This window comes from Phalangium opilio, unplaced genomic scaffold (assembly GCF_054372755.1).
Source record: "Phalangium opilio isolate 3A_F unplaced genomic scaffold, DU_Popi_V2 ptg000070l_1, whole genome shotgun sequence".
In the NCBI taxonomy this organism is placed as follows: Eukaryota; Metazoa; Arthropoda; class Arachnida; order Opiliones; family Phalangiidae; genus Phalangium; species Phalangium opilio.
The window spans coordinates 3055389-3197321 of record NW_028324182.1 but is presented as its reverse complement, the minus strand read 5'-3'; the positions used below and the strand labels follow the sequence as shown (position 1 = coordinate 3197321).

At 38.5% G+C, this 141933-nt stretch overlaps 13 protein-coding genes, 3 long non-coding RNA genes and 1 other non-coding gene across 19 annotated transcripts; 2 read left to right on the top strand and 15 right to left on the bottom strand.

The window, feature by feature from the left end:
• The first annotated feature begins 12880 nt into the window (after window positions 1-12880).
• LOC149661101 (uncharacterized) lies at window positions 12881-15833 on the top strand. Its single transcript, XM_089843618.1, has 3 exons — window positions 12881-12980; window positions 13918-14089; window positions 15243-15833. The coding sequence occupies exons 1-3, from the start codon at window positions 12881-12883 to the stop codon at window positions 15427-15429; spliced, it is 459 nt and encodes a 152-aa protein (XP_089699744.1). The 3' UTR covers window positions 15430-15833.
• Window positions 15834-26754: 10921 nt separating this feature from the next.
• Window positions 26755-32606, bottom strand: LOC149661100 (uncharacterized). 2 transcript variants are annotated; one of them, XR_016368784.1, is made up of 4 exons: window positions 32161-32606; window positions 31806-32099; window positions 30328-31648; window positions 26755-29892 (listed from the first exon to the last, which is right to left on the bottom strand). It is a non-coding gene; the product is annotated as an uncharacterized LOC149661100 (long non-coding RNA). The 2 variants fall into 2 exon arrangements; XR_016368783.1 differs by having other exon boundaries at window positions 26755-31648.
• A 4109-nt stretch (window positions 32607-36715) lies between these two features.
• LOC149661099 (uncharacterized) lies at window positions 36716-38849 on the bottom strand. Its single transcript, XM_089842496.1, has 2 exons — window positions 37845-38849; window positions 36716-36997 (listed from the first exon to the last, which is right to left on the bottom strand). Exons 1-2 carry the CDS (start codon window positions 38060-38062, stop codon window positions 36763-36765), a joined length of 453 nt encoding a protein of 150 aa, XP_089698622.1. The 5' UTR covers window positions 38063-38849; the 3' UTR covers window positions 36716-36762.
• Window positions 38850-39370: 521 nt separating this feature from the next.
• On the bottom strand, window positions 39371-54008 carry LOC149661098 (uncharacterized). Its single transcript, XM_089843770.1, has 7 exons — window positions 53882-54008; window positions 52268-52349; window positions 50426-50518; window positions 47947-48132; window positions 43448-43534; window positions 43190-43331; window positions 39371-40175 (listed from the first exon to the last, which is right to left on the bottom strand). The coding sequence occupies exons 2-7, from the start codon at window positions 52316-52318 to the stop codon at window positions 39910-39912; spliced, it is 825 nt and encodes a 274-aa protein (XP_089699896.1). The 5' UTR covers window positions 52319-52349; window positions 53882-54008; the 3' UTR covers window positions 39371-39909.
• Window positions 54009-68520: 14512 nt separating this feature from the next.
• ND-42 (NADH dehydrogenase (ubiquinone) subunit ND-42) lies at window positions 68521-78605 on the bottom strand. The gene is made up of 6 exons (XM_089842489.1): window positions 77938-78605; window positions 75305-75391; window positions 73681-73891; window positions 72074-72238; window positions 70736-70850; window positions 68521-68713 (listed from the first exon to the last, which is right to left on the bottom strand). Exons 1-6 carry the CDS (start codon window positions 78494-78496, stop codon window positions 68591-68593), a joined length of 1260 nt encoding a protein of 419 aa, XP_089698615.1. The 5' UTR covers window positions 78497-78605; the 3' UTR covers window positions 68521-68590.
• A 974-nt stretch (window positions 78606-79579) lies between these two features.
• Window positions 79580-82009, bottom strand: LOC149661096 (uncharacterized). 2 transcript variants are annotated; one of them, XM_089843854.1, is made up of 3 exons: window positions 81725-82009; window positions 81504-81571; window positions 79580-80853 (listed from the first exon to the last, which is right to left on the bottom strand). In XM_089843854.1, the coding sequence occupies exons 1-3, from the start codon at window positions 81909-81911 to the stop codon at window positions 80434-80436; spliced, it is 675 nt and encodes a 224-aa protein (XP_089699980.1). In that variant the 5' UTR covers window positions 81912-82009; the 3' UTR covers window positions 79580-80433. The 2 variants fall into 2 exon arrangements, with proteins under 2 accessions (XP_089699980.1, XP_089699979.1); XM_089843853.1 differs by having other exon boundaries at window positions 81504-82009.
• Window positions 82010-87483: 5474 nt separating this feature from the next.
• On the bottom strand, window positions 87484-101022 carry LOC149661092 (uncharacterized). Its single transcript, XR_016369068.1, has 3 exons — window positions 100827-101022; window positions 100316-100491; window positions 87484-87611 (listed from the first exon to the last, which is right to left on the bottom strand). It is a non-coding gene; the product is annotated as an uncharacterized LOC149661092 (long non-coding RNA).
• Window positions 90491-92724, top strand: LOC149661095 (uncharacterized). Its single transcript, XM_089842487.1, has 2 exons — window positions 90491-91165; window positions 91311-92724. The coding sequence occupies exons 1-2, from the start codon at window positions 90691-90693 to the stop codon at window positions 92495-92497; spliced, it is 1662 nt and encodes a 553-aa protein (XP_089698613.1). The 5' UTR covers window positions 90491-90690; the 3' UTR covers window positions 92498-92724.
• Window positions 92481-94512, bottom strand: LOC149661094 (uncharacterized). The gene is made up of 2 exons (XM_089842488.1): window positions 94254-94512; window positions 92481-94161 (listed from the first exon to the last, which is right to left on the bottom strand). The coding sequence occupies exons 1-2, from the start codon at window positions 94274-94276 to the stop codon at window positions 92625-92627; spliced, it is 1560 nt and encodes a 519-aa protein (XP_089698614.1). The 5' UTR covers window positions 94277-94512; the 3' UTR covers window positions 92481-92624.
• On the bottom strand, window positions 97225-97297 carry TRNAV-UAC (transfer RNA valine (anticodon UAC)). Its single transcript has one exon. It is a non-coding gene; the product is annotated as a tRNA-Val (tRNA).
• A 21-nt stretch (window positions 101023-101043) lies between the features above and the next one.
• Window positions 101044-103144, bottom strand: LOC149661091 (ATP-binding cassette sub-family C member 8-like). Its single transcript, XM_089843768.1, has 4 exons — window positions 103123-103144; window positions 102468-102665; window positions 101825-102075; window positions 101044-101713 (listed from the first exon to the last, which is right to left on the bottom strand). Exons 1-4 carry the CDS (start codon window positions 103142-103144, stop codon window positions 101591-101593), a joined length of 594 nt encoding a protein of 197 aa, XP_089699894.1. The 3' UTR covers window positions 101044-101590.
• A 186-nt stretch (window positions 103145-103330) lies between these two features.
• Window positions 103331-104936, bottom strand: LOC149661090 (ATP-binding cassette sub-family C member 3-like). The gene is made up of 3 exons (XM_089842485.1): window positions 104664-104936; window positions 103945-104148; window positions 103331-103836 (listed from the first exon to the last, which is right to left on the bottom strand). Exons 1-3 carry the CDS (start codon window positions 104877-104879, stop codon window positions 103657-103659), a joined length of 600 nt encoding a protein of 199 aa, XP_089698611.1. The 5' UTR covers window positions 104880-104936; the 3' UTR covers window positions 103331-103656.
• A 236-nt stretch (window positions 104937-105172) lies between these two features.
• On the bottom strand, window positions 105173-132343 carry LOC149661085 (putative ATP-binding cassette sub-family C member 13). Its single transcript, XM_089843767.1, has 6 exons — window positions 132332-132343; window positions 132151-132288; window positions 131948-132085; window positions 131728-131786; window positions 105520-105822; window positions 105173-105377 (listed from the first exon to the last, which is right to left on the bottom strand). Exons 1-6 carry the CDS (start codon window positions 132341-132343, stop codon window positions 105236-105238), a joined length of 792 nt encoding a protein of 263 aa, XP_089699893.1. The 3' UTR covers window positions 105173-105235.
• LOC149661089 (uncharacterized) lies at window positions 110598-111795 on the bottom strand. The gene is made up of 3 exons (XR_016369067.1): window positions 111673-111795; window positions 111199-111585; window positions 110598-111112 (listed from the first exon to the last, which is right to left on the bottom strand). It is a non-coding gene; the product is annotated as an uncharacterized LOC149661089 (long non-coding RNA).
• Window positions 112429-129447, bottom strand: LOC149661087 (multidrug resistance-associated protein 1-like). Its single transcript, XM_089843617.1, has 11 exons — window positions 129322-129447; window positions 126315-126405; window positions 125129-125499; window positions 123956-124123; window positions 116163-116347; window positions 115812-115917; window positions 115184-115708; window positions 114401-114765; window positions 114100-114226; window positions 112851-113620; window positions 112429-112781 (listed from the first exon to the last, which is right to left on the bottom strand). Exons 1-11 carry the CDS (start codon window positions 129445-129447, stop codon window positions 112670-112672), a joined length of 2946 nt encoding a protein of 981 aa, XP_089699743.1. The 3' UTR covers window positions 112429-112669.
• On the bottom strand, window positions 116714-117759 carry LOC149661088 (uncharacterized). The gene is made up of 2 exons (XM_089842484.1): window positions 117600-117759; window positions 116714-117534 (listed from the first exon to the last, which is right to left on the bottom strand). The coding sequence occupies exons 1-2, from the start codon at window positions 117672-117674 to the stop codon at window positions 116743-116745; spliced, it is 867 nt and encodes a 288-aa protein (XP_089698610.1). The 5' UTR covers window positions 117675-117759; the 3' UTR covers window positions 116714-116742.
• On the bottom strand, window positions 129165-130920 carry LOC149661086 (ATP-binding cassette sub-family C member 3-like). The gene is made up of 2 exons (XM_089842486.1): window positions 130462-130920; window positions 129165-129999 (listed from the first exon to the last, which is right to left on the bottom strand). The coding sequence occupies exons 1-2, from the start codon at window positions 130675-130677 to the stop codon at window positions 129784-129786; spliced, it is 432 nt and encodes a 143-aa protein (XP_089698612.1). The 5' UTR covers window positions 130678-130920; the 3' UTR covers window positions 129165-129783.
• Window positions 132344-141933: the final 9590 nt, after the last annotated feature.

Here is a 141933-nt window from a genome sequence, read left to right as displayed (position 1 = left end):
CGGGTGCTTGTGGGTACTTGCCCCGGGTGTTTGTGGGTTCTTGCCCCGGGTGCTCTTGGGTTCTTGCTCCGGGTGCTCTTGGGTTCTTGCCCCGGGTGCTTGTGGGTACTTGCCCCGGGTGTTTGTGGGTTCTTGCCCCGGGTGTTTGTGGGTTCTTGCCCCGGGTGTTTGTGGGTTCTTGCCCCGGGTGCTTGTGGGTTCTTGCCCCGGGTGCTTGTGGGTACTTGCCCCGGGTGCTTGTGGGTACTTACCCAAACTTTTAATGATTTACGTTTTTTTTGAAGTATCATTATAAATAAATGTCTGATTGAGCTAAAGTTATGGTCCCCTTTATATTTATATATGTTTCTGCTTAGTGCAGATTTTGAAAATGTAAAACAGTTTCTTAACATCCTTAATTAAAATGAAGACTGAAGGAACAGATATTAATCAAAAATGTCTTGATTAGAATCAAGTCCTAAAAAGTATCGATAAGACTGAGCTTATCACTTGACTGAAGGATCAGATATAAATTTTTCTTTTTAATTGAAACTTAAAGGCATGCTTAAGAAAAAACAACGTTTCATTACCGTTTTCCGTTGAAATAACTTATTTTACAGGTAATCAATTTCAAAAATTTTCTTATCTCGGGTTTTCGGGCACAATTCCATTCCCCCAAAACATTTTATCATTACATTAATTACGTTTTAGAGATAACGTGTCAAAATAAGCTTTAAAACAATAAAAAACTGAATGAGCGGTCTGTTTAGCCATGACCAAAACCTTCAAATCAGTGTTGCTAATGTTAGAAAGTGGATTTTCCCAGTTCCATTTTAAAAATTTGCCGCATTTCCCACACCCCCTTTTTTACAGTCATATTTATCTGGACTATTTTATCATACTAAGTTTAATATGGAATATCACTCCGCATGGTTTTGACAATATGTACAAATGCTATAGAGCTTTAAAATTCTCAAAATATGCTTTCTTTTTTTTCAGTGCCAAACTTAAAATCACCGAATTTATTTCAAAATGTCGCTTGAAATTATTAAACCGGATAAAATTTTCGAAAATGCACTAATTTTAACTGTGCAGTTAAAATTAGTGCATTTTCGAAAATTTTGCACTATTAACCCTTGAACAGGAAAATACAACAAGCACCCTTTCGAGACATGTTCTGATCAAATTAGTGCTTAACACCCTAATAGTACGACCACGGAGAATTTATGTAAACTGTAGTTGAAATATATTCATGTGCGACCTGCGGCACTGAATGGTCTCTAACCATTGTTTGAAACTAGAGAGAAAAATAGTGAGCAGCATTAATCATGTCCTGAGCTATGAGAATGAACAGTATGACTGTTGACTGAAGTACACTAGACATTACATCATTTTGCATAACCACGAGTAAAAATCTAACTGTCCCTACTTAATTTTCCGCCATTGTTTTAAAACTTATCCACTGCGAAGCATGCCGGGCACAAATGGGGGAACCTTTTAAAACTCAATGTCATACACGTACTCTCTCAAAAGTAATTAATGTAATGATAAAATGTTTTGGGGGAATGGAATTGTGCCCGAAAACCCGAGATAAGAAAATTTTTGAAATTGATTACCTGTAAAATAAGTTATTTCAACGGAAAACGGTAATGAAACGTTGTTTTTTCTTAAGCATGCCTTTAAGTTTCAATTAAAAAGAAAAATTTATATCTGATCCTTCAGTCAAGTGATAAGCTCACTGCTTTAAAAACTTACAACAAGCACCCTTTCGAGACATGTTCTGATCAAATTAGTGCTTAACACCCTAATAGTACGACCACGGAGAATTTATGTAAACTGTAGTTGAAATATATTCATGTGCGACCTGCGGCACTGAATGGTCTCTAACCATTGTTTGAAACTAGAGAGAAAAATAGTGAGCAGCATTAATCATGTCCTGAGCTATGAGAATGAACAGTATGACTGTTGACTGAAGTACACTAGACATTACATCATTTTGCATAACCACGAGTAAAAATCTAACTGTCCCTACTTAATTTTCCGCCATTGTTTTAAAACTTATCCACTGCGAAGCATGCCGGGCACAAATGGGGGAACCTTTTAAAACTCAATGTCATACACGTACTCTCTCAAAAGTAATTAATGTAATGATAAAATGTTTTGGGGGAATGGAATTGTGCCCGAAAACCCGAGATAAGAAAATTTTTGAAATTGATTACCTGTAAAATAAGTTATTTCAACGGAAAACGGTAATGAAACGTTGTTTTTTCTTAAGCATGCCTTTAAGTTTCAATTAAAAAGAAAAATTTATATCTGATCCTTCAGTCAAGTGATAAGCTCACTGCTTTAAAAACTTACAACAAGCACCCTTTCGAGACATGTTCTGATCAAATTAGTGCTTAACACCCTAATAGTACGACCACGGAGAATTTATGTAAACTGTAGTTGAAATATATTCATGTGCGACCTGCGGCACTGAATGGTCTCTAACCATTGTTTGAAACTAGAGAGAAAAATAGTGAGCAGCATTAATCATGTCCTGAGCTATGAGAATGAACAGTATGACTGTTGACTGAAGTACACTAGACATTACATCATTTTGCATAACCACGAGTAAAAATCTAACTGTCCCTACTTAATTTTCCGCCATTGTTTTAAAACTTATCCACTGCGAAGCATGCCGGGCACAAATGGGGGAACCTTTTAAAACTCAATGTCATACACGTACTCTCTCAAAAGTAATTAATGTAATGATAAAATGTTTTGGGGGAATGGAATTGTGCCCGAAAACCCGAGATAAGAAAATTTTTGAAATTGATTACCTGTAAAATAAGTTATTTCAACGGAAAACGGTAATGAAACGTTGTTTTTTCTTAAGCATGCCTTTAAGTTTCAATTAAAAAGAAAAATTTATATCTGATCCTTCAGTCAAGTGATAAGCTCACTGCTTTAAAAACTTACAACAAGCACCCTTTCGAGACATGTTCTGATCAAATTAGTGCTTAACACCCTAATAGTACGACCACGGAGAATTTATGTAAACTGTAGTTGAAATATATTCATGTGCGACCTGCGGCACTGAATGGTCTCTAACCATTGTTTGAAACTAGAGAGAAAAATAGTGAGCAGCATTAATCATGTCCTGAGCTATGAGAATGAACAGTATGACTGTTGACTGAAGTACACTAGACATTACATCATTTTGCATAACCACGAGTAAAAATCTAACTGTCCCTACTTAATTTTCCGCCATTGTTTTAAAACTTATCCACTGCGAAGCATGCCGGGCACAAATGGGGGAACCTTTTAAAACTCAATGTCATACACGTACTCTCTCAAAAGTAATTAATGTAATGATAAAATGTTTTGGGGGAATGGAATTGTGCCCGAAAACCCGAGATAAGAAAATTTTTGAAATTGATTACCTGTAAAATAAGTTATTTCAACGGAAAACGGTAATGAAACGTTGTTTTTTCTTAAGCATGCCTTTAAGTTTCAATTAAAAAGAAAAATTTATATCTGATCCTTCAGTCAAGTGATAAGCTCACTGCTTTAAAAACTTACAACAAGCACCCTTTCGAGACATGTTCTGATCAAATTAGTGCTTAACACCCTAATAGTACGACCACGGAGAATTTATGTAAACTGTAGTTGAAATATATTCATGTGCGACCTGCGGCACTGAATGGTCTCTAACCATTGTTTGAAACTAGAGAGAAAAATAGTGAGCAGCATTAATCATGTCCTGAGCTATGAGAATGAACAGTATGACTGTTGACTGAAGTACACTAGACATTACATCATTTTGCATAACCACGAGTAAAAATCTAACTGTCCCTACTTAATTTTCCGCCATTGTTTTAAAACTTATCCACTGCGAAGCATGCCGGGCACAAATGGGGGAACCTTTTAAAACTCAATGTCATACACGTACTCTCTCAAAAGTAATTAATGTAATGATAAAATGTTTTGGGGGAATGGAATTGTGCCCGAAAACCCGAGATAAGAAAATTTTTGAAATTGATTACCTGTAAAATAAGTTATTTCAACGGAAAACGGTAATGAAACGTTGTTTTTTCTTAAGCATGCCTTTAAGTTTCAATTAAAAAGAAAAATTTATATCTGATCCTTCAGTCAAGTGATAAGCTCAGTCTTATCGATACTTTTTAGGACTTGATTCTAATCAAGACATTTTTGATTAATATTTAACGACTTGACCCATGACATGCCCATAACACTGGCTTCTATGAATCCTATTTATTCTTGGATGCTAGGAAACTTGGTAGACGTAACAGTCTGTACCAAGTACCCAAGCATCCTTCAATAAACGCCTGGCAACATTGTGGTACGCATGGTACAACTAAAAAATAGGATGTGTATCTATCTTTCGACTCACTCCAAGCCTTTAAGCCCTCAATACAGAGGATTTGAAACACTATCGTAATTCCTAGTGTCTCGAATCTCTACGTTCCTGTCCATTATGAACAGTGCTGAGAGAATGATACATCAGAAAGAGCCATTCAAATCGAATTGCCGAAAATATTATCCATATTTTCATTTCATATAACTAAGAAAATAAATTATTATGGATACAGAAGGCAATGTAGGAAATATAACGCAATTCACGGGCCTAAATAGATATAGGAGGATATGTAGGAAATATAATGGAATGGACAAAAGACCTGAAGATGGTGGTGCATTGAAGCTGGTGTCAATGTGGAATTGACGGAGAACAGAAGATGGTGGTGCATAGAAGCTGGTGTCAATGTGGAATTGACGAAGAACAGAAGATGGTGGTGCATAGAAGCTGGTGTCAAGGTGAAATTGACGAAGAACAGAAGATGGTTGTGCTTGGAAGCTAGAAGTACAGACTAGTGTCCATGTGGAGTGGACGAAAACCAAAGCTGGTGGTGTTGGAACTCAAGTAGAATAGCCAGAGGAGACAAACCCAAATTTCCGTGAACTGTCAATGCAGTCCGGAAATTGGGAACACGTTTGCTCCGATACGCAAACTGCGAACGCGGTCACGTGGGGCGTGACAGACACACACACAGACACACACGCACGTCCGGTGTAATACCTCTCCGTGACATACGTCACTCGGAGAGGTAATAGAAACTTTCGTTCAATTACTTGATATTTTGAAAGTAGAGGCTTGAAAGTGTAATATAATACCACTTTCGTGCTAAAATATGATATGAAATTGTAAATTAGCATTCCCATTAAATATGAAAAAATATATTCACGTAACAAGATGCTCGCGTCACACTGTTTACTTAAAATCGTTTACTTAAATGTGTCGGAATTTCATAAACCCTCGAAAACACACAATGCCGAGGGGTCGGTCATTCACGAAAACGCGTACGCTTGCAGCGAAATCCAACTTAAGAAATCCGAAATCTATAACAAAATCAGAAATCCGGAATTAGATAAAACGTATTTTTGCTGATTTCGAAATGCCACAAAAAATCCGAAATCAGTAACGAGATCACAAAATCAGTAAATAAATAAAAAAAATCTGAAGCGAAATCACAAAATCAGTCAAGAAATCGCGAGAAAAATCGCAAAATCCGACGAAATCAAGGGAAATATCAAAAAATCCGACGAAATCAAAGGAAATATCGCAAAATTCGACGAAATGGCGGGGAAAATTTCAAAATTCGACGAAATACGTTGGATTTTATCGAATTTTGAAATCAAACAAAATCCGACGAAATCCGTTGGATTTTATCGAATTTTGAAATCAAACAAAATCCGACGAAATCAAATGAAATATCGCAAAATCCAACGAACTCACGGGGAAAATTTCAAAATCTGACGAAATACGTTGGATTTTATCAAATTTTGAAATCAAACAAAATCCGACGAAAACAAAGGAAATATCGCAAAATCTGACGAAATCAAGGGAAAAATCTCAAAATGCGACGAAATCACGGGAAAAAAATTTCACAATCCGACGAAATCCGTCTGATTTTATCAAACTTTGAAATCAAACAAAATCCGACGAAATCCGTTGGATTTTATCGAATTTTGAAATCAAACAAAATCCGACGAAATCCGTTGGATTTTCTCGAATTTTGAAATCAAATTGGATTTCGAAATCTCGTACACTATTTCCGAAAGTGCGACACCCTAGTTTATCGAATTTGGAAATCAAACAAAATCCGACGAAATCCGTTGGATTTTCTCGAATTTTGAAATCAAATTGGATTTCGAAATCCCGTACACTCTTTCCAAAAGTGCGACCCCCGATTTTATCGAATTTTGAAATCAAACAAAATCCGACGAAATCAATAGAAATATCGCTAAATCCGTCGAAATCACGGGAAATATCGCAAAATCCGACGAAATCAAGGGAAAAAATCTCAAAATCCGACGAAACCCGTTGGATTTTATCGAATTTTGAAATCAAACAAAATCCGACGAAATCAAACGAAATATTGCAAAATACGTCGAAATTACGGGAAATATCGCAAAATCCGTCGAAATCACGAGAAAAAAATCGCAAAATTCGACGAAATCACGAGAAATATCGCAAAATCTGACGAAATCACGGGAAATATCGAAAAATCTGACGAAATCACGGGAAAAAAATCTCAAAATCCGACGAAATCCGTTGGATTTTATCGAATTTTGAAATAAAATTGAATTTCGAAATCCCGTACACTTTTTCCAAAACGTCCGACCCCTCGCACAATGCTCCTTCCACCACAAACAAAAATATTTAAACTAGAATATTCCTTTAACAAAGGTTTTATATCGTTATTAAAGTCGATCGTTCCGCTCTGGTGAAGCAATTCAAGCTAGCGGCGGTCAAGCTTAGAGTGTCTGAAATGTTAATGATGGTCAACGCCCTTCCCTATTCAGAGTCGTGTAGAAGGGGTCAAAGGGAGCGTGACGATGCTACTCTTGACCTTTATCTTACTTCTTACTATTAAGTCAAGACATCATCTTAACGGTTTATGTGGACAACAACATTTTGAAGTGCATTTTAGTTCGGACTTCCATGCTTACAAGTTCGTCTTTAAGGAGAGTCTAAAGTACTTTAAATATTCAAGAATTTCAGGTAAGCGGTATGCAATTTTGTCTATTACATATGTATCAAAGATAATAAGAAATAATTTAAAGAGTAATTTCATGAATTATACTACTAAGTACAATCAATGTTTAGAGGTATTTCCAAAATAATATCACGGCTTGTCTTTTGAAACTAGTATATGCTGAGAGGCCCCTTGTATCCTTATACTTCTACTAACTGTTAGTTGTTTTATCATTGAAGTATTGAAAGCAAATAATTTATTCAAAACTTAAAAAATATATTGCCAAACGAACTTCTAGTTTTTTTTGTCGTTTCAAAAATGGCAATATAAAATATTTCTTTTCCTTTAACAGTTTTATAGTTATTTCTGCTTATTACTTACTAGCTGTTACTCGCGGCGTCGCTCGCGTGTAATAAGAACTTCCATCAAAATGATATAAAGAATGGGTAGATTTTACTGATGACTAATATTTTTGTAGCACCCTGGGGGCGAAAGCACTCGGCGTTGCCCGTCAGCCCGTCCTTACATTTTTATTACTTTTCACGCGGACGTTATCTTCCATAAAAACGGGTTTTTAAATTTCTGGCCGCCATTTAAAAAGATGGCAACAAATCGAACCCGAAAGACCATTCAGCCCGTCTATAGGTTAAACGAAACCAATGTACTAAATATTTGCGAAATCGATTGAAACGCGCGGACTTTGTTGCATAGAGAAGAGTTTTTTACATTTCTGGGCGCCATTTTTTAAGATGGCGGCGGATTGGAAAATCTTTCTTAGTACGCGCTAACGTTCCTGCAAATTTTCAGGCTTCTAGGGCAAGCGGCTTGGGCTGGGCGCTGATTATCAGTCAGTCAGTCAGTCAGGACTTTGATTTATATAGATATTGATATTTACTTTTCAAATTTTTCTTGGCAACCCCGCAAGGGTTTGTTTATGTCCTTTTTTAAGTTTGAAATTAGCGGCCCATTTTGAAACTGATGTATATACCAAATTCTATTTAAAATATTTCAGATCTGAAAAATCCATCTCATAATGTCGATTACTAAAACCGTCATACTTGTAACTCTCATGGCTCTACGAGAAATAGTTGACATCGATTGTAAAAACAATTTGGAAAACCATTCCTTCGTTAACCGCGTTACTACTACATCTCCTAAAACCACAAGCACGACTTCTAATTGGTCTTTGTTGTTAAACAACAAGAACAATATTAACAACAACACTAACGCGTATTCCCACGGACCAACATATTACTACAGCCCTTCTTCGTACGGACAGACATCAAAACCAAGTAACAATAACTACCAGTATGGTGTAACTTCAAGTACAACTACACCGAATTACAGTCAACAAGTTAGCAGTCCCATGGCTTACTATGGAATAGGTATGGAAATTCAATTTTAACTGTAATTATTACGGTATTAAAGCATGGTTTTCACTTGACCGAAAAAACCGGCGGAAATCAAGCAGCCGATGTCCAGTAGAAATTTTAAGCATGGTTTTCGCGACCTTTCGCCCGACGTCAAGCGACAAACCGAAAAATAAACATAGTTACGCAGGACAGAAATTACGTTGAGTGTGGTGATATTAGCTTTCTATTTTTTCGGCCGCGTTCAACGTTAACGCTCTGCGCGAGCCAATCAGCAATAAGCTAGAGTCGTGACGTCATTTTCGCCCATTCGTGTTCGGAAGAGGCCGTCCGCGGTCCACCATGTTTTTATTAATTTAGTTTCTAATCGAGTCAGTAACTACTGCAAATCCCTGAGAATGCCGAAGTTCAATGCTGAAAGGCTTATTGAAGAAGTTAGGAACAATACAAATCTGTATGATATTATAAACAAAGATTGCAAAAAAGAATGACAATAGATGGGCCGCAATTAGTGCAGTGTTCAGTTTATCAGTTAAGCCTTGGTTCCATTATTTGCGGGAACTACGCTAAGTGAAAACGCTATAACGCTGGGCGACTACATAAAAAATGTGACTTTTGACGTCCAGCTGCAAAGTACTTTTTTCGATCAAGTGAAAACCATGCTTAAAAGGATTTCATTTGTTCATCTTCAGTTCGCTAGAACCACATTGCACGGTTTTCAGTTAGCTAGAACCCTTCCAACTTTTGACCCAGCGGGCAGGGTCGCTTCATTGTTAGTCTCGATGCTCACTTTTCAGTTCGCTAGAACCCTTTTCGATGGAAGTCGGCCTTTAATTAACTAGAAAATTTAATCTCTATTAATCACTACAGGATCAATCAAAACTAAGGTGACATTCCCGAAAGATGGCACCTCTACTTCCACTTCCTCCAGCTCAAATTCTAAACGATCAGGGACTTCCGGAAGCGGAACAGTGTATTATAAATCGAATAAAGATGGCTCCCATGATAAAGATCCATCCCAGGACAGAAACCATTATGATAATGACGAATACGACGAACACGAGGACAATTACCAACAATATAGACCATATTCATATCCTTATTATGCCACGAGGAAAAGAATTCAACATAAAATATCTCAAGCACATTCCACTAAATACAATGAGGAACAAGATGAAGATGGTAAGTGATAGGTTTTATACAATGACTAGCTGTTACCCGCGGCGTCGCTCGCGTGTAATAAAAACTTCCATCAAAAGGATATAAAGAATTTGTAGATTTAGCACCCTAGGAGCGAAGGCACTCGGTGTTGCCCGTCAGCCCGTCGGGTCATTTTTTATTACTTTTCTTGCGGGCATTATTCCATAAGGAAGGGTTTTTAAGTTTTTGGCCGCCATTTAAAAAGATAGCAACAAATCGAACCCGAAAGACCATTCAACCCGCCTATAGGTCAAAGGAAACCAGTGTACTAAATATTTGCGAAATCGTTTGAAACGCGCGGACTCTGTTGCACAGAGAAGATTTTTTACATTTCTGGTCTCCATTTTTTAAGATGGCGGCGGATTGGAAAAATCTTTCTTAGTACGCGCTTACTCATCCTTATGAGTAACGTTCCTGAAAATTTTCAGCCTTCTAGGGCAAGCGGTTTGGGCTGGGCGTTGATTATCAGTCAGTCAGTCAGGACTTTGATTTATATAGATATAGAGTCCTAGCTGCACGAAGAAATATGCTATAAGAAGGCATAAGTCGGAAGGTTTTACGCTTCAACTTTTACGCCGGTGTCAGTGGACAAGTCCCACCCCTTTTACGTCCGTCATTGCTCTGCGCTTTCCCATTGAATCCCGGGAGGGGGGGGGGGAATAGGTCATACAGACGCGAATGACGTTTTCCGACTAGAGGAAAAAAAACCTCGAGCAAAGCAAACAGAAAATGGAGGCTGCCCACGGTGCTGAAACGAAACGGCAGTAGTTTTAAATTGTCATTAACAAGTTAGTTAATGGTTTTGAACCTAACTTCATGGATTTTGAATGTGTGTCTCTACGTAAAAATCGTTCTATAATTATTTCTAAATCGAATCAAGTGTACTATAATTATGATTTCATGAGTTCCTAAAACCAAACCATGGCTTAACTAAATATTAGGTCCCACCTCCGTTTCCACCCCCACCTATGAAGGGGGGATTGTCTACTATCACTGACCGGACGCGATTTTATGCCTCCTTATGGTATATCCCTTCTTGACTAAATATAAGAGAGAGATTATTTCAAGAGACGATTTTTAGCCACATTGTATGATGAACATCTACGACGAGGCTGTTAGTTTAACATGTCATGTAGTAGTAGTAGTAGTAGTAGTAGTGCCACAGTCCTGCCTTTGGCAGTATCAAATTTTTCGTTCATCATTTTTGAACGTCGAGAGAAAATGTTTTTCGGGTTAGTTAAACGTAATTCAGAGAAGAAATTTAATTTCTAATTTTTTGTTCCTTGACGGAAAATAGAACCCCGAACCTTCCGATCCATTAGCCCAGAGCTATGGCGCCTCGGCTTGAAACACTTGTTAAAGGGAGGGTGAAGCAGAAAATCAAGTGATTTTTTGTCGATTCTTCTACTACTTATAAGACCAGTCTGCATAGTGAAGCATTCAGAAAATACTTCCGAATGATTTTAAAATTCAAATTAGGTTCAGATTTTAAGGGTAATTTTCAATAAGGACCTCCGACCAATCGTGTAACGCCTTGCCTTTTTATTAACAAAATTCTCGTGGCACGCTCCATGTCTCGCGCCACGATTGTCACGTCGCGCGCCTAATTTTATCAAATCTCGTGATAAATTTCATTCGACACGGAACGTGCCACGAGAATTTTGTTAATCAAAAGGCAGGGCGTTACGCGATTGGTCGGAGGTCCTTATTGAAAATTACCTTTAAAATCTGAAACTAATTGAATTTTAAAATCATTCGGAGGTATTTCCTGAATGTTTCACAGTGCAAACTGGTCTTGTAATTGGTAGAAGAATAGATAAAAAAATCACTTGATTTTCTACTTCACCCTCCCTTTAAGAAACATTCGCAAATAGAGCACGAGTCTCGGCGAGAGAAATTTGCCGCGGCACGGTCCCCTTCTTTCCCTACGCTACCCCTCTCTTATAGGGGCTTCAAACTTCAATACATTTTCATTCAAAGTTTCAACTAGGAGTCATGATCTTCTCCGAATCCAGGAGATATAGCTTCGCGGCAGGATAGACAACATATTTATTTTTAACCGACCGGCCAGATATTTATCCTATAATGGGGGTAGTAAAACTGTACCAGTCCATAAAGAACATATAATTTTGTTTAAAAAAGGACTAGCACTGTTTCACTATTTTGTGTTCCTTAAACTTTGTAGTCTGGAAGCTCTGTTGCCAAGAGTTTTTGGTTACTTTGCTTTGGTCATGGTGGCGACTAAGGCAGGCCTAGGCTGCCAGTGTTTTTTCCTAACCTCAGGCTCATGCGCGAAAATGGCGAAGTGTGTACCTTATTCTAATGTTAGGAAAGGATTTAAAATATCCATGGTGGCATAACTAGTTAAATATCAACAACAGTTTAAAAACCAAGGCCTAGCTTTTACACCGATAAGGTAAAATTCGTTCAGTTATATAAATCGGTTACATAGATAAGACACACTGTCCGCGTTCAATGTCTGGCAGACCTGCTATAGGAAGAGTACAAGTTTCCAATTTTTGGCGGAAAACGTGGGGGATGGAAATATGGCGGATAGATGGAAAGGCCTACTTTCTTGTTCTAATTTACGTACGTTACGATCATACGATGTGGCTACTATTACGAGCCCAGCCCTTGGGTCATCTTGTTTTTTTTCTTCACAAATTGCCTCAAAATTAGTTTATACGTATTTTTTCTCAGCTTATATTCGTTCTAGGGGGGAACACCCCTGTTATTCAAAATTAATCTAGATTTTGTTTAATTTTAGAAAAAACTGATGATTACGAACCGAGTAGAACCAGTAGTTCCAGAGACAAACCAAGCTACATATCCTCAGAGAACCCATGGAGATACGGCGGTTCTAAATACAGCGGTTCCAATTACTACCAAGACAGGCACAGCGGTCACAGTTGGCAGTATCCCTATGAAGACCAGTATGAAAAGATGCAAGCATACCATTCCTCGAAAGACGGTGGAAACTACGGTGGCCCTCTGGCTTTCTTATTGGGTCTCCTTCCCTTGGGACTCTTAATGGCCGCTATGGTGCCTAATGTGGTACCCGTTGCAGCCGCAGCCGCCGCAGCAGGAGCTGTTGGGAAGAGAAGACGTAGGGGCACCCAGTCTGGTATGATTTCTTGGAATCAACTTGTTTTTCTTCCGCGCTCCTTGGCACATTTTTATTACCTCTCCGAGTGACGATGACATCACGTTCGCAGTTGGCATATCGGAGCAAAGATATTCGCGAATAGTTAATACATAGCCCACTCGATCACGCGCATCACGACGCAAGCTATGACGCAAGCTATAACGCAAGCAGCACAGCGTCCGCGAGCGCGGATCGAGTGGGCTATGGTTAATGCCAAGCAAGGAGAAAAAGTTGAAAAACATTTAGGTGCTATATTTCAAAATACCTCTCCTCAATACTCTGTAGAGACTCTGCAGTGCCAAGGCAGCAAGGCCCTAAATTTATCGTAGTCGAACTTTAACCGAATAGTCAGTTCGGTTTTCGATATTCGTATCGAATAGTGAAAGTGGGCTTGTCGAATACCGGATCGAATTATTTATTCGGATCGGTGTTCGATCAAATTATTCGATTCAAACGGTTAAAGGCCGACTTCCAACGAAAAGGGTTCTAGCGAACTGAAAACCGAGCATCGAGACTAAAGCGAGTAGTCCACTTAGCCTTGCGTAACCGTATCGTTACCGTTTTAAATTCGTAAATCATCCGAAAGAGGGCGCCCATTACCTAAGTCCGAAAGCATCGTTTAAGAAACGTTATCAGATGGCGTACTATTCGTATTTGGATACGTGACGTTACGTTAACGATACGGTTTCACAAGGCTTTTAGTGGACTACTTGCTTATCAATGAAGTGACCGTGTCGATTTTCGAAGCCCCGCTGGGTCAAAAGTTGGAAGGGTTCTCTCTAACTGAAAACCGTGCAATGGCATGGTTCTAGCGAACTGAAGATAAACAATAGAAATCCTTTTTCCTGCCAGGTTTTTGCTTTTCCCTGAAGGAAATTATCTATTGCGTATCTTCAGTTCGCTAGAACCACACCACATTGCACGGTTTTCAGTTAGCTAGAAGCCTTCCATCTTTTACCCCAGCGGGGATCCGAAAATCGGCACGGTCGCTCCATTGTTAGTCTCGATGCTTGGTTTTCAGTTCGCTAGAACCCTTTTCGTTGGAAGTCGGCCTTTAATCGCACATTTCTAGATAGTACGGTAGGATTTTAGGGTATTTTACTGCGATTACATGGAAATTGTTGCGATAATTTTACAGAAATGATTTTTTTTATAAATAATCTATATGAATTATTTCCCATAGATTTTGTAAAACCGGCTTTGATATATCCCGTTTTGGAAGCGATTTCCAAGTTCGGTGTGACGAATTTAGACGACCCCAAGTGTCTGCAACGGATCTTCTGCACCGTGACAAGAGACGGTCGAACATCAAAATCTAATATAGTTCAAAAGGCGTTTTACAGAATCATGGCATTGTAAGTTTTTTATCTTTACTTTGACCAGTGAGCACAAATAGAGAAGGGGAAGGTAATTATAATGGCAGGCCAACATGGTTCTCACCTAAGAGCATCTAACCCATAGACAGGCAAAGTCATGTTAAACCCGCGTTAACAAATGGCAATGCAAAGCACGCGCCCTCACGCCTCTACCGACCGCCGCAATTTATCGCCAAATGTCCCCTAAAGAACAAGATGGTCTAGCCCATAATTAAGCCACATCGTTTACGTACTCTCGCTATCCCTACTACAATAAATATACTTCTAGTGAAATATCCGCTAATATACCGGCCAGGGGAATTAATTCTTCATTGGCTGCTTGGCAACGTGAATCACGTGTCGCCAACGCCCGTTACTAATTTAATTACTAATACTACTACTACCACTACTACTCATATAAAACTATTTGTCCCATCGATACCTTGTAGCTAAGAAGAAACCAAATGATCTATGGGCAAACTTGTCAAAGCGCGCTTCTATAGAATCCACGCCCGCTCGTACCGCTTCTAAATCCTATTCCTCTCTCTCTCTGCTTGGAGCTCACTCAGCACAGCTCCTAGATACTTTGTTCTCTCTCGTACTATGTCTGCAACCCTCTTTCAACAAGCAATTATAGAGGAGGCAGTATAGTATTAGGCTGGCATGCGATCCCGGGTTCGATTCCCGGTTGTGGTGGAGAAGAAAATAAATATTATAAATTTAAAAATCGTTGACAAGAAAATTATGGAGCCAGCACCACCTAGAAGTGCTTTTACGAAGTACTATTTAAAAATAGCGAACGAAACATCATCATCATCTTCTTCATCATCATCATCATCATCATCATCATCTTCTTCTACACACCAGATCAAACTAATAGCCCATCGTATATAAGATGTGGCTAAAAATTCGTCTGTAATGGTTCGGGATACTTTTTAGGCAAAGAAAACTCTGATTTTTTCCCTCTCCGTTGCACCGATTACGCATGTGCGGCGCGCTCTTAGAGAGCCCCAGCACTGGTAACGTTTTTGAAAGGGAGGGGGCTGACGGAGAATTTGGTCTCTCCGATTCTCCTTTCTATTTGTGCTCACTGTTGCGATAAATGCCATAAAATATTGAAACCAATATGATCTTTTATATCGTTTCTTTCCAGCATGGATGAAAGTTGGATGGACCAACTGGGTTTAAAGGATCTTTTCAGAGCAGTCCGTCGAAATGAATGCGAAAAAATCAAGTGCAAACAATTGGAGAAAAAAAATTCAACGATGTCAAAGGTCAATCCTAACACGAGAATCCCAAAAATGAGGAAACGACGAAACACAAAGTTTAACTTGTCTTAAAAACTATTTAAAGTTAAATGTAGTTCATTTCACCTTTAATTTATAGAATATTTAGAATATTTCTTTCATTTATCATAGTGCCAGGGAATAAAAAAAAATGAACCAAACTGAACTAAAACAGTATTATAAAGATTGTTTTAATGTTCGCTTTAAAGGTACCACCCATTTTTAAATTTTAATTATATTTGTTTCTGGCTATCTGGTGAGCGACTTCTCAACTCGTATTTGTCAATATTTTGTAAACAAGTTGACCCAAGGGCTGGGTCATAATAGTAGCCACATCGTTATCTATTTAATTAGCACATAAATAAAAGAAAATAAATAGAAAAATTTAAAAGTATCCGACCCCACAGATAAAAATTGTAAAAAAATATCCGACCCTACAGATAAAAATTGTAAACAAATATCCGACCCCACAGATAAAAATTGTACAAAAATATCCGACCCCACAGAAAAAAATTGTAAAAAAATATCCGACCCCACAGATAAAAATTGTAAAAAAATATCCGACCCCACAGATAAAAATTGTAAAAAAATATCCGACCCCACAGATAAAAATTGTAAAAAAAATATCCGACCCCACAGATAAAAATGGTAAAAAAATATCCGACCCCACAGAAAAAAATTGTAAAAAAATATCCGACCCCACGGATAAAAATTCAAAATTATCCGACCCCACAGATAGCCATGTGACTAAAAAAGTGGTTTTCTAACGGCCAATGTTAAGCCTTTGTAAGTTGACAAAAATGAAGGTGACAAATTTTCAATCCAAAAAAAGAACGCAATTTGGCATTATTTATTTAAATTATTAACTTAATGCTTTTGAAAACTTAAAAATAAACTATAAGAATTGGGGTAAGATTTCAGACAATGCTCCAGCATTTGCTTCTTTTGAAAGATAGATGCCTTAAATAATTGGCTTAAAGCGTTGCCAATGTTAATTAACGTAGGCAGCGCCTAAAGAGACCAAAAAAATGACTTTCTACGCTTTACTTTCATGTTAGATGGCGATAACAGAAACTACTAATAAGTAATGACAGGGATAGATTTAATTTTAGAAGTAGGAATGGAGAACAGAGTAATATGGGCTCGCGTCAAAGTCCCGGACCACCTTCCCAGGGACGGGGATATGAAAGAAGAGGCGGGTCATAGCGACAGAGGTAAAAAGGAATTACGTATTTTTCGCCGTTCCCGTCAGCAAGGTCATCAAAACGTAGTTTTAGTCAGCCAATAAGATAATTTAAACTTCTCGTTACGTGTTGGAGGGAGGGGCTCTATACTGGGCTATCGAGTCGGACTGAAGTAAATACTAACCGTTCTCCATGCCTACTTCTAAAATTAAATCAATCCCTGGTAATGATAGCGCCCATTAATTTTCCCTCTAAAATGAGTATTGTAACACCTCAAATCTAACCTCGATATATTAGGGTTTTGAAACAAAAAATAAATAAAAAATTATAACATAAATAACCTGCTCATATGGGTCTACGACAATTGGGGGAGCGTGACAATTTGGACTCTTTTTGGAGCTTTGAAAATTGGGTGTTCTACAACTGGGAGGGTTGAAAATTGGGAGTATTTAAAATTGGGCGAGCAACAATTTGGCGTCAACTCAGACCAAATAACCCATGGACAGGTAAACCCATGTTAAACCCGCGTTTAAACTGGAGGGTGAAGTGGAAAATCAAGTGATTTTTATCGATTCTTCTACTAATTATAAAACCATTCTGTATAGTGAAACATACAGGACTAGCTGTTACCCACGGCGTCGCTCGTGTGTAATAAGAAATTTCATCAAAGGGATATAAAGAATGGGTATAGATTTTAACAGAAGTGAGATGAGACTAGAAGTGAAGGGCTCTAGCATTGGTAATAAATCCTGGCATTAGTGAACAAATTTGAGGATTTTATGCCGCTTTAATCGCGCCTACACTACTGAGGAAAAAATTGGTCGAGTTCCAAAAATATTTCCTACCCCCTTCCCCTCAACCTAAAGCCGAGGAACACGGACGCGGGTGCTTGAATCTAGTTCGGCTGTCTACCACCGCGAGTGTCTCACGTTTTGGAGGGGAAATTCTGAAACCGCCACTAGAGGGCCAACCGTTCGTGTGTTATCAAGAATATTCACTTTCGCCGAGTGAAGAATTTGGTTAGCTCAGTACTTCTGGTCCCATCTCACTTCTGATTTTAATGACTGATATTTTTGTAGCACACTCGGAGCGAAGGCACTTGGCTTTGCCCGTCAGCCCGTCGGGACATTTTTTATTACTTTTCATGCGGACGATATTCCATAAAGAAGGCTTTTTAAGTTTTTGGCCGCCATTTAAAAAGATGGCAACAAATCGAACCCGAAAGACCATTCAGCCCGTCTATAGGTTAAAGGAAACCAGAGTCCTAAATATTTGTGAAATCGGTTGAAACGCGCGGACTTTGTTTATTAGAGATTACTACGTTCCTGCAAATTTTCAGTCTCCTAGGGCAAGCGGTTTGGGCTGGGCGTTGATTATCAGTCAGTCAGTCAGTCAGGACTTTGATTTATATAGATATAGATATTAACTCCGAGTGATTTTAAAATTCAAATTAGGTTTGAAATAAGGACGTCCGACCCATTGGGTAACGCCCTGGCTTCTTGTTAACAAAATTCTCGTGGTCCGCTCCAAGCCGAATGAAATGGAGCGCGAGACTTGATAAAAGTTGCTCGCGATGTTATAATCGTGGCGCGAGTTGTAGAGCCTGCAACTGGAATTTTGTTCGTGATTAAGAAGTACGTGGCAATCGGCTAGTGTTACGAGAAACGTGACTCAAACGTCTAGCCTTCCAATGGCAGGGCTTCCACCAAAGGTTCACGCAATTGCGAGTTTTCTTATCAATTATCATGAATCAATCGCCTTATATACCCTAAATTTCCAAAAATTTTTAAAGAGGCATACACTTAGAATTCAAACGTCAACAATAGCTATGTTTAAAACGACTTTAGGAATAAAGTTTCTTAAAGTTATTAAATTATAACTAACATCAATTATATTTATTTAATTATTTAAGAAAAACCTCTTAATTACGTGTCGACTCGAAGAGGTTTATTTTGGTTTCTTCTAGACTTAGCATTCATAGTCTAATAGATTCGGAAATTTCGTCTTTTACCTTGATTTTCTAAAGGCGACCGAATCGAAGCTCCTGATTGGTTACCGAGAGACAATTGCATTTTGAACATTTTTTCTTTTGAGTCCAATTTAATATATTCCCCATACATTTTACATACATTATGCTTATTGCAACATATTCCTCTAAAATGCGTTTTATCAGAAGTCCATTAAATTAGCCTAGGAAGTAACCAAAAGCGGGGTTTGGGACTCCCCTCTATTGTGTAGCAAACTGAAGAAGATCGACAAATTCGCCACCTCGCGATAACTTTTCTCAGATCTCAGATTTAGGTACGATCCGTACGCCAAAATTTGTCCTATTGGGAGAGAAACAGCTATTGGCTGAAAACAAAGAGGTGCTGAAAATGAACGGTGGCATATCTAAAAGGACCGGAAAACGCCCCCCTTCCACTGTAAAACCGAGCCCTGTCTAGCATAGCATCAAGGCAAGGGATGGGTGTGTGACTTTGGGAACAGTCAAGGTGATTCAGTTTTGTATGATTCTTCATAAATCTATTAAAAAAAACCAAAAAAAACATTTTAACGACCGTGGCCATTCCTTTTTTATTTTTAGCCACATCGTATGATGTACATCTACGATGTGGGTATTAGTTTGGCCTGCCCTGTTGGCGTTATTGTAGGCGGCGTTGTGTCCCACATTAATGCCTTTGGCAGCATAAAATTTTTCGTTCGTCATTTGAAGGGAGAGTGAATGGGAGAGGAATGTGGTGAGGTGATATTTTTTGTTAGTGTATTTTATAAGTATGGAGATTATAATAGTAAGTTTAAGCATTGCATTTAATTGTACTAGTAAGGTTAAGAATTGTAACTTTTGTTACCTCTCCGTGTGACGTAGTCCAGGAGAGGTTCTGTAACGGCCGTGTCTGTCTGTGTGTCTGTCTGTCTGTCCGTTGTTACACCCTCGTGACCGCGTTCGCAGTTTCCGTATCTACTTGAGTTCTCACTCCACCATCTTCTGGACTTTGTCCATCCCACACCGACACCAGTCTATTCTTACTGGCTTCTAATCACCACCATCTTTTGGTCTTCGTCCATCCCACACGGACACCAGAATGTTCTTACTGGCTTCTAATCACCACCATCTTCTGTTCTTTGTCAATCCCACATTGACGCCAGTCTGCACTTACACTGGCTTCTAACACCACCATCCACTGGTCTTCCATCTATTCCACATAGACACCAATCTGTATCATTGGCTTCTACTCCATTATCATCGTTTGGTTTTAGGATATACGCGGCGATCAGCTAGTGTTACGAGAAACGTCTAGCCTTCCTAAGGTGGGATCGCCACCAAAGGTTTTCGCAATTGCGCTTCTTCCTTACTATTATAATGGAAACGAATCGTATATATACCCCAAAATTTGAAGAAAGCGGGCAAGAGGGGTACCCTTCACTTTAAACGTCAATATTAGCAAAGTTTGAGATGATAATAGGTATAACTTTATTTTAAACGATTTAACTATTATTAATGTTAATTATTGAAGATTAAAATAATTAAAAATAATTATATTTATTTAAATATTAAAGATAAACCTCTCGTGCAAAGAGAGAGATTATCATCGCCTCCTATATTTACCAAGGCCCGTGCATGCGATATATTTCCTTCATTGCCTCCTATATCTATCAAGGCCCGTGCATTGTGATATATTTCATTCATTGCTTCTATATTTATCAAGGACCGTGCATTTCGATATACTTTTCAAAACAACAACCAAAATGGGAAGCTCCTCTCAGAAACATAATAATTTCTTTTCTCTGTATATGAAATGAAAATATGGATAATATTGCGCTCATTCTTTAATGGTATGAATCCTTGCCTGTCTATTAATATTTTACGTAGGAGTAATACGTTTTTAGCGAAGTCTAGAGAGGATAAACATAAGCGAGATTGTTTCGGAAAAAAAAATACTGCTTCCACTAATGGGTTTATACTCCTTGTTACTGTTGTATAGAGTAATCATGATAAAAGCTTAAAACATTACGAGAGGACAGACCTTTTTTATCTTCGTGTTTTATTCTTAATAAGAATATAAAACATTTATTTTGTATCAAAAAATATTTTTTGGTGCTGAGATTGCTTTAGAAAAATCGAAACGGTTAGGCATTGGTAAAAAAGACATGTGTAAGCTATTTGCAGAGATGATAATTGTTTTACATGTTTTAAATAAGACTGAAGCTTCCACTATTGTGTTTATGCTCCTTGTTTGTTTCACTGAAAACCATGTAGGTGTAGATAACAGCCAGACCAAAAATTTCAAAAATATATTTTTTAAATCTAATCAGATACGCCAACCTAGTTGAAAATAGACCTATTAAATTTGCGAGAGACATTCTTGAGAATTTTTCTTTGCTTGTAGGTTGTTAATTTATCTACCAGAAAATATTTGTGTTTGGAAGTTGGATATTAAGTCAAATTAAGTGGTTGTAAAGAGCCAGCAGGTTTTTGCCGCTTCTTTTTGTGAGTATTTGATTTTTGTATGTAAAATGGAGGAAGATAATGTTGAGAGTAAGGATGAAATGCGGAAGCGCAAAGCGCGGGAAAGGATGAGGGCAAAAAGGTCGACATATTCATTGGATACTTAAGTTTATATAATCTTCTCGACACGGAGAGGTAATATTTTGGTTTTCCCAACTTGTTTTACGTTTACTCGGTATATTTAAAGCGAGAGAGTGGATTATAGTATTGCCTTAGTTAAAATGGAAGGTTTAATGCTCCCTTTAAGATTCCAGTCGACAATAAATAATCCCGCTCCCATATTTCAAAATTCAAAGAAATCGAGGGGAATTTTTAAGAAGCAAAAGCAAGTATATACCGACGTTATATTTAGAATGGGCTGAAGGCGGTGTTTATCATTGAAAGTTACGTGTATTTCTCCACAAATCGAGAAGAATTTTAAAAGCAAAAGGAAGTACTAGCTTGTGGCCCCGTGGATATTACAATTATAACGTAAGTAAATTTATTGAAGTAACGATTAAGAGTTATATTTTTCTTATTTTTGTTAGGGCAGCGAGGGGCTATTCACTCTGATTTTCTGTACTTCTTTTAAGGGTATTTCGTTTTACCACTGTTAAAAAATACGCATCATCTAGGGGCTATTCACTCAAATATTCTGTACTCCTGTTTAGTACGATACGATGTGGCTAGTATTAAGAGCTCTTGGGTCGTCTTGTTTTATAAAGCAAACGATCTACCCCGTTTTCCGGTCCCTTTAGAGATCCAGCGTTCATGGGCTGAAGAAGTCACGCCCCCACACACATCAAGAAAGACTTCCAAGAAAGGAGCTCGAGATTTCTAACAGGGTTAGGAAAGGGGAAAAAACTAACCTCCCACCCATGCATGGAGTTAAAATTAGTTCTTACCAGCTATTGTAATTGTTTACTTCCTAGGCTAATTTAATGGACTTCTGGTTTTAGTTATATTGAAGTTTTTCTTCACAAGGTACACATACATACATTTGTTATACATTTAGATACATTGAAATGGTTTCCCATTGTGTGCAATAGGTACTAATTGTAATTAAAACCGTAAAATACATCTTAGTTACATTGTAAATATATTTTTTTTAGATCCAGTACGTAATCATTGAAACTTTCTTCAGGGATAGATGTAATTTTAGAAGCAGGAATGGCGAACGGTTAGTATTTACTTCAGTCCGACTCATAGCCCAGTATAGAGCCCCTCCCTCCTACACGTAACGAAAAGATTAAATTATCTTATTGGCTCACTTAAACTACGTTTTGATGACGTTTGCTGATGGGGACGGCGAAAAATACGGAATTCCTTTTTACCTCTGTCGCTATGACCCACCTCTTCTTTCATACCCCTCCGTTCCGTGGAAGGGGGTCCGGGACTTTGACGCGCGCCCAGATTACTCTGTTCTCCATTCCTTCCTTCTTCTAAAATTACACATATCCCTGCTTTCTTCCACATTAATTTAGTTTCATTTTAATTATTTGCCGATTATACGTTGTTTTTAACATTATTAGGTACTCTATGAAACATATTTCTAAATAATATAACCTTGCTACATTAAAAAGATTAATCTTTGGTTCCAATAGCTGCTCAATGATTCGCCAAAATACATCTTTGTTACATGGATATGATTTTCTATTGGGTTCAATCAGAAGGGATTTATATAAGAAGGCATAAGTTGCCCTTCTACTCCTACGCCGGTGACAGTGGTCACGTAAGCCCCCCCTTATGTCTATCATTGCTCTGCGCTTTCCCATTGGATCCCGTGGGGATATGATAGGTCATACAGACGCGAATGACGTATTCCGACTAGAGAAAAAAAAACCTCGACCAAATATGGTGGCTGCCCGCGGTGCTGAAACGGTACGACAGATGTGTTAGTTAAAGGTTTTGAACCTAACTCGATGGATTTTGAATATGTGTCTCTATGTGAAAATCGTTCTACAATTATTTCTAAATCGAATCAAGTGCACTATACTAACCAAACCAAGGCTTAACGAAAAGGTAGTACACTGTTAAAAAATGTTGTCCAAAATTGTATGTAAATAGATCCAAACGGCTGACTCTGAGACAGCACAGTTTTTCGTCTATTTTTGGATAACGAAACTTATGTCCAAAAAGGGACGGTCAAATGATAAGCCAAATTTGGAGTCTCATCCAAAATTGTATCCTGAATCATCTATTAAGGGATCAATTATTACCCAGAAATGGTCAGGATGTTATCCAATTTTTAGGCAAGTGGGCAATTTTGGACTAATATCAAGCCAATATTGGACTAATATCAAGCCAATATTGGACTAATATCAAGCCAATATTGGACTAATATCAAGCCAATATTGGATTAATATCAAGCCAATATTGGATTAATATCAAACCAATATTGGACTAAATTCAAGACAATATTGGACAAATTTATAAACGATATTGGACAAATTTATAAACGATATTGGACCAATATCGAGCCCATATTGGTGTAATACCTAACCTACATTGGACAAATTTCGAACAATATTGGGCTCATATGAAGCCAATATGGATGCTAGATTCTATACTTCACCGAGTGATGTATGCTATGGAGAAGTTCTGTTCTCGACATATTCATCTGTCTGAGTGTGTGTGTTTGTGCCCGTGTGTTGTTACACCCCAAAGGATTGCTTTCGCAGTTTCCTAATCTGAACAAAAGTGTTCTCAATTTCCGGACCGTATTCGTAGTTAACGGAATTGTGGAATATTGGAAAATTATTTAACCGCAGGTGCACTGACCACTATTCTCTTTTCTGTATTCCCCAATCTAACTACACCAATTTCTGGTCATTTAGACACTCGCGAAAGAGGCATATTCTAGGAGTCAAACGTCAATAATAGCTAAGTTCAAATGATAATAGAGAAAACCTCTCTTAAAACGATTCAACTAAAAGTATGATAAGTAACTCTCGATAAAAATAAATAATATCAAATAATTTTAATAAAATATTTGAGAAAAACCTATCTTAACCAAAAAATCTGTAGTCAAAGTTTATATAGGACGAGTAAGGAAGATTGGGTCACTGGATACATTTCATAGTTTATATAAAACGAGTAATTAAGACATGAAGCTCTTTCCAAAGTTAATGTATGACGAGTATTGATATAGTTAGTTAATTTAAACGGAATAAAGAAGTCGTTTTGAGGTAAAAGACCGAAAGATGTTTCAAGCGTCACTCTCTGAAATATTGTAGGGAGAGTGGATTTTTATCTCTCTGTTTTAACTTCTGCAATTGCTTATCAATAAAGAGAAATGATTGATGAGAAATAGGTAAATATTTATGTAAGTGATCCTCAAATATAATTTCGTTCCCCCCTTTTTACCTTAACCCTTTTACATAACTTAACCCCTCTTTGTTCGAGTCTAAGGTGTTTATGTTGCGATATGGATGGGTTTCGCACCAAGAATCGGAGACATGCATTTTTGGATTAAAACTACCATTTTTGGACCCTTACATCACTTCCCATCCAAATTTGGACTATTTGTGCAAATTTGGATAGTTTTAGCACCAAGAATCGAAAGCATCCATTTTTGGATTAAAGCTACCATTTTTGGACCCTTACATCACTTGCCATCCAAATTTAGATTACTTTGTGCAAATTTGGACAGTCATTGGACTCATTTTTCTAACAGTGTGCGCACAGACGTTGTAAGCAGGAAAAGAAATCTCCCAGTTTCTGGTTCCCCTAGATTGATGGTTCATGGTGGGAAACATATAGTAAGATAAAATATTAAGTCCCGCCTCCGTTTTCAATGATGAAGGGGGACTGTCGATTATTACGCGAGTACCGTACGCTTTTTTATACCTTCTTATATAAATCCCTTCTTGGTTCTAAACGTGCTTATTGCCGTGTATATTCCTAAAAACACCTTGGTTACGATACAAACATTTTTCATTGAGTCTAATACGTGCTCATTGAATTTGCGTTTTCGAAAGTAAATTTTTAAACTACTTTTTTACCTCTCCGAGTGACGTTGACGTCACGACGAGGTATTAAACTGGACGTTCTGCGTGTGTGTCTGTCACCGCGTAAGCAGTTGCCAGTTGGCAAATCGGAGCAAACGTGTTCACAGAAAGCAATATTAGCTTCTACTCCATTAACATTGTTAGGGTTAAAGGCCTGTCCAGACTGACACATTTTGTGAGTTCGCATCTTCGCTTTGCTTGTTTGCAAGATCGCGCTACTGTCCACATTGGGTTTTCGCTACTTTGCGTCCTCATCTCGCAAAGATACAAGTTTCTCGCGACTAGGCCAAGAATTTCGCGCCTTCGCGAGAAAAGCACCAATCACAGACGAGAGGAAGGCAGGGGCGATTAGTTTCGATTCTGTCTTTGGACAACGTCGATGGAGAAGGGCAGATGGCGCAATGATTGCTCGAACTTTATTGGCTCTCAGAATGGGAAAAGTAAAATTTTTGCGTGTATCAGAACAGAAGTGCAAATGTTTTTCGTGATCTGCATGTTGCGAAGATGCGAATAGACGAAGGCGCGAAGACGCGAGCGCGAGTTCAATGTGGACAAAACTAAGATTTACGCGGCGATCGGCTAGGGCAAAGCTTTGAGTTTGACCACATTGAGCTCGCACTCGCGTGTTCGCGCCTTCGTTTATTCGCATCTTCGTAACAGCAGAAGTTTATGACTTCTTATCCTGGGAAGTATTGGACTCTATCCATATCCGGAACCATCTCTGTTAGCCAACTTCTTATTAGGTCCGATCACCGCGCCACCTACGGCATTTCCCTCATTTTGAATTGGCAGGCTGATTTAAGCGCCAGCAGCGGGCAAGTAACGAAACTTTTAAGGTGTGTCATGTGGTTTAATTGAGGTAACGAATCAGAAACGTGACAAGAACAGCTGTTAATAGAGTTTGCTAGAAATTCCGGTTAAACTAGTGTGGGGTCCTAGGCCCACGAATTGTAATGGATTTTCATAGAGTTCTAGCCAGACGGCTTTTCAACGATTGGCGCTGAAGAAGTTTTGAACACGCCTCACAGTTTGAGTGCCACAGCCTCTCGGCGTGGGATTTTTTCAGTACATTATATAGTTTTCCTAGTGGGGAAGAAACTTTCGACCCTCTTTTACGATTGCCATAGGCAATTTTAACTAGCAGGGATGGTTACTATATAAAGCCTTAGTGTCCAATACTTCCCAGGATAAGAAGTCATTAACTTCTGGTAACAGTACATGAAAAATATTTGCCCTACAGATACACGCAAATATTTTGCTTTTCCTATTCTGAGAGCCAATGAAATTTGAAAAATCATTGCGCCATCTACGTTGACCACATTTATTAATGCTGCTGGCTCATTGGGCCGAATCCCATTAGACCGCATGTCCCAATGAGCCGAATCCCGTTGGACCGAATATAGCCAAAATGTGCGGGTTTAATATCTTAAAATTTTCATAGCTATTAAACGAGATATTTTTAACGCCGTATTTTAAAACCAAATTAAAAAATACCTCTTTTGGTTGAAAGAAAATACCCTTGTCCTTAAGCTTGCATCTATCAATACACTTTCCTATATAAACAAGATGGCCCCGGCCATATTACGCTTTGGTGCTTGGCATGTAATTAAAATAAATTTCTATCCAACGGGCTGGGACATTTACTGTAAATGGCTTTCTTAATGCAAAATTGGTAAATGTAGCATAATATGTGACTGGAACTAAAATTATTCAATGATTGCACTCATATACAAATATACAACCACCGCCTAGAATTAGCCCCACAGCAATATTTTTACTTCAGAGTTGATACAATAGATATAAAATATACTGCTAAAAGGGAGAACTATACGTCTGTAAATTTCACTTTGAAACGAATGAAGTTTGAACGACTTTCTTTAAAGTCCATGGGTGGACTGGGGGCCTTGCGTCCTTTTATGAAAATTCCAATTGCAGTGTCGGTGCTTTACTATAAGTAAAGTAACTTAGTGTTGATCTTGTAGTTTCACCTGGAACACTTTTTATGGAGGGTTCCAAGTCGAATATGGGTCTCTTTATCTAGGATCTTAAGCTTAATGTGGGTCTCTTTTTCTAGGATCCCAAGCCTAATGTGGGTCTCTTTTTCTAGGATCCCAAGCCTAATGTGGGTTTCTTTTTCTAGGATTCCAAGCCTAATGTGGGCCTCTTTTTCTAGGATCCCAAGCCTAATGTGGGTCTCTTTTTCTAGGATCCCAAGCCTAATGTGGGTCTCTTTTTCTAGGATCCCAAGCCTAATGTGGGTCTCTTTTTCTAGGATCCCAAGCCTAATGTGGGTCTCTTTTTCTAGGATTCCAAGCCTAATGTGGGTCTCTTTTTCTAGGATTCCAAGCCTAATGTGGGTCTCTTTTTCTAGGATTCCAAGCCTAATGTGGGTCTCTTTTTCTAGGATTCCAAGCCTAATGTGGGTCTCTTTTTCTAGGATTCCAAGCCTAATGTGGGTCTCTTTTTCTAGGATTCCAAGCCTAATGTGGGTCTCTTTTTCTAGGATTCCAAGCCTAATGTGGGTCTCTTTTTCTAGGATCCCAAGCCTAATGTGGGTCTCATTTTCTAGGATCCCAAGCCTAATGTTGGGTCTCTTTTTCTAGGATCCCAAGCCTAATGTGGGTCTCTTTTTCTAGGATCCCAAGCCTAATGTGGGTCTCTTTTTCTAGGATCCCAAGCCTAATGTGGGTCTCTTTTTCTAGGATCCCAAGCCTAATGTGGGTCTCTTTTTCTAGGATCCCAAGCCCAGGGCCCCCAGCCGAATTTCGAAAATATTTATAGGAATTATAGGACTTTTTTCAAGAAAATATAGGATTTTATAGGACGGTTTTCCAGAATTATAGGATTATATAGGACACTAAAATATCAATTTTTCCTTTTTTAAAGAACCAGTATTGCAAACAGGGGCCGAGTAATTAAGCTAAATGTTGGAAAACATACCACCTTCCACAAGAAAACCATTACAACCAACTTTGGAGGCTCATAACTCTGGTTCTACTAGAGATACGGGGATACCCTTTGAGTATCTTATAGTCCTATCTGCCCCCCATTCAACCAAACTAAAAAATTGGGGTCTACTACAAACAGGGATTTCCAGAATTATAGGATTATATAGGACAGTAAAATATTAACTTTTCTTTTTATAAAGAACACCAGTACTGCGAAAAAAATTAAGTCCCGCCTTTTTTGATCTAGCAAATGACAACTAATAGACTCCCTATTAGCTGCCCTCACGAAAAACTCACCATGGTGGTACACACTGAATGTTTAGTTATCAGAACCATAATATACCGAGCTATTTTTAACTAGATAAGCTACAGTATTAGGGAAACCATCCCCATTTTATGATATTTTTTAGACCTGAGTATTGATGGGTTGCTTAAAATTCGCCCAAATTTTTAAAATTATAGGATTTTATAGGATTTTTTGGCGATTTTTGCCAAAATTATAGGATTTTATAGGACAGTTTTAAAAATATAGGATTTTATAGGAATTATAGGACCTCTGGGGGCCCTGCAAGCCTAATGTGGGTCTCTTTTTCTAGGATCCCAAGCCTAATGTGGGTCTCTTTTTCTAGGATCCCAAGCCTAATGTGGGTATCTTTTTCTAGGATCCCAAGCCTAATGTGGGTATCTTTTTCTAGGATCCCAAGCCTAATGTGTGTATCTTTTTCTAGGATCCCAAGCCTAATGTGGGTATCTTTTTCTAGGATCCCAAGCCTAATGTGGGTATCTTTTTCTAGGATCCCAAGCCTAATGTGGGTCTCTTTTTCTAGGATCCCAAGCCTAATGTGGGTCTCTTTTTATAGGATCCCAAGCCTAATGTGGGTCTCTTTTACAGCTTATTATGGTGCTGGGCGCTATAGCGGGGTAAACGCATAAACACCAAAAAAGGCGGGGCTTTTGCACGACAAAAAAAAAGGAAAAAAGAGGGGCGAAAAGGGAGAAAAGAGGGAAAAAAATATTGTTAGTTTATAAGCTTATACCTTTTGTCTGCCAAAAGAAGGCAAGCACAAAAACAAAAATGTAAATAATCACGATTATGAAATCAATGAATGTATGTTAAACTTGTTTTGCTTTGCCCATATCAATGCTAAGTTAAGACCATAATAAAACTAGTTTAACATGCATTCAGTCTGTTTCATTATCGTGGTTATTTACATTTTTGGTAATTAAATTGACTCCAAGAGCCGCACTTAACAAAGACTACTCTCCTCATCCTGTAATTAACTACCAAAATTCAGAGAAAAATTATGCCTAAAACAAAGTAGCTACTAGAAAACTGTTAGTCTTTATTTTATGAAGATTTGAACTAACATTATAACAACACCAATGTTCTAAAACAAAGCTTTCTAAATTTCGCGCCAAAGAGTAGATTTTCGCGACATCTACGTGTCACTGTTGGAAGTAAAATATCCAGTGGTTACCGCGCATGTCAATGGGCGGGGCTTTACATTCCCCCACTAAAACTTGGTATATCATTCACCACTCTATGAGAAATCTTTCTCTTCATCGGTTAGAGAATTTAAACTAATCGCAATGTTTGCATCTAAATTGAGCTGCATGAAATCCACTCTGTCCAGCATAATATTGAAGAACAACATCAGGCTGTCCCTCTTACCACTTTGAAATCTATTTTTATCATTCTTGATGGGGCTTTCAGTTAACAGTTTTTCCTCGCTTCCTTCTCCCCGTTGTCTTTTTCTGACGTGATTTAATAAATTTTCACTGGGTTCTATTTGCTTTTGTAAGGATGTTTCGTAATTTGTACTTCCTATTAGTGATTTGAGAATTTGGTCTTGTTTTCTTTTCAAAATGCACTAGTTTGCACGTGGGAGCTGTAATGCAAAACAGTTTATCAATTTATATATTTATTTTATTTATATATTTTTGAAGCTGTGCATTTCTTGAACTGATTTTTTTAGTTTTCCCCAAGTTTGTTACGTCAGTGCAGGTTAGCGTCGGAAGATTATCTTCCCTGTTTATGAGTAGTAGCCTAGTAGTACAACTATGCAATGCTTGGAAACCCTCCTCCTCCTTTTACTGGGCAAGAACAAACTACCACGAATTAATTGCTGTCACTCAGGTCCAATTTAACCTTGTGAGGCTCTTCCAATAATCCTGAATAACTTAGTTAAAAATTCTTTTGATTTTCCAGAAACGCCACAGCTATTAATATGATTTTTTCTTAGTTTTTGTTCCCCTTGTATTAAGCAATTCTTCCCATTTCCAATATAGTCCATAATTTTGACAAGAGAGGTTTCAACACTTACCACTTTTGACCATATTCTCTCCTGAAAATTGTGGTTCATCCATTCGAAGAAATTTCGAGTACTAATTTTCATTTGGCACTAAATTATCAGTTTAAACGTCACATACTCTGCCGTTGTTGCTATGCTATAGACCTGCCATTATTTGTTTCCTTTAGATCAAGCTTCGCGTTTTCTCCGCTCAGTGGCACTAGTGAAACTTTTCGTTACAATCAGTCTGGGCATTAAGGATATTTTATAAATTAGTCCTTGGGACCAGTGACCCCCCCTAGTGTCCGAAATAATAAAATGGTCCCCGCCATTGTTCTCCTAGTTATTTTAAGGAACTTCAATTATAATACTAGGAAACTGAATTTGGAATTGTCCCTGCCATTGTTCTCCTAGGTTTACTGATACCGTATATAAAATACACCCTTTTGAAACAGGGCGGCTCCTGAAAGAGTTATTTTAAGCATAGCCCACTCGATTCGCGCTCACGGACGCGCGTGATCGAGTGGGCTATGTTCTAAGGAACTTCAATTATAATACTAGGAAACTGAATTTGTATTTTGGACTAAAAACTTTTAGCCGCGTTCAGTTTAATCATGGTAGGAAGCGTTCCCAATTAATTAAAAAAATCTATGACAAATTTTAATCGAATTTACAATGGCAATCTGTAATTTGACTTGAAAATTCTATTAAGTTAACGTCCTTATTTTAACCAAACGTATTTTCAAAGTTAAATTAATAGTAATTTGCCACACGTTGTTAAATTTATGGTTAATTAAAAAATATTTGACAAATTTTGATCGAGTTTACAATTCAACTCAGCAATTAGATTAGAAAATTGAAAGCGCTACCTACCTAATAATTTTTAGCAATGTAATTTAAGTCAATGAAACATATTCATATGAAGTTAAATAATTATAAGTCGCTAGGGGAGTTGCCTATCCTCTAAGCGTGAAAACAAATTTCCCCAGGTGTATCCTTTATCCATGTAATTGTTTTGTGCAATATCTATTTTAAAAGTTGGCGCTTTGAAAACCTATGGCGACATCTACTCAGAAGTGACGACACTGGAGTGGAGACAACTTTTTATATTTAAATGAAATATAATATCTTACTCATGTCATAACGATTGAAATTATTTATTTAAAGACTAATGATTTCCAACATAAACATTTTCTAGCTCACATTATTAATTTGAGTTCACAGTGATTTGAAAATTTAAAAAAATTCAACCAAGTCCAAAAGGAATTATTAAATTCATATTTTCAGATATTAGGTTCATATATTTTAAGATGAAATTTTATGTTGTCCAGCATTAGTTGAAAATTAAGCCAACCTACGAATTTAATTAATACGTTCATAATCAGATTCATTCACCATTACCGTTAGTAGAAAAACATGTTAATGTTAGTCAATTTAGCCATGCATAGATTCATCGTGAATGTCTGTAAAAAACCAGTGGTTTTGTAAACGTTGTATTTAACAATGCTTACCATTACACAATGGTGTTTTTACGTTCATCTTTTAATTACTGAATGTCCTAGTTGTCATAATCAGATTGATTCACCGTTAATCTTAGTAGGAATACTCCTTACGTATTCATAATAGTGTTACATATTACAGGCTTCATATTTTCTTTACTGAATGTCCTAGACAGCTAGACTCCAGATTGAATCACCTTTAATGTTAAACCTGTTGTTGTGGTTTCGAGAACGGTGTTTGAATAGTAAATAAGCAATACTGTTGTAATCAGAATGGTTTTTGAGGATATAAATAGGTCTGTAATTCTAATGATTCTAAGTGTTAAAGAGACTCGGACTCAACGAAGCTAAGCCTTTGCTTGCTTACTTCTAGAATCCTCCCTTTGGCCACAATACACGATAAATTTATACATAATTGTCGTTAAAGGATTGGCGCACCGAGATGAAGTTTATTTAATTATATGTTCATTTTAAAATTAATTAAACTAGATCAATTATTGAATAGATTACCCCTCAGGCGAGCCGCTCGACATAATAATAACAACACGGTAAAAAAATGTAAACAAGAGAGACACTGGGGATTGGGTAAAGGGAAAAGGTGGGAGTCATAGCAACAGTAATCCTGTCGAATAGCGGCGGTCCGGCTTCTAAACACCATAAAAGGAGGGGCTTCTAAACACCAAAAAAGGAGGGGCTTTTGCACACGAAAAAAAGGGGAAAAAAGAGGGGTGAAAGGGGAGAAAAGAGGGGAAAAAAAGATTGTCCGTTTAAAGTTGCTGATACCTTTGGTCTGCCATAGATGGCAGCACCAAAGCAAAAATGATACTGTGATGGTCAAATCCCAAGTTTAAAAGGATGCCTCTATTGTAACCGAGCCGAATCAAAGCCAACCTGAAATGACCCGTAAAACAATCAACATTTTGGATAAGGCATATATTTATTGTTAAAGGAAGTTAATAAATGCAGCGTTAATTGTTCCAGAATCTTTATAAAAATAATTTGTTGGAAAAGGCCCGCTTTTATTATGCAAGGACCTCAATGAAAATAAAAATATTTTGGAAAATCGGTTATCCTACCACTTCCAAACCTAACCTAACCAAACCTAACCTTACCTAACCCTAACCTAACCTTACCTAACCCTACATAACCCAACCTAACCCAACCCAACCCAACCTAACCTAACCTAACCTAACCTAACCTAACCTAACCTAACCTAACCTACCCTAACCTTACCTAACCAAACCTAACCTAACCTAAACCAAACCTTACCTAACCTAACCTAACCTTACCTAACCTAACCTAACCTAACAAAACCTAACCTAACCCAACCCAACCAAACCTAACCTAACCTAACCTAACCTAACCTAACCTAACAAAACCTAACCTAACAAAACCTAACCTAACCAAACCTAACCTTACCTAACCAAACCTAACCAAACCTAACCTAACCTAACCTAACCTAACTTAACCTAACCTAACCTAACCTGACCTGACCTGACCTGACCTGACCTGACCTGACCTAACCTAACCAAACCTAACCTAACCTAACCTAACCAAACCTATCCTAACCTAAACAAACCTAACCTAATTTGACCTAACCCTCTAAAATATTACCGCAACTTTCATAAAATTTACGCAAAATATTTCAAATACTCAAAGGCCATTATTGCAATAGTATTTTTTATTACTTTATAGTTTCCCACACTGTCTAACGTAACTGCAATTAAGTTCAAATGAAATTAATAATCAATTGCATAAAACTACTATTACGTAGTTTACATTTTCTTTCGGGGAATCGATCACGGTAGTCTGATACTTTTCCACTGCGCCACGGTGAGACGAAAGTTCCTATCGCTAAATTAACTTATATAGCCTTATAAGTAATAATAATATTCTTAACAAAAAAATCCCAATAGGCAGAAACCGCAAAAACGGCGGGATTTAAAATCATATTTCAGATAAAATCGGTCGATTGGGAATTCGGTCGAATGGGATTCGATCCAATGGGAGGACACCTTATTGCTAGGAACTTGACTGAGCTGCACGCTGCTTCCGCCATTGTGAAAAGTGATAAAAACGAAACTAATCGACACCCTCCACACCCCACCCTTCCTCTTGTCTATATGAGGACGCAAAGTAGCGAAAACCCAATTTGGACAGTAGAGCGATGTTGCAAACAAGCGAAGCTAAGATGCGAACGCCAAAAAAGTGTGTCTGGACAGGCCTTTACGAGAAATGCCTATCTCTCAATAGCAGCTAGGGCTTCCACCAAAGGCTCACGCAATTGCGGGTTTTCTTATCAATCACCTTCTACAGCCTAAATTTCCAAATATTGTTAAAGAGGCATACGCTTGAATTCAAACGTCAACAATAGCTATGTTTAAAATGATTTTAGGAATAAAGTTTCTTTAAACGATTTAACTATAATTAAGCTAAATTAATGCCGATTAAAATAATTAATATAAATTATATTTACTTAATTATTTAAGAAAAACCTCTTAATTGCGTCTCGACTCGGAGAGGTTTATTTTGTTTCCCAACTTGTTTTTTGTTCAAATAGCGGTCATTCAAATACAGTATGTAGTTTTCTACTTAGTTACATTGTAACATGAGTTAATAATATGTTAGCTTCCTAGGGAGCTAACATATTATTAACTCATGATTGTAATTATGTTTTCATGGGTCAAATAAGTAAGTGCTCACTTAAACTTCTCTATTAAAAGAAAATCTTAGCTAGATTTTATTTTAACTTCATTGGCGATTACTCCCCAAGATTAAAACCTAGTATATAAAAAATTAATATATAAGAAGCTAAATTTTTTTTTCTTAGGATCTTAGTTTTATCAGAAGTAAGATGAGACTAGAAGTACTGAGCTAACCAAACTCTTCACTTGGCGAAAGTGAATATTCTTGATAACACACCATCGGTTGGCCCTCTGGTAGCGGTTTCTGAATTTTCCCTCCAAAACGTGAGACGCTCGTGGTGGTAGACGGCCGAACTAGATTCAAGCACCCGCGTCCGTGTTCCGCGACTTTAGGTTCAGGGGAAGGGGGTAGGAGATTTTTTGGAACTCGACCAATTTCTCTCTAGTGTAGGCGCGATGGAAGCGGCATAAAATCCTAAAATTTGTTCACTAGTGCCTGCAGGATCTATTACCAATGCTAGAGGTCTTTACTTCTAGTCTCATTTACTTCTGGTTTTATTGAAAACCTGTTTCATAACTCTCATTGGGTGAAAGAGGTGCTCTATTAAAGGGACGGTGAAGAGTAAGATCAAGTGATTTTTTATCGATTCTTCTACTAATTATAAGACCATTCTGCATAGTGAAACATCCAGGAAATAACTCCGAATGATTTTAATATTCAAATTAGGTTCAGATTTTATGGATAATTTGAAATAAGGACCTCTGACCAATCGCATAACGCCCTGCCTTCCTGTTAATAAAATTTCCTTTGCGCGCTCTACATCTTAATTGCGCCACGATTATCACATAGCGAGCAACTTTTACTAAATCTCGCGATAAATTTCATTCGGCATGGAGTGTGCCACGAGAATTATGTTAACAAGAAGGCAGGGCGTTACGCGATTGACCAGAGGTCCTAATTTCAAATTATCCACAAAATCTCAACCTAATTTGAATATTAAAATCATTCGGAGATATTTCATGGAAGTTTCACTACGCATAATGGTCCTATAATTAGTAGAAGAATCGATAAAAATCACTTTATTTTCCACTTCACCCTCCCTTTAAGCTTAATCCTCTAATAAGGGAGAAAGCTTAAACCGGAGCCTCCGAGATGATCTAGGCCCGTGCGTGTCGATTTTTATGTGGGGAAATATCCAGTTATATAGAGGAAATATTTGTACCCTATATGTTTACTAGATGGCGCATTTATTACCGTTGCGAAGGGGGTCTTCCATAAATTGTCGTTGATATTTTAGGGGCCAATTATGAAAGAGAAAGGTTTCACCCTTTTATTTATTTTTTTTATTGAATCTTTTGGTTAGATTGTGTGGACAAAAGAACTATGAGATTTTAACATTGTTGTTTTTTTTTTAGTAAAACAGAACTTCTTGAAGTTGCTAATTCACAGTTTTATTTTACCATAAGAGGAATTTTTTTTACTCCATTTTTTTAAACTTAGCTTTTTAATCCTTTACTTCTTTGGCATGATTGTTTAATAAAAGTCTTCGGAAATTTTCTAAAACATTTTTTTACTATCCGCGGCCTCGGCTTCACCGCTCTACGTCTATTCCTTGCCCTAATATTGTAGCAGTCGACGGGGTCACGAGGCTGAACTTATTTTTATTTTACGATACTAAAAGCGCCCCCAAGTGAGAAAACACGGCGAACTAAATAAGTTAAAAAAAAATATTCTCGCTTCGCGATAGGCACGGGCCTGTAGATCATCTCGGAGGCTCCGCTTAAAGGGTATGGGAATTTACAATTTCATATCATATTTTAGCACGAAAGTGGTATTATGTTACACTTTCAAGTCTCTACTTTCAAAATATCAAGTTTTTAATATAATTGAACCAAATTTTATATTTTTAAAATCCATTGAAAAATCACGAAAACTCAGTTTCGATATATCAACAATGTTGTCTTGTCGAGCTTGTTCACCTGCTTGATGACGTCACTATGACGTGGGGAAAAAAGCGCGGGAATCCTATATGGTTCTCCCCTGTCTAAACTCTGGGTCTGATAGCGGAGAGAGTGGCACCATCTCACGTGTGTGACGTAAGCCAACAGGGAAACGTTTTATCCTTTCTTAAATAGTGGATTTCAAATAATTTCATACGAAGCATTTTCAAAAGCATATTGCGGCCAAATAAGCAGAGATCGGAGAATTAAAAGCTTGATATTTTTGAATTCACAGTAATTAATTCTATCTTTTGTTATATAAATCAGAGGTTTTTTAAACGAAGCTTCTCATACCCTTTAATTAAGCTCCTCATAAATTTTAATTACATTGGAAATATTCTTCCTCGGGCTCGCTGCGATTGAAACGGTATCAGCTCGATTGCGGCCACGATAGAAGCGACTGTTAGCATTACTGCCCAGATTGCAAAGGCCATTCGAATTTCCATCCAGGCAATTGCGTGAACTTCATTTTCAGATATTTGTTGCTTCCAACCGAATTGTTTTTCAAATGCGCGACGCATAGGAGTTTCTTGACTTGTTTCCACGAAAGAGCGCAGTCTAATGAAGGTAATATCATGAATAAATTCATGGTAATATAGTTTGGTATTATTTATATAAACAGGGTCATGATTTAAGGTAGAGTCGAGGGGTCCGACATTCCCAAAAAAGCGTAAGGGATTCCGCCAAAAATTTCGTGATTTCATGATTTCGCAAAGATTTCGACATTTCGACATTACTTTCGCGATTTTGCAAAAAATTTCGGGATTTCTTCTTTGATTTCACGATTTCGCCAAAGATTCCCTTTTGATTTTGGGATTTTGCCAAAAATTTCTTCTTTGATTTCGCCAGAGATTTTGTGATTTCTTCTTTGATTTCGCCAAAGATTTCGTGATTTCTTCTTTGATTTCGCGATTTCGCCAAAGATTTCCCTCTTTGATTTCGCGATTCCGCCAAAGATTTCGTGATTTCTTCTTTGATTTCGCGATTTCGCCAAAAATTTCGTGATTTCTTCTTTGATTTCGCGATTTCGCCAAAGATTTCGTGATTTCTTCTTTGATTTCGCGATTTCGCCAAAGATTTCCCTCTTTGATTTTGGGGTTTTGCCAAAGATATCTTTTTTTTACTTCGCCAGAGATTTCGTGATTTATTCATGGATTTCGCGATTTCACCAATGATTTCGTAATTTCTTCGTTGATTTCACGATTTCACCAAAGATTTGGGAATTTCGTCTTTGATTTCGTAATTTCGTGATTTTGCCAAAGATTTGGGAATTTACTCTTTGATTTCGTGATTTTGTTTGAAAGATTTCGCGGTTTTGCGAGAAGCGTACGGGATTTCGTTTAAATGTCGGACCCCTCGTTTAGAACCCTAGTCATGATTTAACCATGGATGAAAAATAACTAACCTTCTGTTGATCAATTTGAGAGCTTCTGGTGGTAGAGTGGGAAATGTCATAAAGACTCTCGGTTCGCATAAGTACTCAGCCGAACCAAGGTGAAGCAGGTTTTTGTACTTTGGGCCTTCGCTCTGAATACCAAGCATTATGCTATCAACATCCCGAAACAGCACAAATGGCTCTGTTAAAACATCGTGATGGAATCCTGGTTGTACATTTTTATCCATAAACTCGCAGAGAGTAATTATGTCAATGTCATTCTGAAATAAAATTACGGATAGTTCTGGGGTAAGAAGTCGTATTCATGAAATCTCAGACCACCTAACCCATGGACAGGTAACTAAATAGGTACCTAGGTTTGCTTAGAGCAACGCCTGACAATTTGTTTGCTCTCTTGCTCATCAAACTTCAGATGCGCATCGCACCGTGGTCTGAATTCTATAACTGTTGGAAACCAAACCCTTAGCAATCAACCCACAAACCTTGATTGTCTTGACGTGGGACAAAAATCCACAAAATGATGAAGGAACTAATTCTAAGTTTCAAAGTTTATTTCACTTAGTTGCAGGGCTGATGCTCAATTTTAGTTGAATAATAATCAATTTAAAAATAGTAAGCAATATGTGACTAAATAGGGACAAATTAAGTTATAAAAAGGGCTACTTGAAATGAAATGTTTTCAAAGAGGACCGATTTTCATAATTATTTTCTGTAATTAAAGATATTTTAAAGGTCGCTGTCGTAATTAAGCCTAATCTTAGGGCTTAGATGTTTCCAGTCGAAGGAAAGGGCACCTCATATGGTCTACGGCGAAATTATATCAGGGATAGATTTAATTTTAGAAGCAGGAATGGGTCGCGCGTCATATCATAGTCCCGGACCCCTTCCACGGAACGGAGGGGCATGAAAGAAGAGGCGGGTCATTGCGACAAAGGTAAAAAGGAATTACGTATTTTTCGCCGTCCCCATCAGCAACGTCATCAAAACGTAGTTTAAGTGAGCCAATAAGATAATAAAAACTTTTCGTTACGTGTTGGAGGGAGGGGCTCTATACTGAGCTATGAGTCGGACTGAAGTAAATACTAACCGTTCTCCATTTCCACTTTTAAAATTAAATCTATACCTGATTATATTAAACCATTTTTGTAGCACAGCTCAGAATGCAAAGTAATTGGTGTCGTTTTAAATCAAAACCAATACATTAATTTGAATTGGATTGATTTTAAATATTAAGTTAAACATTAGGTCCACGATTTTGGGGTTTGATCAACTGCGATCTCGCTATTTTTGCGTGTAAAGCATGGTTTTCACTTGGCGTAAATCACGACTCAAAAATAAAATAAAAAAGTGACAAATAATAAGTAATTTTTGGAAAAGTGATTTTTAGTAACCGAATTTCAAAAAAGTGACTTAGTATCAGCCCTGTAGTTGTAATTACAAATCTTATTGAGGAGGGACCAAGTCTTCTAGCGATTTATTCAACCTAAATTTATTGAAAACAACCCCAAAATCCCTCTCTCTCTCGTGAGATAGAGTCTGTTTCAGTCCTGAAACATTCTAAAAGGCTAGGCTAGGCAGTACAGTTTTGTATTGATGTTGAGGTGATAAATGATACGGAGAGAGTATAGGGTTTCATTAAAGGGAGCCAGACAAACACTATTGCCATAGGAGTAGCAGCCATATGTCTACTTAGAGGCATGATAAACTTATGATACTACTGATTATAGTTACCGAAGTTGTAAAAAAGTGACTTTTCAATATCATAATGGTGGTTAAAGTAGGGATAGATGTAATTTTAGAGGCAGGAATGGAGAACAGAGTAATCAGACTGGGTGCGCGTCAAAGTCCCGGACCCACTTCCCCAACACGGGGGGGGGGGTATGAAAGAAGAGGCGGGTCATAACGACAGAGGTAAAAACGAATAACGTATTTTTCGCCGTCCCCGGTAGCAACGTCATCAAAACGTACTTTAAGTGAGCCAAAAAGATAATCTTCGCTACGTGTTGGAGGGAGGGGCTATATACTGGGCTTTGAGTCGGACCGAAGTAAATACTAACCGTTCTCCATTCCTACTTCAAAAACTAAATCTATCCCTGGTTAAAGTAAATGAAATAGACGATACCGATTTACAAATAGAGCTGCGGGCTGATCCAAAACGTTCAGGACCCCCCAATACGTTTGGAACTCTCATGAAGTCCGCTATTGTGTTGACATTTTCAATTTTCTGAGTGAAGTAATTGGCTTTCATGAAACTGCTGAACAAGTTGATGAGAATCACAGTTATCAAGAGAAAGAGCCCTACAATGATGCGAATTGCTACGAATGCCGGAATATCAAATCCTAGGGAAAAAATTAAAGTCCTTTCACAACAGACCCAACAACCCTTACACCTTGCTCAGACTATCTAACCCATGGACAGGCAAAGCCACGTTAAACCCGCGTTAACAAATGGCAAAGCGTAGCACGCGCCCTCACGCGTCTACCGACCGCAATTTATCGCCAAATGTCCCGTAAATAGAAATAAAGCCAAGGCTTAGTGTTAAACTGACTTTATAAACAATACCAGAGTGATATTTACAAAAACTAACTTGAGAGATCATTTATGAATCTTAATGCGAGAGGCTAAAATAAATAATGAAATTTAACTCATTTTTAGCCACATCGTTTGATGTACATCTAACGATGGGGGTATTAGTTTGTTTTGGTCTGAAGATGCTGAAGAAGAAGAAGAAGTATCGTTCGTCTTTTTAAAGGGAGAGTGAAAGGAGGGATTGGTGATTTTCAAAGAGAGAGAATTATGATTTGTCTATAACAGTGCATTGGGAATGTACTCTGCACATATTAATGAACACACTTAGAGTGAAAAGGGATAAATTGTTCTAAGGTGATATTTTTCATTCATTGGTGATTTTAAAGCAAAAAGGATTATTTATCTATAACTGTACAATGCGGATGCACTGTGAGAGTATTAATGAACAAACACTAGTATCTGTATGTTTTTATGACCACACAAATTTGTCATATTGCCTTACCTAAAATGAGAAATTTCATTCTCTCTTCAAAATTTCTCACACTCTAACAACTTTCTATACAATGAAAAGTTCGGGATTTACTTAGAGATAGAACTCAAGTTGGGTGTTTTACCGAATTCTTTCTCTTTCAAACGCTTCTGGGCATAAGTTCATGTTATAAACTTATAAGATGCGATACGTATAAGTCTATTTTGTAAACTCATCGAGGGGATAATCACTAAAACTATCAAATTTATAAGGTGCGATAAGCATGCCTCGGCATAAGTTTATGTTGTAAAGTTAATTCAGAGTTATGTGTGTGATCATTTTAGCATTGCTAAAGGTTAACCACTAAAATTAAACTTTCTCTTTCTAAAGGTTCTGGTTAGAAATTTATAAGATGTGATAAGTGTGCATCAGCTTAAGTCTTATGTTGTAAACTCATCGAGGGGATGCTCACTGCAACTATCTGTTCTTCTATTCCCCAGGTTTTAACAATTATAGCGTAAGTAAATTTATACGGGTAATAATTTTTTCCCTGTTTAGGGTAGGGCATCAAGGGGCTATTCACTCTGATTTTATGTACGGTAAATCATTCAAGCATTGTAAAAGATTCTCTTTACGCCTGTTAAGTACGGTACGATGTGGCTACTATTACCAGAAGTGAGATGAGACTAGAAGTACTGAGCAAAACCAAATTCTTCACTCGGCGAAAGTGAATATTCTTGATAACACACCAACAGTTGGCCCTCTAGTGGCGGTTTCAGAATTTCCCCTCCAAAACGTGAGACGCTCGCGGTGCTAGACGGACGAACTAGATCCAAGCACCCGCGTCCGTGTTTCGCAGCTTTAGGTTGAGGGGAAGGGGGTAAGAAATTTTTTTGGAACTCGACCAATTTTTTTCTCTCTAGCGTAGGCGCGATTGAAGCGGCGTAAAATCCTCAAATTTGTTCACTAATGCCAGGATCTATTACCAATGCTAGAGCCCTTCACTTCTAGTCTCATCTCACTTCTGCTATTACGAACCCAGTCCTTGAGTCGTTTTGTTATAATTTTGTCAGATTTTTCTCCCCATATCGGTGACTGGGGACCTCTACTCCTCAAAATACAAAATGGCTCGAATTTTACTAGGGTTTGGTGAAAAACTTCCAACATCCGCCGCCAAAGCGCTAGTGTCAGGTGTTGCTATAAGCAAACCAAGCTCCCCATTCAGTTGCCTGTCCATGGTGGTCTGATATAGCAGCTTGACGATTAAGAGCTATGAAGATGGAGAACAGCGTGTGAAAGACTATAGAAACCTCAAAGAATGACTTATTCCTAAAGTTATCTGTGATCGACCATATTATCGTTTGCAATTGTAACCGTGCATTTATGAACACTTTAATGCACGGTTACAATTGTAACCGTGCATTAAAGTGTTCATAAACAAGTTGGGAAACCAAAATAAACCTCTCCGAGTCGAGACGCAATTAAGAGGTTTTTCTTAAATAATTATAATTGATATTAATTATTTTATTCGTCATTAATTCACCTTAATTCTAGTTAAATCGTTAAAAGAAAATTTATTCCTAAAATCGTTTCAAACATAGTTATTGCGGACGTTTGAATCCAAGCGTATTCCTCTTTAACAATTTTTGGAAATTTAGGGTATTTATGAGGCGATTGATTCACAATAAATGATAAGAAAACTCGCAATTGCGTGAACCTTAGGTGGACGTTTTTCGTAACCATAGCCGATCACCGCGAACTTCTTAATCCTAAAGATTAGAGTAGAAGCCAAGAATTGCTTTCTGCGAACACGTTTGCTACGATTTGCCAACTGCGAACGCGGTGACAGACACAGACACACCCACCCAGACCTCTCCGTGACGTCATTGTCCCTCGGAGAGGTAAAAATTATTACACGTAGCAGTTAACGATTAAAGGCCGACTACCAGCGAAAAGGGTTCTAGCGAACTAAAAACCGAGCGTGAAGACTAACAATGAAGCGACCGTGCCGATTTTCGAAGCCCCACCCCCGCTGGGTCAAAAGTTGGAAGGGTTCTCGCTAACTGAAAGCCGTGCAATGTGGTTCTACCGAACTGAAGATACACAATAGAGAATTTCCTTCAGGGGAAAGCAAAAATTCGAGAGGAAATAAATTTAAAAGGATTTCTATTGTTCATCTTCAGTTCGCTAGAACCACATTGCACGGCTTTCAGTTAGCGAGAACCCTTCCAACTTTTACCCCAACGGTGCTTCGAAAATCGGCACGGTTGCTCCATTGTTAGTCTTCATGCTCGGTTTTTAGTTCGCTAGAACACTTTTCGATGGAAGCGATCGACTGTATAGAAGGCGTTTTACCTTTTCCCAATAGAGCTCCAAAGTATAGAATCACTTTGTTGCAAGCAAAAGATACGGCTGAGTTTCGAATTCCATTTATCCGCCGTTGAATTATCTCAACAAAGATTAAGAGAGCGATCGAGCAAGCCAACCCGATCCAAATCTTAATAAATTTCAACCGTTACCGTCCGAAAAATTTCCAAGATGCTAATACGTATCACCAAGAAGTGATTTATATAAGAAGGCATAAGTAGCGAGATTTTACTCTTCTACTCTTACGTAGGTGTCAGTATATAAGAAGTAAGCCCCAGCCCTTTCTTGCCCGTCATTGCTCTGCGCTTTCCAATTGGATCCCGCATGAACCTTCTATATAATGGGTCATAATCTTAATGGTGGATCCCATGTTAATGATTTCTTGCTAAAGTGTCCCAAAATAATAAAGAAAAAAAAAGCTAGCAGACGACAAGGTCTTGGAGAAAGACGGTATAATGTAAACAAGTAAAATGGCCGCTTAAAGTCTCAATTCGCTAAGCCTTGGGACTAATGCTAATTTCTTTGCATCTATTTAAAAGTAGAGTTTAATAAATTAGTTAAAAATAGGAAAAATAAAGATTCACGCGTTTGGCAATTGTGAAAGTGATTCAAGGAAATTCAAATGGGAAAAAATACGTTTTCTACCCTTCCCAAAAGCGTCACATTTGTTTACGTTGCACCGCTCTGCGCGTACCTTGCGAAATTGGCGAGCAACTGCGCACAGACGTTGTAAGCAGAAAAAAAAACCTCCCGGTTTCTGGTTCTTCTAGATTGATGGTTCATGGATCCCTTGGGGATAGGTCATACAGACGCAAATGACATATACGGGATTTACGAGAGGTATTTCTGTGGGCGCTGCCATAACCTGTCGGCGGCCTTTAGTTAGAGGCTGAGCCTGACATTCCCTGTCGTCGAACGCGCTCCGTAGCCTTGGCAGAACAACTCTCCAAAAAGGGGGCGGCAACCTCGTAAGTCCCGTATTCCGACTAGAGAAAAAAAAACTCGAGCAAAGAAAACAGAAAATGGAGGCTGCCCGCGGTGCTGAAACGGTACGACAGTTGTTTTCAATTGCCATTATTAAGTTAGTTATAGGTTTTGAACCTAGATTTTGAATATGTATGCAAATCGTTCGTTCTATAATTATTCCTAAACCGAATCAAGTGTACTATACTTATGATTTCGTGAGCTCCATAAACCAAACCAAGGCTTAACGAGAAGGTAAAAGAGATAGATGGTGGAAAACATACAGCATGACAAGGGTACCGCCCATATTTTATTATATTATAGAAGGTTCGTTTATAGAGTAAGATAAAATATTAAGTCCCGCCTCCGTTTCCAACTCCCCCCCTGTCGGACGCCTCTTATGCCTTCTTACATAAATCACTTCTTGGTATCACTAGCTAGCCCTGTAGGCGGCAGGAAATCGATTCCCCATCCCACAAAGGAAACATAACATTAAAGGGAGGGTGAAGAGGAAAATCAAGTGATTGTTTTTATCGATTCTTCTACTAATTATTAGATCATTCTGTATAGTGAAACATCCAGGAAATACCAACTCCGAATGATTTTAAAATTCAAATTAAATTAAAATTTTATGGATAATTTGAAATAAGCCCCTCCGACCAATCGCGTAACGCCCTGACTTTTTGTTAAAAAGATTATATTGGCACGCTCTATGTCTCGAGCCACAATTGTCACATTGCGCGCAATTTTTATCAAATCTCGCAATAAATTTCATTCTACATGGAGCGTGCCTCGAGAATTTTGTTTACAAGAAGACAGGGCGTTATGCGATTGGTCGGAGGGGCTTATTTCAAATTATCCTAAAATCTGAACCTAATTTGAATTTTAAAACCACTCGGGGCTGGTATTTATGGAATGTTTCACTATGCAGACTAGTCTTATAATTAGTAGAAGAATCGATAAAAAACACTTGATTTTCCACTTCACCCTCCCTTTAAGAGGAAATTCAGTTCTCTTTCCATTCAAAATCTCGTCCAGCGTGGGAAATAAGGCGTTGGCACAGGTCAAATGACCAGTTTAAAAATTGCCTGGTCCAGTTTTAAAAATCTTATCGGAGGGGGGTCTTTGGACCACGGAACCACTAAGAAAATTCAAGGGTAACCAGAGTCCAGACACTAACTCAAATATTTTAATTATCCACTTCAATAGTTTAGCAGCAGACAACGTGCCCTGGTCCATGTTCATGGGCCAGTTTATTTATTGCATGCCTGGTCGCTGGCCTAATGTCCAGTTCAAAAAAATCCTTATTTCCCACCCTGATCTCGTCCCCTAAAATTAGATTAACCCGTGTGATTGCAAACAGTCTGGGAAATGAGAATATTTTTAATGTAGTCCTTGAGACCAGTGACCCCCTTACTCCCTTATTGTCCGAAATAATAAACTGGTGTCTGGACTGGCCCCAGTCTTTGTTCTCCTATAGATTTCAATTACTTAACTGGTCCCGAGGACCGGTAACCCCCACTTCTTGAATTAAAAAAATAAAAACTAGTCCAACCAATTAATAAACTGGTTTTGGACCAGAGGAAGCGTGCTATTTCCCAGACTGGTCCTCGGGACCAGTGACCCCCCCTTCCCCTAAAGCCTGAAATAATAAACTAGTCTCCGGACTGGTCCCCGCCTTTGTTCTCCAATACATAGTTTATAGGCATGCAGGATTCCTACCATTAACACAAGGAGATCAAGCGACTTAGAGTGTAAAATCGTCTGCTATTTTACGCTCTAAGTTGGTCTCCTTGTGCAAATGGTATGAATCCTCCTTGCGTGTAAACTATGTACAGATTTGCAATTAATAAACTGTTCCCGAGTACCAGTAACCCCCACTTCTTGAATTTAAAAACTAGTCCAAGCAATTAATAAACTGGTTTTGGACCAGAGGAAGCGTGCTATTTCCCAGACCATAAGTTTATCATGCCTCTAAGTACACAAATATGGGTTACAACTGGGCATCTTCCGCAGGCTACTGTGACGTCAGAACTCGTATAGCGCTGAGATCCGTAGAGAGAAAATTTTGAAATTCCTGTCGCGGTGTAGCCACCAAGCGGTCGAGACGATTACTAAATGGGTCACGTGAAAAAAAATCATCCAATGGAATAAAGGAGATTTTTACGTTTCGTATAGGCAGGCATTGGAAGGGGGAATGAATTTTTACTTAAGCAACCCCAAAATCCCTCTCTCTCTCTCGTGAGATAGAGGCGGTTTCAGTCCTGAAACATTCTAAAAGCGATAAAAGAAACGCTAGGCTAGTCAGTACAAATTAGAGAGCTGCACGGAACGGAATTTTTTCCGTTTTCCGCGGAGTCCGTTCCGTTCCGCCGGCTTAAAACGGAATCGGAAGAAAGAAAGATCTATATAACGGAAACGGATCGGAAACGGAAGAGCTAATGAAGGAGTTGTGGAAACGGAACGGAAACGGAAAAGCTAATGAACGTTTTTATGGAAACGGAACGGAAGCGGAAAAGCTAATGAACGATTTTGTGGAAACGGATCGGAAACGGAAGAGCTAATGAAGGATTTGTGGAAACGGAACGGAAACGGATGAGCTAATGAACGATTTTATGGAAACGGAACGGAAACAGGAAAAAAATGTGTTATGGTTAAGGCAGGGATAAAGAATACCCGTGAGGAGTTTTCACTCTACAGGATACGCAACTCCCTATATCGAACGACAGCTTATTCTGTATATACTCTATTACAGCATCGGTTTTCAGCAAGCGCAAAGCTAGGTCTCTATGTAACCTAACTCTGTATGTGATGTCACGAGACGAAAAACTTCAGGATTTAATGTATCCGCGAGTTTTTTTAGCGCGAGTATAAGGACCTCAAGGCCTTAGTTTTCGATGCGTGTGAAATTGCCTACAGCCAACTGCACGTATTTGAATCTAAGGCCTGAGGTTTTTCGTCTCTTGTCAGCGCGCACAAAGCTAGGTTACATAGAGACCTAGCAATGCGCGTGATGATAACCGATCTTGTAACAGCGTATGTACAGAATAAGCTGTCCTTCGAGATAGGGAGTTGCCTATCCTATAGCGTGAAAAGAAATTTCCTCACGCACATTTTTTATACACGGTTAAGGAATTGAATAGGATCGGACACAGATCTTTTGTTCTCTGCAGCTCTCTTGTGAGCTGCACCGAAAGGAATTTTTTCCGTTTTCCGCGGAGTCCGTTCCGTTCCGCCGGATTAAAACGGAAACAGAACGGAAACGGAAAAGCTAATGAACGATTTTATGGAAACGGAACGGAAACGGAAAAGCTAATGAACGATTTTATGGAAACGGAACGGAAACGGAAAAGCTAATGAACGATTTTATGGAAACGGAACGGAAACGGAAAAGCTAATGAACGATTTTATGGAAACGGAACGGAAACGGAAAAGCTAATGAACGATTTTATGGAAACGGAACGGAAACGGAAAAGCTTATGAACGATTTTGTGGAAACGGAACGGAAACGGAATACCTAATGAGTTTCGGAAACGGAACGGAAAAAGGAAAAAAAATATCTTATGGCTACGGAATTGAAACGGATCGGACACAGATATTTTGTTCTCTGCAGCTCTCTAGTACAAATTTGTTTTGAAGTTGAGGTGATAAATGATACGGAGAGAGTCTATGGTTTCATTAAAGGGAGCCAGGCAAACACTATTGCCATAGGAGTAGCAGCCATATCTCTACTTAGAGACATGATAAACTTATGCCCAGACTGATTCCCAAACGTTTCTTACTCCTATAGAGAAAATGCTAATGTCGTTGAAAGTTCCAGTTGAACCCTGGTTATACGTGGTGTTTTTCGCCGAGAGAAATCTGTAGCAGGAATGCATAAATTCTACTGTTGGTATTCTTATTTTAAATAGCATCTTGTTGTGTGGTGGTTTGTCATAAGTTACTGGTTGTAAAATCGTCATTAAATCCTGAAAATATATTTAATTTAATGCCCTATAAGCTCGTGATATGAATTTTCGAAGCTAAACGGAGGGTGAAGTGGAAAATCACGTGATATCTCCGAATTATTTTAAAATTCGAATTAGGTAGAGATTTTATGGATAATTTTAAATAAGGACCTCCGACCAATCGCGTAACGCCCTGCATTCTTGTTAACAAAATTCTCGTGGAACCATGAACCTTCAATCTAGAAGGATCATAAACTAGGTTTTATTTCTGCTTACAACGTCTGTGCGCAGTTGCCCGCCAATTTCGCAGGGTTAGCGCACCGCGGTACAACGTAAACAAACGTGACGGTTTTGGGAAGGGTACAAAACAAACTAATTTTTAAACTAGTCCTTGGGACCAGCGACCCCCCCTAGCGTTCTAAATAATAAACTGGTCTCGGGACTGGTCCCTGCCTTTGTTCTATAGATTTGCAATTAATAAGCTGGTCCCGAGGACCAGTAACCCTCAGTTTTTGAATTAAAAAACTAATCCAAGCAATTAATGAACTAGTTTTGGACCAGAGGAAGTGTGCTATTTCACAGGCTGGTACAAAACCTATGTTTCTACATTTGGATTTCTTTGAATCACTTTCACAATTGCCAAAAGCGCAAATCTTTATTTTTCCTAATTTTAATTACTATATTAAACTCTTGCATATAAAATAGATGCAAAAAAACAAACAATAGTCCCATGGCTTAGCGAACCGAGACCAAGCGGCGGCCATTTTAATTGTTTACAATTTTACATCTTGGATTAATAATAGTTACACTTGGATATATCACTCGTAGTATAACGTGTGCTTCTGGCCGCGGTCGCGGATGCGCATTAGAGGGGTTCTAAATTTGGTAACGCGGCAAGCTGTTTTCACCGGAAATGATTATTTTTTGGTTTCCGTTTGTTACGTCTTCTGCTCTGATTCCGTTTGAATTTGAAAAATAAACGGCGGTTAGGGTTAAGATCGTTTTCAGTGGCTTTTATTTATGCGGTGATTTATGATTTATAAAACAATAAAGCAGATTAATTTCAGAAAATTATTTATACTTCAAATATAATTACCTTCTATAATAAAAGAAACCAGTTAAGTTGATGTTTAAATAGTCCTAGGCCTAGGCTAAAAAGGAAGGCACAGGAACACGAATCCGTTTTTTAGCCACATCGTATGATGTACATCTACGATGAGGCTCTTAGTTTGACCTGCTATGTTGTAGTAGTAGTAGTAGTAGTAGTAGGGGTGTCACAGTCCTGCCATTGGCAGTATCAAATTTTTCGTTCGTCATTTTTGAACGTCGAGAGAAAATATTTTTCTTTTTAGTTAACGTTACAGTTCACAGGTGGAGTTTTAAACTTAATACAGGGAAGAAATTATTTTTTTCCGAGGCCAGGAGATATAACTTCGCGGTTGGAGAGGCAAAAGCATATTAAATAAATTTTTACCGACCGGGCAGAAGTTTTTATCACTGTTTAGGGTAGGGCATCGAGGGGCTATTCACTCTGATTTTATGCACATTAAATCATTTAAGCATTGTAAAAGATAGCATTATTCACTCATTAGGGTAAGGTATAGAGGGGTTATCCACTCATTAGGGTAGGTATAGAGGGGCTATTCACTCGTACGATGTGGCTACTATTACGAGCCCTTGGTCGTCTTGTTTTTAAATGGAAAGTCACCGTCACGTGTTTCTTGTTTGTTATGGGAGTTTCAAGATTTTCACACTACGCGGCGCGAAGGTCGCGTAAGCCATTTGTGGTCATAAAATTTGTCGACTGATATATCCAAGTGTAACTATTATTAATCCAATTTTACATTGTACCGTCTTTCTCCGAGACCTTGTCGTTTGCTAGCTTTTTTCCTCTTTATTATTTTGGGACACTTAAATGGCGCAAATGGGCCATAAGAATTTTGCGGAATTGGGACCCTCGTTGTTAACAGGATCAAGACATGGCGTTATGCGATTGTTCAGAGGTCCTTATTTCAAATTACCCTTGAAATCTGAACCTAATTTTAATTTTAAACTCATTCGGAGCTGGTATTTCCTGGATGTTTCACTATGCAGAATGGTCTTATAATTAGAAGAATCGATAAAAAATTACTTGATGTTCCTCTTCACCCTCTCTTTAATCATAGCCCACTCGATCCGCGCTCACGAGCAGCTTGCGTCGTGATTCGCGTGATCGAGTGGGCTATGTTTTAATCATGCAAGAGATTCTAGATATTTTGCTTTCAAAATAATTTAAAGCAATGAACTATACGAAGCCTGTGTGTCATTAGCATACCTCATATTTATGGATATACTTAAGACGTCTGTTGTTTTCGAAAATGTAATAAGTCATTCTGCCTAATGAATCGTAAGGTAGCAACCATAACGGCTAGAAAATTCAATGAAATATTATAGAACTAGTAAAAGAGTTAAAGCAGCTAATACAACGGTCGATAATAAAATATTTCGGTTGTTTTCACGCTTGGTTAATCAAGAAGCGATATCTAGCTTACTATAGGGAGAAGGTATAAGATGCCTAAGTATTCGCGCGCCATAGTCCCAGTCCCCCTTTCCAAATACAAGGGGGGACGTAAAAGGAGGCCGGGCTATTTCGCCTCTCCTTAGTCGGAAAATACGTAATTTTCGTCATTCGCGTCGCGCTGACATGAGTTTTCAAGAGCCAATGAGATGCTGGTTGTAATTTAGAGGCGGGGATTAACTCCGGACCTACGTTTGGACTTGAGATAAAGCTATAAATGTGGCGAATTTATACCTGCTCCCTAATAAACTAGATATCGCTTCTTGGTTAATATTTTATAGATGTTCTCTGCTCCCACTGGTGTCAAGATGATGGTTGACTCCCCAGTTGAACCTGAGCCCAACCTAAACGCTTGCCTTAACACAAAATGCAACAAATTTCTTATGTTTAAGTAGGAATGGTGTTTAGGTTTGCAACACCGAATGTTTAGGTTCACAATGTGTCGATCGCTTGTCATATCTAGTATTCAAACATGTTTAAGGTAGTAAATGTCATGTTATAATGGAAACCAATGTACTAAATATTTGTGAAATCGGTTGAAACGCGAGGACTTTGTTGCACAGAGAAGATTTTTTACATTTCTGGGCGCCATTTATTAAGATGACGGCGGATTAGAAAAATCTTTCTTAGTACGCGCCTACTACTTAAGAGTAACGTTCCTGCAAATTTTCAGCATTCTAAGGCCAGCGGTTTGGGCTGGGCGTTGATAAATCGGTCAGTTACGACGTTGATTTATGATTACCAAAATTGTATAGATATAAAAGCAAACAGTACACTACATTAACAATTCCCTACCTTTGGCTGTAGACGACATGTAAACTGAGAAGCAAACTACCCTCCGCTCAACCGCCCACAAGAACTAACCAATGAGGGAAGAGTTTCTTGACGTCATATGTTTATACAGAAGTGAGATGAGACTAGAAGTGAAGGGCTTTAGCATTGGTAATAGATCCTGGCACTAGTGAACAAATTTGAGGATTTTGCCGCTTCAATCGCGCCTACACTAGTGAGAGAAAAATTGGTCGAGTTCCAAAATAATTTCCTACCCCCTTCCCTCATCCTAAAGCCGCGGAACACGGACGCGGGTGCTTGAATCTAGTTCGACCGTCTACCACCGCGAGCGTCTCACGTTTTGGAGGGGAAATTCTGAAACCGCCACCAGAGGGCCAACCGTTCGTGTGTTATCAAGAATATTCACTTTCGCCGAGTGAAGAATTTGGTTAGCTCAGTACTTCTAGTCTCATCTCACTTCTGGTTTATAGAAAGTAGTACGTGATGCTGGCGATCCAAATGTTAATTTTTGGTACTAGATCTAGCATCTGCTACTTTATGAGTCTATTCACGGCTTGGGAAGGTAATCATACGTAGAGGGGGGTCGACACTATTCTGGGATAAAGGAGGCGGGGCTTCTCATATTATACGGCGCCACCAAGTTTCAACGAAGTGTACTTTTTGTTTTTATATCTATATACTTTGATATTACGGATCATGCTTTTGGGAAAAACATATTTTACTTATAGTAACAATTGCATTCCGAAATCTTCTCAGCGTTTAGCAAAATTCATATTTATGTTTTAAATGTTTGTAATCTGAACTTACCGTATCTCCATACATGCTTGTTGCTGTTATGTTATAAACCGGACCCTCCATATTTCTCCGAGAAAGAAGTCGAAACGAAAAACTGCACGGCGTAAAAATCAAGTCGTTTTATCTCTTAATTTATTCCCTTCTGATAATATCATCAAAATCCACGCGCATAAATTTACACTTAAAGGCCGACTTCCAACAGCGAAAAGAGTTCTAGCGAACTGAAAACAATGAAGCGACAGTGCCGATTTTCGAAGCCCCGCTGGGGCAAAAGATGGAGGGGTTCTAGCTAACTAAAAGCCTTGCAATGTGGTTCTAGCGAACTGAAGATACACAATAGAGAATTTTCTTCAGGGGAAAGCAAAAATTCGAGAGGAAATAAATTTAAAAGGTTTTCTATTGTACATCTTCAGTTCGCTAGAACCACATTGCACGGCTTTCAGTTAGCTAGAACCCTTTCATCTTTTACCCCAGCGGGGATTCGAAAATCGGCGCGGTCGCTCCATTGTTAGTCTCGATGCTCGCTTTTCAGTTCGCTAGAACCCTTTTCGCTGGAAGTCGGCCTTTAATCTTATATATATTTCAGAAAGTTGTTTACTTACTGGATTTAAAATACGTCAACAAGAAGTGATATCCAGTTAGGGGGAAGGTCTAAGATGCCTAAGTATTCGCGCGCCATATATAGTCCCAGTCCCCTTTCAAAATACTAGGGGAGGGGGCGTAAAAGGATACCGGGCTATTTCGCCTCTCCTCATTCGGAAAATACAAGTAATTTTCGTCATTCGCGTCGCGCTGACGGGAGTTTCCAAGAACCAATGAGATGCTGGTTGTAATTTAGAGGCGGGGATAAACTCCGGACCTACGTTTGGACTAGGGATAAAACTGAAAATGTGGCGCGAATTTATACCTTTTCTCTAATAAACTAGATATCACTTCTTGAAGTCAACTTTATTTACGCAATTAAAGTTTATAAAAAATTTATTGCGTAAATAAAGTTGACTTGTTTTAAAATCCAGTATTTTATACGCAAGTAGTCTTTGAATTAATTTTAATTAGTGTTGTGCGAATAGTACTTTTTGGGTATCGAACCAAGATCGAACCGGTTATCGAATACTAAAAAATTTTCCTTATCAAATACCGAATAGTTAGGCCTTGGTAATTTTTTTACTAACCGATTAATCGCGAATAGTTAACCCCAATACTCGCGAATACTAGGCTAAGTATTCGCGATTAATCGGGTAGTAACCCTAATATCCGCGAATAGTTAATACAAAGCAAGGAGAAAAACATTTAGAAGCGCCTAAATTTCAAGTATCTCTCCTCATTGGTGGCCAAGTATTTCTAAACATTTTCCTAGGTACTATGCTGGTAGTTTTTATAGGAGACAAATAAAATTGGGTGATCTTGTTTAAAATAAGGTGGGTCTCTCTAGTGCCAAGGACCTAAATATATGGTAGTCGAACTTTAACCGAATTACCGAATAGTCAGTTCGGTATTCGATATTCGTATCGAATAGTGAAAATGGGATTATCGAATACCGGATCGAATTATTCCGTTCGGTATTCGATTGAAACGGTTAATTACACACCTCTAATTTTAATTAATAATTATAATAAAGTTGTGTACTTGTTTGTTTTTTAAGCAAAGTCACGCTTAGTTATGGAATAGCGTATTTTATATCTGCAACAACATGGGGAGGTTTTCAAATTGGTTCCTTTGAGTTCAACTTCAACAAGGTTTTGTCCTCGGAGTCTAGACGTTTAAACTGTAATGAACATCCTTTAGACCCTTATTTTAGCCTGTGATTTACCACCAGGGCCGGAAATAAGCACGGAACACTGGATATTGTCCAATAAAATTTTAAAATGTCCCGTAAATTTGTTAAAAACTAAGGGGGTCACTGGACGATTGAGCAGTAAATTGTTCCGACGTTTTGACAGCTAGACTATGAAAACGCGACGCAAGTGGACAATGTCCTATAAATTTTCCAGTCAAAGGTGGTACCACTGGACACGACATATGTCCTATAAACACATTTTCTTATTTCCGGCCTTGTTTACCACTTATAAACCATCGTTTTCTCTAAATTTAAGGGGTTAGTTTCTTAAATTTAAAAAAGGACTTGGTTTGCCCAAGCCTAAAAAACAAAACGATAAGAGATTTTTCCAGTTGACTGAAGCTCGGATATTTTATTTTTCTTTATAATTTTAAAGACAATCCGTATTTTACTACTCTTTAGAATTTAATTCAATCTCCTGATTTTACTGGTAATGGATTTATTTCCTATAAATTAATTGAAATAAAAAATTACTTATCTCAGATTTTTCAACAATTCCATTTTCGTAAAATTTTATCATGAAAAATCTGAGATAAGTAATTCTTTATTTCAATTAATTTATAGGAAATAAATCCATTACCAGTAAAATCAGGAGATTGAATTAAATTCTAAAGAGTAGTAAAATACGGATTGTCTTTAAAATTATAAAGAAAAATAAAATATCCGAGCTTCAGTCAACTGGAAAAATCTCTTATCGTTTTGTTTTTTAGGCTTGGGCAAACCAAGTCCTTTTTTAAATAATATCTGTTCCTTCAGTCTGCATTTGTATTAATCTATTATAAAACAATTTTTTGCCTGAAATGCGAAATTTTTCACTTCTAGGACGAGGTTAAAAATGGCTCTACACTTCTACTAATTCTTATAAGATACGGCTCACAATTCGTTTGAGAACCCGAGCTTAATACTCAACTTCAAAACCAACATCCTGCCACGATTTTTAAACTATCAAATCCGTATCTTTTACAGTCACCTTTACGATTTCAATTATCCATGACATTGCGTTCACTGCCCTTGTACGTTTACAGTGAGTGGCACCGTGGCCAGTTATTTTAATTAAAATACCTAGGCCACAGGTCCAGTTTTAAAAAAATCCTTATTTCCAACACTGATCCATCTATCCTTATGCCTTACTGAAGGCTACAGTGAAATATCCATGAAGCGTGAGCTTCTATTATAAATCCATGGCCTAAGTAAGGCAACTTAAGCCTTGGTCGAAACTAACATCTAAAATATAAATTAAAAAGGTATCTTAAGTATAGAATTTCAACCGAGACACATAATTAAACGAAAAATAGACCCGCCAGAGAAATTTTTAATAAATATGGTGTTATATTTATTGAAAAATATCAAGTTAAAGTTTCAAGGCGGTGAAATGGCAAATTAGCGTCGTCTACTGTAGAGTAATGAACAATTAGCGTCGTCTGCTGTAGAATAATCTTTTGAGGTACTTACATTTTTAATTAAATTAACATACTTAGACTTAATTAATTTTTATGAAACTTGAAAAAGGCACACCTTGAATAGTTACTTGTTAATTTGAAAGTATTCCGAAACGTAACTTCGCTTTAGTTTTTAAATGATTCGATGTACAGGAGCACCAAAAACCCCATGTTATTCCTATGGGGAAATCGGCGAAAATCTGTGAATTTTCATTTAACATTACGGGAGGGTGTGGGATCTTATCTAGAAGGGCCTACCGGCCCTCTAGAATAAACATCATACCTCAAGACTATTTCGCGTCCGTCGAAAACTAACGCGGGCGAAGGTTTCTCAATCCTTATAGTATAGAAACGGTTTACTTGTAATATAAACGGTCGATAAAATATTATTTCACGATGTAATTAAACGGCGAAAAGAATATATTCCAATGACTAAATCTGGGTTTATTTTTCAAACTCGAAAACGAGGAATTCATGTGAATGCTTATCTATATGAATGAATATTGTGTTTAGGAACTTGGGGAAATATCGTTCTACCTCAGAGCACCTAACCGGGCATGGACATGCAAAGCCGCGTTAACAAATAGCACGCGCCCTCACGCGTTTACCGACCACCGCAATTTATTGCCAAATGTCCCGTAAAGAAAAATTCCTCTGTAATGGTTCGGGATATTTTTTAGTCAAGGCTTAATGTTAAACAGACTTTATAAACAATACCAGAGTAATATTTACAAAAACTAACTTGATAGATCGTTTATGAATCTTTAATGAGAGAGTGGCTAAAATAAATAATGAAATTCAACTCACTTCTATAATTTAGTCAGATTTTCTCTTCATATCGGTGACTGGAGACCTCTACTACTCAAAAAAATGGCGCCCATTCGCCGGAAGTTAGGCTTATCTCAGGATTCGTGGAGGGGAGTAACGGGAAGAAAATCGTCTGTCGTTTGCTACAAAGGCCAAAAATATGTACTGTAGCAGACGACAGACGAATTTCTTCCCGTTACTCCCCTCCACGAATTCCGAGATAAGCCTAACTTCCGGCGAATGTGAATAAGGTGGATTTTACCATGGATTAACTAACGCTAGGGAAAGTTCGTTCGCCCCAAAAGATAAAGCATGTATATTCCAAACGCCCCCTAGCAGCAGCTAATATCTCTAACAGGAAGTTATAAGAAAATTGGACCAAATATCACGTGTTTTATGACGTCAAAATTGAAATCCTGCCTAAATTGGGCAAAAACGATTTATTTTGCCTAGAGATGGCGCTATATTTTACATCCGTTTTGGTCCAATAAATTGGGGGAATGAAGAGGGGAATCAAGGAATAATTCGGAACATTTAGTTGACGATAGCATTTCATGGGAAACCCGATTAGTGAACAATCCCTAGCGTTAGTTAATCCATGATTTTACTATTGTTTGGGGAAAAACTTCCAACATCCGCCGCCACAGCGCTAGTGTCAGGCGTTGCTCTAAGCAAACCTAGCTCCCTATTCAGTTGCCTGTCCCAGTGCTCACTGGATTAAGGCACAAAAGTTCAGGTTTACTGGTTCGGTGGGTTAAAATCGATGAAATACAAAAAAATTAGGACTTTATAGAACTTTTTGCAAAAATATAGGATGTTATAGTAGGGTAGGTCACTGTAAAAATTATAGGACTTTATAGGTATTAAAGGACCTCTGGGGGCCCTGATTTCGGTGTTTAAAGTGGCTTTTAAAATTTATATTCGTGCGGTGCATGTAGTTGGCTTTATTCATGGCGTAGTTTATAAATCCTATTTTAACAATGTTCCTAATGATAGAAGTTGAAAAGTTCTTGAAAGCAATTAACTTGGATATGAGGTTTCATTTTTGACATAAAAGACATCATTTTTCTTGCACGCTCGCTCTATAATTACCAGCATAAGTTCATAAGATATGTTCCATAAGTTTGTCACTGGTGTGGTTACTGAGGGCTTGTCATGAAGTGACGTAGGTCATAGATTCTAGCAGAAGGGAGATGAGACCAGAAGTACTGAGCTAACCAAATTCTTCATTCGGCGAAAGTGAATATTCTTGATAGCACACCAACGGTTGGCCCTCTAGTAGCGGTTTCGGAATTTTCCCTCCAAAACGTGAGACGCTCGTGGCGTAGACGGCCGAACTAGATTCCAGCACCCGCGTCCGTGTTCCGTGGCTTTAGGTTGAGGGGAAGGGGGGTAGGAAATGTTTTTGGAACTCGACCAATTTTTTTCTCTCTAGTTTTAGCGCGTGGGAAGCGGCATAAAATCCTCAAATTTCTTCATTAGTGCCAGGATCTACTATCAATGCTAGAGCCCTTCACTTCTAGTCTCATCTCACTTCTGAATCTAGTAAAGCGACGCCTGGTGAGACGCTGTCAAAGGCTTAGTACAGACTAAATAGGAAGATGGACGTACTGCAAAATTAACCGAGTGTAGTCAATTCTCGCTTGTCGTTCTCAAACTAGCTCGAGATGTAAGTCTCTTAGTAGCACTACGAAGCGTAGGAAGTGTCATACTTATGGAATACAATTTATAAACTTATATTACCAGCAACGTGACTGATGGTCACGTTGACGCACCGAACGACTTTTTCGAGGATTTCCATGTCAGAGGATCGACACCAGGTTAACAGTTCATTTAAAGGCCGACTTCCAGCGAAAAGGGTTCTAGCGAACTGCAAACCTAGCATCGAGTCTAACAATGGAGCGACCGTGCCGATTTTCGAATCCCCGCTGGGGTAAAAGATGGAAGGGTTCTCGCTAACTGAAAGCCGTGCAATCAGTGGTTCTAGCGAACTGAAGAACAATAGAAATTCTTTTAAATTTATTTCCTCTCGAATTTTTGGTTTCCCCTGAAGGAAATTCTCTATTGCGTATCTTCAGTTCGCTAGAACCACATTGGACGGCTTTCAGTTAGCTAGAACCCTTCCATCTTTTACCCCAGCGGGGATTCGAAAATCGGCACGGTAGCTCCATTGTTAGTCTCGATGCTCGGTTTTCAGTTCGCAAGAACACTTTTCGATGGAAGTCGGCCTTTAAAGATTTGGGGGAAAGAACAACCCCACCTCGCCTTATTTGTTCGAGAGGATAGCCATTCGCCAAAATTTTGTTCACCAGCTTTCTGAATTTTATGTTTATTCCGTTGGTTACTGAATGAATTCCTTGATTTCCGTGATTACGATTATTTTAGGTGATTTCCATAATCTTTACATTGATATCTAGTTATTGCCGCGGATTACTTGTAATTTCTGTTTGAATTTCAATGAATTCCGTTGATTTTTTTTTGGTGAATGCCGTGATTACCACTGGATTCTTCGTGAATTACGACGAATTTATTTTGGATTTTACAATTCCTCTATTGATTACGCGTGATTATTTCACGAAAGGTGTGATTACCGAGGTACAAAGAAAATTTATCTTTTACTATAAGACGTATTTCACGAATCTGAAAACTTACCATTACGACGAAGTGCTACTGTCATTACAACTAGAAAGACTACAGTTGGTTTTATTAAAACTTGACATAATATTTTTGTCTAAAATCATAAATTGTAAAGTTACCTGTACGGATATTTTGGATCAGATAAGCTTTAATGTATCGAACTGTAACACTAGAAGTCGTTTACTATTTTACAAGAACTTGAAAGTCAACCCACTAAATAGGATGATGACTAATTATAACGACTTTGGTAACTCTTTAGACTTGTTTAATGGTGTTCTCAACTTAAAGAAAACTAAAATCGATGGTACTAGAACGTAATATCTTAAGATAATTTTAGTTATTTAGAGTTATCTTAACGTATACTTAATTTTAACATATATAATTTATTGTATCCCCTACGGACGAATTCCATATTGGAAAGTTTTGTTTCTTTTTCTGGTTTTAACTTAATTTAATTTTATACTGTGCACAACCTTGTAGGTACTTTTGTATTGTTGCTGTGTACATTAAAGAATTATTATTATTATTATTATTAAGATTTTTTTTTGTTTTTTTTTTTAAGTTTTGGACCCTTCTTTGTTTTTCCAAATCTATTGGAATTTTTAAGATCCGAGCACTTCACGTCTCTTAATTTCTTTTATAATTATACCATTATTATTATTATACAAAGACTAGTATTGTTATGGCCCCTTATATCTATGACTGCCCTAAATGCAAGAACGAAATTTACGGCAGCCAACAATGTGTGAAATGTACGCACTCTTCATTTCACGTCGCGGCAAACAACGACGAGTTTACCACACTTATTAAACCAGAAATTTGGCCCGAAGGTTTTCTAATTTCCGAATTTAGAGGTTGGTTGAGGCACAATAGGAAATTCATTGAAGGTCAAGATGAATTCCTGGACACAACTAGAGAAGAAACCATTGATACTGTGCAAGACTGACAGTCACTGCTACTTCTAGCTTAGTAATGTCGACCTTATCGATGACTGGTAACAATAGATTATCATCTAAAGCAATATCAATAAAATATCAGAACGTCCGGGGTCTAAGGACGAAGCTTGACCACATATTAATAAGTCTCAGCACTTGCGATCAGGACATAATCTGTTTAACAGAAACATATTTAAACGACACTCACTTTGACGCTGACTTTCTGCCGGGGAATATGGTCGCGTACCGTGCAGATAGGAATCCCGACGAGACCAAAGCTATTCGTGGTGGCGGTACAATGACAATTGTGAACAAAAACTTATCGGTTCAAAGGCGAGCCGATCTCGAACTACGGGATGAGTGCGTCTGGATCGAGATAATTGTCAACAAGGGAAGGGTACCTAAGAAAATTCTAATTGGGAACCACTATTTCGCCCCGCAAGTCACCCGCATTGAATACGAGACTTACTTCAACAAACTTAGTGAAAAGCTAGAAAACTACCATAACGACATAATTTTGGTAGGGGATTTCAACCTACCGAAAGTAAACTGGCAACACTCAACCGCTGATAACTGTAACAGTGCGGTTAAACCGAAAGCAACATCGGTTCTCGATTTTGTCTGCGCACTCGGATTAACTGAAGAAAACGAGCAGGTGAATAGCTGCGGGAATGTTCTCGATTTAGTCATCACGAACCGTAATGACCTGAATATTAACTTGGATTCAATCCCCCTGGTTGCAGTTGATGTTTTCCACCCTCCTCTTGTTATATCTTTACTTATACTTCAAGAACATTGCACATTACAAGAAGACGCACAAGAAAGCCACAAATACAATTTCAAAAAGGGTAACTACAATGAACTCTACAAAATACTTCGAGAAAGTGACTGGTCTAATCTGTTGAACACGACAAATCCCAACACGGCCGTCGAGATGCTTCAGAGGGAAGTGATAAAAGCCTTAGACGCAACCATACCCAAGCATGGAAAACGCTCTTGCAAATATCCGATCTGGTTCTCAAAAGACCTAAGAGACGGGCTAAAGAGAAAACACTATTTTCACAAGAAGTACAAGCGTTCAGCATCACCGGCGGACCTAGAAAAATATAGAGAACTAAGAACCTCAACTCATTAGCTGTTAAAAGTGGATAGGCAGCAATTTGGCGCTGATATCGTGAACGTGCTAAGTAACAAACCGGAAAAGCTCTGGAATTACGTCAATGAGCGAAGAAAACCAACTGACAAGAGTAAACTTATAATCACTTCAGATAACAAAGAAACTATCACGGACAACAATGAAATTGCAAGAGAGTTTCGGAACTTACTGGTATCACTAGGTGAACAAGGCGAGCAAAGTCCAGTTAATACGGACGCCACTGAACTGGACACGGATGACTGGAAGTGCAAGGGGAATGGTCTACCTTTCACAAACCTAAGTCTAACAGAAAGCGACGTCCTGGAGGCGATAAAGAAACTCCCCCCAAAGAAGTCTGCAGGGTTTGATACAATCCCAGGATATATAATTAAGGGCTGCTCGGAAGTCTTCGCGCCTATCCTTCAACATATTTACAACATATCACTTCGCAGCGGGATATTCCCAGAAAAGTGGAAAACATCTATTCTAATACCTATCTTTAAAAAAGGAGATAAAACACAAATCAACAATTACAGGCCGATATCCCTAATATCAGTTTTCTCCAAAGTCTTCGAAATAATCGTGCATAAATACGTCTGCAACTGGTTTAAGCCTATGCTCGCCGCCGATCAACATGGTTTCACAACTAAAAGGCCAACGATCACTAATCTAGTATCGTTCTTGAATTACGTCGCGCCAAGAATTGAGAACAGAAAACAGGTCGACACAATCTTTATGGACTTAAGCAAAGCGTTCGACCGCATGGAACATGACATACTCAAAATTAAACTAATAAAGTACGGCATGGACGTAAACCTACTAAACTGGCTTTCAAGCTACTTAGAAAGAAGGAAGAACATAATCAAGATCAATAACGAAGTCACCAACGTCACATTTTACTCTACCAGAGGTGTTCCGCAGGGATCTGCACTCGGTCCACTGTTATTCGCTATTTACATTAATGACCTACTTAGCCCAATAAAGGGCACCCTACAGGAGAGACACATAAAGGCCTATGCGGACGATAACAAATTATACCGTGAAGTAAGATATACAGGGTGTTTCTGATAAGTCTGCCATAAATCAAGGGGCGTGTTCTTTGGGTCAAACTGAGTGGAAAGTGTCAAAGAACATGGGGTGTACAAGAATTTGCAACGAAGATATGGCCCCCCAAACATTGGCCCCTAAAACAAGAAAATATTCGAAAATGTAGACTAAAACAAATTCAGCCTTATCAACTTGTTTAGAAATAATGAGACAATTTCAATAGTTTCCCTCTAACATCGTTATTGAACTTTCACCTGGCAGAAGTGTATTAAATGAGTAGAAGTATGCCTACTCTAGTAAAGTAAATTCAAAGTATCATGGTACCTTTCGGTTGGTATTACTTTTATTCTTAACAAGTTAACATGGACGTTACAGGTATTGTTCAAAATGTCCACCAACGGCGTTAAGACAAACATGAACCCGTCTTTCGAAAGATTCTTGGACATGTTGGAAGATTCCTGGCATGTTCCTGATTGTTTGACAACCTTCAATAATTCGTCTTCGCAAGTCTTCCTCATCACGGACTTCATTCTTGTACACGATGTCTTTGAGATGACCCCAAAGATAGAAATCGCACGGATTTAAATCCGGAGATCTGGCTGGCCACGCAACTGGTCCTCCACGCCCAATCCACCTCAAATTAAACGTAGCATTAAGATGTTCTCTAACTGCACGGCTGAAATGTGGGGGTGCCCCGTCGTGCATAAACCACATGTCACGAAGTAATGCTAACGGTATGTCCTCGAGTAGTTCAGGTAAAGTGTCTCTTAAGAACGTGAGATATGCTTCACCATTTAGTCTGGGTGGAAGAAAATGCGGACCTAGTAAATGATTACCGACAATGCCGCACCATACGTTTAAAGAAAATTGCTGTTGGTGACTTCTAACACTAGTTGCGTGTGGGTTTAATTGGCGCCATTCGTGGTGGTTGTGATAGTTCAGAATTCCATCCCGGGAAAAATGTGCCTCGTCGGTTACTAAAAGGACCCGTGGAAATTGATTGTCCTCTACTCTGGCCAAAAACCACTCGCAAAAGTCGATGCGTCTTGGATAATCTGCCGGGTTAAGAGCTTGCACCTTTTGAATATGATACGGGTGAAACTGATGTCCGCGGAGAATTCGCCAGACCAAAACGTGATTAACATGTAATTGTCGTCCAACTTGTCTGGTACTTGTCGAGGGGTCCTCATCGAACATGGCAAGGACGTCTTCCTCGATTTCCTCCTTGTCTTCTGGAATGTCTCGCTCTCGAACGTTGTTGGGTTGTACTTGTCCGATGTCCCTCAAGCGCCTGTCAACAGCCTCGAACGTACGACGATTTGGTATGCGTCGTTGCGGAAATTGTTCCTGGTATCGCCGCTGTGCTTCCACTGAATTGCCCTGCGCCAGTCCATACATGAGATGCATGTCTGCATATTCTGCATTGGTATACGCCATACTGTACTACCACACGTTCGTTCGAAGTGATACTGTGACGTTATCAACAACATCGCGTTACTTTATAGCAAACCACCGTTTAGTTTTTACGTTTGCGTCATGACTGTCAGCATTGTTTTTTATTCACGTACTTCATTCTTGTACACGATGTCAAAAAAATCTTTGAGATGACCCCAAAGACTTTTTAGCAAACCACCGTTTATTGTTTACGTTTGTGAATAAAAAACAATGCTGACAGTCATGACGCAAACGTAAAAACTAAACGGTGGTTTGCTATAAAGTAACGCGATGTTGTTGATAACGTCACAGTATCACTTTGAACGAACGTGTGGTAGTACAGTATGGCGTATACCAATGCAGAATATGCAGACATGCATCTCATGTATGGACTGGCGCAGGGCAATTCAGTGGAAGCACAGCGGCGATACCAGGAACAATTTCCGCAACGACGCATACCAAATCGTCGTACGTTCGAGGCTGTTGACAGGCGCTTGAGGGACATCGGACAAGTACAACCCAACAACGTTCGAGAGCGAGACATTCCAGAAGACATGGAGGAAATCGAGGAAGACGTCCTTGCCATGTTCGATGAGGACCCCTCGACAAGTACCAGACAAGTTGGACGACAATTACATGTTAATCACGTTTTGGTCTGGCGAATTCTCCGCGGACATCAGTTTCACCCGTATCATATTCAAAAGGTGCAAGCTCTTAACCCGGCAGATTATCCAAGACGCATCGACTTTTGCGAGTGGTTTTTGGCCAGAGTAGAGGACAATCAATTTCCACGGGTCCTTTTAGTAACCGACGAGGCACATTTTTCCCGGGATGGAATTCTGAACTATCACAACCACCACGAATGGCGCCAATTAAACCCACACGCAACTAGTGTTAGAAGTCACCAACAGCAATTTTCTTTAAACGTATGGTGCGGCATTGTCGGTAATCATTTACTAGGTCCGCATTTTCTTCCACCCAGACTAAATGGTGAAGCATATCTCACGTTCTTAAGAGACACTTTACCTGAACTACTCGAGGACATACCGTTAGCATTACTTCGTGACATGTGGTTTATGCACGACGGGGCACCCCCACATTTCAGCCGTGCAGTTAGAGAACATCTTAATGCTACGTTTAATTTGAGGTGGATTGGGCGTGGAGGACCAGTTGCGTGGCCAGCCAGATCTCCGGATTTAAATCCGTGCGATTTCTATCTTTGGGGTCATCTCAAAGACATCGTGTACAAGAATGAAGTCCGTGATGAGGAAGACTTGCGAAGACGAATTATTGAAGGTTGTCAAACAATCAGGAACATGCCAGGAATCTTCCAACATGTCCAAGAATCTTTCGAAAGACGGGTTCATGTTTGTCTTAACGCCGTTGGTGGACATTTTGAACAATACCTGTAACGTCCATGTTAACTTGTTAAGAATAAAAGTAATACCAACCGAAAGGTACCATGATACTTTGAATTTACTTTACTAGAGTAGGCATACTTCTACTCATTTAATACACTTCTGCCAGGTGAAAGTTCAATAACGATGTTAGAGGGAAACTATTGAAATTGTCTCATATTTCTAAACAAGTTGATAAGGCTGAATTTGTTTTAGTCTACATTTTCGAATATTTTCTTGTTTTAGGGGCCAATGTTTGGGGGGCCATATCTTCGTTGCAAATTCTTGTACACCCCATGTTCTTTGACACTTTCCACTCAGTTTGACCCAAAGAACACGCCCCTTGATTTATGGCAGACTTATCAGAAACACCCTGTATAAAAGACTGCGTCTCCTTGAATGACGAATTACAGAATATAAGTGATTGGGGAAAACGCAACGGATTGCCCCTTAACGCCAAGAAAACTTTTATTGTTTCGTTTCACCGAAAAACCAATCCCGTCAAATATGACTACATGGTTGATGGCGAACAGGTACAGAGAGTTGACCAAATTACGGATCTCGGTATGACCTGGGACGCCAAAATGCACCTGATTAAACATATAGATTTGACCGTCTCAAACTGTCTCCGTAGACTCTATGGGATACTCCGTATAGCCCGTAACCTCAAGAGTCCAAAAGTCTTTATCCATCTATATCAATCCGTTGTCCGGGCGAAGCTGGAATATGGGATGGTAATATGGGGCGGCGCAGCAACCTATGGTCAACAAAAGATAGAAAGAATTCAAAGAAAATTTGTCCAATTATACCACACACACTTCGCTCGATATGTCCCCTATAATTACGAGTTCATACTGAAACACAGGTTAAAAATAAATACAATGAATGAACGGCTAAAATTAAATGAAATTATTTTTTTACACGGAATCATTCATAACAATATAGACAGTAATGAACTCTTGGAGAACCTCAACTTTCAAATTAATACAAGGAGATCTAAGGAAACTTTTAAAGCTAAGGTAAAGTCTACGTTAAATACAATTGATAGAGTGCAAAAAACTTATAACATATTCTGTAACGTCATAGACATATTTGATAAAAGGAAAACAAAATTGAAACATAGGCTAAAACACTATTTCCTGAATCGAGAATGAACAAGTGTTATATTTAAATATTGACATTTTAACTCTACCCTACCAGGTTATCGATTTTATTCGATCTTATACATAAAGATTACAATTATTTTTAATTAGTTATTCGCTTATTTTTAATTTTTTTTTGTCACGTTGTATCACATATTTGTGTGTTTAAATCTCTCATGTTTGTATAAAAACATAGTGTATTTTTAATATAACCATACTCTGTATTATTGTAAAAAGTGCTCCAAGCATGTTGTAATGCAGAGTCAATAAAAAGTCTTTGAATTGAATTGAATTATTATTATTATTATTATTAATTACAGAAGAGTACTAGCAAATTATGTGATTATTTGCGATTTTCTCAAGATTTCACTTGATGTCCAGTGATTTATCGGAGATTTCTGATTACCGTTGATTACCCAGAAAAATTTGAACTTTTTTCAATAGAAAAAGTCATTTGGATAGTAAATATACTGTATATTGTAATTTTGCATTTATAGTCATAATTAATAATAATTAGAGGCTTTTTTTATTCGGGAGCTAACACTTTCAGATAAATCTGATTTGCAAAGTGGTCCCTATTATTAATTAATAATTTAAACAAGTAAAATTATGTATTATGTTGATAAGTTTTTGGTAACTTAAAATTTAAATCTAAGAACTTAGTTAAAATAATGATGATTAAAAGGCTTGTTATAATCTCCTGACTTTCAAAGAGTGTTTTTTCTAGATTCCAAGCGTTTGATATCTATATTTAGCGAGTTCCGTAGTGTAATGCCACAATGCTTAACACTGTTTTTACGAAGTGAATTATCGCGTAAAAATTGGTGCAAAATTATATGTTTCAACATCTACACTGCTTGGAAGAAATATTCTCCGAAAATGAGACCAAGCTCGAGCTTGAGGTTACTAAACTGAATGAGCCCGAGCTCAAGGTGAGCCTCAAATTCTATTGATTTTGAGCCCGCGAAAGATATTAGCAAGAGCTTGAGCTCGAGCTTAGCCCATCAAAATTATGTGAATGAACCCGAGTCCGAGGTGAGCTCATTTATTAAAACTAACTGAGCTTGAGCTCACATTGAGCTCTAAGGAAACATTGCTTCAATTTTGAGCTTGCACTGTTCGAAAAAAAGGTGTTTCATGGGTGTTTGGAAATACCTTGGGATGTTTTTATACTCTTTTTAGAGTGTTTTAAACTGAGATGGTGTTTTCTCCGTAAAAAGGTGTTTAACGCGTTGGTAGAAAGTGACTAGAAACACCATAACGGCGAGACCAAATTGTCGCGGACCGCAGTCAGTCAGTCAGGACTGGGTATTTGTGATAAGTCTGGCATAAATTAAGGGGGATGTTGTTTGGAGGATTTTGAGTCGAAAATGTTCTATGACATTTTGCCCTGAGGGACACTGTTTTTAAGTTATGATTTGAGTGTTTTTGGGATGACCTCTTAACTAAATTAGTAATAATTGTCTTTCGTTTTTTTTTATTAAATTTAAACGCTCAAATCATAACTCGAAAACCGTGGCCCTTAGGGCAAAATGTTATAGAACATTTTCAACTCAATATCGCCCAAAGAACACCCCCCTTAATTTATACTTATCCGAAACACCCTGATTGATTGTCTCTGCCGAACGGTATTCACTTAATAATAAACTATGAAAAACCTAAATGATAATATATTAATTATTATATTGTAATAACGTTTTATTTGATAATATAATTTAATAACATTTAAATAGATAATATAATTTAATAACATTTAAATAGATAATATAATTTAATAACATTTAAATAGATAATATAATTTAATAACATTTAAATAGATAATATAATTTAATAATATTTATTTCTTACTGCTCGCCAGAATGCAGAATTTAAACTTTGGGCACTGCTTTGGGTGACGTAGAGATTAAATAGCAGAAAATGCCTTCTTTCTTTCCCCTTTCCGGCTCGCAGCTCTAGACGATCCAATGAAAGCTGGTGGGAACCGGATATACTAGACCCTAAAGGCCCGTTCAGACGACACTCTTTTTCTCGCTACGCTCGCCGTGCTAAGCTCATCAGGTTTTCTGGCTTCACCAGCCTCTAGAAAATACGTGTAGTAGGCTGTAGGCAATTTCACAGGAATTTGAAACTAAAGCCTAGAGGTCCGTGCACTCGAGAGCTAAAAAACTGGCGGATATTTTAAATCCTGAAGTTTTTCGTCTCTTGTCAGCACGAACAAAGCTAGGTTAAATAGAGACCTAGCTTTGCGCGTGCTGACAACCGATGTTGTAACAGAGTATACACAGAGTAAGCTGTCGTTCGAGATAGGGAGTTGCCTATCCTATAGCGTGAAAACAAATTTCCTCACGCGCATTCTTTATCCACGCAGTCATTTAATTTGCGTTACTGTAGCTAAATTGCCATCGGACCCATTCTTGCCACAGTGTTTTCGTAAAGTAAATGATTTCAAATCACAAATTTCTAATATAATTTATTAATTCCACGCTAATTTACATTTTTGAAACTGTTAGACACAATTCAACATTTTACGGTTTATATAAAGCAATCCGGTACTTTTGTTCATCCCAATAATTGACTTTGCTGTTAAATAATATACCACCATCGCCCTTGGACTTGTTGAAACCTTTCGAATATCGGAACTCTGGAATCTGTTTATTACGAAGCAAATTTAAGATAAATTAAGGTTAATTTCTAAGGCTGGGCGGTTACACGTCTACAACGTATAATTCGATCAAATATCGAGACGAATAACCGTTTCTCGGTATTCGTTTAAACCCGTTTTTTATTATTCGAACGAATATCGAACACCGACTTTACTATTTGATAAAGATTCGACAACCGATTCCGCAAAGGGCCAAGGCCTTTGAATAGTTCTTCCGCTTCAGAATAGTCAATTCTCATTGGCTAGTTCTCTATTAATGATGTCATTCAAATTGGCACGTGGCTATTGGTGCAATTTAGGGTGAGGTAAAGTTTTACTTTCAAGTTCAACTTTAGACTGACGACGACATTAGTAGGACTTGATATTCGAGTATTCGCCCACGTTAGGCCCGAGTATTCGCCCATAATAAGGCCCGAGTATTCGCCCATAATAGGGCCCGAGTATTCGACCATAATAGGGCCCGAGTATTCGACCATAATAGGGCCCGAGTATTCGCCCATAATAGGGCCCGAGTATTCGCCCATAATAGGGCCCGAGTATTCGACCATAATTGGGCTCGAGTATTCGACCATAATAGGGCCCGAGTATTCGACCATAATTGGGCTCGAGTATTCGCCATAATTGGGCTCGAGTATTCGCCATAATTAGGCTCGAGTATTCGGCCATAATTGGGCCCGAGTATTCGGCCATAATTAGGCCCGAGTATTCGCCCATAATTGGGCTCGAGTATTCGACCATAATAGGGCCCGAGTATTCGACCATAATTGGGCTCGAGTATTCGCCATAATTGGGCTCGAGTATTCGCCCATAATTGGGCTCGAGTATTCGCCATAATTAGGCTCGAGTATTCGGCCATAATTAGGCCCGAGTATTCGCCCATAATTGGGCTCGAGTATTCGACCATAATAGGGCCCGAGTATTCGACCATAATTGGGCTCGAGTATTCGCCATAATTGGGCCCGAGTATTCGCCCATAATTGGGCTCGAGTATTCGCCCATAATAGGGCCCGAGTATTCGACCATAATTGGGCTCGAGTATTCGCCATAATTGGGCTCGAGTATTCGCCATAATTAGGCTCGAGTATTCGGCCATAATTAGGCCCGAGTATTCGCCCATAATTGGGCTCGAGTATTCGACCATAATAGGGCCCGAGTATTCGACCATAATTGGGCTCGAGTATTCGCCATAATTGGGCTCGAGTATTCGCCATAATTAGGCTCGAGTATTCGGCCATAATTAGGCCCGAGTATTCGGCCATAATTAGGCCCGAGTATTCGCCCATAATAGGGCCCGAGTATTCGCCCATAATAGGGCCCGAGTATTCGCCCATAATAGGGCCCGAGTATTCGCCCATAATTAGGCCCGAGTATTCGCCCATAATTGGGCCCGAGTATTCGCCCATAATAGGGCCCGAGTATTCGCCCATAATAGGGCCCGAGTATTCGCCCATAATAGGGCCCGAGTATTCGCCCATAATAGGGCCCGAGTATTCGCCAATATTAGGCTTAAGCATGGCGCGGCTCCAGTGGATCCCCTACAAGTTGACTTTCCTCCTGAGCTCCGGGGTTGGCTTGGCAAAGGCTTGTGGGCGGGATTTATACATGCACGCATAAATCCCGCCCACAAATGCCTCTAGCCTTTGCCAAGCAAAACTATAGTTCGTAAGGAAAGTAAACTTTTATGGGATCCACTGAGCCGCGCTATGCTTTAAGTATTCGCGAATAATGGGCCTAAAAATTCGATAAGACTATTGTAACATGGCTGCCAGATTCTTTGGAGTCAAAACTTTTATGGCCCTCGGGAGAAGCTCCTTTTAAATATCCCATTGAGGGTTACACTATATTTCGTTAAGCCTTATTATTCGATATTCGATTCAAAAATCATTCTTCATCTCGATATTCATTAAGACATTTTTTTGAGTATTTGATATTCTTCTCGATAGTAAAAAAGTGGTACTAGCCCAGCCTTTGTAATTTCATAAAAAAAGCAATAAATTTGAAATATTACTCGAGTCAAGATATTCTCCATTAAGACTTGATCTTCTCCCGAAATCATACATTCAGGGCAGTGTAACGGGACGACTTCTAATTGCAACAATAGGTCATGTTTCATGTTCGTGAACCTGTTAAATGCCCATTTTAAAGTTAAAGCTGCAATTTTTAAAGCAAATTTTGCCTCCTTTAGCACCCCTAGCATCCTGGCTAATCTTTTACACACCAATTTTACTTTGCAGGAACTATAGGGTTGTACTGAGAAGGGAGAAGTTATAGGGACGTGATGTCCGCTAGGATATAACTTGGATGAGACTGTAATGGATTGGAATATAGCATACATCTAACACGGGCGGCGGGTACCTCACCTCGTGACAGAAGGGGGGGGGCTGTAGGATATAAGACCCAATTAACTATATCACGCGCTTGTGGCGCCATCCCGGTGCAACCAAGGGAACTAAAAGAAAAGGCGGGAAATTTGACTGATTTCAAGAATACGTGTATTTATACATTTCTTATCTAGGCTTCGAGATGGAGACAACATCGCGTGATAAACTTGGTAACTGTCCGTCCGTCCCGATGTTTTCAAAAGTGTCCCACATACCCCAATAGGCAAGTTAACGCAAAGGCCACTCTAGTGGTACTTTTCTCAACTCAATGATTCATAACTCGTTCATGAGGGCTTTACTAAAACTAGCATTTACTAACATAAGTGGGCCTATCAACTCCACCCCTCGACTATGGGAGCATCTAATAATATGTGCATCGGTAAAAAGAATGTGCGTGAGGTTGAAATTTGTTTTCACGCCATAGGATAGGCAACTCCCTATCTCGAACGACAGCTTATTCCGTATATACTCTGTAACAACATCGGTTGTCAGCACGCGCAAACCTAGGTCTCTATGTAACCTTGTGTAATTGCCTACAGCCTACTACATGTATTTGAAACTAAAGCTTAGAGGTCCGTGCACTCGAGCTAAAATAACTGGTGGATATTTTAAATCCTGAAATTTCTCATCTCTTGTCAGCACGCACAAAGCTAGGTTACATAGAGACCTAGGTTTGCGCGTGCTGTCAACCGATGCTGTGACAGAGTATATACAGAATGAGCTGTCGTTCGAGATAGGGAGTTGCCTATCCTATAGCGTAAAAACAAATTTCCTCACGAGCATTCTTTATCCATGCTACCACTGCAATCTCGCGAAACCAATGACTAGGTGTCCACTTCCCCTCCATTTGAAGTCTTTGTAACCTGGCGTCACGTGGTGCTTGTGATGTATTTCAAAAAATCTTAACCCACCCACCCGCCGATGCGTTCTTCGCAGCCCCTTTAAGAAATCAAAAGCAAACTTACTCCCGCCTCATAGTGTTCCATTCCCAATTATCGCTAACACGCCATTGTTTTAATTTCAAGTCATATTGATCGTAGTTATCAAAATCAATCTTTTCAATGTCGTCAATTACAGCTTCAATATCTCCGTAATTCGACCAATCCAACATCAAAATCTCGGAGTGATTACTATAATAAAGATAATTAAATTAAGATTCAGTTTAATTAACGAGTTAAAGACAGCGTGGAAGGGTTTTAAAAAAGTTGACTTTTTAGCGTTATAATAAACTAGCTGTAATAAGAACTTCCATCAAAATGATATAAAGAATGGGTAGATTTTACTGATGACGAATATTTTTGTAGCATCCTAGGAGCGAAGGCACTCGGCGTTGCCCGTCAGCCCGTCGGGATGCATTTTTTATTACTTTTCACGCGGACATTATTCCATAAAGAAGGGTTTTTAAAGTTTTTGGCCGCCGTTTAAAAAGATGGCAACAAATCGAACCCGAAATACCATTCAGCCCGTCTATAGGTTAAAGGAAACCAGTGTACTAAATATTTGTGGAATTGGTTGAAACGCGCGGACTTCGTTGTATAGAGAAGTTTTTTTACATTTCTGGTCGCCATTTTTTAAGATGGCGGCGGATTGGAAAAATCTTTCTTAGTACGCGCCTACTACTTATGAGTAACGTTCCTGCTAATTTTCAGCCTTCTAGGGCAAGCTATTTGGGCTGGGCGTTGATTATCAATAAGTCTGTCAATCAGTCAGGACTTAGATTTATATAGATATAGAAAACAATCTCTCTAAACTAGATGTGTGCGAGTCCTAATTTTTAGGTTGCGAGCAGTGGAAAACTGGACTCACCGCCGAGTCCTCGAGTCCAATTTCCCAAGACTCTCGAGTCCAGCGCGTCCTCAAAAAAGTCAAAAATTGTTAATCGAGTCCAAAAAAATATATACCAAGCCTAATTTAAAAATAATCCTTTTAATTACTAAAAATTGGTAACTAATGCTAAACGCGTTATCGAGTGGCCTATGTTACTGAAGAAATGGACTAGCGTGACAAAAATAAGACTAGTTTTAGTTCAAATTAGAAAAAAAGACTAGCATAGGGGAAAAATGGACTTGTCGAGTAGTTTTACTAGCCTTTCGGAGGACTCGGGAGTACCCGCAAATTTCTAAGAAAACAGGTTGCGAGTCCGAGTACGAGTAAGAGTATTCGCACAGGCCTACTTTTAACCTCTTTTCCAAATCCTTGACTTATACAGGGTAAAATCAGCATGTTTGAACCGTTGCCCACGTTAATCAAGGCCTGTGCGCGGTAGTTTCGAAGGGGGGGGGACTTTTAAGAAACGCGACTTCTTATTTTCTCCCTATTTTACCGCGAGATGGCATTGTGAGCTGGACCAAAACGCGGGCGAAAATGAGTATTTAAAATTCCAAGCGCGAGATCAGAAAATGAACATTTCAAATAATTCAAGTCCAGCTAATAGCGCGCGCCTCTGGTGAGAGAATTTGGCAATTTAAATTCCCAAACGAAAAATAAAAATCGGCGCCGCGCACAGGCCTTGATTAACGTAGGCAATGTTTGAACTCTTCATTCTCCCTTTAATTAATATAATTTTAATTACCCAATGTCTCTCAAGAAATTATGTTTATATTGATGTTCAATTTCGCTCAAATATTCCTTTGTCAATACTTTCGAGTTCTTTTCATGGGGCAGGTTACGTTTCTGGATTCTCTCCATACAAATATCAGCGGGAACATCCAAATAAATGACCAAATGTGGAGGCAAAAGATCAATCATAGTGTTTTTCTTCACTTCATTGTAATAATCCTTGGCTAAAATTTAATAACGTTAAATTAATTACGTATCATGGATAAAGAATGGGCGTGAGGGAATTTGTTTTCACGCTATAGGATAGGCAACTCCCTATCTCGAACGACAGCTTATTCTGTATATACTCTGTTATAACATCGGTTGTCAGCACGCGCAAATATATTTCTCTATGTAACGTAGCTTTGTACGTGCTGTCAAGAGACTAAAAACTTCAGGATCTTCAGGATTTAAAATATCCGCGAGTTTTTTAGCTCGAGTGCATGGACCTCTAGGCTTTATTGTCAAATACGCGTAGTAGGCTGTAGGCAATTTCACACGTATTTGAAACCACACGCACAAAGCTAGGTTACATGGAGACCTAGTTTTGAGCGTGCTGGCAAACTCTGTTGTAAGTTTTGTAACCATGGATTAACTAACGCTAGGGATTGTTCACTAAACGTGTTTCCCATGTAATGCTATGGTCAACTACATGTCCGAATTATTCCTTGATTCCCCTCTTCATTCCCCCAATTTATTGGACCAAATTGGATGTAGATATAGCGCCATCTCTAGGCAAAATAAATCATTTTTGCCCAATTTAGGCAGGATTTCAATTTTGACGTCATAGAACACGTGATATTTGGTCCACTTTTCTTATAACTCCCTGATAGGGATAGTAGCTGCTGATAGGGGCGTTTGGAACATGCATGCTTCATCTTTTGGGGGGAACGAACTATCCCTAGCGTTAGTTAATCCATGTTGTAACAGAGTATATACAGAACAGGGTTGGCACAGATTTTTCATTTTGAAATTCCCTGACTTTTGCAGGTTTTCCTTGAATACTAAGGCCAATTTCCCTGACCAATTATCAAACTTACACCAACAGAAAAATAAGAATGGAGCCTTTAAAAATTCCATATTTATCATCAGCTTTGTAGTTTGTACTTATAATTATGCTAATTTTATGACAGTTTTTAATTGAAACTACTATTTAGAAATTAATAAAACTTTATTAGGAACTATCAGAAGCAGATAATGTAGGCCTTTAGGACATTATCACTGTCCTGTATTTGAGCTGGTGCGTCTAGTTGTCCGTGACTTTCCAAATTCCCTGACTTTTTACACCCTTTATCAAATTCCCTGACTTTTTACACCCTTTATCAAATTCCCTGACTTTTTACACCCTTTATCAAATTCCCTGACTTTTTACACCCTTTTTCAAATTCCCTGACTTTGCCAGGATTTCCAGGTACTGTGGCAACCCTGCAGAATAAGCTGTCGTTCGAGATAGGGAGTTGCCTATCCTATAGCGTAAAAACAAATTTCGCGCATTCTTTATCCATGTTAGTAATTGCAAGTGTTGCTAGCAGACGACGCGGTACCGTCGCGCCCTCTGTTCGCAACAAAATAAATAAAATTAATAAATTTAAACACACCAGCGGGACTGATATAGTTCATTTTACGCATCGCTTCCATGAAAACAAAATCGCTAAAAACGGAACGTTCCAAAACAACTCCATTACCTACATTAAAAAAAAAAAAAAAAAAGAGTTAACCTGATTAAGTAATTCATTTCCCTTTGGCTGGTTCTATTTATTTGAGCTGTTTAAGAACAAATTTTGGGCCTAAATGAGTACTATTTTAGCCCAAAATTTGGGCCTAAATAGTCGAAGTCTGTTTTTTTTTGCCAAAAATATAGGATTTTATAGGACAGTTTGAAAAATGTAGGATTTTATAGGACAGTTTGAAAAATGTAGGATTTTATAGTACAGTTTGAAAAATGTAGGATTTTGTAGTACAGTTTGAAAAATGTAGGATTTTATAGGACAGTTTGAAAAATGTAGGATTTTATAGGACAGTTTGAAAATTATAGGATTTTATATTAAGGTTGGAAAATATAGGATTTTATATTAAGGTTGGAAAAATATAGGATTTTATATTAAGGTTTGAAAAATGTTGGATTTTATAGTACAGTTTGAAAAATATAGGATTTTATATTAAGGTTTGAAAAATGTAGGATTTTATAGGACAGTTTGAAAATTATAGGATTTTAAATAAGGTTTGAAAAATGTAGGATTTTATATTAAGGTTTGAAAAATATAGGATTTTATATTAAGGTTTGAAAAATATAGGATTTTATATTAAGGTTTGAAAAATATAGGATTTTATAGGGCAGTTTGAAAAATATAGGATTTTATAGGAAAATTATGAAAAATGTAGGATTTTATAGGAAAATTATGAAAAATGTAGGATTTTACAGGAAAATTATGAAAAATGTAGGATTTTATAGGAAAATTATGAAAAATGTAGGATTTTATAGGAAAATTATGAAAAATGTAGGATTTTATAGGAAAATTATGAAAAATGTAGGATTTTATAGAAAAATTATGAAAAATGTAGGATTTTATAGAAAAATTATGAAAAATGTAGGATTTTATAGGAAAATTATGAAAAATGTAGGATTTTAAAGGACTTATAGTCTGTTGGCCCAACAGTACTAGACTAACTTGGCTCACAGAGGGCCTGACAACACAGCACCAAAGTTAAAGCTGAGAGCAGCCATGGAAATAACACAGGTTTACAGGTCCAAAACCACTTTATTAATTACTCAGACTAGTTTTTTTATTCAAAAACCGAGGGTCACGAGTCCTAGGGACTTGTTTATTAATTCTAATTTTTGATAAATATTGAAAGGGGACCAGTTTATTAATTCAAGGTTTTAGTCAAATTTCGACTCCTTCACATTGCAAGGAGTCTTAATCTTATTTCCTAAATATCTCTACTCCTAGTCGTAGTGTCAGGTAGTACTAATAAGTACAGCGTTGCCAGACGTACGATAATTATAGTACAATGCGATAATTCTAAGAGTTTTTTCGAAGTGTACGATAGTTATGACTCTGTACTAGTACGCTAAATTCGATAATTCGGCTTCGGCGTACGATAATTTAGCGGGAAATCTAACTAATCTGGGCACAAAAGGCTCGCTAGAATAAGAAAAAGGTGAAATAGGATGAAATTATTCATGTTTTAAGTCCAAAGGCAAGATGAGAGAAACGTTTGGAGACGTTATTTGTCCATCTCCTTCAGGACCCTTGTAATTTGTACCGATTTTAGTATAAATACAAGGTCAATCAGAACACCACTATTTTGAAGGCGCTCGGAGCGTAGGATAATTTTGGTTGAAAATCGATAATCTTTTGGCTTTCGTACGATAATGTAGTCAAAGATGGCTAAATAAAATTGTTAAAAATGATTTGGGACCATGTAATTTTATATTTATAAATAATTTTAAAGTGGGACCAGTAGTAAAATAAATCGCACAGGGGTAACTGGTCTTAGGGACTAGTTTGAATATTGTTGATGTCGGGGTCGCTGGTCCCGAGGACTAGTTGAAAAAAAAAACCTTATTTCCATGGCTGGCTGAGAGAAGGGGACGAATTTTCTCTAACTCCCTTAACAAAAACTATCTACATAAAATTATGGGTTGCGTTTGATAAGTTTCCTCAATGACTTTGATGTCCTTTCATTAATTAGTCTTAATCCACCTTATTCCCTTTCGCCGGAACTTTGATGTCCTTTCATTAATTAGTCTTAATCCACCTTATTCCCTTTCGCCGGAAGTTAGGCTTAGCTCAGGATTCATGGCGGTGAGCAGGCTGGGAAATAAGGATATTTTTTAAACTAGTCCTTTGGACCAGTGACCCCCTAGTGTCTGAAATAATTTACTGGTCTCCGGACTGGTCCCAGCCTTTGCTCTCCAATAGATTTGCAATTAATAAACTGGTCCCGAGGACCAGTAACCCCCACTTCTTGAATTAAAAAACTAGTCCAAGCAATTAATAAACTGGTTTTGGACCAGAGGAAGTGTGCTATTTCCCAGCCTGGCGGTGAGTATTAGTAATGGGAAGAAATTCGTCTGTCGTCTGCTACAAAGGCAAAAATATGTACTGTAGCGGACGACAGACAAATTTCTTCCCCTTACTCACCCCCCATGAATCCTGAGCTAAGCCTAACTTCCGGCGAAAGGGAATAAGGCCAATTGGGTTTAAATCTTATGGCTTTACGTTACCAGTATTTAAAAGATGCGCCAATGCATCGATATACTGCTCGTATCTCAAAGAATACATCAAAATTTGAAAGTTAGCGACTTGTAGATTATGAGGATCTCGATAGAAACGTTCCAAATCGCAAGTTTTCAAACTCTCAGGTAGCATATGATCTAGAGATCGAACGTCGAACCCACTCTCGGTGATATAAGAATCGGAAGCTTTCACTTCGGGGAAATACTCCATATCAAGCTCTTCCGCTAACTTCTTGGCTAACGTTGATTTTCCCGATGCGATATTGCCATCAACAACGAGTAACCTGGTATTATCATCAAACCTGGACATCGTATCGTCGATGTAACCATGCAGGAAGGTGTATTTTTTCTCCTTATAAGGCCAGGGTGCCGGTTTTTTAACGGATCTATCCCGAAAATGCCGACTTTGAATACAACTTATGTTGCGACTTTGATTACAAACTACATTTCCATCAACAATTTTACTGATTTTTAAACCACCTGATAAAGCTGGTTGATTTTTTGTTAGCCCTTGACGTAAAGTAACTCGCGCAACTTGTAAAATCATGGTTTAATTTATTGAAATTTAACCACAATTAACGCATTTGAATGATTAAAATCCCTTACTACTAAGGTCACGACACGACCTTCTTCTTTGAAAACACAGAAACAGGCCGGAAATAAGCCAGATTTAATCCACGTTATTCCCCAGGATGGGAAATAAGGATTTTTTTTTTAAATTAAACATCAGATCAGTCTGGGAAATAAGGATATTTTTTAAAATATTCGTTGGGGCCAATGACCTACCCCCTAGCCTCCGAAATAATAAACTGGTCCTGAGGACCAGTAACACACACTTCTCTTTTCCAGACTGCCAGCCAGGGTGGGAAGGATTTTTTTATAACTGGACCTTGGCCCAGCAACCCCCCCCCTGGTCTGGAATAAATAAACTGGTCCATTACCATTGACCAGGGTGCGTCGTCTGCTAAACTAAAATAGTTGAGATTCTGGACTCTGGTTACCCTTGAATTTTCTAAGTGGTCCCGTGGACCACTGACCCCCCTCCAATTTAATTTTTAAACTGGTCCAGGCAATTTTTAAACTGGTCATTTCCCCTGTGCCACCGCCTTATTTCCCACGCTGCTGCCAGCACAGAGAAAGGAAGGTGTTAACACCTTCCTTTCTCTATGCTGCCAGCGACCCTCCTGGCCTGGAATAAACTGGTCCATGACCATTGACCAAGGCACGTCGTCTGCTAAGCTAATGAGTGGGTATTTAAAATATTTGATATGTCTGGACTCTGGTTATCCTTGAATTTTCTAAGTGGTCCCGTGGACCACTGAACCTCGTCCGATTTAATTTTTAAACTGGTCATTTGCCCTGTGCCACCGCCTTATTTCCCACGCTCGTTCAGTAGGACCAACACGGCTACAGTGCTGACTCAGCGCTTAGCTCTGCTGAACGCGGCCCCTATCGCGGCAAAATTAGCCCACTCGATCACGCGCAACACGACGCAAGCTGCTCGCGCTATAGAAGCCCGTCCAAAGAATTCGATTTACATGTATAAGCGCGACCTTTAAAGAAATTCAAAGGAACCCAAAATTAACATTATGTTCTATGGGAGGAGGCAGGTTTTTTTTTAATCAGATCCTTTTTCCTATTGATCGAAATGACATGAAATTTTAATGAGACTTGTGTTTTGATGTGTTTTATTATTCTAAAAAGGATTCAAGCTTCTAGAGTGGATAGTTTTTTTTATAAAAATTATTTTCAAAGTCAAAATAATTAGCTTTATCCAAATGATAAATTTAGTACTTTCACCCCCTTTCCAAGATTAAACATATTCCTTACACATGACACTAAAAATCATATAATTAAACAAAATTATACTCCCTAAGCCTAAAACACACCCATTTTGGGGAAGTTTGGAACTTTGGAAGAGCCCTCGTATTTCTACCAAGTAAACTTTACTATGTATTAAACGCAATTTTAGTAGAAGAGTATAAAAAACATGATTAAGAAACTAACTGAAAAAGGTTGGGGAAAAGTATCATGATGCCATTAAAAAACAATATATGCCCCAAGGCATATTAACGCTTTTTGCAGTGTGATATTGTCTTTAACAAAACCCTAAATAAGGGATATTCACACCGGCAACGTCAGTTCCATTCCCGCTACCAATAAGCAAAGGCGTGGAAAAGTATAGGAAAAATATCGATAGCTAAACGACAATCGTAGTGGCGAAGACCTTGAGTATCCGCATCCCACACCGGCGTCGTCAGTTCGAGTCCCGCTACCTCCGAAAGACCGCATTTTCTCGTCGAAAATATGATAGAATTTAGTATAGATGTCGCTAGTGCGGTGGAGAATCAAATTCCGGCGAGCTCTGCCGCGTAATTTAAATTCACGAAAATGTACGCGAACGCGAAACAGCCAGCCTGCCTGCATGCCAGCCAGCCTGCTTCCAGGGGTCTCCGTATAAAGCTTTTGCTATGCGCAAAAAGCTTAAAAACCAAGATTTAGTGGAGATATAGTCATGGATGAAGGATGCGCGTGAAAAACATTCGTCGCTCTAATTAACTCGTTTTCTAACTCCTTAACCTTTTCTTTAAGGGTTCTATTTTCTTGCTCATAGTCCATATATTCAGACTGACATCCAATCGACCGAACTTCTTTCCACGAACCAGGCAGTTGTACTTGAGTCCCTATTTCTTTCATACTGGAATTTTCAAAATCTTCCATGGCATCAGAAATTGTTTTCGCCGCAACTGGTTCGTTCACTGCTATATCTGAGGTTTCAGAAGGAATCTTACTACTTCCTTCAAAACTAATTTCCCGACTAATGTAATTTTGATGAAACTGCAGAGATAACTTGAGCCTCTTTCTTAAAGTTAAATCATTCAAAACCGCGTCATATTCATCATCCTAAAAAAGTACAATGTTTGATAACATGCGGCCCACTTAAGTTGAACCACAGCCCACTCGATAACGCAAGTTGCACGCGCTATAGAAGCCCGCTCAATCGACCCTAAAAATGAGAATAACATAGGTTCATTTAAAATTCAAACCCGTCTGGTTTTAACATGGGCGTCTATGGGAGGGGACCAGTTTTATCAACCTTTTTGGCCCAAATAGTGCATCCACTGGTTCAAATCTCTTGAATTTTTAATGAGACGTGTATTGAAAGGTTTGATATTATCCTGTAAAATTTAAAGTCTTCAGCTATAATAGTTTTTTTTTATAAAAAATAAAAATCATCACATAGTAGAGAAATTGATAGTAGAGAAATCCTTCAATTTCTCTACTATGTGATGATTTTTATTTTTTATAAAAAAAACTATTATAGCTGAAGACTTTAAATTTTACAGGATAATATCAAACCTTTCAATACACGTCTCATTAAAAATTCAAGAGATTTGAACCAGTGGATGCACTATTTGGGCCAATTCAACAGGTTTGAATTTTAGACCGAACCTATTTCTCATTCTTAGGGTCGATTGAGCGGGCTTCTATAGCACGTGCAGCCAGCGTGATCAAGTGGGCTATGGTTGAACCTATTTACTATTGAAACTTACCCTTTTTTGGGCTCTTCTTTCAACCCGAGCACTTCTTTCACTTGCTAACTTTACTTTTGACGCCGAAACTTTTAGTTTTTTCGGAAAATTTAAGGTTGGAATCCAATCCGGATCGGCGCGATCCCACCCAGGGCAACCAGACAAAAAATGCAACCCACAGATTTTTAAATTCTCGTAAGCCTTGGCCTTCAAATTTGTTGTGTAAAATTTCAATATTCTACCCCAAATTTTACGTCTGGCAACTGGGATTCGATAAAATTTCACTCCGGATGTACCATTCCTACTTTTACAACCGTTTATGCAGCACGAAACCATTTCAATACAATTATTTTGAAAAATAAACTGGAATCTTATGGGAAAATCAATGGTTACAAAATACAACTGCCCCCAAACATCGTTCCTGCGCATGCTCACTTTTTTTTGCTCCGTTTATTGTCGAGCTAGGGCTGGGGCCAGCCATACAGCTCCAAAAGAGAAGGTACAAAAGTAACATTAAGTTAGGTACAGAAATACCCCAGTAACACGAGTGTTCCGCGTTCGAGTCGGTTCGAGGTAGATTCATCGGTTTATGGTCTAGTCGGTAGTTACGACTAAAATCCGACTCTTATCCAACTTCAGTTGCCAACTCCGCTTTGCAGTCGGCCGTGAGAACAATAAAATAGAGTTGGCGATAGTTGTATTTTAAGTCGGTTGGTGTAAGGAAGGATTAGGTCGGCTGCTCAACTCCTTACCAACTAACATGGGTTTTTATCAAATTAACAACAAGGGTCGAGAGGTCGGCATATCCGACTACCTACCGATCAATGCTAAACATTTCAAATTTCGTTATAATGAAGCTTCCGCGTTTGAGTCGGTTCGAGGTAGATTCGTCGGTTTATAGTCTAGTTGGCACTTACAACGGAAATCCGACTCTTATCCAACTTCAGTTGCTAACTTCGCTTTGCAGTTGGCCTTGAGAACAATAGAATAGAGTAGTCTGATAGTTACATTTTAAGTCGGTTAATGTAATGAAGGATTATGTTGGCTGCTCGACTCCTTGCCAACTAAAATGCGTTTTTATCAAAGTGCACTAGTGTATCAACGGTTTAAGATTATCTTAAATATTAAAATAAATATAATTAATATTTTGAATTTTCTTCGATAACTATTAACCTTATTGCGCGTTACATCGTTTAAAAAATAACTATTGAACATTCTTGAGAGACTAGACTAATATTGACGTTTGAAATGAAGCATACGCTTATTGTTGTCTTACTCAAATCGGTACATAAGGTTTCGAATCTTAGTAATGGATAAGAACAGCACAATTGCGTGAACCACTGGTGGAAAATGCACCATTGGGAGGCTAGAAGTTTCTTGTAACCCTAGCAGATCGCCGCGTACATCTTAACCTTAACGATGATGAAGGAGAAGAAGCCAGTAAGTACAGACTTTTGTCCATGTGGGATGGACAAAAGACCAGATGAAAGTGGTGTTTAGAAGACAGTAACTACAACCCTTAAAGCCGACCACAAATAAGCTTTAAATCCGACCAAAAGTAAGCCAAAAGCCGACCATAAACAATCCATAAAGCCGACCATAAACAAGTCGTAAAGCCGACCATAAACAAGTCGTAAAGCCGACCATAAACAAGTCGTAAAGCCGACCATAAACAAGTCGTAAAGCCGACCATAAACAAGTCGTAAAGCCGACCATAAACAAGTCGTAAAGCCGACCATAAACAAGTCGTAAAGCCTACCATAATGAAGTCGTAAAGCCGACCACAAACAAGCCATAAAGCCGACCACAAACAAGCCATAAATCCGACAAATAACAGTCGATAAAGCCGACCGCAATTAGATTAATAATCCGACCATAACCAAATAACAAAGCCGACTTCTTGTTTGATAAGGTAAGAGCTGGTCACGCTTACATTTTAGAGTCGGTTAAAGTGCTGGCAAAATTTCCATGACTGGAAGTCGGGCCGACGCTTAAACGGATAGGACATTTCGACGGTCGAAATGAAAGTTTACCGACGCTTTTACGTCAGTGTTGGTTGGACTTCGAACCGACTACGTCGGTCCAACGTCGATTTTGTTACAGGGGTAGTGGTGGAATTACAAATAAAATATACAATATTTTTTTTTATCAATAGGCACTTTCAATGGTATATAACCATTGAACAGAATTCCATTGGAACGAAATTCCATTGGACCGAAATAAAAAATAAGTTGTTCTAATTGACCGAAGCTAGCCGGCTGTTCCCAATGGACCTAATTCCCATTGAGCAGACTTCCCATTCCTGTTGGACAGAAGTCTCGTTGGAGCGAATTTCCCATTGGCGCGATTTCGCATTTTATCGTATTCCCATTGAGCAGACTTCCCATTCCTGTTGGACAGAAGTCTCGTTGGAGCGAATTTCCCATTGGTGCGATTTCGCATTTTAGAATTAATTAAGGTCGTTGAAAAATAAACATGGGCCTTTTCCAAAATATTCTTATTTTCTAGGTTGGCCTAGGGTTAGCTTAGGTTAGGTTTGGTTAGGTTAGGTTAGGTTTGGTTAGGTTAGGTTAGGTTAGGTTAGGTTAGGTTAGGTTAGGGTTAGGTTAGGTTAGGGTTAGGTTAGGTTAGGTTAGGTTTGGTTAGGTTAGGTTAGGTTTGGTTAGGTTTGGTTAGGTTTGGTTAGGTTTGGTTAGGTTTGCTTAGGTTAGGTTTTTTTAGGTTAGGTTTGCTTAGGTTAGGTTTGCTTAGGTTAGGTTAGGTTAGGTTAGGTTAGGTTAGGCTAGGTTAGGTTTGGTTAGGTTTGGTTAGGTTAGGTTAGGTTAGGTTAGGCTAGGTTAGGTTTGGTTAGGTTTGGTTAGGTTAGGTTAGGTTAGGTTTGCTTAGGTTAGGTTAGGTTAGGTTTGCTTAGGTTAGGTTAGGTTAGGTTAGGTTAGGTTTGGTTAGGTTTGGTTAGGCTTGGTTAGGTTAGGTTAGGTTAGGTTTGCTTAGGTTAGGTTTGCTTAGGTTAGGTTTGCTTAGGTTAGGTTTGCTTAGGTTAGGTTAGGTTAGGTTAGGTTAGGTTAGGTTAGGTTTGGTTAGGTTTGGTTAGGTTTGGTTAGGTTAGGTTGGGTTTGGTTAGGTTAGGTTTGGTTAGGTTAGGTTAGGTTAGGTTAGGTTAGGTTAGTTTAGGTTTGGTTTGGTTTGGTTAGGTTTGGTTTGGTTTGGTTAGTTTTGGTTAGTTTTGGTTAGGTTTGGTTAGGTTTGGTTAGGTTCGGTGTGTGGAATCGGATATAGACGAGTTCATTTATTCCATAAATAAGCCGGAATCGTCGTTAACAGCAGCTTCAAGCTTGGGCCAAAAAGCGACGCCAGTCATCGTTCACTACCTCTAGCGTTGGCTCTTGGCAGAACGAGAATGGCTGCTTGCCCCATGTACGGTTGGAGTCTCTTCTTGTACTTAATGATTTCATTCACATGACCAATCTGTCGAATGGGATTTCCGACCGAAGGGGATTTCTGTCGAATGGGACTTTCGGCCGAATGGGATTTCTGTCGAATGGGATTTCCGACCGAATGGGATTTCTGTCGAATGGGATTTCTGTCATATGGGATTTTCGGCCGAATGGGATTTCTGTCGAATGGGATTTTCGGCCGAATGGGATTTCTGTCGAATGAAATTCTGCCCAACGGATTCTATCCAATGGGATATAAGCCTTTCAATAGGAACTTTAGTACTAGGGTTAATGGGAGATATCACAGGGTTATATTATTATAACAATTTAGTAGAGACATAAGGTTCTTAATTAAATGTTAAGATAGGCTCGAAGTTTCAACTTAAAATGATTTATCGAGCGAGTTGATACCAAGTCCTCAGGGAGGGCATTCCAGAGCGGAACTGTACGACGGAAGAAGGAGTCATGCGAGAGATTAGTGCGCGAATGATTTATAAATAACCTGCGACTATGTCCCCGAGTACCCATAGTGTTGGCATGGACAGTGAAAAATGTCTGGGAAGGTTGACTGAGAACCTTGAAAAGGCTAATAAGGTCGAGGTATTTACGACGAGTTGCAAGGGGTTTCAACCCAAGGGCATTTAAACGGGTTGGGCGAGGTGTATCTCGCAGGGATAGCGGAATACGGCTAGCCCGTCCAAGCACGTCCTCAAGTAATTGAATATCCCGATTAGAGCTAGGGTTCCAGACCTGACTTCCGAACTCAAGAACTGGGCGTACATAACATTGAAACAACCGGGTTAAGAGATACTCAGAGATTTTGGGGAAGTTAGCTTTGATTACTGACAACAGCCCGTTGGCTCTTCCACAGGAACGCAAAATGTGATTGTGGAACGAGAGGTTGTGATTAACTGTCAGGCCTAAATCGCGACATTCATTAACCCGTTTTATATATATGGCCATTGAGGTAATAGGGGGAGGGAGCACTAAGATCAGCAGGACGACGCTGCAAGGTGAGGACCAGAGACTTATCACAATCACTTCTCGAAATTTTTCCCCCCTTTTCACCCCCGCTCTACCGGTGTAAAGGTCTATAGGATGTGCAACTCCTTATACTAAAAAGTAGAGAAGTCGATACTAACGCCGCCTGGCTATCAGCACTGGAAAGCCTCGCGTGAAAAATAAAATTTACGGGGACTGAGAATTTCGTCTCTCATGCGCCGAGTCTCCTTCTTATAGGTGCTCACAGGTCACAGATTGGACTCTCGCTTAAACGGGTATAGTTCTGCATGTAAGAACTGCTCTCGCTACAAGAGATTTCGTTCCCTCAAGGCGGAACCGTGCTATAAATATAGCACTAATCGGTAATGATAAAAATAATAATCAAAAATTATATAAACAGTAAAACCATATTAGTCAAAATGTAGCTATCCATAGTATTTTCTTCGTCATCGGTTTAGCCTTTCGTTTGTACGAAAAATACTACCATTTTTAGTAATATTTTACTAAACAAGTTTGTAAAGACAAAAATATTAGCCACATCGTAACGTACGTAAATTAGAACAAGATACCTTTAACAGTGATTACCCCCTCGATGGTCGAGTTACCTTTAACAGTGCTAAAATGATTACGCACTTAACGCTCTATTAATACACGCACAGAAAGTTTTTGTTTACAATATAGACTTATGCCGACGCATAATTTTCGCATCTTATAAGTTTCTAGCACGAACTTATGGCCAGAAGTTTGAAAGAGAAAGAATTCGGTAAAACACCCAATGATTGTAATATCCCGGTGCCTTCAGACCATTCTAAAAAGAACGTCAGTAAATACTTGCTTTTGCTTTCAAAATTTCCCTCGATTTCTTTGAATGTTGAAAGAGGGGAGCGGTCAAATTTTTATTGTCGACGGGTGAGAGGAATTTTTAAGGGAGAGTATATGGTTTAACCTAACTATCATAATTCCCTTCCTTTTAAGTAGACGAACGAAAAATATCAACTTCACCACAATTCTCTCCCTTTCACTTTCCCTTCAATGACGAACGAAAAATTTTATACTGCAAAAGGCGCTACTGTGACACCCCTACTACTACTACAACAACAACAGGGCAGGTCAAACTAAGAATCTTATCGTAGATGTACATCATACGATGTGGCTAAAAAAATTCCCACCATCGAACTTCGAAGTCGGCCTTGTAAATAGGAATGATCCAATATGGCATGTCTCTCTTACCCTATTTTGCAATAGAATGATTTAATAAGCCTTCCACAGCCTCTAAGTGATGGTTGGTGTTATCTTTTAAGTCAGAGACAATTACAATTTAGTTTTTAATCATTGATAACGTATTACCTTCTGGTATTACCTCTGCCGATGTCAATACCAATTTTTTTTTTAAATCAATGAAACTGAAATATCAATATCAAACAATTATCAACTGGAAAAGATATTTAGTTATTCTTTAATTTAAATTTCTCATGACAAGTATCAAAAGAAGATAAATTTTATTATTTTCTGACACAAAAATTGGCAGCTTCTTTCACAGTACATAATATCGAGTCACCGTGGTAGCGATGCAAAACCGCACGTCACGAGCAGCGCACGTCTTTCGAGGGATCAGGCACTGGCGTATTCCCCTGGTATTACCTCTTTGGAGGTTTTAATGCCGTAAATTTGGGCGATAGGCCTACAATCCGTTCTAATATTGAAATAAAAACTAAAAAATTTCCGCGTTATACCGCGTAATACGCTTCCCATCGTACACCCTCAGAAAGACTTTATTACAGAGTGGCTTACCCCTCGTCAAATTTTCCGTATAGAGTAATATTTTGGCTAACGCCATCTAGATGTCGTGTAAAAATAACAAATTTTCCGTATAGAGTAATATTTTGGCTGACGCCATCTAGATGTCGTGTAAAAATAACAAATTTTCCGTATAGAGTAATATTTTTGCTAACACCATTTAGATGTCGTGTGCAAAAATAACAAGTTGGGAAACCAAAATAAACCTCTCCGAGCCGAGACGAATTTACTTTCTAGGCACAGGTCCATCAGCCAATGAGAAAAACCGGAAATACAAGGTTTAAACTGGCGAGATGTTGCCAAGATCATTAGTAAAGGTTGAAACCTTCAATAATTTCCTGTGTATCCTCAATAATTCTAAAGAGAACCTAACATCTATCACTTAAATGTGTATTTAACTTTCGGCTCACCCTGAACCGTTAAGACCTCCAATAAGAGGACACGAAACAAGGTCAAACTTTACTTCATAGCTCTATCCATCTTATTTGACGCCAATCATTAAACAGCCGTTACACCTTCATCTGCTGTCTGACCGCCAATTATTTCACCCAATGCCAACCGGTAACCATGCACTAGTCTTTCGTGTACACCACATACACACCAATCTGTTCTTAATGGCTTCTAACACCACCATCTACTGGTCTTTCGTCTATACCACATAGACACCAATTTCATTGACCCAATCGGTTCAACAATTATGAAGAGATGAAGTATTTTAAAAGTTACGTTTACACTATACAGGGTGATTCAAGTACGGATGAACGCGCAATTCAAATATAATAACAAAAGACTTTCTTGGATTATCGAACTAAAACCGAGCTAAATAGCTTCTAAGCAACTAAAATAATCGAATTGCCGAAAATATTATCCATATTTTCATTTCATATACAGAGAAAAAGAAATTATTATGGTTCTGATGGGAGCTTCTCATTTTGGTTGTTGTTTTGAAAAATATAACGCAATGCATGGGCCTGTATAGATATAGCAGGCAATGAATAAAATATATCGCAATGCACGGGCCTTGATAGATAGAGGAGGCAATGTAGGAAATATAACGCAATGCATGGGCCTTGATAGATTTAGGAGGCCATGATTTAATCGACTTCGGTACTTGAGAGGTTTATCTTTAATATTTAAATAAATATAATTATTTTTAATTATTTTAATCTTCAATAATTAACATTAATAATACTTAAATCGTTTAAAATAAAGTTATTCCTACACTGTAAAAAAAGAGGGTTTTTTGGGGGTGTGAATCTGTACCTAAAAAGGTATTTTTGGTCAAAAAACTCCTTTAGGTGTGTTTTAACACCTCCTGAGGTGTTAATAAAAACCCTTTGAAAATTTGAAGGTGTATTATCATACCCTTAGTAAATGTTTAACACACGAAGGGTGTTTTGATGGGAAAAGGGTGTATTTTTATACCCCAAACGACAGCGCACGCGCTGTTGCACTCTTTTATTTAGCTCGCGAACGCAGATTCACGAGGCGCGATACATTTTCAAATTCAAAATAGGCTTAACGTTTGGTGTACTTGCATCTGTGTTTCACTGTTATCAAACCACTTAAGAAGGTAATTATTTTAACTAACTTTTTATAAGTTAAACTTTGATTTATGATATGTTTCATCCATTTTAACAGCTTGGACCGGGAAAAGATCGCAATTATCCATAGTGATCATGGTTTGTTAAATTAGGTTAGAGTTAGGTTCGATTGGTTAGGGTTAGGTTAGGTTTACGTTTGGCTAGGTTTTTTTAAGTTTGGGTTCTTTTTGCTGGGGTTTAGGTTGCCTACTTCTAGCCGCGTGGAAATTTGAAGAAACGCTTCCGTAGCCCTGATGCCAATACGGATGTGAACCATTTTGATTCTTGACTTAGTTTTCTTCGAGAGCTTTCAACGTCTCAATAAAAGCCGTGAGCCCATCAACAATAAATCAGACTAATTTATGATTAAAAGATTAAATCAAATAACGAACAACTAATTTTTAATTCTTTTTGCTTGTAGATTTAGGCATGGCTATTCATTAATTCCTTATGAACATAGTGGTGGATATATGAGAGTTATAATACAACTTCTGTGGATAATATGGCAAATCCACATATTGCGTGGATAATGGACAGAGAGTGTTTTGACTTGTCACCATTTTGTCACAGAACAGCTATAGAACGGGTGATTAATAAAGCCGATGGTGAACGTAACTTTCCTCTGAGAAGTACTCCATTGCAGAAAACGAAGAAACCGAAAAATTGCGATGTCACGTTCTGATTGTATACTAGTTTTAGGTGCATTTTTAAATGATTTAAAGTTTTTGGTTTTGAATTTCGCGGTCTAAGTCATTTCACTATTTATAATGAATTTTAACACTCGTTTCTGAACCTCGAATTAAAGACTTAATGTAAAAGTTAATTTATTACTTCTTGTGTGATATATATTACGTAGCGATTTAGGCACATTAAAGTGCCAAAATTTTTCACACCAGTGAACATCATTTTTCTACTATAAGAAAGAGAACCATGTATGATAATAATTAAACCTTTCACAGCAAATTTTATATTTGTTAGTACCCGTAAATGGCCGAAATGCCATTTCTTGCACCCAGGGAAATTTTTTTAGGTACAGGCCAATGCATTTGTTTTTAATTTCCATCCCATAATGGTGGAAAAGTATTTTTCGCATCCCCAAACAGAATTTATCAGTACATATAAATACCATAAATGGTTTCAATTCGCACCTCAACAATTGAAAGGGTATTTTTTCGAACCACCCTACCGAATAGACCCTTAAAGAAAATAAACAAGCTGGACACCTTATATCGCCGAGTCGGGATTTTTTCGAATAGAGTACCAACGCCATCTAGTGGCGAAAGGTTTCGTTGAATAAATTTATTCGTCTGCTCTTTCAATTTCAAAAAAGTTCAAGGCTTAGTGAACTGTTAGTGTATTAGAACTTAAGTGGTTACAAACAAATTATTAACAATGACTAGTCACCGTGGTACAGCATGTTGTGTACACAACTGCAAGAGTTATTCACGTGTTCACCGTGACCTAGTTGATAAAAAGATAAGTTTTTCTGTTTTTCCTAATGATGTTGCCCTTAAGGAAGAATGGATCGCCAGAATTCAGCTTAGTTTTGATATGGATGGTGATAATCAACCTAGATCGTCGAAAAAACTAAGATGGCAACCAAAAAAATATAGTGCTGTTTGTGGCCTTCATTTTAATCACGATGGAAAACGGAAGTATGAAGACAAAGTTCCAATATATATCGGCAATTATGTACTGCCAAAAAACATTTTCATCTCGGACATAGTTGTGTTGGATAGCGATCCGAAAGGAATTCTTATGGAGATAGGAGCGGAAGTAGAGCTGGGTTCGAAAGTGTCCATGCAAGAAACAAGCCCTGTCAAAACCATTGTAAAGAATAAAAATAATCTGCAAATGTTTCATTTAGGTATTCCTCTAGCCATGAGCAAAGATGCCACTGTTAGAGCTTGAGAAGTATAGCTTTCCTCAGCTGCGACATTGATATCTTCCGCTTATTAAGGCAAGAATAGTAAAATACATAAGTGGTTATTACATTTGTAATTTCATTACAGAACACCCATATTCTTCTGGTATTAATATCCAAGTTAATGAACTTCGAAAACAGTTGGATTTGATTAGGATCAACGAGAAAAAGTTGCAGCAGGATTTGATGGAATCAGAAAAATCCATTGTTTGTTTAAGAACAGAGAACGCCCAGTTGAAAATACAACTTCAGCGATTACAAGAGGATGTTAAGAAAAAAGAGTCCGAAAGTCAAAATAATAAATTTCGTTTGGAAAATGTCTCGAAAAGCGATAAGATGTTAAGATTTTATACCGGATTTTCTTGCCTTGAAGATCTGAATATTCTATACCGACAAATTGAACCAGCGTTACCTAATGTTTCACTCTATAGTAAAGGAGGTGGCTATATAAGGTCAACGGAAAGGAATGAATCTTCTCGAGGAAGGCCTATGGTTATAGAATTTAAGGACCAGTTATTTTTAACATTATGTAAACTGAGAGTTGGGCTTCTAAACCAAGACTTGGCTTACCGCTTTCAAATATCTCTGACTAGTGTTAGTAATTACATAACTACATGGTTAGATTTATTATACAGAAAGCTAACCATCATCCCTATCTGGCCATCAAGACAAGTTATAAACGAGTACATGCCAAATGAATTTAAGGAAAAATTTCCAACAACCAGGGTTATCATTGATTGCACTGAGTTTTTTATTGAAAGGCCCTCTGACTATGGTACTCAGTGCGATACCTACTCAAATTACAAGCGGCATACGACAGCAAAAGCTCTTATAGGAGCTACGCCAAATGGTTTTATATCATTTATCTCCCCCTTAGCTCCAGGTAGAGAAAGTGATGTGGAAATAACTGCCAAAAGTGGTCTTCTGGAAAAATTGGAAAAAGGTGACATGGTTCTTGCGGACCGAGGATTTTTAATACATGATCTATTAGCTGCCAAAGGAGTAGATCTAAACATTCCCCCATTCTTAGGTGGTAGGAAACAATTATCATTATCAGATGAAGTTAGAACTCGAGAAATTGCGAATGTAAGAATTCACATAGAAAGAGTTATCAAAGAGATTAAAAGTTTCCGTATTCTTAAATTTACGTTTCCCAATTCAATGCATGCAAGTTTAGAAAAAATTTGGTACATTTGTTGCTACCTGCAAAATTTTATAAATGAACCACTTTTAGACAGAAAAGAATGCCCAATTCAAGTGGATATGGAATTTTAAAAGTTTTTATTGAGCAACGAAGGAATTTGTACTTTGTGTTTTTATCACAACTAGCTTTGTTAAATGTAAATAGGAACAGTTTCTTTAAAGCTTTGTACCTTTATCACAAATGTTAATCACAATTTAGCTAAACATTAATTAAAAAATGATCAAAGTAAAAGGATTCAAGTTTTGGCAACATTGATTCAAAAAATAATTCTTGGTTAAACTGGATTCTTTCACAAAAACAGTCCACTCCTGTGTCGACAAAGAAATCGCACCATGACAAACCAGTTATGCCTAACTGGCCTTGCACTTGATAAAAATAATTATGAGTGCGGTTCAAAATGACTTTTCCTGTTACGTCTCTTTTCAAACATATTTTGGTTTTCAGATTGTTTCCAGCAATAGCTTCGTCAATACTGAGTCCGAGTTCTTTAGCCTTTGCTAGGGTCTTAATTTCTATGAGGCCAAACTCTTTAATATCTTCATCATAAATGAGCCCATCTGGAGACGTACCTAACGCAGGCATACCTGGATTAATAATTAACCCAACTTTGAAGGTTTTAACCTTGTTGTTTTTCATTGCACAATATTTTTGAAGAGCAGTTGCTTCATTGTCTAAGCCTTCTCTTACATACTTTAATTTGCTTATATCTACACCGCCACGAACTGTCGCAACAAATTGTGGGGTCACTTTCGCTTTTCTTTTAATGATTGACCCAAAATGTGATGTAGTCACCCTAGATTTCTTTTCAGTTTTCCATAATTGGCATGAAGACTGCTCTCTTGTGTATTCTTCTATTTTCCTTGATTCTTCTACAGTCACTTTAACTGATTCTGGAAAATCCAATTCTGAACTTCTATGTATAAGCTGCGTAGGTAGTTTTAGCCTCTCTATTTCGCTGTTCAAAGACTCGTCAATACAAATATCATTTTGGTTAACAATATGACCATAGGTGATTGGAATGAATTCTGATGGCATATGATTTTCCTGTCTTAAGATCACCTGCCACATTCTCCTTTTGTTTTGAGATTTAAAATCCACTTCCAACTTCTCTAGTTGAGACTTGTTTTCTTCGAAAGAAGGGTTAACAGGCAAAGAAACGTAATTTGACACACACAGCTTCCTTGAGCTTCTTTTACTAACTTCTTTCCCAGGAGTATGCTTTGTAAAATTTAAAATACTGAAGTTCGTTGTGGACAAATTATTCTTCACGTTCAGCTTCCCCCATTTTTGGGCAATGTCAGTTCGTGAAACATCATTCGGAATGAATGTCAAACCTTGCATGATACAGTCCCAGAGAAACCACAATGTTGCAGCCACATGAGAACAAACCCCTCCTTGACCTGATTTACATTCACAAGCCCCTTTCTTTATATTGCCACTAACAGAATCCATTACAATATGAACAGAATAAATGGATTTAGCAGTATATGAAGCGTGGACTTTAGATTTGACATGAGAGATTGATCTACTCTTCTCGTGAGATATTAAAACGTTGGTTACTTTTTGCGCTTTGAACATTCGATAGCCTTTTAGTTTATGCTTCCCGCTCTTTCTTGAAAAATGGTGCCTATGAATAGTTTGATCATTGAAAGTATTAGGGATATTCTTGAGAAGTTTCGTCCAGTTTCCTTTTGGAATGGCGTAAACTTCATTTGAAAGGTTTGCCAAAGCAGGTCTGAAATTATAAAAACTTTACTAAGCCTTTGCCAAAATCTAAAACTGTGTAATTTCAAAATTTTCAATGACAAGCTTAGGAAATCTCCTTACCTTTCTACGATTTCAGACTCCATTTCAAAAACAACAAGGTAATTAAGTTGTGAGCTTGTGGTAAAGCTCTAAACCAGTTCCTAAATTATTTTAACTCGAAACTTCAGATCCCGACTTCCGCCATTAAATACTCCTAGCCACTACTGCGCAAAATCGGCCCATAGCCGTCTAAACCAATCAGATTAATATACTGATTACCCAGAATGCTCTGTCAATCCTCAAAAGACGGTTAGGAAATTTGAACGATTTTCTTTTAGGGTGTATTTATCAGGTACAGGTAAATACCATATTTGGTTTCGATTCGCACCCTTAAAAGATGAAAGGGTATTTTTTCACACCCTAAGCAGAATTTCTGAGGTCCAGTTAAATTCCTTTAAGGGTTTTATTAAACACCTTAGGGTATTTAAAAACACCCCATTCAAGGGGGTATTTATAAATACCCTAAATATGGGGTGCGAATTTGTACCTAAAAGGGTGCGTCTCCTGTGGGGGAAGAAAACACCTTTAAAGGTGCGTTTCCGACCCCCTTTTTTTTACAGTGTATTATCTTTTGAAACTTTGCTAATATTGACGTTTAAAGCGAAGGGTACCCCTCTTGCCCGCTTTCTTCAAATTTCGGGGTATACATACGGTTCGTTTCCATTATAATAATAGATAAAAACGCATTCGCGTGAACCTTTGGTGGAAGCCCTGCCATTGAGAGGCTAGACGTTTCTCGTAACCCTAGCCGATCGCCGCGTATGTCTTAAAACCAAACGATAACGATGGAGAAGAAGCCGGAATGTACAAAGACCAGAAGATGGTAGTGCATAGAAGCTGGTGTCAATGTGGAATTGACGAAGAACAGAAGATGGTGGTGCACAGAAGCTGGTGTCAATATGGGACTGACGAAGAACAGAAGATAGTGGTGCTTACGAGCCAGCAAGTCCATGTGGGATGGACAAAGACTAGCAGATGGAAGCCAGTTAGTAAAGACTGCTGTTGGCAGATGAATGGCCAAATTTCCGTGAACCGCGAACGCGTTCTGGAAATCGGGTATTTGTTTGTTCCGATTTGTAAACTGCGATCGCGGTCACGTGGAGTTTGACAGACACACGCACACAGACAGAGAGACACACCCAAACGTCCATTGTAATACCTCTCCGCGACTACGTCACTCGGAGAGGTAACAAGTTGGGAAACCAAAATAAACCTCTCCGAGTCGAGACGAATTTACTTTCCAAACACAGGTCCACCATGGGCGAAAAAATACTGAAGGACGGATGGCAGAGGGAGAAAGTTGAAAAATACTTGTGAATTCGCCTTCTAGCGGCAGATAGTAGCAAACCAGATAGTGGGGAATCAACGTTCTAACGAGGGAAGCAGTTAAAGTCTTATTTTGTCTAGATGGCGCTAGCGTCATAGATAATTATATAAAAACGTCTTGGTTTGGACCAAGGCCGAAAAAACAAACGATATGTGTGAGGTTTATCAATTGACTGAAGTTTCAGATATTGAAATTTTTTCTAGTTATTTTTATACACTCAATCCTTAATCAATATTTAATTCAATCAACTGATTTTACTGTTAATCGACCTAGTCCCTCTAAATTAATTGAAAAAATTACATATCTACGCTTTTTCAAGAACAATTACATTTTCCGAAAACATTTTATCGTGAAATTAATTTATCATGTTGAGGATACAGTATTGAATATTTGAAATGTTCTACTGGATGTCTAAAAAAAGCAAGCGAACTCTGGCATAACTCGAATGGAAAATGTAAATATTTGATCGTGGATGCCAAACAAGGGTGTTGCGCGAATTTATACATTTATATCGAAATGCTACATTTCTATTGTCGCCTCTTTGATGGTAAAGTTGCACTGGAACTTCCTTTTCCGTACTTAAGAATTTCTTGGTCATAACTCAGTCTATGGTAATATTGGCTGAGTGTGTTGCGACGGCTCAGATGACCCATACACTGAAACCACTGGTGATTATAAAATGCCATATATTGGGAAATAGAGGAAGGGAGGGGGTGTCGGAGTTAAATGTGACCTTCTTGGCATAACTCGTAATGAATGATGTGTTTAACCATATTATTTCCGCGGGAAATGAATATAACAAGTCTGAGAAGTATTTCTGTTTATGTGATCTTTACCCTTTACCACACAGGATAAACTTTGTTGCTTTGTCTTAAGTAGACGACATTCACTCTAAACCACAGTCTTATCAACAACTTAAAACAGATTTAAACTTCTTTTGATGCAAACTTGAAAATTTGTCAAGCCAGCAACAATTAAAACTATGTCAGTCAAGATGCTCACAAGTTAGTGAGCATCGACACGAAATCCCTTCAAAATAATTAATTTCATGATAAAATGTTTTCGGAAAATGTAATTGTTCTTGAAAAAGCGTAGATATGTAATTTTTTCAATTAATTTAGAGGGACTAGGTCGATTAACAGTAAAATCAGTTGATTGAATTAAATATTGATTAAGGATTGAGTGTATAAAAATAACTAGAAAAAATTTCAATATCTGAAACTTCAGTCAATTGATAAACCTCACACATATCGTTTGTTTTTTCGGCCTTGGTCCAAACCAAGACGTTTTTATATAATATCTGTCGCTTCAGTCTTAATGTAATTAAATTTTGAGTAATTATGTTTTCTTTACCGCTTATTATTATGTCCAATTACGATGGTCAAAACATGTATCTAGCAGGGCCCGAACGTTGCACCTTCCGCGTGTTAGGAGGACGAGATAACCACTACACTACACATACCTGGTAATACTGAGATTCCTAAGACATCTAGCTTATTATTATGTCCAATCACGATGGTCAAAACATGTATCTACCAGGGCTCGAACCCGGGACCTTCCGCGTGTAAAGCGGACGTGATAACCACTACACAATGAATACTTGGTTATTCTGAGTTTTCGAAGAGATCTAGCTTATTATTGTGTCCAATAACGATAGTCAAGTCATGTATCTACCAGGGCTCGAACCTGGGACCTTCCGAGTGTAAATCGGACGTGAAAACCACTACACCATAGATACTTGGTTATTTTGAGTTTTCGAAGAGCTCTAGCATTATTATTATGTCCAGTCACGATGGTCGAAACAAGTACTTCTGTAATTAACTAAAATTAACATACTTAAACTTAATTGTTTCTGATTAGACTAGCCGATCGCACACCCTGAATACTTAATTGTTAAATTAAGAGTATTCCGAAAAGTAACTTCGCTCTAGTTTTTCAGTTAGAGGTGGTTAAATATCACGAAAAACCCCATGTTAATCTCCATAGGAAAATTGGTAAAAGCATGTGAAATTTGCTTTAACGTTACAAAAGAGTATCAAGTCATATCTACAAGGGCCTACCGGCCCTGTAGAATAAACACAAGGATCGGAAGGTATGCCTTCCGTAGTGTATCTCTCTTTGCCGCGCTTGTGCGGGGGGCCGCACGCCAAACTTCTGCAGTTGACTTCCACTTATGCGCAGACGAGGTCTGCCTGCTCGTTTTTCGCTCCGCCCCGTGGCACCCGTGTGGCCTTTAATCTAAACCGAGGCTTAGGATGTTTTTCAATAATTATTGAAAATACTAAAGTATAAATTAACCTGACCTTTAAGGGCTATCCTTCTTTTGTTTCTAGTAAGTAGTTTATAGTCAGTTAAAGCCATAGTGCCAAGATATGCTCATATGATACTATAATATGATAACCGATAGGCCTAAAAACTTTAAAGAATGCACGTGGGGAAATTTGTTTTTCCACACGTGCATTATTTATCCATGACTCTACGCTGTACGCATGCGCTGGTTTCCGGAAGTAGAACCTACCCAGTTTGTACAAAGCGCGGCAAGCTCTGCCCCGACCTTCTGATCCTGGTGTTTATTATCTATGCTAGCGTTTTCCGGGATTTGACTCCGCATTTTCATAAACCCCTCCATTTTGGGGCTGAAAAGGGGGAAGTAAGCTTTACATTGGTTGTTTAGTCGTTTAGTAATGGGGGCAGTAATGGGCTGCCATTGGTTCTTCAGTATTACTTCGTCCAGGGATCCACCAGTCAATGAGAAAAACCGGAAATACGTTGCTCAAATTGGCGGGATATTGCGAAAGGTTTAATCGTTTAACATTTCCCTGTGTATTCTCATAATTCTAATGAGCACCTAATATCTATCACTTAAGTGTGTATTTAACTTTCGGCTCACTCTGAACCGTTAACACCTCTTGTAAGAGGACACGAAACAGGGTCAATTCTGGCTTCAATCTAGGGTATCTTATTTTAAAGACCCAATCGCTCCAACGCTTATAGAGAGAAGTATTAAAAGCCATATTATGTAGTGAAATACAAAGTTACTATATTTAAATGTAGTAAAGCTGAATTAAAAAGTAAACACCAAATTTGAAATGTTAATATCAAAAGATGTTCTTGGAATATTGAGATGAAACAGAGCTTTGTAGCTACACAGCTACTAAAAGAATCGTAATGCCGAAAAATATTTAAAATATTTCCATTTAATATTCTGCAAAAAGGAAATGTTATCGTTTTGTAGGAGATCTTATCATCCTACTCGCTTTATATTAACTTTGATTTGCGTGTAGTGTTTCGATTCGGATGCAATCTTCATTACTCGTTCTATATAAACTCTCACTTGTGTCATTACATAGAAATAAGTTTATCTTAAATAATTAATTAAATATAAATGATATTAATTATTTTAATCGCCAGTAAATAACTTTAAAAATAGTTAAATCGTTTAAAATAAAGTTGTTCCTATTATCTTTCGAAACTTTGCTAATATTGACGTTTAAAGTGAAGGGTACCCCTCTTGCCCGCTTTCTTCAAATTTTGGGGTATATATACGATTCGTTTCCATTATAATCTATATCTATATAAATAATAGATAAAAACGCATTCGCGTGAACCGGTGGTGGTAGCCCTGCCATTGGGAGGCTAGACGTTTCTCGTAACCCTAGCCGATCGCCGCGTATATCTTGAAACCAAACGATGACGAAGGAAAAGAAGCCAGAATGGACTGACTGGCGTCCATGTGGAATGGACAAAGCACTGAAGATGGTGGTGCATAGAAGCTGGTGTCAAGGTGAAATTGACGAAGAACAGAAGATGGTTGTGCTTGGAAGCTTGCAAGTACAGACTAGTGTCCATGTGGGATGGACAAAGACTAGCAGATTGTGGTCCTTAGAAGCTAGTTAGTAAAGACTGGTGTTCGTAGATGAATGGCCAAATTTCCGTGAACCGCGCACGCGTTCCGGAAATCGGGTATTTGTTTGCTCCGATACGCAAACTGCGAACGCGGTCACGTGGGGTCTGACAGACACACAGACAGACAGACACACAGACACGACCGGTGTAATACCTCTCCGTGACATACGTCACTCGGAGAGGTAAAAACTAGTTCTCATGAAAATACAACATTTGGCGCTAGGCGGCAGCGGTTAACAATCGCCCAACGAGGTACACTGGGAGACTTTTCAGTGCCGCAGGTCGCCCATCATTGTCACTCTTTCAGTTCGGTACCGGCTTTGAAAGGGGTAGGAGGCCGACGGAGTACTTGGTCTTACAAGACTCAAGAGGCTCCTTTTTATACGTGCTCACTGCTGAAATTAATTTCTGATATTTTTATGCGTAATTCAAAGAAAGAGTCACGCGCATAAGGGCACTTCGGCCATTAAAGGTCATAATTCCAAGAGACATCTCTAAATGCAACCTGATTCTAACCTCTCCACATTTAAGGAACTTCTCTTGGCATTACTGTTTTTACCTCTATCGACCTGCCTCCATGGTTCAACTTGAAAGAATTAATTAAAAAATAAAATTAAAATAAGGGCTGTCTCTACAAACAGTACCCGACACATGGTGGTTGAAGGGGGTGACGCTTTGCCGCATCAAGTACCGATACTAAAGGTATATAGTGCACATGGTGGTTATTCACAAATAAATTCGCTCGGTTATTTTGTCCAGTACAGAGTTAATTTCCTTGACTTACAGCTTTGTCGATTTTCTACTATGTACTCGGGGTAACAAGTGTGGATATTGCTCCAAATTTACTTACGAGGGTTCATCTTTATTCTCGTCGCTCATGTGTTGCCCGAAATAATCTCTAGCCCTTCCCTGGCGACTCATGATTTCGTCATAGGTTCCCCTCTCGATGATTCTTCCGTTGTTCATAAAGAAAATCTCGTCCACTTCTCGGATGAAGCTCAAGTTGTGCGTCACCAAAACTCTCGTCTGTAATAGATTGAATTGCTATTTGTCAAGCGAGCATGGAACTACCAAACCGAAACAATTTTCAAAAGCGAAAAAAGCTCAGGGCTTATTTGCTTTAGCTATAGTCACATTCATCATCAATAGTCAAAAGTCACTATTATTTAAATCAAAATCTGTGCATCTCGTAAAATATGTATACGAGATGTCAGATGAAAGTTATTTCACAGTAAAGACACTGATTACATTCATGGCCGACATATTCAACCACTACCGGGATTTAAATGAAACGACATATCGACCACCCATTAATGGAAGCTAAGCGTTTTCATAGAAAATACAAAAATAGGGTAATTTACTTTCTTTCGAAGAAATCCTTTTGGTCCGATGACTTCGTTGAAAAGATGTTTGGCCACGTGCGAGTCAACCGCCCCCAAAGGGTCATCTAAGAGATAGACATCGTCATCGCGATAAATTGCTCTGGCCACGTTGACCCTTTGCTTCTGACCACCACTCAAGTTGATACCCTCTCATGTAAAATTAAACGAACTCGTTACTAACGAAAGCAGACAGCTTTTTAACTATGAGCGAGGCGTCGCTATGCCAGGGTATTCGAGTAAAGTTCATTAAGTTTTTCATTGTTTCTTGGGAAGCTGCGGAAATAAACCTTCTATGGAAGGTGTTCATTTGGCATGTGTTCCATATCATCCACTGTACTAGGTTAATTTTAGCCACATTGTATGATCAATGTGGGGTGGCGTAGCGGTTAGTGCTTTCGCCTCGCAGCAAGAGGATCCCGGGTTCGATCCCGGACTGTGGCACCGGGTGAATATCTGGGAACAAATCCTTCTGCGTAGAGTTTGCAAGTTCTCTCCCCGCTTGTTAAAAGGAGTTTTCCTCCGCGGTCTAATCCGGTTTCTCCTTTCCATCAAAACTTGCAGAGGTTAACGGTAATAGTTAGTATAGGGCGCTGTCGGTTAGCTGTGGCATAGGGGCTAGCCACCACCCCTCTATGCATTGTAAAGGGACCCACCTGTAAACAAGCCACAGGCTTATTGTGGAAATCCCTTCATAGACAAAGCTTAGATTATTATCATTATTATTATTATTTACGATGTAAGTCTTAGCTTGATCTGCCCTGTTGTTGTTGTTGGCGGTGGCCGCGGCGTGGAAGAGTACCGCCTTTGGCGGTATAATATTTTTCGTTCATCATTAAAGGGATAATGAACGGGAGAGAATTGTGGTGCTGTGATATTTTTCGTTCGTGTATTTTAAAAGGATGGGGATTACAATAGTAAGTTTAAGCATTGCATTTAATTGTCCCGCTCCTAATGTTGTCAGTTTCAACCATACGTACTCTTTCTCCTATCTCAGTTTCGTCGTCAGCGGGTAGTTGGTCAAAATCTGGTTGTAAGGCGCACGCGCGTATGACGTTGTTGTACCTTTCCTGGTGCATGTTGTTGACGAAGAGAATATTCTCTCTGAGTGAGGCGTTCTGAATCCAGGGTTGTTGAGTGACGTATCCCACTCTTCCAGCCACTCTCACCGGTATGTTATCAATTGGTCGTGTTATCAAAACAGGATTGTCCAAAACGGCATTTTCATAAACTTGTTTGCCATTATAGCCATTTCTCGTTTTAGCGCATTTTGATTACAGCGTTTATATCTTGAGCGTACGAAAGTACGCCTTTCCAAAATATTGTTGTTTATCTTCATTAACTTCCCAAAATAATATGCCTTTTCCAAAAAAATTATATTTTATATTTACATTACTCCTTTTTGCATAATACTGTTCTTTGTCCTATATACTTAATATAATAGATATTTCCCTTCCTATCAATCACAGTTTGAGCGGAAACAGCAACCGCTGTTTTGGGAAATAGCGCTGTATTGAGAAACGCGGAAACAGCAACCGCGGTTTTCCTTCCACGCGGTTTTGCAAACCGCTGTTTTAGGAAGCGCTTTATTCCAAAACGCTCTTTTGAAAACCGCTCAACTACCCGTGAACCCTCTCACCTCCCCCTCGACCTTCTGCATCTCGGACACCAGAGCGGACAAGAGGGAAGATTTGCCACAACCCACCGGACCCACCACGGCAACCAACGAACCGCGGGACACTTTCAAATTGATGTCCTGAAGAGACGCCGCTGTTTCGTCTTCCAGATTCCAATGAAAGGTTCCCTTCAGAATCTTAATTGCTGAAATTTTCAACATTAACCAATTGTGAGAGGCTAGTTGAAAAATATCTGAAAACAATCTAAAAGCGACTTCAGGCTTTCCTCTATAAGAACGACATGTTTACTGGCTTATTTTAAAAATACATTTTTTAGGTTATAATTAAGCCTTTGTGGTGTTTCCTTCTAAAATTGATTATTGTGCTAAGCCCGAACTCTTTTTGACCAGAGATTTATAGCCACCATTGAGAATAAACCTGATTGTTATAGGAGGATATTTTCAGTTTATTCCAATGTCCCGAATTGGTGGGTTGAGTTCTGAAGAAGTTCTTTCAATTGCCTCTTTCTGCGCGCTGAAGTTCGCGCTTCGACATTTTAACCACAATTAGGCCTAATTTTGAGATTAAGTTTATCTGCTTGTGTAGGAATAGCTGCCGACAAAAATGGCCGACCCATTTCGTCCCCAAATTACTTGACATACCAAATTGGGCGTCGCTAGGCATCTGCTCCACGTAATGCTTGGTTTCCCCACGATTCAATAACTTTGCAATTCTTCTTACTGAGACGTGTGTCTGCAAAGAACTATTTTGTGGATTTGCGTCATTTTGAGATGTTTTAACTAAAAGGGAAGGTCAACATGACAATCCTGTACGATTTTTTCTAAAAACAAAACCTCTTTGTTGGGAAAATGTTTTCTACTTAATTGTTTAAAACATCAAATAAGTTTCCGATATTTAATGAGTCCAACTATAACTTCAATACTTTCATCTGCAGGTGAGCGATGACAATCGAATGATATATTATATCAAAAGTTTATATATTAAAACCATAAGTCTCGATCAAACAGATAAATTGTGCCTGGTTGTACCTTTGTCCTTAATTTACTGCCCTACTTCGAGTCGCGGGAATTGGAAATAGTCCTCGTACACAATAAAATTGCTTAAATTTTACAAAAATCCAGAACCTTCCAAATGTTTGATTATTGGAAAACAGTGTGTATAAGTAAATAGTAGATTTATCTTTTGACCCTCCCTGACAGCGTTCTTACCAAAACTAGGGTATTTATTAAATCCGGAAGCGTAAACATTGACGTCGCTATTAATCGTACCAACTGAAAGGAGACGAAAGCTTTCCTCGATGTGAGAACGTTATCTACGCCGATTAATACGTACATGGCGAAACAAGGTGAAGTAATCTGAAAATTTAGAAACAATATCTGCAGGAACGTAAAATTTCTACACCTCTATGTGCCCACAATATCGACAATTAAAATCCAAATCCTGAAAAGGTTTTACTTTCGTACCAAAACCGGTATGAGATTAGTTATAAATATGTTTATTCCTTCGAAGAGGCTTTGTTTCTTCATGAGTGCAATTTCTTTCTTCCTGATTTCAAGAACGATTCTCTGGAACGATCTCTCCCAGGCGTACAACTTCAAGACGCGAATTCCGTTCAAGATTTCGCTCATCATTTTCATTCTACTGTCCTTCAGCTTCATCAGCTCAATCTACTAAACGAGATAATTAAGGAAAACATTCTCAGAAACTCAACAGTTTATATTTGCCTCAATAAAGCACATCAGATGAACCTTATCACGCTTATGGCAAGAACCTATATTTACATAGAGCCTTATTGCATACTATCTGCTCTTAGTGATTATAGATACCAAATGAAAGCGCGTTACCGCTATACCATCCACGCTTGCTGTACCAGGGAGATTAGAGGAATTGTTCGCGCTTTTTAGACCGAAAACCGTAAATCTTAAATCCCACAACGGGAGAAAGTGGGATTTTTGAAAAGCCTAGATAAGGCAGGCGGCGTCAGATTTCCCAAAGATATTCGCACTACGAACTGCCCTCTCGTGACAAAAATCGCCTGTTGCCTGTAATTTCGAAATCGGCAGGAGATATATTATGAAATAACCACATTTTGTATTGAAGAGACGACGCAAAATAGTAACTCAACAAAGAAAGATCCAAATTAACCCCATTCTACCCCCTTTATTCCAGTTGGCACATTTACCTGCAATTCTTTGTATTTCTTAGTGCTGAGATAGTTCAGTGGAAGAAGAACGACAATAGGTACGATGCCAGCAAAGGCTGAATAGCCTAGTTCTTCATACATGAAGGTGAAGCACAGTACTGTTTGTACCGGGACAGACCACAAGAGGCCCAGTTGCGGCGACAAAATTTGAAATCTGTTCGTGTCGACGTACATCGTGTTCAGTATTTCGCCCATTGACAAGTCACGTCGATCGCTGCTCGTCAAACGAAATGTCTGTTTCAACGAATCTCATTAATGAACTAGCGTCCTACTATCACGATAACCCTAACTTACCTTTTTGTATAGAACGTGCATGGTGGCGGATTTGAGTCTCAGTCCTAGTTTGGTGTGGAAAATGGCGCTGCCTTCTTGCAACAAAGATTGCGCAAGACCGGCCAAACCGTAAAGGCAAACGTAGAAAATTCCCTTCCACAAAGGATCTTCACTCGTCGAGTAGTCAATAATGGAACTGAAAACATAAGTGAGTAAACTAGTAAACTCGGTTACAAAGTTTACTTAATTCTATGAAGAGTGGACAACGACTTGCAATTTCACCCTCTATTAGAATCAGTTTTAAAGAAATTCAGAGGAATAAAAACATTCAGCTGAACATAACTGACCCACAGAAACAGAAAATGTGTTTGCTCATATGATTGAACCTTTCTGTACCCTTCAGTACGAGCAAAGAACAAACTGATAGCAACAAAGGAACCAAATTTCAAACTTAAAGTGAAAATTGTACGATCTCGCTCTTATTATTTGAATTTGATTTCCCAAAAAATAATCACTTATGTTATGACGTTTCTTATATGGCTAAAAAAGTGGAATTGTTTACCCTGTCAGAAGGGCGGGAGCTACGGACACTACGTCGGACAGAACTTGAAAGACCACTCCAGCAATTAAGCAAGGCCCGATTGTACTCAACAAGGGGAAAGCGATGGATTTGCTTCGATATTTAGTTTTGTTGCGTTCTTCCGAAAATCTTTTCATTTCCATTTCATCGCTAACACTATTTGTCTCATCTTGGGTCTTCCAATGTTTTTCGAAAAGGCGCGAGACCGTCAGCGCTCGTTCCGCGTCATTCAAGTCGTACACATCCGATGGCTCCTGGTTTTTCTTCCAACCTTTCCACAGGGCGCTACAATTCATTTGAAAGAAAAATAATTAAAGAGCAATGAGCTGCGCTGAAATAACTCCAAATAAGTGCAATATGAACAATTGAATGGGACTGGATTTACCTGGTAAGCCATGAATAAACCATGCGTGCACAAAACGATGCGTCATCTTCACTTGATTCCTTAAAGCAAAGCGCGGGTCCAGTGGATCCCCTACAAGGCGACATTCCTCCTGTACTCCCGTTTTGGCTTGGCAAAGGCTAGTGGGCGGGATTTATATGGGCACTTATAAATCCTGCCCACAAATGCCTCCTGCCTTCGCCAAGCCAAAACTGGAGTTCGTAAGGAAAGTCAACTTGTAGGGGATCCACTGGACCCGCGCTTTGCTTTAATGTTTTAAAATAATCACCATTTTAATATAAAAATTAGGTTTAGACACAAAAACCTTACAAAGCGCTAAATCGAGAACTTAAATTATATTAACAAATAATTGTGTGTAGTATTACCATTTTGACTTCGATTGCGTACTTTTGTTTTTCGTAGTGCGTAGAGGCGTCACTCATTGTGTGTAATACCAGGGTAACTACTACTAATGGGTAAATTACCGACTCAATTACCAGCCCGAAATAGTCATCTTTGTCGTTCTGAAATATTTCACGTCTTTATTATTTAACAGTAATATTATTGAGACATGTAAATGAAAAATTCAATTACTTGTGAATAGTATTTCAAGATGGTGGATCTCAGTGTAATAGTTTGCGTTAGTGTTAAGACGAACCAAAAACATGTCAGGATACCGGATAACACCGTACCACCCCCTCTGCCGTAAATTATGAGGAATAACGCCAAGATCTGCAACACGTAAGTTCAATTTAAATTATCGAAATGTTAATACGGTTTTTTTTTAATTTGCCTTACGTAAGTTCCAAACGAGGGGTTAGTCACTTGAATAATCAGGTGTACAAAACCGCAGAAATCGATTACTTGATTTCTAGAATTCTTTGAAAATCATCAGTAATCAAAATCATTTCTGCGGGTAATCAAAGGTAATCAGAAATCTCCGAAAATCACTGGAAATCACGTGAAATCTTCAGAAAATTAGAAATAATCACATGATTTACTAGTAATCTTTTGTAATCACCTCGGTAATCACGCCTTTCGTGAAATAATCACGCATAATCAATGGAGGAATTCGATAATCCAAAATAAAAATCATAATCAGTTGAAATAGAAATAATCACTGTATTCATCGAAATTCACGAGGAATCCAGTGGTAATCACGGCATTCACCAAATAATCACCGGAATTCATTGGAATTCAAACGGAAATCACAAGTAATCCGCGGCAATAACGGGAAATCAGTGTAATGATTATGGAAATCACCGAAAATAATCGTAATCACAGAAATCAAGGAATTCGTCCAGTAATCATAGGAATTCATATAAAAATTCAGAAATCAGTAATCAGGTGTACAAAATTTTGGCGAATGACTAGCCCCTCGGTTCCAAATTGAAGGACGACCGCTAAATTGTCAACGACTTCAAAATCGCCGTAGTATATTTGTTTACCAAATTTCAAGACGATAATTGCGGCCAGTAACAAAACCAAGAGCTGAAAACACAAAGCAAAACTGGAAATTTTCGTACATTTTCCTTTAAAATAATTACTGAGAGGAAAAATCAGTGCCGAAAATCCTCGCTCAAAATGGACTTACACTTTTCGTAATCGAAAGATGAGAACAACGGACGCTTCGCCACTCCGACTTCGCGATCAGCGCGACTTCCAAAGGAAGGAACACCCATAGTATCGCACACGGCACCCAGACCAGGATGGTCTTTTGAAAACAAGGAGTGAAGTCTGGATTATCAGTGTACCATGTCAAATTAGCGTCCTGTTAAAAATAATTACAGACTGAGACTAAATAATTAAACGCAAATTCCATGTTTTTTTGACTTTTGTCATGAAAAAGAGCTGTAGGTAACACTAAACACACTGTTAACTTAACATATTTAATTGGCTTCGATACTATATTATTGCTCTAAGGGAGCGGTAGCTCCCAAAGATGAGACTTCACACTGCCTCTAATGTGTAAGGATTTTTTACCTCTCCGTGTGACGTAGTCCAGGAGAGGTTCTGTAACGGCCGCGTCTGTCTGTGTGTCTGTCTGTCTGTCTGTCCGTTGTTACACCCACGTGAACGCGTTCGCAGTTTGCGTATCGGAGCAAACGTGTTCCCAATTTCCGGACCGCATTGACAGTTCACAGAAATTTGGAAAATTGTATTTCTCTCCGTTGGCTACTCTATACTTGAGTTCTCATACCACCATGTTTGGTCTTCGTCCATCCCATATAAACACCAGTCTGGTACTTTTCTGGCTTCCACCACCACCATCTTCTATTATTCGTCAATCCCACATTGACACCAGGCTGCACTTACACTGGCTTCTAACAACACCATCCACTGGTCTTCCGTCTAGTCCACATAGACACCAATCTGTATCTTTGGCTTCTAACACCACCATCCACTGGTCTTCCGTCTAGTCCACATAGACACCAATCTGTATCTTTGGCTTCTAACACCACCATCCACTGGTCTTCCGTCTATTCCACATAGACACCAATCTGTATCATTGGCTTCTAACACCACCATCCACTAGTCTTCCGTCTATTCCACATAGACACCAATCTGTATCATTGGCTTCTACTCCATTATCATCGTTTGGTTTTAGGATATACGCAGCGATCAGCTAGGGTTACGAGAAACGTCTAGCCTCCCTAAGGTGGGATCGCCACCAAAGGTTTTCGCAATTGCGCTTTTTCCTTACTATTACAATTTAAACGAATCGTATATATACCCCAAAATTTGAGGAAAGCGGGCAAGAGGGGTACCCTTCACTTTAAACGTCAATATTAGCAAAGTTTGAGATGATAATACGTATAACTTTATTTTAAACGATTTAACTATTATTAATGTTAATAATTGAAGATTAAAATAATTAAAAATAATTATATTTATTTAAATATTAAAGATAAACCTCTCGTGCAAAGAGAGAGATTAAATCATTGCCTCCTATATCTACCAAGGCCCGTGCATGCGATATATTTATTTTTTTTCCTCCTATATCTATCAAGGCCCGTACATGCGATATATTTATTTCATTGCCTCCTAAATCTATCAAGGCCAGTGCATTGTGATATATTTCATTCATTTCCTCCTATATCTATCAAGGCCCGTGCATTGCGATATATTTTTCAAGACAAAAACAAAATGGGAAGCTCATCTCAGAAACATATAGCGATTTCCACTGACTGCATTAGAGCACTCTAAGTGCAGTCTCGGCGCGTTTTCGTCCGCCACTGGGAACACGAGTGCAACACTCGCCCAGAATCGCGTTTTCCACTGACCCCAAAAACTGCCCGAGAATTGCTCTTTCGTGCTCCGAAAAATTCGACGGAGCGACGGTGCTCGAGTATGACGTAATAAAATTAAAATGGCGGACCACGCGGTATCTCACAGAAGACAGGCACTCGCTTATGCTTATGCATTTCTGGAATTTTCCTCTCAAAGTTCTGAAGATGAAGAATACGAGGTTTTTTACTTTAAAGATATTACGCCTCGTCCTAAAACCAATAATTATATCAGAGACGTTGTCAATCATTACTCAAAATAGATTTTTTGTAAATTAATTGAAATGTTAATTCTATTAATTGGTTTCAGCCCATTTGCGTCAAGATATACACACTTTATTACAATTTCGTCTCCGGCTCCAATTTTGATTATTCAGAGCGCGCTCGGACCTCTCGATCGTGTTCCACTGACGAAACTATACTCTCCAAAACTCGCTGAGGGCAGTTACGTCATCCTAACCCTGATAGCACTCTTTGGAGCAGTCAGTGGAAATCGCTAATAATAATTTCTTTTCTTTGTATATGAAATGAAAATATGCATAATATTGCGCTCCTTCTTTAATGGTATGAATCCTTGCCTGTCTATCAATATTTTACGTAGGAGTAATACGTTTTTAGCGAAGTCTAGAGAGGATAAACACAAGCGAGATTGTTTCGGAAAAAAAATACTGCTTCCACTAATGGGTTAATACTCCTTGTTACTGTTGTATAGAGTAATCACGATAAAAGCTTAAAAAATTACGAGAGGACAGACCTTTTTTATCCTCTTGTTTTATTCTTAATGAGAATATAAAACATTTATTTTGTATCAAAAAATATTTTTTGGTGCTAAGATTGCTTTAGAAAAATCCAAACGGTTAGGCATTGGCAGGGAGCACATTATCCAAAGGAGAGTCAGAGATAGAAGAGGGAAGGTACTTTATAACGGCCGGGCACCCTGGCTCTTACGCGCATCTGCCTCGGCGCACAGCCGAGGAGTAAGACGTCACGTGATCCTTTGAGAGGGAAATTCAAAAAGGGTAAACCCGAAAATACGGTTAGAGAGAGGCTAACATTACACACTAGACTCGACTAGAGATCAGCATTCAGCGTGGTTACTGTAGCTTTGTCTACGGTTAATTTACAATTTTTTATAATTTGTAAGCCTAATAATGGTTTCCTATAAGAAATGTTGTTACAAAAACTGTTACAATAATACGAAAAACTGTAGCCCCGATATTATATTCATTTCATTCCGGCATTCCCCAAACATAAAACCATATTTGACCTATGTAAAAGATGGATTATTTCGTATGGTAGAACTGATTTAACCACGGAAAAGATAAAAAGAACACATGTGCGCCCCTTGAACAACAGAGCAGTGTCCCAATGCCTCGAATTATTGCGACAGCTACGGTAATAACAATACTTTATTATAACCATATTTATTATTTTTCTTTGAATATTGAGAGGTTAAAAAATAAAACACTAGAAAGGGTCAGTAGATTAAAAACATGAAACAAATTTGATAAGTAACGTCGCCGAAGCACTATAGGCACGCACGCGGCACGCACGATTCGCGAAGCGGCTCGAGTATCGGAGTATCGCCGAGACACCGACACCGTAAAACTCAAGCCTCGGCCGTAATAATGTAAACAAACTTCTCTGACTTTTTTCTCTCTCGGTTGCGCCGATTGCGCATGTGCGCCACGCTCCTGGAGAGCCACTAGCACTGGTAACGTTTTTGAAAGGGGGGCTGACGGAGAATTCGGTCTCTCCGACTCTCCTCTATTTTCGTACTCACTGGCATTGGTTAAAAGACATGTGTAAGCTATTTGCAGAGATGATAATTGTTTTACATGTTTTAAATAAGACTGAAGCTTCCACTATTGTGTTTGTGCTCCTTGTTTGTTTGACTGAAAACCATCTAGGTGTAGATAACAGACAGACCAAAAATTTTAAAAATATATATTTTAAATATAATCTGATACGCCCACTTAGTTGAAAATAGACCTTTTAAATTTGCGGGAGCCATTCTTGAGAATTTTTCTTTGCTTGTCGGTTGTCAATTTATCTACCAGTAAATATTTGTGTTTGGAAGTTGGATATTAAGTCAAATTAAGTGGTTGTAAAGAGCCAGCAGGTTTTTGTCGCTTCTTTTTGTGAGTATTTGATTTTTCTATGTAAAATGGAGGAAAATAATGTTGAGAGTAAAGATGAAATGCGGAAACGCAAAGCGCGGGAAAGGATGAGGGCAAAAAGGTCGACGTTTTCATTGGATACTTAAGGTTATATAATCTTCTCGACACGGAGAGGTAATATTTTGGTTTTCCCAACTTGTCTTCATTTAAACTTATTATTTTAAGCCCAAAATCATTGACACACTCGAGAGCGCTACCCCTATATATTATTAGTATTATTATTAGTACAATCTACAAAAAGCTGCGCTTAGTTTGTTGGACCCGAAACTTAAAAAGAAAAACATACCCAAAATGGAGATTCACAAAATTTATCCAAAATGAAGGAACTCATTTTAAGATTATTAACAATGAAATATTTGCTAAAATAAAATAATTTGAGCAATTTATTTAAAAGCCAGTCGATGCTAACTAACCCTTTCAATGTTTTCGAATAAACCGTGACGTTCATGGCATAAAACAGTACATTGAAAGACCTTGATCAAGTCTCACTCGCAAAACACAAGTGGCTTTCAGAACGAATTCGTCTACATTGGAGCTGAATAACAAAATGCCAGACTTCACGAGATAAAATAGTTCATTTTGTCCTTATTTCTAGGGAAGATATTGTATGATAATCTTTGGATAGTTGATTAAAAACTGTATTTGTAGAACATAAAGAGTAAATGTTATTTTAATAATTCATCTTTGTAAAGATAGTCGAATCCTTGAATCAATAGACGAATTCGTTTCAACAGAAAGATACGATAGCTATAAATCTCAAATTACAAAAGATAACCATGTTAAGGCCGTGAAGAGTATATAGCTCCACTAAAACTAAATTCAAGACGGTGCACCTCAAGGGCAGATAATCAGTCCTGGATTTAGCAACTGGGCTTATCAGAGGTGACTTAATTATTCACTTATGGTGAAAATAAGCTTAATTAAATGAGACGAAATAATATAGAGCACAAAAATCTACAACGCATTAGACGTAGTGTTCAATTACGATAAGCGAGTGCCTGCAAAATGAAACTTTCAAACTTTTCATTTATAATTTTTTTCCATTAAAAAAAATTTATTATTATTATTTGTGCTGAAAAGTTTAACAATTTGCGTTGAGCAATTAAAGATCCAAGGATTATAGTTATCTTAACTATTTGAAACAATTAAAATGTCTATGTAAAGTACACCAAGTGACATTGTTGCATTAGTAGTAAAATAAATTATAAAGGTAGTTCGTAAAATTTGTAACGAACTGTATATAACATTAAACGTAAAGCATAGGTGATTAGTTAAAAGGTGATCTAGATTATTTTGGCATCTTTGGCCAAATCGTAGAACATTGATTGCTCTTTCTTCAAGAGGGCATCTGGAGAGTCGAATTCCGTAATTCGGCCCTGATCGAGAACCATCACCCTATGAAGAGTTAAACGACAACAAATTAGCCAATCATTTTAAACCGGGTTAATGGGAAAATAAACTAACTTGTCATAGTCCAAAATGGTGTTTATTCTGTGCGCGATGGTGATGATAGTAGAGTTGGCGAATTCCCTCTTGATGGTCTCTTGAATGAGATCGTCGGTGTCCATGTCGACCGAGGCCGTCGCTTCGTCCAAGATCAGGATCTTGGTGTTCCTCAACAAGGCACGAGCCAAGCAGGCCAACTGACGCTGCCCGACGCTCAGATTCTGTCCTCCTTCGGTCACGGGGTGATCTAGTCCCTGCTCGAGTGACGCCACGAAGGGCTTCAGGTGCGAGTGTTCCAGGACGGCCCACAGTCGCTGGTCATCTTTTTGTCCAAAAGGATCCAGGTTGAGTCTGAGTGTGCCCGAGAAGAGGACGGGCTCTTGGGGGATGATGGTCAGCCGCGATCTCAAATCGGACAAACCCAATCTCTCCACTTCCACTCCGTCTATGACGATCTGACCGCGCACCCCCTCGATGAGACGGAAGAGGGCCAGCGTCAGCGATGACTTTCCAGCGCCTGTCCGCCCCACCACGCCCACCTTCTCTCCGGCTTCGATCCTGACATCTATGTCCTTCAAGACCAAATCCAATCCTTCTCGGTATCTGGTGTTGTAGTCGTGGAATATGATTTGTCCTCGTTGAGGCCAGTCAGCTGGTGGTTGAGATTCTGGTTTCACCCACTCGGCCTCTGATTCCAAACGACAGTATTCGTCAACTCTTTCTATGGAGACGACATTTGATTCCAAATCCGTAGTGCCAGCGATAAACAGTTTCAAGAATTGCAAGAGCTGTGGGATCCAAATATACAAAACTAGATCTTAATTTATAGAAAATAAATAATTCTTCCACAAGATCAAAATTCAGGGCTCATTTTCAATTAGTCAATTAGATTTAAACATGTAATATCTTTCATAGATAAGACCTGAAAACAACTTTCATGTAAGGGTAATGGTGTATCACCAAAAGTATATAAGTTAAAACAAAAGTGTCGATCAAGAAGGATACCCAATTTCCTACGGTCCCATTTCCAGGAGGTCACCGTTTAGTGTAGTAGCAACAATTAAACGTATTCATGAAAAGTACCACAAAGCGGCCAAACTTGGTTCTATAATTTCATCTCGAGACACTCTTTGTTAATGCAGTAATTATTGGCCCTATTTATATCGACCCACTTTAGCGAGGTGTCACTATCAAGCTAGTATCAAGAGATTTTACCTTGTGGAAATGATTTTCATTTACTCTTTTCGTCTTCATTGGTAGCGCTTACCCGATCGGCATTAGCCAAGATCAATCCCACAAAATGAGATGGCAGAGTCCATTTGCTCGAAATTATGAAAACTGCGGTGCAAAACATCAAGCAATTTCCCAAGATATTGTAGCGTACTGTCAGCCATCTGGAAAGAAATTGCACTTTATTGATTAAGAGAAATGAGTAGTGACTTGGAATGCCAGCTTTGCTTTGCATCCACAGGTAAAAATGTAATGTATGTGCCGAAACGGCTCTCGGTCCACTACCGACCGTCGGTAGTGCTCGGTCCGAAACGAAAAAGACGCAATTATAAAACTACCTTTGAACCATGTTCATCATGTAATTAGCGGCAGTGCATTCGTCGATCAGTTTCAGGTAGTGTCCTTCGAAGTTCTCTCCGGCGTCACACGCCCTGATGACAGTGCTGCCGGCTACTGATCCACCCACGTGCGAAAACATGAAGGAATTTCTCAAGCTTGTTATTCGCTTGAATTGACGATTGCTCGACATCAAGAACCGCTGCAAAAGACATTGCACAATCTTCAGTTTAAATGCGATATTATAAAGTAGTTCCCTCCAGGAGTGGGCACGGTCAATCCGTCTGTAAGTTGTCCGTGCCTTCTGCAACATTTTGTCATAAATTGTATTAGTGCCTAAACTCTTTAAGCGGTTCAATAATTCAAAGAATTGCAGTTATTTTAATTTCGCGAGTGCTGGGCGGAGAAGTCTCAGTTAGTACAGTCGTGGCTCGAAGTCCAATTTCCCGTCTCCTTCAGCGGTTTTCTAAGCTTAAGAAACTTTCTTCGAAAAATCTTATAAAATTTCTCTTAACTTTAGGAAATATCGATAGTAAAATTGACTATGTTTAATCAAGAATACATAGATTTACTACAATCTATGTATTCCTGGTTTAATGCTCTGTTTTTCAATAGTCTAAGTTGACGTCCTCGAAGCTCTGAAATGCAACCATCTCCCAGATTATTAGAGATTCAAAGCGGCTACCCTTCAAGCTATGCTAATTCCGTGTTTAACCACAACAATTAGCAATTGATGGTGATGATGAATAATTATTTATGAATAGAGACTGAAATCGAGTTCCTACCTGAAGTAAAAGGTATCCAACGACAACAACAATGCACGGAATTATGAATAATGGTAAAAATATTGCAATTCCTAACGGATAAACTACTAAATATGTCAATCCTCTATAGGTTTTCAATATAACTGGAGGTAATTGCTGGTCGAGGGTGTCGATATCTTGGGAGAAACGATTCAGTATCCTTCCAACGGGGGTCGTGTTGAAAAAAGACATGGGAGAGCGAGATACGCTGCCGAGCATTTTCCCATGTAGACAGTTTGCCGCTCGTAGACAGCGAAAGACGTTCATTAGTGTGTTCAGAAATGTTAGAATGGATTGGCTTAGACCAAAAACGAATAAGATCACTATACGGATGGTTTTTAAGTTTGCGTTGGCTTTAAAATCTTCCTTGGAGTCCGCACACCACAGAGACAGCCAATACATTGACGCAAAATTAATGAATACACCACATGTAATTGTTGCTTCGATGATCGCACACCATGTTATACCATAGGCTTTAAAGTATTGTTTGTATTGTGATACGGATATCTGCAAATGAGCAATAACATTATCACCAGGAAAATGTGTAGAGTTTTACTTCTCAAGAAGCCAAGAAAGTCCAAACCCTGCTATTATATTAAAGAGCACATACGTGTCCTTCTTTGAGCGTTTCTTTAGTTATGAGTTTTGCCTCATCTTCATTCGAGACTTTTCCTTGGAATGCAAGATCAAGTCTTTCACCGTTCGTATTTACCGTTCTTAAAAAATTGTGTTAGCAAAATTCATAAATTAGTAAAGCGTGCTCAACTTGAAAGAACCAATTAAAGAAATTTAAAGTTATGGGCTAGATCTACAAACAGTACACACCACATCGTGATTGTCCACAATGAAATTTTCTAGGTTATATTGTACATTACATGGTTAATTTCTATTACTTAAATTTTTCCCTTTTCTCCTACGTACTGACGGTAGAAAGTGTTGATATAACTCCAAATTTACTCACGATCGTTCATCTTTATTCTCGTCGCTCATGTCACTCATGTGTTGCCCGAAATAATCTCTAGCCATTCCCTGACGACTCATGATTTCGTCATACGTTCCCCTCTCGATGATTCGTCCGTTGTTCATGAAGAAGATTTCGTCCACTTCTCGGATGAAGCTCAAGTTGTGCGTCACCAAAACTCTCGTCTGTAAAGATTGAATTGCTATTTGTCGAGCGAGTAAAAATTACCAATCAGAAGCAGTTTTCAAAAGCGATAGACTCAAAAGGGTTCATTTGCGATAGCAATATATTTTGATTGCTTTTCTAGCAGCTATTATTGAAGTTGCGCGTATTTAAATTAAAATATACCAGGCTTAAATAAATATCTATACATGAAATGTCAGCTTCAGCTTGTTTCATAGTAAAGACACCAATTACTTTCCAGCAGGCCCGGATCTAGCCAATGCGGGGCCTAGGGCAGATTGCTAACGCGAGGCCCCTGATTTTTTAGTATAAGTTAAAAATTCTATGTTTATTCACTAATATCGAAATCATTGACAAAATGCTAAAAATCATATTCAATACATTTTAATTGGTACTGCTAAATTGGAATTTTTCGGCATTTGGCATTAGCAAAGGACTTAATTATAGTTAGAAGATCCAATTCGTCCAGCAATTCATGTTCTACGCTTAATAGCGTTAAACTGTTCAATCTATCTTGTATCATTGTCGCTCTTTGCGCGGTTTTGATCCTTTTCAGTTTTGAAAAGGATCTTTCGCCACTGCAATTGGTGATCATAAGCGACAAGTAAATTCTGAGTATAATTTCAATATTGGGGTATGTTGATTTCAATTCATTTTGTGTAATAAAACGATACAATATTAATTCGTATTGCTCGTCTCCGGTTTCCAATTGGGAAGCAGCTTCCGATTTCAACAGGCTGACAAACTGAGTTAATTCGTCCACAAGGTTTTCCTCCAAATCTTCGGGATAAGTGTTGAGTAGACGATCTGATCCATGCTTTATTTCTCCTTCTGATAATGTCTTCAGGTTTCGAAGAAATCCAAACACATTCTCAACTGAACTGTACGCTGATCTCCGTTTTGTAAGTTCAGCAAGAATGTTACATATTATTGGTAGGTAAACTTGTGCCTGAAATTTTTCTGAAGCTGTCATAGTTTCCACCGTTGGGTCAACAATTGAACATGATGTCTTCTCAAAATATCTTCTATTGGGGATCTTCTTCCTTGTAATTTCTTCGTGATAAACATCACATCCAGTCAAATTCTTCGCTTCATTCTTGATGTCGATATACGCCGATTTGAGAGTTTTCACGAAACCATGCAATGAATCGTACAAACCACAGGCTGTGTTTAGATTCTGAGTAGCCGACTGTAAAGAAGCGCTAGTCATTTGAAATCTCTGCAAGGTGCGATCCCACAGTATTAACAAAATACCCGTCTCAAGTTTCCCCATATTGTTGAGTAAACCCCTGGGTTGTTGTCGACAATCGCTTTTTTGATTTTTGTCATTCGATATGTTAGTTAACACGTTTCTAACTGAAGCAAAACCTTGTCGAGCGGCTTTTGTGGCATCCGCGCGTGCAGACCAACGTGTTTCAGATAAATGTTTCAGAGTCAATGGTTTGACTTCACATTTTTGAAACCCAGCATTCAATAGGCTCCATCTGTTTGTCGACGCCGAAAAGAACGTGTACAAATTCTCCAAAAACATAAAAAATCGGCTAGCCTCTCCACAACAATTAGCTGCATTTAATCCGACAAGATTTAGAGAGTGAGCAAAACATGGAACGAATGATGCGTATGGACAAACATTCTTTACTCGGGCTTGTACACCGCTGTACTTTCCACTCATGTTGCTCGCGTTGTCGTAGCTTTGACCCCGACATTTTTCAAAAGGAATTTCGTAACTCTCCATAAATGAGACGAGACTTTCAAATATCATCTCACCGGTGTGACCGTCCATATCGAGAAACTTGACAAATCGTTCAATCGGACCAGTTGGCGTAACGTAACGAAGAATTAATGTTAGTTGATACACGTGCGAAATGTCGGGGGTAGAATCCAGCGAAATGGAGTAGTACTTGAACTTTTTTACTTCTTTAACGATGTGCTGAAGCAAATGATATCCAATAAGTTTGATAAACTCTTCCATGATTGTCTTTGACAAATACGAAACATGAGAATGCCCTTGGTTTGCATGTTTGTTAATGTGAGCGTCCAAGAAAGGGTCAAACTTTGCAATAAGCTCCAGTATGCCCAAATAGTTACCATTGTTTGGAGACCCAATCATTTCATCGGTTCCTCGAAACGGTAAGCCCTGCTGAGCAAGAAACTATTCGTTCCAACAAAGTCATCCAGTATTTTCGTTCGTTTTCAATTTGAATAACTAACGCTGAATCTACAACTTTTGCGTTTCCTTTGCCTTTTCGATTTAAAATGGACAGTATAGCATCTCTGTGCGGTTGAGTACCCTCATGAGTTTTAATTTCTGTATTTGCATTTTTCCAGTTTCGATAACCATCGGTGGAAAATAAGCAAGTTCGTAGATTCATCAACTTACAAGGAAAGCAGTAAAGCCTTCCATTAGTTGGTGAGAAGCAAAGCCAACTCCTTGGATAGCTTTCTCCTGAAGGCTCATGAACATGAGTAAAGTAGGACCTTTGGCATTGTCTTGGTGACTTTTTATTCTGATACAATTTCGCAGAGATGCTGAAGTCGGCATCTTTATGTTGACATTTTTCACTTCCTTCATAAATCCAGTAGTCCTGATCGATGTCTTTAATACTGGAAGGCCATGTTGCTATATCAGTTGAATATTGACAATCTCTGCTTGATTTTGACGGGATTGGTGGTGGCTGGTCAATAACTTCTTGAAAAGAAACCTCCAGGTCATCCTGGGCATGTGGTTCAAGTGGTTGCTCCACATTTTGAACTGAGGCATTCGATTCGACTTCGGAATTAGAATCTCCGGACTCCGGCTGGATGATTTCACGAAGTTCGGTTGCAGGTTCGCTAAAAAAGTCCGTCAATTTACGTGTTTTAGCAATAACTTCTTTTTGTTTCTTCTTTTTATCCTGATCAGCCTTCCGCTTAGTACTTCCAGATGCATAGTGACGCCCAATGTCCCTGTCTCTTGAAGCCATTACAAGCAATTAACAAGCTGAATTTACTCCCTATCCTCGAGGACTTTATTTCAGAATCTCGTCTGCTTATATTTTGATTCCAGTTTCCACCCACAATTGTTTCATGGCCTAATAGATCACGCATTCCCGCCTCACAAAACTGCTCGCGCATCGTCTGCATGGATTATGACCAATCACGAACGCTTGTAATTCTCGTTCTTGGAAAAGCTTTTAGTCCAGTTTTCATTGCAACATGGGCTTTCTATTTTCTACTATGTTCCCAATTATGTTAATTAACATAATTAATGTAATCTGAATTCTCGAACAGTTCGATTTATTGAAATAAACTTAATTTGCAAAAAAAATTTGCAATTCTGAAACGCCCCGGGGCATTTGATATTTAGCGGGGCCCCTCTCAACAGCGGGGCCCTGGGCAGCTGCCCCGTCTGCCTTATGGGCGATCCGGGCCTGCTTTCCAGACCCCTAAATTCAACTACTATGTGGATCAGGGCCGGATTAAGCAATTTTGCACCCGAGGCCAAGATAATATTCGCCCCCTTAAACCGAAAAAAAGGAACGGCAAAAGGAACAGGAAAATATGGTCTCGCTGAATTGGGTCTCGCCAATTTGGTCTCACTGATTTGGTCGCGGGGCTAATTGGTCTCACCGATTTGGTCGCGGGACCATTTGGTCTCGTGATTTTTTGGTCTCGGTTCAATTAGGTCTCGTGATTTTTTGGTCTCGGGACTATTTGGTATCGTGGTTTTACGGTCTCGGGAATATTAGGGCTCGTGATTTTTTGGTCTCGGGACTATTTGGTATCGGGACGGTTTGGTCTCGTGACTATTTGGTTACCTAATTAGTTTCAACCTTTTCCAAAACAATGGTCCCAATAATTCGTTGCCACCTTTTCCAAAATATTCTCCAATTAATTAGCTGCCACCTTTTCCAAAATATTCTCCTATTAATTAGTTGCCACCTTTTCCAAAATATTTTCCTATTAATTAGCTCCCTCCTTTTCCAAAATATTTTCCTATTAATTAGCTCCCTCCTTTTCCAAAATATTCTCCTGTTAATTAGCTGCCGCCTTTTCCAAAATATTTCTATTATTGCTGATAAATTGTTCGTGCTAAGAGGCGGGCTTTTCATACTCATATAAATTATCTTCTTACCTCCAAACAAGGTTGGGTTAGGTTCGGTTAGGTTAGGTTTGGTTAGGTTTGGTTAAATTTGGCTGGTTAAAAATATGCTGAAGGGGTGAAAATTTTTTTTTTAAAACGATACTTCCGCCTCCAGAGACCAATTTGTCCCGAGACCCAATTGTTCTGGGACCAATTTGTCCCGAGACCCATTTTCCCCAAGACCAAATTGTCCTGAGACCAATTTGTCTTAAGAACAAATCGACGAGACCAAAACGGCGAGACCAAATCGGCGAGACCAAATTGTCGCGGACCGAACAGCAAATGTTGCTAAGGGGGAATAGTTCAACTCAAAGCGCCCGGTGACCAGTACCACCTTGGCCCCCGCTCCCTTAATCAGGCCCTGATCTGGATTTAATGTGTCAGTTAATGGATTTGGCTTAGTTAATAAATTCCCTCAAATATGTTTATTTCCGAAAGATTATAAGCCCATTCAGGAAATGCGACTTTTTCAAGAAATTCGATGTATGAGTATTTAAAAAATTATTTTGAAAACCTGTTAAAATAGAGCTGGCCGAATTCAAATTGTTATCTCTTGTATAATGTCTTAGCAGGGCCTACTCCTCCCCGGTCTTAGCTTAGGGGCTTTTTAGTAACATAACGGAATTAGGAGGCATAAGATCAGACTGGAATCGCCACGTGTTTGAGCTGTCAAAAAGTTGGGCTCTTTCTATTTTGTTTCCGGTTTTTACCTCTCCGAGTGACGTATGTCACGGAGAGGTTCTGTAACGATCGTGTGTGTCTGTTTGTTTGTGTGTGTGTTTGTGTGTTTGTGTGTGTGTCTGTTGTTACACCCACGTGACCGCGTTCGCAGTTTCCAAATCGGAGCAAACGTGTTCGCCATTTCCGAACTGCTTTCACAGGTTCGGAAATGGCTCCTCTACTTGAGTTCTCACACCACCATCTTCTGGTCTTTGTCCATCCCACACGGACACCAGTCTGTACTTACTGGCTTCTAATCACCACCATCTTCTGGTCTACGTCCATTCCACTTTGACACCAGTCTGTACATACTGGCTTCTAATCACCACCATCTTCTGGTCTTTGTCCATCCCACTTGGACACCAGTCTGTACATACTGGCTTCTAATCACCACCATCTTCTGGTCTTTGTTTTGGTCCATTCCACTTGGACACCAGTCTGTACATACTGGCTTCTAACACCACTATCTTCTGGTCATTGTCCATCCCACATGGCCACCAGTCTGTACATCTGGCTTCTACACACCTTCTTCTGGTCTTTGTTTTTGTCCATCCCACATGGTCACCAGTCTGTACACCTGGCTTCTACACCACCATCTTCTGGTCTTTGTTTTTGTCCATTTCACATGGACACCAGTCTGCACACCTGGCTTCTACACCACCATCTTCTGGTCATTGTTTTTGTCCATCCCACATGGACACCAGTCTGCACACCTGGCTTCTACACCACCACCTTCTGGTCATTGTTTTTGTCCATCCCACATGGACACCAGTCTGCACACCTGGCTTCTACTCCATCGTCATCGTTGGGTTTAAGACATTCGCGGCGATCAGCTAGGGTTACGAGAAACGTCTAGCCTCCCTAGGGTGGGTTGTCCACGATAGGTTTTCGCAATTGCGGTTGTTCTTGCTTTTAGCTGTAGTTCGACACCCTTATATACTACCTATTTGAGTAAAGCGAAGCAACCGGCGTATGCTTCATTTCAAACGCCAATATTAGTCAAGTCTCTCAAGAATGTTTAATTGTTCTTTTTAAAAACGATGTAACGTTCAATAAGGCGAATAACTAACGAAGAAAATATTAAATATTAATTATATTTATTTTAATATTTAAGATAATCTTGTTTCTCAATTCAAAATTAATACGGAAAGAGTTAAAAAGCAGTCTATGTTTTTGTCTGTGTGTGTCCGTCCGTTGTTACAGTAGTGCGCTGCGTTAGAAGTTCGTTTTGTTTTGATGTGTAAAGAAATCCTACAGAACCATAATATTCCCTTTATCCTTAATATAAAGTGAATATGTGGAAATATTTTTCGTAATTATGATGCATTTAGTACCTTTGTAGCTTTAAAGCTCTATTTCATTTTGATATTCCAAAGTTGTTTTTAATATTATTATTTAAAATCGATGTTTATATATTACTTAAGCTATACTACATCTCTTTATAGCATAATCCTTTCTAAAGTGAATACAAGCACAACGCTACTATGTTGGTCGAATGAACTTTTATTTGTCAATAGGCCTAGTGAACCAAAAAGTAAACGCTTGGGTATGGTTTTCGTTTCTGTAATGCAGAGACATTAACGGTTCAGAGTGAGCCGAAAGTTAAATACACTTTTAAATAATTAGGCTTAGATTTTATAATCATGGTGGAAATCTGGGCTGCGTTCAGCAGAGCCCAGCGTTGATAGCAGTGTCCTACATTTTGACGTCACGGTGGTTCGCGCTGAGCTAGCGCGGTCTTCAAAGAAAATAATCGGCTTTTTGATTGACGTGACGTAAAACGCGTAGTTCTCAGCTTGGCGAAAAAACCATGGAGGAATTAATACAAATAGCTCTATGGGACTATAGCTATTTAATTGGCGTGAAACCAGTTGATCACGCGAGAATTTTAAGAGATATGTTAGTTTCTAATTTTAATTATAAAAGTTGTTATCTATCTCTATAAATATGTTATCATACAATTTTTGTTAAACCTTGGTACCTTGCACGCTTTATTGCGCTAGCGTCATTTATAAAACGCCGATGACCGGAGAAAAGCTATGACGACAGACCTCACCGGTAAACATTTCCAAAATCCGCTGTCTTTTTTGGTGAGCTCTGCTGAACGCAGCCCAGACCAGTGAAAGGTCTGATCGTAATCGGATAATAGCTTCATGTTTTCATGCTTTTTATGGTACGCATTTACTTTCAGTGTGTGTAGCCACAAATAAGCTTTGGTGTTATGTAACGTTAACAGTCATGTTGACAAACTAAGAAAATCGTTGAGATGAAACGAGAGGATAGTGTTTACATGGCAACCCTGTTGTGAATATGGCTTTGAACATAGAGGGCATACAGTTAAGGAGTAGAAAATTGGGGCTTTACAAACACGTAAAGGTAATATCCCTCCAAAGTTTTATCTCTTCATTTCCCGTTTTTCCCCCATCGGATGATTTTAATGTGTACAAGTATATCATTATTGGATGTAAAATGTCGTCTGATTTACAGTATATTTGCTATGCTTTGTACACTGCTTTAATATTTGATAAATTTTAACTTAAGAAACATTTCCATATGTGGGTAAATAAATTTGTAAGTAGTCGTCTTGACTCTGAGAGGTAATATTTTGGTTTTCCCAACTTGTGTTTAATTAAATTATAGGGGGTCAGAATTTTTTTAAATTTTAAATAGCTTTTCTAAAACAATCTGTTTACTAACGATTTAATCGTCGAAACTTCATTTAGATGCTGAGCGCTTTCATAGAAAATGTAAGAGTAGCGTTATTTACTTTCTTTCGAAGAAATCCCTTTGGTCCGATGACTTCGTTGAAGAGATGTTTGGCCACGTGCGAGTCAACCGCGCCCAAAGGGTCATCAAAGAGATAAACATCGTCATCGCGATAAATTGCTCTGGCCACGTTGACCCTTTGCTTCTGACCACCACTCAAGTTGATACCCTATAATGTAGAATTTGTAAAAAAACACATTACTAACGAAAGCAGCCATCGATAGAACTATCTTTATTAATAAACGTCCTTAAGAAGCCACGAAGAACAACAACCTTTAGTCTGTTTTTAAAACAACACCGTCCTTACATGGCAATGTCATAAATCATTAAGAAGTAGGAAAGGAGACGTGTTGTGGGGTAAACCAGTATTCTACTCCGCGAGCCTAAACTTCCACAATGTTAGAATGGAGGTCGAAAGGGATTAATTTGATTCCTCTCTCCAACACAAAATGCACCAATTACAAAGAGTCTCGTACAGTTTGCGCAATTATTGGCGACGGATGTTCTTTCCTTTTTCCTTATCAAGTTCTCACGAAAGAGTAGTTCGTACTGCGAGTTATTACATAACCACAAGGAATAAACATTCCACCCATGAGAGTCAGGCCACCCCATATACACTTCTCTCATGTATATGCTGTTCGTGGCTTGGCGGAGCCACTTGGGATATAAAAATCTCTTGTATTTTTGGTGCCCCATTTCTCTTAGGAGCTGACGTAAAGGAAGGGGTTCCACCAAAGACCTATTGATGGACACTAAAGAAGAAGAGAGTCTGCTTATAGTATATTTACTTCTCTTCGAGAGAAATGTACCACAAAGCGGGGTTAGTGTAACGTCATTCTTCCCAACATCGGATCATTTAGTGCAAGGTTACTAAACCGAATCACATACACGATAAATAGTTCCTTCATCATTACTCTATTAGCGTTTAAATATTTGGCAAGACGCACTTTTGCATTTTTGTCCCTCGTCAAGACGAGGTTTGTGGGATGAATGCTGGGATTTAATGCCAAACAATTATAGAATTCACCTTACGGTGCGATGCCCATTTGTAGTTTGATGAGCGGGAAAGCAAACTTAAAGGGTGAGCCTGGGAAGAATGACGTTACATAACTGAAGTATTAAGAGGATACAGAGTGTCATCCTTCTTCTATTATCCCCTTCTGATAATACGTACTCTTTCACCGATCTCTGTTTCGTCGTCAGCGGGTAACTGGTCAAGGTCTGGTTGTAGGGCGCAAGCGCGTATGACGGTGTCGTATCTTTCCCGGTCCATGTCGTCGACGAAGAGTATGTTCTCTCTAAGTGAGGCGTTCTGGATCCAAGGTTGTTGAGTGACGTATCCCACTCTCCCGGCCACTCTCACCTCCCCCTTCACCTTCTGAATCTCGGAAACCAGAGCGGACAAGAGGGAAGACTTGCCACAGCCCACCGGACCCACCACGGCCACCAACGAACCGCGGGACACATTAAAATTGATGTCCTGAAGAGAGGTAGCTGCTTCGTCTTCCAGATTCCAATGAAACGTTCCCTTCTGAATCTCAATTCCTGAAATTTTCTTTGAAATAATTTGTCAAATTTGACCAATTACGAGTTCAGAAATATCTGCAAACAATCTAAAACGCAACTAAAGGCTTTCATCTTTAAGAACGACATGCTAATGACTTATTTTGCAAATAAGATTTTTAAATTAGGTAGTTGCGTCTTTGCAGGGTTTCCTTCAAAAATTGATTCTTTGACCATTTCTTTTGACCCGCAGTATAAAGCCATAACAAAGCTAATATGGGAATAAACCCGATTATAGGATGATATTTTCCATTTATAGCAACGCCCAGGATTGGTGGATTGAGTTCTGAAGATGTTCCTTCAATTGTCTCTTTGTCCGTGCTCAAGTTCGCGCTTTTACCAGAAGTTCACTAAATAAGCCTAGGAAGCAAACAATTACAATAGCTGATACAGCGTACGTCTCTGCTGGGGTAAGAACTTATTTTAATTCGATAGATGGGGTTAGTTTTTTCCCTCTTACCCGTGCCTGTTTGAAATCACTAGCTCCTCTATTGGAAATATTTCCTCACTTGAGTGGGGCGTGGTTTCTACAACCAATTGATGATTCTCTCCCTTATAGGGCAAATTTTGGTGTACGAGTCGCACCTAATCTGAAAGTCTGAGGAAAGTTATCGCGAGGTGGCGAATGTGCCGTTCTTCTTCAGTGGCGAGAGAAGAGTCCCAAACCCCCACCATTGCTTACTTCCAAGGCTAATTTAATGGACTACTGTTTAAAAACATCCGCGTGTGTAGCTGCCGGAAATAATAAGCGACAAATCTGTATTTTTTTTTTACGGGTCCCTGAAAAAAAAACATACCAAATTGAGCGTCGCTAGCCATCTGCTTTACATAATGCTTGGTTTCCCCATGATTCATCAAGTTTGCAATTCTTCTTACCGAGACGTGTGTCTGTAATGAATTACTTAGTTAATTAGCGTTATTTTGGCATGTTTTAACTAAAGATAAGGTCAACGTGAAAATCCAGTAAGATTCTTTTTCTAAAAATAACACCTCTTTCTTGCAAAATGTTTTGTACTAAAACATGAAATTAGTTGCTGTTATTTTAATTTCTGCTTCAAAACTTTCGAATGATACATAATATCAAAAGTCTATAAAACCCCCCTTACATGAAAACCGAAGTCTCGATCAAGCAGGCGAAAGGGTGTCAACATGAATTTAACCTCTTTTAAGCCGCCCTACTTCTAGTCACGGAAATTGGATACATCCACGAGAGATATGCCTAGGCCTATTTACTGTACCAGAGTTTCTTGTGTTTTGGTCGTAATGAAGACTAAAGCGGTAATATTGTTCCCTGAATTAAGGTGCAAATAGCGAGCGAAAAAATAACAGTCCATTAGTTAATTCCATTGGCATATTCAATGGAGTAATTTTGATGGATTGAGAACGAAATGCTCTTTAAAATTGCATTAAGTGCATATATGTCTAATCAGGAATGTATGCCTGTATGGTGGGGGGTTGGAATGGCTAAAGGGGCTCCCGGTGTTCCCTTGATGGTGGAAACATATGGCGAGGCCTTATTTATTTTTTTTTGAAAAGTGTAGCTCCTCCCCCATCGTCGGCTTAGCCATCTCCTGAAGGCGGTAAATGTCTAGTCGTTTCAAACTAGGGACCGAGCTGATAGAGGGTGGAGTTAGCGGAAGAATTTTTACTTTTTTGGCAGCCAATGAAAATATTTAAGTGGGAGATAATCGTATTTCGTCAGTCTATGACGTCGCGTATATAAAATAAGCCACGCCAGATGCTTCCAAGATCATTTCACACCTATTATGATTTTGATCTTAGCCATTCCAACTCCCCTCCATTCTTTCCTAGTCTAATATTGATCCATGGTGGCAGATTGCTCGCAGCCAATGGAAAACGGCGTAAGATATTTTAAATCTGGTAATCACGGCTATAAATGTTTTTAGGGTTGGTTGGTTTTTACCTCTCCGAGTGACGATGACGTCACGGAGAGGTATTACACTGGACGTTTCTGTGTGTCTGTCACCGCGTTCGTAGTTAGCAAATAGGAGCAAACGTGTTCGCCATATCCGGACCGCGTTCTCGTGAGTTCACAGAAACCAATATTGGTTTCTACTCCTTTATTATTGATAGGGTTAAGATGTACACGGTGATCGGCTAGGGTTACGAGAAATGCCTAGCCGGACAATGTCAGGGCTTCTACCAAAGGTTCACGCAATTGCGAGTTTTCTTTTCATTTACTGTGAATCTATCGCCTTATATACCCTAAATTTACAAAAATTGTTAAAGAGGCATACGCTTGAATTCAAACGTCAACAATAGCTATGTTTAAAGTGCTTTTATAACGTTTCTTAAAACGACTTAACTAGAATTACTGACGATTAAAAAATAGCAATTATATTTATTTATTTAATTATTTGAGAAAAACATCTTAATTGGGTAGAAAGCTCTCGTTTCGACTTGGAGAGGCTTATTTTGGTGGTTCACGGGTAGTTGGGCGGTTTTCAAAAGAGCGTTATGAAATAAAGCGGTTCCCAAAACAGCGGTTTGCAAAACCGCGTGGAAGCAAAACCGCGGTTGCTGTTTCCGCGTTTCTCAATACAGCGCCATTTCCCAAAACAGCGGTTGCTGTTTCCGCCCAAACTGTGATTGATAGGGAGGGAAATCTCTATTATATTAAGTATATAGAACAATATTATGCAATATCGGAAGTAAATATAAAATATAATTTTTTTTGGAAAAGGCATATTATTTTGGGAAGTCAATGAAGATAAACAACAATATTTTGGAAAAGGCGTACGAAACAACGCTCGAGATATAAACGCTGTAATCAAAACGCGCTAAAACGAGAAATGGCTATAATGGCAAACGCGTTTATGAAAAAGCCGCTTTGGACAATGCTGTTTTGATAACACGCCCAATCGATAGCATACCTATTTTACCTATTTGGGTTTCCCAACTTGTTTAAATGGAAGTTATTATTTGCGTTTCCTTCATATTAGAGTTACGACATTTTGCAAAAGACATTATGTTCCCTGAAAAATCTATCCAGTTAAACAATTTAATTCGCGTAGAGTACGCAGTCGCACACTGACTCTACCCGATGAAACCAAAAACGGATTTATGGGATAAGAACGTCGGATCATAGCTTTAGCCTCTAGTACCATCCTCGCATACTTTATTGAGAAACTTCGTCTGCTTATATTTTGACTCCACCCACAAATTCGATCTCTAGAAGTAGCTATATACAGAATTTGTGGGTGGAGTCAAAATATAAGCAGACGAAGTTTCTCAGTAAAGTATGCAAGGATGGGGAGTGAATTCGCTAACTCCGACGTTCTTATCCCATAAATCCGTTTTTGATGAAACGGTCAGTAGTTCAACATAGGTAAACTAAGTCAAAAAAAAAACATTCCAATTGACGTATATAAGCAGACGAAGTTTCTCAGTAAAGTATGCAAGGATGGGGAGTGAATTCGCTAACTCCGACGTTCTTATCCCATAAATCCGTTTTTGATGAAACGGTCAGTAGTTCAACATAGGTAAACTAAGTCAAAAAAAAAACATTCCAATTGACGTAGCTAAAACTGTCTATGACTGGCGAGAGCTCGACTTGCATTGATTTCTACAATAATTGGGTGGCAGCCACATACAAAGGTGGGAAACCGTAACGTTTTGTTATATCATATAGGATATATTTTTGATAATTAGTCAAAATTATGTACCGAAACACGCCAAATTGTTTCAATTTTTCAAAAATCCAGACACTTTCAAAGCTTAGATTATCGGAAATCACTTAATATATTTAGTAAAAGAAGCAAATAGTAGATTTTTGTTTCTTACCAAAACTAGAGTATTTATTAAATCCGGAAACGTAAGCATTGACGCCGCTAATAATCGTACCAACTGAAAGGAAACGAAAGCTTTCCTCGAGGTAAGAACGTTATCGTCATCAATTAATACGTACATGGCGAAACACGGTGACGTAATCTGAATATTTAGATACAATAGCTGTAGGAACTTTAATTCAATATGGAGGTAAAAGAATGTGTAAGTGCTGAAGTTGTTCAGCAAAATACTAAATAGTTAATAGTTAGATTACGACCAACAATAAAACCAACTTCAACCCGGGTTATTTCACCGCTGAAATGGTGCCTTTCTTGAGTATGGCGAAAAAGTAGAGATTTCAGGGAAATCTACCTTTTAGAGTAGATGAGAAAGTTGGAGAAGAAGCTAATAGGCGTAAGTATAGCTGAAATCTCTACATTCCCCCCTTATCGATATTAATCTACTTCTTGTAATTTTTTATGGTCGTACCAAAACAGGTATGAGAGCAGTTATAAAATTGTTCATTGCTTGGAAGAGGCCTTGTTTCTTCATAAGTGCCATTTCTTTCTTCCTGATATCAAGAACAATTCTTTGGAATGATCTCTCCCAGGCGTACAACTTCAAGACGCAGATTCCGTTCAAGATTTCGCTCATCATTTTCATTCTTTTGTCCTTCAGCTTCATCAGCTCAACCTAATAAAAGAGAAAAATACAGAAACTTCAAAGTTTATATTCGCCTAAATAAAGCGCATCAGCCGAACTGTTGTAGCTTAAAGGGTCTGTAAAAATGTATCCTCGGGTGGGTCATAAATGTGGAGTCTTTGTTTCCTGGCGTCACGTGGTGCCTGTGACGTATTTCAAATAATTTTTACTCACCCGCCGATGCCTTCTTTACAGTCTCTAACACGCGAACGTATGAATTAAAAAATACCCAGCTTTGCAGGGACGCGTGCGCAGACGCGGGTGGAGAGATTACCTTCCAACTTTGCTATTTCCAACCAGGAACCTTTTTTTTTCGAATGTGAACATTTCAATAGACTTATTTTTATAAATAGCTATAAACATTTCATTGATGAGTTCAACTGGGGATTCTTATTAATTTATGCGTATGGTTTCGATTAAGGTCTACTGGTGTTTTAATTGAATAATATTTACCTGAAATTCTTTGTGTTTCTTGGTGCTGAGATAGTTCAGTGGAAGAAGAACGACAATAGGTACGATGCCAGCAAAGGCTGAATAGCCCAGTTCTTGATACATGAAGGCGAAACACAGTACTGTTTGTACTGGGACAGACCACAAGAGACCCAGTTGCGGCGACAGAATTTGAAATCTGTTCGTGTCGACGTACATCGTGTTCAGTATTTCACCCATTGTCAAGTCACGTCGATCGCTGCTCGTCAAGCGAAATATCTGTTTCAACGAATCTCATTAATTTCCTAACGTCATACTATCACGAAAACACGAACTTACTTTTTTTGTACAGAACGTGCATGGTGGCGGATTTGAGTCTCAGTCCTAGTTTGGTGTGAAAAATGGCGCTGCCTTCTTGCAACAAAGATTGCGTAAGACCGGCCAAACCGTAAAGACAAGCGTAGAATATCCCCTTCCACAAAGGATCTTTGCTCGTTGAGTAATCAATAATGGAACTGAAAACATAAGTGAGTAAACTGGTTAACTCGGTTCCAAAGGTTACTTAATTCTCTGAAAAGTGGACAACCACTTGCAATTTCACCCTCTATTAGAATCGGTTTTAAAGAATATTCAGAGGTATATAAACATTCAGCATAACATAACCGACCCACGGAAACAGAAAATGTAATTGCTCATGTGAATGGACCTTTCTGTACGCTTCAGTACGAGCAAAGAAAAAACTGACAGCAACAAAGGAACCAAATTTCACGCTTTAAGTGAAAACTGTACAATCTCGTTCTTATTTTTTGAATTTGATTTCTCACAATAATCACTTATGTTATGACGTTTCTTATATGGCTATAAAAGTGGAATTGTTTACCCTGTCAGAAGGGCAGGACCTACAGACACTACGTCGGACAGAACTTGAAAGACCACTCCAGCAATCAAACAAGGCCCGATTGTACTCAACAAGGGCCAAGTGATTGACTCTCTTTGATATTTAGTTTTGTTGCGTTCTTCCGAAAATCTTTTCATTTTCATTTCATCGCTAACACTATTTGTCTTATCCTGGGTCTTCCAATGTTTTTCGAAAAGGCGCGAGACAGTCAGCGCTCGTTCCGCGTCATTCAAGTCGTACACATCCGATGGCTCCAGGTTTTTCTTCCAACCTTTCCACAAGGCGCTACAATTCGTTAAAAATTTAAAAGAAAAAGATTTTAAGTGCGATGAGCTGCCCTGAAATAACTCCAAATAAGTGCAATAAGAACAATTGAATGGGACTAGATTTACCTGGTAAGCCATGAATGAACCATGCGTGCACAAAACGATGCGTCATCTTCCCTTGATTTCTTAATGTTTTAAAATAATCATTTTAGTTAATTAATTTTAATAGAAAATTTAGGTTTAGACACTAAAACCTTACAAAGCGCTATATCGAGAACGACAAGCGAGAATTCTAGAACCATTGTCGAACTTATACTACAATAACAAAAACTGTGTGAAGTATTACCATTTTGACTTCGATTTCGTACGTATGTTTTTCGTAGTGCGTAGAGGCGTCACTCATTGTGTGTAATACGAGAGTAACTACTACTAATGGGTAAATTACTGACTCAATTACCAACCCGAAATAGTCATCTTTGTCGTTCTGAAATATTTCACGTCTTTATTATTTAAATATAATTAAGATATGTGAATGAAAGCTTCCCTTACTTGTGAATAGTATTTCAAGATGGTGGATCTCAGTGTAATAGTTTGCGTTAGTGTTAAGACGAACCAAAAACATGTCAGGATTCCGGACAAGACCGTACCATCCCCTCTGCCGTAAATTGTGAGGAATAATGCCAAGATCTGCAACACGCGACTTCAATTAAAATCATCGAAATGTTAATACGGTTTTCTTCATTTGGCCTTACGTAAGTTCCAAATTGAAGGATGACCGCCAAATTGTCAACGACTTGAAATTCGCCGAAGTATATTTGTTTACCAAATTTCAAGACGCTAATTGCGGCCAGTAACAAAACCAAGAACTGAAAATACAAATCATTACTTGTACCTACTATTTAGGATTTTTTTCGGACTTTCTCCTTTAAAATAATTCGTGAGAGGAGGAATAATCAGTGTCGTACAACGATGATCTTCACTTAAAAAGGACTTACACTTTTCGTAATCGAAAGATGAGAACAACGGACGCTTCGCCACACCGACTTGGTGATCAACGCAATTTCCAAAGGGAGGAACACCCAGAGTAACGCGCACGGCACCCAAACCAGGATGGTCTTTTGAAAACACAGTGTTAAATCGGGGTTATCAGTGTACCATGTTAAATTGGCGTCCTATTAAAAATAATTAAATTCTTCATAATTAAACTAAATTAATATAATCAGTTCTTTGGTAGAGCAATAAACGCGTAACATACCCAAAATGGAGATTTACAAAAGTCATCCAATATGAAAGAACCCATTTGAAGATGAATAACACAAACTTCGAGCAAATTGTTTCACCGACTAGTCTCTGTGATGTTTTCAGACGGCTAGATAATTGTTTCAACGTTTTCAGAAAAGCGTTATAGTGGCGTTTTGAAACTGTACATTTAAAGACCTTGAAAGAGTCACACGCAAAACACAACTGTATATCACAACGAATTCGTCTACATTTGAGCTGAACAAAATAATGCCTGACTTCAGGAGGAAAAAAAAGGTTTTTTATGAGCTGTAAATTTTCTGCATATTCGTAGGGAAGAGATTACAGACTATATTTGTTGATTTTTACGAGTAAAATTTATTTAACAATTTGTCCTTGTAAAGATAGTCTAATCCTTAAATGATTTGAATAATTCTTTTCAATTTGACGAAAGATACGATAGGTCTAAATCTCAAATTGCAAAGAATAAAACCTTGACATTAATGCTATAAAGAATCCAGAGTTCTTCTAAAACCAAATCGATAGAAGATAGTCAAATTTAGGTTTTTAGCCATAAGCATTTAGAGGAGGTGAGCCTTTGGGGACGCAATATCTACATTAATCCATCGGAGCCCTTATCACGTGCCTACTGCGGATAATAGATAATTCAGGACTTATCAGGTAGCCTTCCTCTTCACAAAATGGCCTTAAACATTAATGATTCACTTTAAAAATTAATTCATCAAGATTATTTCATTCAGCTTTTAAAATTCTCCGTTTTCCAAGTAGTTGATGTTTTCAACTTATTGTAATAAACACTGACTGACGTAGAGGATAGAAGTATAATCCTCTGTACTGCACGCGAGTGTTCTATACATCCCAATTAAAATTCCAGGCTTCTCGCTTTCAACGCTTTTATCGCACCTTTTTGAAAGCGTTAATTTTTAAGAAACATTTTCTGGGATTAAAATAATAATTCATTGAAGTTATATAGGCTGTTCTTTAATAACTGGGGCAACTAGAAAATTATGAAGCCAATATACTAACGTAGATAATAGTATGGAATGTGTTCAGATCTATGCAACATTGTACTAACAATAGTATTTGGACATAACGTTAACAAAGTTAATTTTGTCTGTTTTTCATCGAATAAAATGTAAATGTGGGGAATATTTTTTGATAATTCGAGACAGAATGTAATTCTGTAGCTAGTAAAGACAATTTTAACTCAATATTACGATAATTTTGGTTAATTATTGCATTTCAAAATGAATTTGATCCTAACTTAGCTAGACCAAAATGGATATATATACTAAGCCAAATCATCTCCACGGCACCGAGCTTAGTATCCTAAGCTTGGAGCAGGTAAATCCTGCTGCCTCGAAATCGAGGCTTTAACGGTCTGGAGTGGACCGAAAGTTAATTACACACTTAAATTACGCCTACATTTAAGATTAATGGAATAGTCAGATTTCATTACATGGCCTCTTCTATTTCAGGGTTATTGGATCATACACATGTTTAACACATTAAAGAAAGTGAAAAAACACGTCATCTCCACATCGTAAAACTTCACGCCGCCACAAATACTCGCATAGGTGCAAGTCCAAGTCCTTGGTTTGAACACCTTGACAAATACTTCTTTTCAATATAAAGTAATAGTAAGTAGTACTATCGCGGCGATTATCCGGACATAATTCGATGCGGAACCTTCCTCCACGGCGTTCGCTTCCAGTTTGAAGCTCTATCATCCCAACTATCCATTGTCCGTCAACTACTTTACGGCCTCGATGGTACTTCATTTTGCCAATTTTCGTTTCGTCTATCTCTACCACCAAACCCTCACCCCAATTTGGTATTCCTCCACCATCATTTTATCTATTGTCCTAATAGTTAGCTGCCACCTTTTCCAAAATATTCTCCTATTAATTAGTTGCCACCTTTTCCAAAATATTCTCCTATTAAATAGCTGCCACCTTTTTCAACATATTCTGCTATTAATTAGCTGCCACCTTTTCCAAAATAGTCTCCTAATAGTTAGCTGCCACATTTTCCAAAATATTCTCCTATTAATTAGCTGCCACCTTTCCAACATATTCTGCTATTAATTATCTGCCACCTTTTCCAAAATATTCTTCAAATAGTTGAATGAAACCTTTTCCGAAATATTATCCTATTAATTAGTTGCCACCTTTTCCTAAATATTCTGCTATTAATTAGTTGCCACCTTTTCCTAAATATTCTGCTATTAATTAGCTGCCACCTTTTCCAAAATATTCTGCTATTAATTATCTGCCACCTTTTCCAAAATATTCTGCTATTAATTAGCTGCCACCTTTTCCAAAACATTCGTAAATGTGTATGACCCTAATAACCCTGAAATAAAAGAGACCATGTAATGAAATCTGACTATTCCATTAATCTTAAATGTAGGCATAATTTCAGTGTCCATTCCAGACCGTTAAAGCCTCGATTTCGAGACAGCAGGATTTACCTGCTCCAAGCTTAGGATACTGAGCTCGGTGACGTGGAAATGATTTGGCTTAGTATATATATCCATTTTGGTCTAGCTAAGATAGGATCAAAACACATTTTGAAATGAAAAAATTAAGCAAAATTATCGTAATATTGAGTTAAAATTGTCTTTACTGGCTACAGAATTACACTCTGCCTCGAATTATCAAAAAATATTGCCCACATATTCATTTTATTCGATGGAAAACAGACAAAATTAACTTTGTCCAAATACTATTGTTAGTACAATGTTGCATAGATCTGAACACAGTCCATACTATTATCTACGTAACCATTTTAGCTGCATAATTTTCTAGTTGGCCCAGTTACTAAAGAAACCCCGTTATATAAATAATACGCAATCGCTGATATATTTGAAATAAAATGTAGAAGATACAAGTTGGGAAAACCAAAATATTACCTCTCCGTGTCGAGAAGATTATATAACCTTAAGTATCCAATGAAAACGTCGACCTTTTTGCCCTCATCCTTTCCCGCGCTTTGCGCTTCCGCATTTCATCTTTACTCTCAACATTATTTTCCTCCATTTTACATACAAAAATCAAATACTCACAAAAGAAGCGACAAAAACCTGCTGGCTCTTTACAACCACTTAATTTGACTTAATATCCAACTTCCAAACACAAATATTTACTGGTAGATAAATTGACAACCGACAAGCAAAGAAAAATTCTCAAGAATGGCTCCCGCAAATTTAAAAGGTCTATTTTCAACTAATTGGGCGTATCAGATTATATTTAAAATATATATTTTTAAAATTTTTGGTCTGTCTGTTATCTACACCTAGATGGTTTTCCGTCAAACAAACAAGGAGCATAAACACAATAGTGGAAGCTTCAGTCTTATTTAAAACATGTAAAACAATTATCATCTCTGCAAATAGCTTACACATGTCTTTTTTACCAATGCCTAACCGTTTGGATTTTTCTAAAGCAATCTTAGCACCAAAAAATATTTTTTGATACAAAATAAATGTTTTATATTCTCATTAAGAATAAAACAAGAGGATAAAAAAGGTCTGTCCTCTCGTAATTTTTTAAGCTTTTATCGTGATTACTCTATACAACAGTAACAAGGAGTATTAACCCATTAGTGGAAGCAGTATTTTTTTTCCGAAACAATCTCGCTTGTGTTTATCCTCTCTAGACTTCGCTAAAAACGTATTACTCCTACGTAAAATATTGATAGACAGGCAAGGATTCATACCATTAAAGAAGGAGCGCAATATTATGCATATTTTCATTTCATATACAAAGAAAAGAAATTATTATTAGCGATTTCCACTGACTGCTCCAAAGAGTGCTATCAGGGTTAGGATGACGTAACTGCCCTCAGCGAGTTTTGGAGAGTATAGTTTCGTCAGTGGAACACGATCGAGAGGTCCGAGCGCGCTCTGAATAATCAAAATTGGCGCCGGAGACGAAATTGTAATAAAGTGTGTATATCTTGACGCAAATGGGCTGAAACCAATTAATAGAATTAACATTTCAATTAATTTACAAAAAATCTATTTTGAGTAATGATTGACAACGTCTCTGATATAATTATTGGTTTTAGGACGAGGCGTAATATCTTTAAAGTAAAAAACCTCGTATTCTTCATCTTCAGAACTTTGAGAGGAAAATTCCAGAAATGCATAAGCATAAGCGAGTGCCTGTCTTCTGTGAGATACCGCGTGGTCCGCCATTTTAATTTTATTACGTCATACTCGAGCACCGTCGCTCCGTCGAATTTTTCGGAGCACGAAAGAGCAATTCTCGGGCAGTTTTTGGGGTCAGTGGAAAACGTGATTCTGGGCGAGTGTTGCACTCGTGTTCCCAGTGGCGGACGAAAACGCGCCGAGAGTGCACTTAGAGTGCTCTAATGCAGTCAGTGGAAATCGCTATATGTTTCTGAGATGAGCTTCCCATTTTGTTTTTGTCTTGAAAAATATATCGCAATGCACGGGCCTTGATAGATATAGGAGGAAATGAATGAAATATATCACAATGCACTGGCCTTGATAGATTTAGGAGGCAATGAAATAAATATATCGCATGCACGGGCCTTGGTAGATATAGGAGGCAATGATTTAATCTCTCTCTTTGCACGAGAGGTTTATCTTTAATATTTAAATAAATATAATTATTTTTAATTATTTTAATCTTCAATTATTAACATTAATAATAGTTAAATCGTTTAAAATAAAGTTATACCTATTATCATCTCAAACTTTGCTAATATTGACGTTTAAAGTGAAGGGTACCCCTCTTGCCCGCTTTCCTCAAATTTTGGGGTATATATACGATTCGTTTCCATCGTAATAGTAAGGAAAAAGCGCAATTGCGAAAACCTTTGGTGGCGATCTCACCTTAGGGAGGCTAGACGTTTCTCGTTACCCTAGCTGATCGCCGCATATATCCTAAAACCAAACGATGATAATGGAGTAGAAGCCAATGATACAGATTGGTGTCTATGTGGAGTAGACGGAAGACCAGTGGATGGTGGTGTTAGAAGCCAATGATACAGATTGGTGTCTATGTGGAATAGACGGAAGACCAGTGGATAGTGGTGTTAGAAGCCAATGATACAGATTGGTGTCTATGTGGACTAGACGGAAGACCAGTGGATGGTGGTGTTAGAAGCCAGTGTAAGTGCAGCCTGGTGTTAATGTGGGATTGACAAAGAATAGAAGATGGTGGTGGTGGAAGCCAGAAAAGTACCAGACTGGTGTTCATATGGGATGGACGAAGACCAAACATGGTGGTGTGAGAACTCAAGTATAGAGTAGCCAACGGAGAGAAATACAATTTTCCAAATTTCTGTGAACTGTCAATGCGGTCCGGAAATTGGGAACACGTTTGCTCCGATACGCAAACTGCGAACGCGGTCACGTGGGTGTAAAGGCCTGTCCAGACTGACACATTTTGCGCGTTCGCATCTCCGCTTCGCTTGTTTGCAACATCGCTCTACTGTCCAAATTGGGTTTTCGCTACTTTCGTCCTCATATCGCGAAGATGCAAATTTCTCGCGACTAGGCCAAGAATTTCGCGCCTTCGCGAGAAAAGCACCAATCACAGACGAGAGGAATGGTGGGGTGTGGAGAGTGTCGATTAGTTTCGTTTTTATAACTTTTTCACAATGGCGGAAGCAGCGTACAGCTCAGTCGAGTCACTATTAATTATAAAAAAACGTCTTGGTTTGGACCAAGGCCGAAAAAACAAACGATATGTCTGAGGTTTATCAGTTGACTGAAGTTTCAGATATTGCAATTTCTTTTTAAATTACTTTTATTCCTTTAATCCTTAATCAATATTTAATTCAATCAACTTATTTTTACTGTTAATCGATCTATTCCCTCTAAATTAATTTCAAAAATTACATATCTACGCTTTTTCAAGAATAATTCCATTTTCCGAAAACATTTTATCATGAAATTAATTATTTTGAAGGGAGTACGTGTTGGGTGACGAATATTGAATATTTGAAATATTATACGAAGTGTCTAAAAAGAGCAAGCGATCTTTGATATAACTCGAAAGGAAAATGTAAATATTTGATAGTGGATGCATATATTGGGGACGCGAATTTATACATTTAACTTCGAATATCGAAATGTTACATTTTTTTGTCGCGACTATGAAGGAAAGGTTGCACTGCAGTTTCCCTCTCCGAACTTCAAAGCTTCTTGGCCATAACTCAATCTAGATTTGGAACGTCATCACCCCTTACTACATTGTTGGCGTTACTTGTATTGTACACCGGTTACGTATTACGCGGAATGATTTTATCAGGCGTAGAGACCATTTCCGAAAACACACAGGGGCGAGGAGACCATTGGGGTATTCTTCCTTGCACCAAGGGCCATCGTCAGACGGTGCCAAAGTTCACTACAGGCGGGAGGAAAGTCAACTCGCACTGCCTCTAGCGGTGCTTCTAGGCGAGAGGGAGAAGACCCCAATGGCGGCATCGCCCCAGTGTTTTAGTTTCTCCTTATGTAATTTGTGTACGATCGGTCCATGGCAGTTCTGGTAAGGTATGATGTGTTCAACCATTTTATTTCCTCAGGAAATAACAAGTCATCGGAACTGAGAAGTATTTCTTTTTATGTAAACTTTACCCTTTCCTTTGGTTATATTTACACCGATATCATATTTTTCCAGTGCATAAAAGGAGAGCTACCTACTAAAAGAAACAAGACAGGACCGAGGTTGTTGCTTTGTCTTAAGTAGACAACATAAGTTTATAAATTAGTTTGAGCAAAATAAATTCTTTATCATAATTTCTTGACATCAGTCTTCCCAGCAACTTACAACAGATTTAAACTTTTTTGGTGCAAACTTGAAAATTTGTCAAGGCAACAAGAATTAAAACTGTGCTTCCAACTTAGTAATCATCGACACGAAATCCCTTCAAAATAATTAATTTCATGATAAAATGTTTTCGGAAAATGGAATTATTCTTGAAAAAGCGTAGATATGTAATTTTTGAAATTAATTTAGAGGGAATAGATCGATTAACAGTAAAAATAAGTTGATTGAATTAAATATTGATTAAGGATTAAAGGAATAAAAGTAATTTAAAAAGAAATTGCAATATCTGAAACTTCAGTCAACTGATAAACCTCAGACATATCGTTTGTTTTTTCGGCCTTGGTCCAAACCAAGACGTTTTTTTATAATATCTGTCCCTTCAGTCTTAATGTAATTAAAATTTGAATAATTTCATGTTTTTTGTACCGACATACATTTGGGGTTGATCTATTTCTAATAGCTTAAAGAAGTACTTAAGTATAGTTAATTATATGAACTCATATCCAATAACATAGTTTTCGAAAAGCATATAATGTTGTACTTTATATATGAAGTTAGTTCAAAAATGACAGTATTTGAAATGTAGAATAAATTTTTTTATTTGTTGTGTACACTCTAAACATATATCAATGAGAATTTTTGAGGAAATGCATCATGAGTAGAAGAGCTTGAAGACGATGTCTATATAAGCATATTGTGTTGTACTTTATTTATGAAAAGTTTAAAAACGACGGTATTTGAAATATGGAAGAAAAATATTTGTTTCGTACACTGTATACATATACAGTGTTGTCGAGATCAGACCAACAGCTTCCTTTATGTACAACCCCCAATACTGCCAACGGGTGATGTCGTGCTAAATTATACAGGGTGTAAATAAATGTTTAGAATTCATGTTTTATTGTATTTAAGTGACAACGAGTGGCAAGATACACAAAGAATACAGGAGAATATGCGTGAATGCAACAAAATATTTTAAAGCACAGTCCTACGATTAGTCTTAGAACCTGGGCCTCAAATTGCAACCTCTAAACTGTTTAGTAAACAACTCAACGTAAATATTCGAAGTGTCTACCATTGTGGTTGAGGCACTCTTCCAGATGACTGTCCGTGTCTTGCATTACATTTGCAACCACTAAACTCATGACGCATGGCAAGACTAATGGTATTGCCGTCTTAGGTACTTCTCGTCCGTTAAGGCTTGATGTAGGGGGATATGATTATGCCTGTAGTAATGCCCTTGTAAACTGGCACGAACAGTAGAATGGCTTAGTGCAACTTCTTGTTCCACCGCTCTACTACAAGCATGAGATTGGCTTCAAAACTTTCTACGATGTCAAAGTCTGTATCCTCATTACAGACTATACAGTCTCTTCTACGTTCACGATCTTGCACTATCGAAATGACGAAAGTCCTCGCACCCAAATGTCGGTGTGGAGACCGTTCGGCATAAAGCACTACCTTTAGTTGAACCAGAGAGAATTTTACACATGTGTAAAATTCTCTATGGTTGAATGTTACCGCGACCTTCACCCAAAATAAACTTGCTGCCCAATTTTTCCTGGTTAGAATAAGTTGGCATTTTGCTAGGAAACGAGACCAACTACTGTAATTCTACTACTTAGCGACACTGAAAGCCCCTTTATATCTAAAAAGACCGGAAGTTCCTCAAAGTTGAGTTTTCAAAGATTGTCAGCTTGAGCAGCAGGTCATAGTATGTATAGTGGTGAAGGTCGCTTTAACATTCGACACGTGACACCACGGTATGTTTGGTCCTCCAATGTCCTGACCCTATAGGTCCAAACAATTACCATCCAGTTTTTCGGCTCAGCGTTGCGGTATTGCCGGTCCCATTTGAAATACAATTTCTGTAGTGTTACAATTTTAACAATACGCCTGTTAAAAAGGCACAAATACCGAAAAAAGAAACCATTGTAATAAAGGTCGGCCCCCTAACCTTAAACTATGAACAAAATAAAGAAAACATAAAGGTTTCTTTGGGAATGACTTTGAAGCAGAAGGTCCGAGTTGTCTGAGGAACCGAGAAAAAAGGCCGTAGTGAAAACTAATCGTCGTTACGTAGCAGTTAGGACCGAATTTAATTAGTTAGTCTCGTCTTTTAGCAAAATGCCAGTGTATTCAAACCAGGGAAAATTGAACATGATGTTTACGAGGATTACCCAAAACGGCAAAACCTTTGCGTGAACTAATTGAAGCCGATCCATTATTTTTAGAAAGGTACTGTTCTCTGACGAGGCTATTTAAG

Coding starts and splice junctions, on each gene's coding strand:
- LOC149661101 (XM_089843618.1), top strand. CDS start 12,881: ATGACGCAAGCTATAACGCAAGCAGCACAGCGTCCGCGAGCGCGGATC. Junction 12,981..13,917: donor AAAAGTTGAAAAACATTTAG/GTGCTATATTTC, acceptor TATTTCCCATAG/ATTTTGTAAAACCGGCTTTG. Junction 14,090..15,242: donor TTTTACAGAATCATGGCATT/GTAAGTTTTTTA, acceptor GTTTCTTTCCAG/CATGGATGAAAGTTGGATGG.
- LOC149661099 (XM_089842496.1), bottom strand. CDS start 38,062: ATGGATAAAAATGTACAACCAGGATTCCATCACGATGTTTTAACAGAG. Junction 36,998..37,844: donor CTCAAATTGATCAACAGAAG/GTTAGTTATTTT, acceptor TACCTTCATTAG/ACTGCGCTCTTTCGTGGAAA.
- LOC149661098 (XM_089843770.1), bottom strand. CDS start 52,318: ATGGAGGGTCCGGTTTATAACATAACAGCAACAAGCATGTATGGAGAT. Junction 48,133..50,425: donor AGTATATCCATAAATATGAG/GTATGCTAATGA, acceptor ATATATTTTCAG/GATTTAATGACGATTTTACA. Junction 43,535..47,946: donor TTAGCATTTTCTCTATAGGA/GTAAGAAACGTT, acceptor CCCATTATATAG/AAGGTTCATGCGGGATCCAA.
- ND-42 (XM_089842489.1), bottom strand. CDS start 78,496: ATGATTTTACAAGTTGCGCGAGTTACTTTACGTCAAGGGCTAACAAAA. Junction 73,892..75,304: donor GAACTATATCAGTCCCGCTG/GTGTGTTTAAAT, acceptor ATTAAATTTTAG/CCAAGGATTATTACAATGAA. Junction 72,239..73,680: donor AATTTCTTGAGAGACATTGG/GTAATTAAAATT, acceptor TCTTTATTATAG/TAATCACTCCGAGATTTTGA.
- LOC149661096 (XM_089843853.1), bottom strand. CDS start 81,911: ATGCGCAGGAACGATGTTTGGGGGCAGTTGTATTTTGTAACCATTGAT. Junction 80,854..81,503: donor AAAGAAGAGCCCAAAAAAGG/GTAAGTTTCAAT, acceptor GTACTTTTTTAG/GATGATGAATATGACGCGGT.
- LOC149661095 (XM_089842487.1), top strand. CDS start 90,691: ATGACTAGTCACCGTGGTACAGCATGTTGTGTACACAACTGCAAGAGT. Junction 91,166..91,310: donor TCTGCAAATGTTTCATTTAG/GTATTCCTCTAG, acceptor ATTTCATTACAG/AACACCCATATTCTTCTGGT.
- LOC149661094 (XM_089842488.1), bottom strand. CDS start 94,276: ATGGAGTCTGAAATCGTAGAAAG. Junction 94,162..94,253: donor GAGTCTGAAATCGTAGAAAG/GTAAGGAGATTT, acceptor TTATAATTTCAG/ACCTGCTTTGGCAAACCTTT.
- LOC149661091 (XM_089843768.1), bottom strand. CDS start 103,144: ATGCCTAGCGACGCCCAATTTG. Junction 102,666..103,122: donor GCCTAGCGACGCCCAATTTG/GTATGTCAAGTA, acceptor TGAAAATTTCAG/CAATTAAGATTCTGAAGGGA. Junction 101,714..101,824: donor AAACTGAGATAGGAGAAAGA/GTACGTATGGTT, acceptor AAAATATCACAG/CACCACAATTCTCTCCCGTT.
- LOC149661090 (XM_089842485.1), bottom strand. CDS start 104,879: ATGGGCGAAATACTGAACACGATGTACGTCGACACGAACAGATTTCAA. Junction 104,149..104,663: donor AGAAATACAAAGAATTGCAG/GTAAATGTGCCA, acceptor CTCGTTTAGTAG/ATTGAGCTGATGAAGCTGAA. Junction 103,837..103,944: donor CTAATCTCATACCGGTTTTG/GTACGAAAGTAA, acceptor CTAAATTTTCAG/ATTACTTCACCTTGTTTCGC.
- LOC149661088 (XM_089842484.1), bottom strand. CDS start 117,674: ATGACAAAAATCAAAAAAGCGATTGTCGACAACAACCCAGGGGTTTAC. Junction 117,535..117,599: donor TATGGGGAAACTTGAGACGG/GTATTTTGTTAA, acceptor GCTTCTTTACAG/TCGGCTACTCAGAATCTAAA.
- LOC149661087 (XM_089843617.1), bottom strand. CDS start 129,447: ATGTACGTATTAATTGATGACGATAACGTTCTTACCTCGAGGAAAGCT. Junction 116,348..123,955: donor AGGGATTTCTTCGAAAGAAA/GTAAATAACGCT, acceptor CAATCTTTACAG/ACGAGAGTTTTGGTGACGCA. Junction 115,709..115,811: donor AAACGCTCAAAGAAGGACAC/GTATGTGCTCTT, acceptor GCTCATTTGCAG/ATATCCGTATCACAATACAA.
- LOC149661086 (XM_089842486.1), bottom strand. CDS start 130,677: ATGGGTGAAATACTGAACACGATGTACGTCGACACGAACAGATTTCAA. Junction 130,000..130,461: donor AGAAACACAAAGAATTTCAG/GTAAATATTATT, acceptor CTCTTTTATTAG/GTTGAGCTGATGAAGCTGAA.
- LOC149661085 (XM_089843767.1), bottom strand. Junction 131,787..131,947: donor ACGAAATCGAAGTCAAAATG/GTAATACTTCAC, acceptor TAAAACATTAAG/AAATCAAGGGAAGATGACGC. Junction 105,378..105,519: donor GCTCCCGCCCTTCTGACAGG/GTAAACAATTCC, acceptor TGTTGCTATCAG/TTTGTTCTTTGCTCGTACTG.